The sequence below is a fragment of the Cupressus sempervirens genome, chromosome 3 (genome assembly GCF_028749045.1).
Source record: "Cupressus sempervirens isolate cs-2001-9-10 chromosome 3, ASM2874904v1, whole genome shotgun sequence".
In the NCBI taxonomy this organism is placed as follows: Eukaryota; Viridiplantae; Streptophyta; class Pinopsida; order Cupressales; family Cupressaceae; genus Cupressus; species Cupressus sempervirens.
Window position 1 is genome coordinate 493775684 of NC_143120.1, and position 144179 is coordinate 493919862.

The 144179-nt window shown below is 35.3% G+C and overlaps 1 protein-coding gene across 1 annotated transcript; it reads right to left on the reverse strand.

The window, feature by feature from the left end:
* Positions 1–28090: 28090 nt before the first annotated feature.
* On the reverse strand, positions 28091–79938 carry LOC149567341 (metal transporter Nramp3-like). Its single transcript, XM_089820517.1, has 4 exons — positions 79333–79938; positions 74759–74895; positions 73914–74566; positions 28091–29201 (listed from the first exon to the last, which is right to left on the reverse strand). Exons 1-4 carry the CDS (start codon positions 79905–79907, stop codon positions 28995–28997), a joined length of 1572 nt encoding a protein of 523 aa, XP_089676643.1. The 5' UTR covers positions 79908–79938; the 3' UTR covers positions 28091–28994.
* Between the last annotated feature and the right edge of the window lie 64241 nt (positions 79939–144179).

Below are 144179 nucleotides of genomic sequence, written 5' to 3' on the forward strand. Positions count from 1 at the left end.
CCTTACCATGTTAGACAACAAAGAACAATAGCCAAAAGAGCTAGGAAAACCAAAGAAAGGGACAACCGCAACTCAAGCTTTCCATTTCGGTCCCAACTTTTGAGAACGTAATGCCATATCAAAAGGAGTGGAGGGCTTGACCTTTTCACCTTTTACTGTGGTCCATACATCCTCCACCAAACTAGCTTCCTTATGCCATGCAAAGTCAACAATACCACAACCATCCCCTAAAACCCCTGTAGTTGGGGAACAGACCACAGCAGAAGAAGGATCAACAACATCCAAAGATGGGACAGCAATATCTAGAGACAAAGCTGTAGGTGGGGCAATAGTCAAATCGCTAGAGACAGAATCTAGAAGAGGGTGATCAGAAGAGGTCACCACCGTAGGGACAGTTGTGCCATTAGAAACAACAGTTGAGTCCACCACCAATGTGTCCTAAGAAGAGTCACCATTCCCAAAAAAGGAAGCTTTTTGAACCGTGTAGTGATCATCCGAGACCCCCTTCCACCAAGAAGGATACTTCTTTGGTCTAGATTTTTTAGAGGAGCAACGGGCAACAAGATGGTCGGTCTTGTGGCATATCCTGCATTGGAAGGGGATGCCCTCATAATCAAAAAGTTGGATCCAAGGGCCATGCAAAGATCTCAACATAATCATTTATGGGAGTCCCTTAGAGACGTCAATCTCAACCAGGATGTGGGCATACATCGTCCTAAACACATTGGAGGTTGTAGTATCCACCATCAAGAAGTCCCTGAGGGTTTCCCCCAAAGCCTCCAAGACAGAATCCACCCAAAGGTGAAGGGGGAGATTCGGCAACCTGACCCATAGAGGAATCTTATTAAAAGATTTCTTTGACGGGTCAAACTCCTTATACCAAGGTTTAGCCATTAAGGGAAACTTCTCCACCAATGAGAAACCATGGCACAGGATGGCATTTCTATCTTTAGAAGTTTCAAATTTCACAATGAAAAAACCCCTTGTCACACGGTATATCTGAGTTGTACCTAAAATGAAGGGCTTCCAAACATGAGCAATCCAGTCGTGTAGCTCCGGTAGAGAGGGCCAGAAACCCTTAAAACGAAAGATAACAACATTGGAGGAGAGATCATCCACATAAACAGAGACCTCATTAACAATATCGGGCTCTAAATCAATCATTATCAAGTTACTAACTATAACTGGATTAGCATCTCGAAGCGCTAAATGCACAGGTTGCCCTCTAATGCTACCCTCATAAGTGGCAACATCAACGTAAGATATTGCGGATCTACCTGCAGCACCATGAGGCAGAGAAGCTACTCCAATAGGAGACACTATAGAGAGGCCACCAACCGGTCGAAGACCAACCCTAGTGGATGAGTGAGGGAGGGCAAAATGGACCACTGCTAGGGCAGAGCTGCAGAAGTCAGAGTTAGGGGCAGCCGAGGGAGAAACTAAGCCAGATCCAACAGCAACACTACCTCCAACCTATACAGCAAAGGCCTTCGCAGAGATGGAAGCTGAAGCAAGAGCAAGCCCAAACGTGAACGTGGGCAGCAAAATGGACGTGTATGTTACAAATATGCAAAAGAAGTTGAGAAGAATTCCAAAATTTATCACTGAAAAATGAAACATGCAAAAATTGAAACCCTAAGGAATTAGCAACAAGAGCATGAATGTGACGTCTAACTAAAACCCTCATGCCAAAAGACGCCTAGAAAAAAAACATGTCAAATGTTGTGGTAAAATGTAGTAGAGTGTTTTTATGTCACATGAGAGTTATTCGATCTTGTAGCACAAATTAATGAATTACCATGACAAACATGTAACATATTTCATTAATGAATACATCAGCAACAATATGTCATGGAAGAGTCATCACTTGTAGGTGAGTTGGTTTGTGCCTTGAGGTTTACTTCCTTGAGGTCATAGGTTTGATTCCCCTTTGTAGTGGAGAATGCTTGTAGATCAGTTTCCCTTATGGGACTTTCATGACAAGTACCTGCTCTGCTAGCCTAGGGTATAGGACTAGACTTTTCTCCCAAAGTTTTAGCTGCCACTTTTAGGTGAGTTGGTCTATAACTTGAGGTTTACTTCCTTGAGGTCACAGGTTCGATTCCCCTTCATAGTGGAGAATGGTTGTAGGCCAATTTCCCTTACGAGACTTTCATGCCAAGTACCTGCTCCACTGACCTAGGGTATAGGATTGGACTTTTCCCCCCAAAGTTTAGCCGCCACTTGTAGGTGAGTTGGTTTGTGCCTTGAGGTTTATTTCCTTTAGGTCACATGTTTGACTCCCCTTCATAATGGAGAATGGTTGTAGGCCAGTTTTCCTTACGGGACTTTCATGCCAAGTACCTGCTCCACTAGCATGCGGTATAGGACTGGACTTTTCCCCAAAGTTTTATGGCACCCACTACCACTCTTGCTATGGCTTCTATTGTGACTTCTACTCCTACGTTCATGTTTGCCCTAGATTCTGCTCCTACATTGTCTGATCCCTTCTCCGGTGTTGTTGCAAGTTGCACTCGTCGGGCTTCTCCTACCCTTTCTCAGGCGGTCTTTGAGGGAGGGTTTCGCCCTTTGCAAAAGGTGGGGGTTGACCCCTCTACTAATTTTCAGGCTAGGGCTTCTCTAGTTCCTTGTGGGGAGATTCATTCCATAGGAGTTGTGGGTGTTTCGACAATTTCCTATGCAGATGTGGTCGCCTATGAGGCTACTCTTGGTGGTCAGGATGTGCTTCTAGGGCCTCATGCTACTGAGCCTATTTCGGTAACCCCATTGTGATCAATCTATATTCTGATCTTTTTGATAAGATTTCTAGTTATGTAGAGGACTTCTCCTCTCCTGTTGTCATTCTTCGTTTTAGGGGTTTCTGGCCCTCTCTATCGGAACTGCATGCCTGGATTTCTAAATTGTGGGAGTCTATAGATTCAAATATTCTCCAGATTTTCCCTGTGGCAAGGGGCTTTTTCATTGTGAAATTAGCTTCTACTGATGATCGAAATGCCATCCTTCGGTGTGGTTTCTCTTGGGAGGAGAGGTTCCCCTTGATGGCAAAACCTTGGTATGTGGATTTTGATCCATCAATTGAATCATTTAACAAGATCCCTTTGTGGGTAAGTTTTCCTAATCTTCCCCTTCACTTATGGCTGAATTTGATCCTATAGGCTATGGGGGAGGCCCTAGGGGATTTTTTTCTGGTTGATATTGCATCTTCCAATGTGTTTCGGAAGACATATGCTCGCATTCTTATAGAGATAGATGTCTTAAAGGGACTCCAAGAAATGATTAAGTTGGCCTCTCCCAATGGGTCTTGGATTCAGCTTCTTGATTATGAGGACATTCCTTTCAGTTGTAGGAAATGCCATAAGATCGGTCACCTCGCTACGTGATGCTCCTTTGGAAAGGTTAGATCGAAGAAGTCACCTTCTTGGTGGAAGGGGGTTTCAGATGATCACTACACTATTCAAAAAGCTCCCTCTATCAGGGGTGAGTTGGTTGATTCTTCTCAGGATTCTTTGGAGGCAGATTTTGTTGTTGCTCCTCATGATTTATATGTTTCTATGGCGATGGTCAATACAGTTGTCCCTTCTCCAGATGTTGCTATTGTTGATTTGATTGTAACTCCTCATGTGGCTCTCGCTCTGAGGGGAGTTGTTGCCCCTCTTTCATGTGGTGGTGGTACTTCATCCCTGGCAAAGAGGGCTACGGGGGTTGTTTGTGGTGTGGATGACTTTGCTTAATAGAAGGTTGTTGGGATGGAGGAGGATGGATGGACAATAATTAAAGGAAAAAAGGTCAAACCTTCTATTCCATCATTTGATATGTCATTACTTTCACAAAAGATGGGATCTAAATGTAAATCTTGAGGCTCAAATTTCTTTTCCTATTGCTCGCCTGGTCTTTTTGACGCTGCCCCTTACTATTTTGGTTCTCCTAGTCTCTTTTGTTAGAAATAGGGATTATTGAGAGAGGGGGGTGAATCAATAATCTACAAACTTTAGTCGCCAATTGGATATTATTACTTACTTTAATTCATGCATTACAAAGAAATAAAGTAATGTTGAACAGTAACAATAACAATGCACAAAGATAACTCATAACACTATATTTTGTTAACTAGGGAAACCCTAGCCAAGGGAAAACCCCAGTGGGGATGATACCACTAGATAATATATTGATATATTAGTTCCTTGTTAGAGAATCCAACCTTGTTAGGAGTTGTGGTACAATAGATGCAAGATGAGCCCACTACCCAAACATGCATTTCCAATTACAAGAAGAGCTCACTACCCAAACAAGTAATCGAACTTCTAGAATAGGTACTATATCTTCTTCCTTTACTGATCTTTGATCTGCAGCTCGATCTCGGATCATCAAATAGCTCATATAAAACTTCGCATATATCACTTTCACAAAAGTTCGCAGGTAATCATAATCTTACAATTCACACTTGCACTTGCACTTTTCACTTTCACTTTCACACTTCTTATCACAAAATGTCCTTTGCATAAATACCTTGCATTTTCACAAATTGATGCTAGGTCGGCTAAGACCACAAACTACTTTTCCAACTTAGAGTAAACATCTAGAATGTTGGCCCTAATTGGACAAGTAATTATCTTGTAAACAAAATAATTATTTCCTTCAATTTCGTTGTCATGTTCCATCAAAACACGAATATATTTGTTTCGTATAGTTTGTACTAACTTTCGAGGCTATACACGTCATCACCAACATGTAACTTCACTAGTCATAATATGACATCAGTATCAAGTTATAAACAAAACAATACACTATTGTAAACCAAATTCTATACTTAGAGATTTTTTTTATTACCAAACATTGAGTATCTTTATTTCTAATGTTTCCTGTGAATATTTACATCATGTGTTGCCATAAATGACAGCAATTACATATCACTATTAGCCAATTGTCAACAATCTCCCCCTTTGGCATTGATGGCAACAAAATAGGGAAAATTGGCTAAGTGACAAAAACAAACTACATCTAATCTATTATGGTGTTAAGTTTTTATATATGCTCCCCCTTACAATATACTTCACAATATTATCTTCTCTTTACCTGATTTACAATTTCCTAATTGTATCTCTGCCCCTTTGACATCAATGTCAAAGGTCAAAATCTCAAGATCTGTCCAAAAATGTTGTCTTTCCTTATGCTAATGTGATCTTCATGTAATCATCACAATTAGCCTTCAGATTATCCATACCCTTAGTCCATGTCTCCTTGGTGGGCTAAACTACGGTGAGAATTGCACATAAAGCATATGATGAAATCTCAACTGCATTAAGATCTTATTACAAAAAGTGGGAATATGTGTATTTGGCCTTGACACATTCCTCTAACTGTTTCTCAACAAAAGATAATTTCAAAGCAATAGATTCTCTGAAATTCGATATCCTCTTCAAGATTTGTTCCTTCTGAAGTTCCAGTTTCCTGATGTCACTGTGAATACTGGACACTTATCTTTCAAAATCATCTACTTTGCAAGATGGATGTTGGATCTAGCTAGATAAAGCCTCTAGCTCACTTATATTTACTTCTAAATGAATATCAATGTCTTTAGTCAGTTTGTATGATAAGGTACACTCAATATACAAAGTTTTCCCATCCTATAGGCATTTCTAAAGTTCTTTTATACAAGTATCAAGATTAACTAAGTCATTCTTGACATTCCGATAGATGGTGCTAAACAAGTTAGCATCATGGGAAATATGAGTCTTTGCCTCTGCAACATTCAACAAATTGGTAAACTCTTCATCAAATGATTTTAGCATTGCTTGTGCTTGTAGGACCCACTTGTCGTTGCACCAAAAGCCATGACTGTTAGTGAACATGGAACGCCACATAATTAACCACCTGTGGGCAGGGGAGCGCGTCGCATCACCCAACAATCTCCCCCTCGATGCGCATACCAGGTGCTTACGCGGGTCGGGATGGCACCGGGGAGATTTGAACCCATGACCAGGCCAAAACCAAGCTCTGATACCAATTGTAGGGCCCAGTTGCCGTTGCACCAAAAGCCATGACTGTTAGTGAACATGGAACACCACATAATTAAACACCTGTGGGCAGGGGAGCGCGTCGCATCACCCAACAGTGCTCTCTGTTCAGGATCTGGTTCAGTGTGTTGTTCTGCCAAGGTATTGTGCAGTCTGTTAGTCTCTTCCATTAAAGTTTTTTGTAAACTTTTCACTGCCTTATTCTTCTGTATAAGTTTGGATGGGGATGAGATCAGATCTATTTGATCATCATAATCAGTAGCTAAACTGGCAAGAGAGAGTAGAGTGGATGAAATAGATGGTTTAGTATCATCCTCCCTCTATTTCTTCATTGCTTATTTTGTTCTTCTCTCTTCTTCTTCTTTCTTTTCCTTTTCCTTTCTTTCTCTCTTCTTTTCATCCTTAAGCAATTTCTACTTGGGTTCCTCTATTTTCTTCTTTTCTTCTTCAAGTAACCTTTTCTCTTCTTCAATCTGTCTCAACTTATCCTCAATATCCTTGGTGTCTAGTTCATTAGGTTTGGAACCACCAAATGGATTGGTATCTTCAATGTTAATGGTAACATTGGTTTGATCAATTCGCATGGTGTCACCGCTCACTAACACTTCTGAGGTTCTAGGAGCTAGACGAGATGTTGACTTTGACTCTATCATCATTTCACTGATTGTTGTTGTGGTCTCACTTCTTAGCTTATTCCTTTCACCAACCATGAATAGAAATGGTCTCAATTTATTCCTCAAGTATGGTGAGAGGTTATTCAACAGTCTTTTAATTTCCTCTTCATCATCCATCTTGCAAACAGTTCTAAGCATAGACTTCTGAAATTCTAGATCTTCTTCTCTTGTAGGAGCCTTCTTCTCATACGAGTCTCTCATAGACTTTTTGGTTTATTATGCTCTCAAGATCCTTCAATTTTAGATTGTTTGCTATGATATATCTCACAGTAGATATACCAATTTGATCTTTCTCAAAACTATTATGCAAATCATAAAACTTGTTTCTCTGAATAAAATTACCTTCATTACCAATAGTTGTATTGATCTTTTCTATCTTCGGCTTCCAAGGTTGTCAAGCTTGGCCTGCTACTTGCTTAGATGGAGTCACTTTTTCTGCTTGTTTGGGCTCATGTTCCTCATCTTCTTCATCACTAGAATCAATTGTCAACAATGTTTTATGTCTCTTTCCTGGTCCGATGGCCTGTTGTTTGACTCTCTTTGTCTTAGTAGACATTGCTTCCACCAATCTTTTAGACTTCCTCTTCGGCTCACTAGGCTGAACGTCGGACACTATTGCATACAGAATGCTCTATTCCAAAGATGTCTCAGCAACTGATATTGACAAAGGTTGAATGTTCAATATTCCTTGCTTCATTGTTTGTCTTACAGCCTCAGATTCACTCTCTGTCATTCCGGCCTCTGATAGTGCCTTCTTCATTATAGACTCTACCTTCTTGTGTGATGTCTTCTCCAAGGTTTCTTGATGAGTTGACTATGTGATCTCATCATATGTGCCAAATCTATACTCTGCTTTCTCTCTATCTAAATTTAGCAACAAATCAATATAACCAACTGCTATATCATCATTTAATTCATAGCTCAAGGGATCAAGAAATGTTTCTCGAGGTTCCGCTGCTTGAATATAAGTATGATCTGTATCAACCAAAATACAAATGTCTTCCTTAAATCTGTCCACAATTGCAGGTGCAATTCTAAATCTATGTTTCATTTCATTATGAAATGTCCTCATTATCAGGTTGCCACTGTATAATATCTTATCTACTTAATGCCTTTTGCATACCTCTGTAATCTTCTCCATTGTGCATCTGTCACTACTCATAATGTTTATAACTGATAGATAAGGAAATCTTTTAATTACATGAAAGAATATGTGGTTGGTCAATGACTAGAATCTAAACATACCATTCTTTGTCCTCTTGATCTTTTCTAGGTTCTCTAAGAGTTGCATTCACTAAGATTCACTTGTTCTTTCTCTACACATCTTATATACTGCATAAATGAATCCCATTGAAAGTTCATCAATCTTTGAACTTGCACAAACAAAATAAGCAATAATTCTACTTAAAACTCTTACATCATCTTGCTTGATGGTGTTGATCACCATAGCCTTTCCATTATTTCTACTTTAGTATAACTTTCAACTTTCTTCTTTCTTCTTGACCAATTTCTCACCTATGTGTACACTACCTTGTTTACTATGACCAGTTACCTCATGAATAAGGTCGGCAGAAATATCAACTACATTGTCTTGCATCCATAATTTACCATCATGTATCTTACTTAATATGATCTTTGTCCACTCATTTGTGTCTAACTCATGGTAGAAGTGATATTTAAACAAGTCTAATTCCCTTATATGTTCAAATTCAGGCTTCACAATCATGTCGTGATCGAAAACCAATTACATATCTTTGTTCAAGAATTCACTACCAATCAATTCAAATTTACTATTCAAATAACTTCCTACATCTTCAAGATATACTACATTGTTCGGAGTGATAGACAATGATGAGTTAGGGTCTCCTTTAGTAGGTTTAAACAATCTTTAACTTAGGTCTATCTTCATTCTCAACATTGTGCACTACTGACATATCCATGATTCTATCAATTATGAGCTTTTTACCTAACAAATTTGTGAAAAACAATAAAATACCTCTTTCAAAAAAAATGGGTTCGCTTCAAAATCACTCTGGCAAGTCGCTCCTGAGTGCTCTTTTCTTCAGATGTGTTCACAATGAAGTGAAACTCAATTCTATACTCCATTTATTCCATCAACTTGAACTTGCATTAATTGGATACTTTGCAAACACGAAAAAAGATGTTAACTACGTTTTGTAATTAATAACTACTCAAAATCATTTATCTGATCTTCAAATGTCACCCAAGGTTTTCTATAGCCTCCTTTCATCATGACAATCCTCTACAAGACTTTGCATCACGAAATTCTCTGCAAAAACATACTTTCCATCTTCTGCTATAGAATTAGCCTTTACTGTAATACCAATAACTTTGAATTCTATCATAACTTGTTTAGATGAGCTCCAAATTACAAGCAAGCTTAGGTACCATCTAAACTTAACTGGATACACCTTTTCCCAATTTTGCTACCTCTAATTCGATCTCTGAATGAAGTTCTCAAATTCTGATATTGTAAACAAGAGTAATTCAACTTAATTGAATCGAACTCAACAATTGACTTCGATCTTCCTATCTCATCATCATCTAGCTTTACTTTTGAGATATCTACTCCTTTCAGAAATGGTTCATTAAGTTCTTCTTGAAGTTCACTAACAATGTTTCTTTGTTCCTCATTGTCTCTGTTAGTTCCGGAGCTTTTTTCCTTGTTCCTTCTATTATTTCCATCATTCCTTTTGTTCCTGAAGTTTCTTCCATTGCTCCTTCTATCTCTAAAGTTTCTATACATTCTGTAGTACTTTGTTGTATGTCCGAAGTTGTTACATAACTAACATACTAGTGCTCTGCTTCTAGTATTATGTTGAGCATCAGGGGAATGACAATTTCGAGCAATGTTTCCTAAGTTGTTCCACTTGTAACACACGGTCTTTCTTTTGTCTTCATAAGATCTTCCTTATCTCAATGTCCTTTCATTAGATTTTCTTCTATCTACAGGTTTAGTATTTCTAGACATTCTACTATTTCTTCTATCATTATCATACTTAGGTTTTCTATAATCAATTGCATTATGACCCATACCATGACAATTATAACAATAAAGGTCCTTAACATGATTAAATGACTTATTACTACAATCTCTTTTCATATGACCTATTTCATTACATAAGAAACACTTACCTCTAAATTCATACTTGGTTGCCTTAAGAGATTCAACTTGCTTTGGTTCATCCAAGATTTCAACTTCCTTAGGTTTATTAGAAGATTGGCTAGATTAAATCATATCATCAAATTTGTCCTTTTCTTTTAGATCTGATCTAGTCTTAGGTTTCTTTGCAGACATGCTAATTAGATAACCAAGACCAGTCTTATCATAAGTAGGTCTCTATATTGACATCATCAAGCTTTTCTCTGCTAGAATAAAGCTTCCCAAGCTACTGCTTACACTGCATTAATCCACTTTTCACAATAGTATTGTACTTATGGAGTTCTTCATGATCTTCTTTCAATGTTTCAAGTGCAGATGTTTTGTTTGCCAAACTTGCTCTTAGATTTGCATTTTCAGTCTTCAACTCAGATTCAATTTTGCTAGGATCATTTCTCAAAGTCAATTTAGATTTGTAATCTTTAATTCATGCTTCAAGATCTTGTACTCTGTCTTCAACTTTGAATAATCATCATCACTAGTTCCAAATTCAGTAGATTCAAGCTTGGATTTGAGATGTTCAATCTTTTCCTTCAATTGACCAATGCATACTTTGGAGTCTTCATAAATGTCCTTCAACTTATCTCTTTCTTTAGTAAGGAGATCAATTTGTTCAAGAGCTTCTTCGAGGTTCTTCATCAACTGTTTCATATCCATAGGCATCTTACTTAAGTTGTTAAGCCTCTTCAAAGTAATTGTGCTCTGATACCAATTGTTAGAAATAGGGATTACTAAGAGGGGAGGTGAATCAGTACTCCACAAACTTTAGTTGCCAACTGGATATTATTACTTACTTTAAACCATGCATAACAAAGCAATAAAGTAATGTTGAACAGTAACAGTAACAATGCACAAAGATTACTCATAACACTATATTTTGTTAACTAGGGAAACCCTAACCAAGGGAAAACCCTGGTGGGAATGATACCCATTAGATAATATATTGATATATAAGTTTCTAGTTAGAGGATGGACCCTGTTAGGATTCAATGAGAAAATTTAGTATAAGGAGTCCATGTTAGGAGACTTTGAATCCCTGTTAGAAAATTCCAACCATATTAGGAGTTGTGGTATAGTAGATGTAAGATGAGCTCACTACCCAAACATGCATTTCCAATTACAAAAAGAGCTCACTACCCAAACAAGTAATCAGACTTCTGAAATAGGTAGTGTATCTTCCTCCCTAACTGATCTCTAATCTTTAGCTCGATCTTGAATCATCAAATAGCTCATATAAAACTTTGCATATATCACTTTCACAAAAGTTCGCATATAATCACAATCTTACAATTCGCACTTGCACTTGCACTTTTCACTTTCACTTTCACACTTCTTATCGCAAAATGTCCTTTGCATTAATACCACGTCTTTTCAATAAATGTTACTAGGTTGGCTAAGACCACAAACCACTTTTCCAACTTAGAGTAAACATCTAGGATGTTGGCCCTAATTGGACAAGTAATTATCTTGTAAACAAAATAATCCTTTCCTTCAATTTTGTTGTCTTGTTCCATCAAAACACGAATGTATATGTTTCGTACAGTTCGTACTGACTTCCAAGGTTATACATGTCATCACCAACATGTATACTATCTCTATGTAACTTCAATAGTCATAATACGACGTCAGTCACAAGTTATAAACAAAACAATAAATTGTTGTAAACCAAATTCTATTCTTTATTTCGTAGGTTTCCTATGAACATGTACATCATGTGTTGCCATAAATGACAACAATTACATATTACTATTAGCCAATTGTCAACATCTTTGGCTTCTTGTCTTGTAGTTTGACATGGTTCGGGTCTAAATGTCTTCTTTTGTAACCATGAGATTTTAGGATCTCGTTTAAAACCTGTTTAGGTGGTAGTAGAGAACTGTGTTATTTGTGAGGCCACCCTGGTTACCTTGTTTTGTCAGGTGACCTATTTCATCAAGGTTTGTTGTTATTATGTTTGGGCTTCATTGACAATTATATGATTTGTAAAGAGTTTCAAGCACCCTTCAAAACCTATTTTCCTTAATCAAAAACAATATCTAATGGAAAGGGTGCTAGGTCCTTTGTTCTGGGTTCCCTGGCTTCGCAGGTAGAGGCCTCTAAGATGGAAGATGGCTATATTTCATTCATAGGTAAAAACTCCAAGATAAGATAAGATAAGATAAAAAAATTAATGTCCAACAAGAGACCAAACGGGTCTATGGGACAGAAAAGCATACAAGATAAAAGACCGCTAGCTGCAAGAGCACCAAACGATGCCAAGGAAAGAAGCAAACAAGAAAAACAAGAGAAACAAAAAGAAGCAAGGAGCACATGAACGAGGAAAAGACTAAGGGTCTTTCCTCAATAAAAAGATACCAAGCACCAAAGGGTATAAACTAGGGCAAGTAGGTGCCCTAAACTGCCACTAAGAAATGTTGGGAGGTTGTTGTTGACGAGTATAACAACAATGAGGTCTCATAATCTGGAGTGGCTAGCGATGGTGGCACTGGAAGGCCGCTTTGTCCCACAAGCAAGAGACTATGGAAAGAAGAAAGTAGTGATAAGCTAAACCAGGGTCACTCTCTGGGGGAATAAGAGCTACAAGGTGTGGTCACAAAGCTACATAGTCTCTCTAAGGTATAGTGCAAGGCATCTCTAGTCTATGTAGTTGAAAACAGGGGCGAGGGAGTTGCACTCCCTAAATAAGCAATGGAATCTCCCACAAATCGCATAGTAAGCGAGACAGTGAAAAATGAAATGGATCTCTGTCTCAGTCGTGCCCAAGCTACACAAGTGACAAGTTTGGTCCTCTTTGTCCATGTGTTGATCTATCTGGATCCAAAGTCGATGGGAGCCAACCTTGAAGGAGCCCAGAGATATGTGTAAGGCATGCCACCAATGCTAAGACAAGTAGTTGGGGGGCATAATAATATTGTCTCCGATGACCAGAAAGTGCTTGGCGTAAAAGGCCATCTTCGGGCGTAACTCACCTACAATGTTACTCCAAGTCATGGTGATATATTGTCTATAAATGTCAAGTCTGACATGCTAGTTCAACTCCTACTAAGAGGGAAGGTACGTAGGAGAATTGAGAGAGAACTAGAAGGGAGGGAGGTGGTTAATATCAATCCCAATCGAGCTCAACAAAGACAAAGCCTACGCTAACCAACAACGAGCTCGAAAGGACGGATCGAAATCCACCACAATGTCAAAGGAGCAATAAGCCAAGTAAGAGTATCTCAACCAATCACCCACAGAGTCAGCAAAACTATGAAGACGTTGAAGAAACCAAATTAAATTGAAAATGACGGCCAGAACAATATTGTGGGGGGTGAACCGATGACATCTAATAATACGTCAAAGAAAAAGGGTCTAGACACTCTCAATGGAAGCCTAGTCAGAATCAAGGAGAGAGGGCGTCCAAACCATCAAGCCATAAAGAATTGTCAATCTAACCAAGGAGCCTACAAGGAACAACTTTGATGAAGTGTCCTAGAAGTGATGTTTGAGGCATTGTCTCTCAAGCATGGCAAGGGAGCCCATACCTTGCAAACCTTAGGCTAGATCGCAGGTCTCAAATAAAAGCGAGGTCCAAAGAACTTGACGCCAAGGTACACATATGATGTGGTGATCTTGATCTCATGACCTTGGAACTAGAAGTGTAGATGAGAACTCTCACAGTAGTTGAAAACCATAACCCAAGTCTTGCTCAAGTTCACAGAGAGCTGATGAAGGTCACAAAAGGAGGCCAAGCCATCGAGGAGTCTCTAAAGACTCTCAGGAAAGGAGGCTAGAAGGATCATGTCATTGGCAAAAAAGACAATGGAGATCAAGACCTGATGCAGGTAGCAACCATCCACAAGGAGAGAGGAGTTTCTAAGGAAGGTCTCCAGCTCATCAATATAAATACCAAACAATGTGGAGGAAAGAGTGCAACCCCGTTACACCCGAATGGTGTTCTAAATAGGGACTAAGAAACCCTCTAGCATCCTGAATCTAACAGTATCACTCATATACTCTCATAATGGTAGTCAAGAAAATCTCTGAAATATCGATGTCTCTTAGTCTCTGGAAGAAGGCAACCTACGGGACAATATCAAAGGCCTTGTGAAAGTCCACGAAGCAATAGTAGAATTTCGTTGAGCGCTAACGAGCCTCCTCGATGATGGTTCGCAATGTCAAAATATGGTCCATGGTTTGGTAATCAACCCAAAAACCAGTTTGACCCTCCCTGCATGCTCTCCCATCAAGCTCACTAGAAAGAATAATGTTCAAAGTTGTAGCATAGAGCATAGCAAAGATGTGTCCAATCATGATCATTCTGTAGTTACCTAGATTTGAAGTCGAGCCGGTCTTGAGAATCAGATAGATGATGTGCCTTGACCATGAGTCGGGGAGCCGATGCAAACCACACTATCGAAGAGCACAAGAAGAAAGGAAACCAGGACAGGGACGTCGAGCTTGAGGAGCTTAGCCTAAAAACCCTCGTCCATAGCTCTACTGGAGCTTATGAATCTAATGGTCTCACGAATGATGGATGGGGTGAAGAGGTGGCAACTAGGAGGCGAGGTGAAGAGGAGATGAGGTTGACCAAGGACATCGTAGAGAGTGAAGGCATGGGTGGCGAGGGAGCAGATGTCGAGGGTGGAGGGCGAGGAGGAGCAACGAGGGAGCAAAGTGTGCTAGAAGAGCTTCGAGTTGCAGGAAAAAGTGTCACAAAGGGAATGACACTAGGAAGAAATGAACAAACTCTTCTTATAGCCAAGGAAATGACTATATGAGCGACAAATACTAATGAAATCATCAGAATGTGACAAGAACGTAGAATGCAAGCAATGGTGGAAGGATTTGCAATCATCATTGAACCAGCAGTTCGTGGGGCAAGTGCTACGATAGAAAGTGATGCGGACAATGGGGGATGGAGAGGAGAGAGGACTCCCAAATCATAGTGGCCATAACTTCAAACATGGAGGAGACCTCACAAGACAAAAGGGAACCAACTGGGGGAAGGAGTCCTTGGAGATGGAAGAGAAAAAGGTCACCATCACTCTCAAGGAAGCAGAAGCAAACAAGGGTGCGGACAGGGACCTATTGGGCACAGGAGGGGGGGTAGATGAGGCGAGGAGGCGAACTACGAAGGGAGAAGCGAAGTACAAGATTGAAAAGAGCATGGTCCGCCAAGGGAAGGTGGGTGACGGTGAAGCGACGAATGAAGGGAATGAAGAGGGTACAAGCGAGGGCATAATCCACAACTCGGAATCATGAAAGCAAGGGAGGCCATTCAAAATTACAAAGTTGGAGGACTCACAGAGCTAGAGGGCTGATGACCATAAATAGAGAGTGATCCCTGACAATCCTCTTAGGTGTGTTGAAGACCCACGCAAGCATGATCCATCTCAAAAATTCAGGTCCAATCAGAGCGGCAGTCATGCATAGGAGTTTGCAAATATTTGATCCAAGCATTAAAATCCCCTAGTAAAATGATGTTGCCCACAACCACAAACTTGGAGATGCACTCATACAAGTCAAGGAATGGGCCCCTATCCTCCACACTATGAATGGCATATGGGGAAGAAGCAAGCAAGAAGTAGCAAACAACAATAAATATTTCCCTTTGATGCCAACTAATAGGACTAATATGGATCCACATGAATCTGGCATAGACGTCGGTGTGGACTAAAGAGGTAGCATTAAAGAGATCATCTCTAACCAAACAACCCACACCACCAGAGGCTCGCACATCCTCCCTACAAGTAAATAGCCAATGATACCCAGCAAAACTCGGAAGAGAACGAACGGGACTCTCATGCGTCTCAGTGATGACCAAGATATCCGTTGAACCAACAACATCATGTAGGAGACCTGGGAGGAACCACAAAGAGCCATTACCATTCTAGCAATTGATTAGAAGAGAGTCATAGTAGGGTCCACCCTTGACCAACTACTAGCAAGAACGTCAACCGGCCTTGGGGGCATGTCTCGAAACCCAACCACTAGGAGGATAATCGTGCATAACTGCATTGAGATTACAGACAACTGCCCACTTACCATTACACCTAGCCTTAGCCATGAAGCTCCTGGAATACTTCAACTCGGTCATCTAGAATTTCATGAGGTCGTCATCCAAGTAGATCTTAGTAGGAAGAGGGAATAACTTCTTCTTAGCCCTAACAACCTGCAACCTATCAAAGAGAGACAAAAACCAAATAAAGAGAGTATTATTGGGACCTAACCAACACCTGTCAAGTGTGATGTCTGAGATACCAAGTTGGTCCGTGAGAATGGAGTACCGAGCTACAGATGGGTTTGCATTGGGAGGGAGACCACAGACTCGTAGGTTCAATTCACAAGTTCACCTCGCACAATCATCATCCATCTTCCCTTGAACCAACAACTCAACATCAGCAAGGGGTGCAACAGCAGTAGGGTTGCACATGGAGGCCCAAGTATTCAACTTGTCTTCAATTTCAGACAATAAAGAGGAATGCCTATCTACAACCTCCGACAATTTATCTTTGATAGTTTTCAATTCATTGAGCTGCCTAATAACCGAGTCTAGATGCGATCTGAAACTCTTAGCTTCGACCATGCACAATTGATCGAAGAGTTTAAGAGAAAGTGTGGATGACGAAAGAGTTGTGTCTTTTAGGGCTGCATTATTGGTCTCTACAATACACAAGTAGTCAACAAGTTGTTGGAGTGTGACTAGATCAAGTGGGGGATCCATGAAACTAGGGGCCAACGAACACAAGTCCCACATCCAAGAGAGGTGAACCCGCAACAAGAAGCTGACGCAAAGAATATTGTGGTTTACAAAGGCATTCTGTCAAACACATGCTTAGCAACCTAAAGAATTATAGTTTCTCCTTTCAATAATGATACATCTAGAGACATGCAGAAATTTTATTTCTGGCTCTCAGTCCAACAAACAAAAACATTATAGCTATAAGCTTCTCATGAATGACAAACCCTTAGTGTGGCTTGATTGATTGGTCTGAATCAACTGATCAAGCAAGCATCGATCACTTGGTGCGATAGATTATAGGCACCAACTGCTTCAGCTTTCTGCAATCCTCAACAATATTATTATGACAAGACTTCATTTGTCATTATTTATGTCTTCTTAACTGGTACTCAGCAGCAAGCCCTCTGAAATGATATCCAAAGGATGTTCAGGGGGTTCCCTTGAAACATGTAGAAATCTGATTTCTAGCTATTTGATTTCAAAGCAAAGATGTAGCCGACCCTAGATATTGCCCGAAGGAGCCTCCAGATCCATCAAAGTCAAAACCCTTTCTGCTTCGTTGAAAATTCAACATGTTCTTCTCGTCCCCTAAGATCTGTCAAAGTCAAAACCTGTGAGCGAAGGATTCTAATTGAGCTAAATCTATGTCCTTCTCTGCCTTCTTTAGATATGACCTTTCATTCCCACAAGAAGGGAACAAAAAGGATATCTTAATTGGTTTTCTTTTTTCCAATTTGTGGGAGCCTATTTTCAAAACCCATGAGGGGAGTTTGGGCTTTGTGTGTTTTAGTTTTTGACTATCACCTTTTTGCTCTTTAGTATTATGGGTGCCCTATGGATCTCTTGGTTTGAGGTTGTGATCTGTAGGTTTATTTGGGGCTGCTATATTATTAATGTTCTATTTGTCACAGTGGTTTTTCTTAGAGAGGTTATTTTCTCCACTTTTTTATGTACAGGATTTTGGGGGGCCCTTCAAAACCTATTTTTGCCTAAATCAAAAACAAAATATCATGGAAAGTATTTCACTCAAAGACATGACTTGAGATTGGACATATAGTCCCAAGTGAAAAAGAGAGAATAAATAAGAAGCAACGAGTACGAAATCAATTGGGAGAGACCATGCATTCTCAACGTTTACCAACTGCCCACACAAGAATCAGATAAATGGTTGATTTTTGTTGGTTGGAATTATTATTTTAGAATCTATTTTGCAATATACAAAGAGACATGACTCACTGATGATACGACAATATTGAGTTAGGAGTCATTCACTTCTAATCCTCAACATGTAGAAGCCAATTGTCTATCTAATATGTTCAGATAAGAGATGGTTGGCACTCTAAGTGTTTTTGAATTGGCCGGCTCCTTGCTTGACGGAAAATTGGTAGGGGAGAATCTGGCAGGAGGTACTGATCCTGGGGGGACAGAAGGACGAATCGAGGAAAATCTGGCAAAAGTTGATGGGACACAAGGAAGAATCGAGGATAATTTCGCTAATACTGAAAAAACTACGGATGTTGGTACCACTAGTTGTGGGGTCCGGGACATTTCTTTCGATTCTTACATTGCAAATCATGTGCCTGGTCAAGTATTCAAGAATGAAAAGAATCCTTTGGAGAATGTGGAGGTCAATATTGAAAGGAAATCAAAAGGGTCGTGGAAAGGGTTTAGTGATCAAAGGACATGGTCTTCCCTGTTTGGTAGGAAACCTGGTGGTAAATCATCCATACCTCTGGTCATTTCAAAATCTTGCTGAGAGAAAGGTGAGTTCCAAATTTTTATTCCAGACCCAATCGTTGATTTCTCTGTATCTTCTATGGAGTTTACTCTTGTGGGAAAATTTATGGGGGCTAGACCAGATATACAAACTTTGAAAAAAATGATTAAACGGAAATGCGTTATTCGTGGTCAAGTCGATATAGCCCCTATGTTGAATGGATTCTTTTCATTTGTTTTTAATTGTAAAGAAGATATGAATATGGTTCTCTATGGAGGTCCATGATCGTTTGGCAAAAGTACTCTCACTATTAAAAAATGGGAGCCAAATATGGATTTATCTGATGCTTTCTTCTTAACTACACCAATCTGGGTTAGACTCCCTAGCCTTCCTTTAGAATTTTGGCATGAAGATATCTTTAAAGGAATTGATAGCTCCTTTGGGGCACTAGTTGCTTTGGATCATGCAACGGCCTCGAAATCTAAACTTCAGAGTGCCAAATTATATGTGAAAGTGGCAAACTTGAATCGCCTCCCAGAAAAAGTGGAACTAATTTCAAAACTGGGGAAAAGAATACAAGAAATTATATATGAAGATCTTCCAAATACCTGCTTTGCCTGTGAAAAATAGGGCCAATGGGTGAAAAATTGTCCTAATAAAGGCAAGAACAATCCTAAGACTGAAAAGGAAGATAAAAAGAAAGAAGTAAAATTCTAGAAGAAAGTTTGGAAACCTAAAGTTACTCATATGAAAGATGTGAAGGATAAATTGAACTTGGAATTTCAGGATACTGGTAAAATGTCAAATTCGGCCTTGAAAGAAAACTTGAGCATTGAAAATCAGGGGGTTGGGATGATGCTTGAATCTTTTTCACCTGAGCAAAATATAGAAAATATGGTGGATATGACAAAACAGCTAATAATTTATCAGAAGACTGATGCAAACTGGGAAGATCTAGTTGAGATGGATGAATTAGAGGGGGAAATTTTGTTCGACTCTAGTAAATTGATGGTGCCAGAAGATTCCTAGAATCTCCAATTGATTGAAAATTAGAATGTCACTCCAAAGTCTCTCGAGACACTTGTGTGCAAAGAAATTTTTCCATTCCAAAGTCTCTCGAGACACTTGTGTGCAAAGAAATTGTTCCCTTTAGGAATGAATTTGAACTTAAGGAGATAAAGGAGGAAGGTAAAGAGTTCAAACATAAACCGAGTCAAAGGAAAAAAGATAGAAAAGAAGAGTAATACAATTCCTAAAGCAAGCCAAGGTGAAACCAAATGTTGGTACTCTGGAGAAACCTGGAAGGAAATCTTCTAGGAGAACTAGAGAAATGGAAAGTATACAGAATATTGTTGATGGAAAACATGCAACGATTATAGATTTTACCCCTAAAAAATAGCTCTGAAGATTATTCCTTGGAATATTAGGGGTTTGAATAGTAGTCATAAACTTGATGTTGTTAGGAATCTTGTTAGAGAGTATAAACCGAATTTTCTCTTACTGCAAGAAACAAAGATGGAAAATGAGAGAGCTGAACAAATTAGATCTTGTAAAGATTATTGATTAAAAGAAAACAGTCCAAAAGGAGCTTCAGGGGAACGCTGAAGTTATGGAAGAAATCTTATTACTCAGGAACTATGTTGAATGCCTATAAACATTTCATGGTGGTTAAAATTACTAGCATTGATCAGAATAATGTTTGGTATATTGTTAATATGTATGCTCCAAATATTAAGAATCTTAGGAAAAAGGTTTGGGACACTCTTTCTCATATAAAGAATAAAGATTACCTTGGTCGATGGATTTTCATGGGGGACTTTAATGTTCCTCTTTATGACCATGAAAAAAAGGGAGGTAATGTGAGTCAACTAGAAGGGAGACTGGATATTATGGACTTCATTAACAAGAAGGGTTTAATGGATATGGATCTTCATGGAATTGAGTTTACTTGGAGTAATAAGAGGCTAGTAATGATTGCATTTAGGCTCGATTGGATAGAGCTCTTATTTCTCCTAATTGGACTAAAGAGTTTGTTTGTAAACTAGAGGCTCTTCAAAAAATTGAGTCAGATCATTTCCCTTTGATTTTTTCTGCTAATAAGATAAATCTCAAGAAAAACTTTCCTTTTGGGTTAGGAAAAATGTGGATGCAACATCCACAGTTTGAAAGTAAATTGGCTGAATGGTGGAATATAGATGTTGAAGGAACGGCTCTTTTTTAAGTGGCTTCAAAATTAAGAAATGCTAAAAAGGAGGTTAAAATATGGAATAAAAGATATTTTGGTAATATTTTTGAAAGTAAAGCAAGTATTAAGGAAGATCTTCAAAATATCCAAGACAAGATACAGAAGGAAGGATATACTTCTGACCTTGTAAGAGAAGAGAATGAAAAATTGGTAGAATATCATGACATTGTTACTAAAGAGGAAATCTATTGGAGGCAAAGATCCAGATCGATCTGGTTGAATGAAGGAGATAAGAATACTAGGTTTTTCCAACTTTCTACTCTGAAGCATAGAGCTAAAACTAGTATCTCATATCTTGAAAAAGGCGATTTGAAGATTATTGAGGAAAACAATATTTCAAAAGAGATGGTCTCCTTTTCTTCTTTAATGATAGTTGACCCTAACATTGATCCTGCTCACCAAGCTGAATTTTTAAAGGTGATTCCTTCTCTAATTACTGAAGAACAGAATAAATTGTTAGGTTCCATTCCTAAAGAAGAAGAAATCTTAAAAGTTGTCTGCTCCATAGGAGGGGATAAGTTGCCAAGACCAAATGGTTTTCCCATGTTCTTTCTCTAAAAGGCATAGAAGCTTCTTGGAAGAGATGTTTGTGACGTTGTTGAGGAATTTTTTGTAGCAAATTGGAAATGGGCAGAAGGTAAGATTTTGGGAAGATACTTGGTTAATGGATCATCCCCTAATTGAGGACTTTGAGGATAGAACCCAAGTTGACATATGCAAACAATTGTATGAGACTTTTGTGGGACATTATTGGCATAACAACAGTTGGGTTAACCTTGTTGATGTTGACCAAGGTTTTCATAACATCCAAATTATGTTGAATGTCTTTTCTTTGTATCCCCATCAGGAGGATAAGATGATATGGACTGTTGATCTTAGTGGCCAGTTTAAAGTTTCCTTTGTTTTTAAATATAAGGAGAAAGGTAATCAACCTTTATGGACAAAAGTTTGGATAAAAGGTCTCATACCAAAAATAAATATCTTTTATTGGATCTTGCTTCAAAATAAAATTCTCACTCAAGATAATTTGCAAAAAAAGGCATTAATGTGGTTAATAGGTGGAGTCTATGTAAAGGAGGTTTTGAAGACAGAGATCATTTGTTTTTAAACTATTCTTACAGTCAACAAGTATGGAGCTTTATTCACAATTACTGAAACATAACTTGGGTTCATCAAAATAATGTTGAACTTTGTTTTAAAAGTTGGAGTTGTCCATCTAAGGATACTGATGTTGATTTTCTATGGAAGATTACTCTTCCCCATCTCTGGTGGGGTATCTGGAAAGAAAGAAATAACAAAATCTTTAGAAATAAAGAAATGCAGGGTGGGTGCTTGGCCAAAATATTGTCAGGGCAATAAAGGAAAATTTTAAGTCTCAGAGAAGATGTGATCAAGATTTTCAAATTGACAATCCAATGTTATCCAAAGGTTCTATTATAAAAAAAGAAGACCCTAGATTGAAGACTAGATGGAAGGCTCCCCCTATTGGATGGCTTAAAGGGAACTTTGATGGTGCTGCTAAGGGAAACCCAGGCAAAGCAAGTTGTGGAGGAGTTTTGAGAGATCATACAAGTAATATAATAGATGCTATTGTTATACCTATTGGTATCTCTAACAGTCATAAAGTTGAGGCTACTGCAGCTCTATTGATGAAGGTACGCTCTGATACCACTGATGAAGGTACACTCTGATACCACTGACAAAGGGCCACACCACCCTTACCAACTCATGACAAAGAATGCAACAAGATCTCTCAAGATCCAATCCAAACCCAAGCTAGCCCAAATCCGCACTCTGGTAGAAACCTCTGAGTTCTCAACTTGTGCTCGCAAGCCACCAAGCAACCTCCTTGTTTCTAAACCGCAGTCACTAGCTCTTCTCCAACTTATCCAAGATCCAAGTGTAAACTGCCTCACATTCGGCGCTCTATCTACACACTCACAACTCCACCATAATCCTGCTGTAAACTGCCTCACATTCGACGCTCTGTCTACAGACTCAGGAAAACTCACTCTTCACTTCCTCCTTCTCTCTCACATCTTCCAAGCTTTCCAAGCTTCACCTTCCACAACTTTCACCTTTCCAAGCTACTCCTTGAGCTTCCACTTCTCAAGCTTCTCCTTGAGCTTTCACCTTCTTCTCGAACTTCTACTCCTCAAGCTTCCCCTTGAGGTTTTTTTTAGAAATGCTCATATGCCTTGCTTAAATAGGCACTTACCACCTCATGCATGACTTATCCACAAGCTTCTAGAATTCCTCCACAACCTTCTACATCTTCCACAACCTTCTACATCTTCCAAAACTTTCTACAATATTCATAACTTTCTAGAATTCTACCCACACACCTCGATAAATGGAATGACAACCATTTATTTTTTTATTTTTTTCTATTATGCCACCTATGCACCTCGAAAATAGAAATCACCTTTTCCTTTCTTTTCTCCTTTTTCCCTTTTTTTATTTTTTTATTATTTCTCCTCTAATTTTCGTCACTTTCTCTCTCCTCCACAATTTTTTTTTTTTTTTTTTTTTTTTTTTCAATTTTTTTTTCAACTTTTTTTTTTTTTTTTTTTTCAATAATTTTCCCATGCAAGATGCTCCTGCATTAGACTCCCCCAGTAGATAGAAAAGTGTGTCCCACACTTTGACGCTAAAAGAAAGATCTACCACCATCTTCATCCTCACCAAAGGCTTCCACCTCAACAAGGACAAAAAAACCACCATGCAAATCTTCCACACCAACATCTCAACCATCCAATCAACAAGCTCATGCCCAAGAACAAACTGAATGTAATGCTTCATTAGCAAACTCCCATTCACATCAACAACTAGTGTGTCCATACCAGCAATAACAAACTCCACATCAACATCCACATGTACATTTCCATCAACACATGCCAAACTCTCAACACTAGCAACCTCATTACTCACAACAAGATGCTCTGCAATACATAACTTACCTCCAACAACAACTGGATCATCCACGACCAAGTGCTCTGCAACATACAAGTCACCACCAACATCAACTAGATCATCCACGACCAAATGCTCTGTAGTCTCCATGTCAAACTCAACCAGCTGATCATGAAAACCAACCTCTGTCCCAACAACATTAGGAATATCTTCAACAACAACCTCTAGTTGCTCTGCAAGTTTTGCATCAGACTCCACAAACTGATCAGCAAAACCATCCTCTTCCACCTTGACCTTCTTAGCTTGATCAGCCAATCTAGCATCCAATCGAAAAATCATCTTAGAAAAATTCCTCTCCACTATATCATGGATTTTGGCAATCATCTTAGGGTCCAATCCTCTTGGAGCCATCTCCCAAGATCTTCGTAAACCCTCTGCAACAAATCCTTCCCACGCTCCTTGTGACAACCAAATTGTTTGCAAGTCAGATCGCAACCTGCCACCTCGCACGAACAATCAGGAACCACATCACAAGTCTAAGACAACGAATTTGCAATCCACAAGCTCTGATAAACTTTGCCCAACCAAGGTCCTGGTACAAACTGCCTCACACTTCGATGATCTGCTTGTACACTCAAGATCTCCTGCTCTGATACCACTGATGAAGGGTCGCTCTGATACCACTGACGAAGGTACACTCTGATATCACTGACAAAGGGCCACACCACCCTTACCAACTCATGACAAAGAATGCAACAAGATCTCTCAAGATCCAATCCAAACCCAAGCTAGCCCAGATCCGCACTCTGGTAGAAACCTCTGAGATCTCAACTTGTGATCGCAAGCCACCAAGCAAACTCCTTGTTTCTAAACCGCAGTCACTAGCTCTTCTCCAACTTATCCAAGATCCAAGTGTAAACTGCCTCACATTCGGCGCTCTGTCTACACACTCACAACTCCACCATAATCCTGCTGTAAACTGCCTCACATTCGGCGCTCTGTCTACAGACTCGGGAAAACTCACTCTTCACTTCCTCCTTCTCTCTCACATCTTCCAAGCTTTCCAAGCTTCACCTTCCACAACTTTCACCTTTCCAAGCTACTCCTTGAGCTTCCACTTCTCACGCTTCTCCTTGAGCTTTCACCTTCTTCTCGAGCTTCTACTCCTCAAGCTTCCCCTTGAGGTTTTTTTTAGAAATGCTCATATGCCTTGCTTAAATAGGCACTTACCACCTCATGCATGACTTATCCACAACCTTCTAGAATTCCTCCACAACCTTCTACGTCTTCCAAAACTTTCTACAATATTCATAACTTTCTAAAATTCTACCCACACACCTCGATAAATGGAATGACAACCATTTATTTTTTTATTTTTTTCTATTATGCCACCTATGCACCTTGAAAATAGAAATCACATTTTCCTTTCTTTTCTCCTTTTTCCCTTTTTTTATTTTTTTATTATTTCTCCTCTAATTTTCGTCACTTTCTCTCTCCTCCACAATTTTTTTTTTTTTTTTTTTTCTTTCAATTTTTTTTTCAACTTTTTTTTTTTTTTTTTTTTAAAAATAATTTTCCCATGCAAGATGCTCCTGCATCATCTATATACAATGAGGCTAGTAGTGGAAACTGGTTTTCGAAACCTCTAGATGAAAGGAGATTCCTTAAACATTGTCAATATACTTAATGGTAAAAATTTGATTACTTGGTCGATTGAAGCTAGTGTTATGGAATTTAAATCTTTAATGAATAAATTTGAAAAAGTGATTATATCTCATTCTTTCCACGAAGGTAATGAGGTGGCTGATTGGATTGCCAACCAAGCTGTCCAAAAGGGTAATAAGATGACATGGCATGGTGACTTAAGCAAGAATGTGGATTTAAAAGCCCTTATTAATTATGATACAACTTGTGCGACAGAGGGAAAGATTTGCTAAGATTAGCAATTTAATGATATATGGAAGTGGGGTTACAGATGTCAGTGTTCTCTCCCTAAAGAAGTACATTAATGTGATTTTTATCCTGGCTTCGCATGTATATGTTTTAATGTGTGCCTTAGTTGTTTTAATGAATGTATTGTCTTTGATTAAATCATCTTTTCTTCATGTCCATTCGACTTTGGCTTTTTGCAATAATTCGAAGTCTTTGGAAATGGGCAGAGAACCAAGAAAACAAGAGCCAAAAAATTGTAAGGCATGGAAGGGCAAAGCTTCTGTTTGGCAAATTATGCACAAGGGTAATGTCACCACTTATCTGGAGCGCCTTCATGGATGTAAACCTCATGTTACAAAGGCATTTTTCAAAAACTGAATTGAAGATAGGGTTTCCTTGCATGGGATGACAGTGCATTTGTCTGAAGATTTCATAGCTAAGGTGACGGGTTTGCCTAAATAAAGGCATAAAGTTCAATAAAGAAACAAGTATTTCAAATGTTGCGTTTAAGAAATTTCCCAAAATGGATGAAGAGGAATAGAATCCGGAGAAGAACGGCGATTTTTATGAACTAGGTCAAATTAAGGTTATCTGGCAGGACGTGCTCTCTTGCATCCGTGAGTATTATATTTTAGATGGTAGCGCTAAGCGTGTTCATAAATTTCATTTTGTGTTCCTCAATAACTTTAGGCACAAGGATAAGCTCTCATTTCCTTTTTATCTAAGATTTTCTTTACTCGCAAGCTCATTGGAAGAAAGATTCTCGTCTGACATTACATAAAGGGTTAATTTTACTTATTGAGGATTACTGTTAAAACAAGGCTATAGTGTCTTCCCCTCCTGAGAAAAAGAAGGGCTCTGCTAGCAAAACTTACTCTAGGAGTAAGGGTGACGAAGGGGTTAAGGGAAAAACGAGGAGTCTGAAGCAAGAAACCCAAGAAACCCCTCAGAAAAATGTGGAAGAGATTACTGAGTCTGATAACTCAAATAATAATGATGAAAAAAACCTGGAGGAGGAGAATACGGATGTGGGAGATTTTAACTCCAATTTGGAAGGCTACCCGGGTAGTAAGGATGAGATTGGTAAGGATGAGGAGGAAGAAAGCAATGAGAAAAATACAGGGTCGGGTAATGTTGATGAAGAGGAAATTAATCAGAGTGAGCATTCCCAGGGAGTGAGGGATGAAAAAGAAGAGATGTTGAAGGAAAAGGAGGACCTTCCTAATAAGGTTGTTGTGAATGTGAGGGAAGATGCAAGGACAGAGAAGGATGAGTCTACTGGTAGGGAAGAAATGGGAAAGGAGAAGAATGAGTCTATTGATAGGGATACTATGCTTTCTTTCCTGCATAGTGCAAAGCTTAAAGTTGATACCTCTCTGCAAGCTGACTCATGGATGTATAATGAATTAATGAGTTTGAAAAGAAAAGTGGGAAAGGTACAACAGGACTAGGAAATTGACCACACAAAGATCAGTCAGATGAAAGTTTCAATAGGTAATATACTAGAGAAACTAAAGGAATATGAACATAAACTTTGTTTATTAATCAAAGAAAGTGGCAGTAAGATGGAGCAGGTTACTTCCAACATTTGTGCAGCTGTTGCAGGTTTAGGGAAACAAATCAATGAAAAAATCATGTCTCCAAGTGGACCAAGTAAACAAACCAGACATAGCTCTAGGAAAAAGGCAGCCAAGGTTACTAGAGGATCTGTTGCTGATACCATCCAAAGCACTGCGGAGGTAGGCAAAGAGGTGGTGAAAACGATTAAAGAGCTGCAATAGCAGCTAGTAGTGTCACTAGTATCTGGTCTCTGTTTTTGTAGTGGTCTTGCTAATTGGTTGCTGATCTTGGTTATTTTATCTGATTTTTATCTATTATAAAAACTAGGTTCCAGGTCCTTATAAAACCTAGGTTCATTTTATAATTTTTTTATGTGGTTTCAAGTCCTTGTAAAACCTGGTTTTGCTACTATTAAACTACAGGTTTCAAGTCCTTGTAAAACCTGGTAGTGCTTCATGATTTATCTTTTACTTTTCTGTTAAGGGTTTCGAGTCCCCTTCAAAACCTATTTTTACCTTAATCTAAAATTAAAAAACCAATCATTCAATCATAATCCTTGACATGTAAAATTCAGTCATCTACCTTCAAAGCCAGAGTATTTTTCCTAGCCATAGGAAACTTGAAAAATACTATGGTGTAACAGTGTGACTAGAAAAGGAGAACCACAAAACCAAGAACTACTTAAAGAACACAGATAAAATGTGCTAAAATGTGCAAATTGATGGAGAACCAAGGGTTAATTCAAACTATGGTTGAGAACAATTTCCTTTTGGGAATAAAGTAAATGTTTATTCATATAATCACAATATTACAAAATTCCCAGTTAAGATCACGTTTAGTGGATTGGGATCTGTACAAAAACTTTAAATACGTCCAAGAGGAGCATAAGAACAAAATTAAATTATCAAATGTTATGGGCCAGTATTCACCTTATCTAGTGACAATGCACTATAAAAACTCCTCAACAATGAACTTCATGGAGAAACATGCAGAAATCTGATTTCTAGCTATGGTGTAACAGTGGGACTAGAAAAGGAGAACCGCTAAACCAAGAACTGCTTAAAGAACACAAATAAAAAGTGCTAAAATGTGCAAATTGATGGAGAACCAAGGGTAAATTCAAACTATGGTTGAGAACAATTTCCTTTTGGGAATAAATTAAAAGTGTATTCATATAATCACAATATTACAAAATTCCCAGTTAAGATCACCTTTAGTGGATTGGGATCTGTACAAAAACATTAAATACGTCCAAGAGGAGCATAAGAACAAAATTAAATTATCAAATGTTATGGGCCAGTATTCACCTTATCTAGTGACAACGCACTATAAAAATTCCTCAACAATGAACTTCATTGTCAACATCATAAATTGGGACATTTCACAACAGCCCCTTACTTCCACTTCCACAGGTTAACTGATTTCATTGACACTAGCCAAGAGAGATTGAAAGCTAAACACCATCCCTTATCAAAGATGGGAATGCAATGCTCACTGAGGATACCATCGAATAATTTATCAATTTGACCGGATGCTTTCTGAAAATTAAGTTGACTTTAGCATCTTACCATAGAGCTAGATCCTTAATAGAAGCAGGGATCCTCCTATGAAAAAAGGAAACCACCAAAACACGAGATCTCGAAGGCAAATAAATTGTCACGGTCAAAGAAATCCCCTAGATAAAAGAGCCAAAGAGGCCTCTCCTCTACTGTACATATCCCATATCAACTAAAAGAGGAACTTAGACACATTACAATGAAAGAAGAAATGTTTAAATGTCTTCATTAAGCCTTGAGATTTCAAATCCTTTAAAATCTCCATTCCTATTAGACTTCTTAAGGTAATATAATTCTGCTGAATATACCACAAGCTAGAGAAAATTCTAGCATATTTTTCTTCCCGTCCAACTAAATAAAGGTGCACAACCAATTTGAGAACATTATATAAGCAATATAAAGAAGTTTTGTTAGCACATTTCTTTCAGAAGATTCTTTTGAATCAGCAGAATGAAATAAAGTTGAGCAATAACCTGTCTCAGTGGAGTAGTTTAGCAAATGTTGTACGTGATTTATCCGGCCATATTGCTTGGGCAACCAAATATATTATAAAACTGATATATACAACCGTTATGGCACTTAGTATTATCATAGCCCCCATACTGAGAAGTTCACTTGCAAAGAAGTCCACCAGAAGGTAACCATTGATAATCATTACAAGAACAGCTATCAACCAAGCTACACCCTGCAAAATAATGTTTTAACATGTAAGTGATTTATTAAATAAGAAAGTAAGTAATACCAAAAAAAGACATGTGCGGGATGATTTTATTTTCAAATGATTGAACTTAAAATTCAAATGCTATGATTCCAAAACAGGGGAATTAAATTTAAATACAGAAAACTGAGACCACTGAGTCTTTGTACATGTTAATCATGTCAAAGGTTTTGCTGGTGCACATAATTATGATGTTAATCAACTTACTATGACAGGCATCTGATCATATTTGTCTCACATTTAAGTGGGCACTTGAGTCTGTCACTCCTTGATAAAAGATTAGTTCAAACATCAATTATCGAAAGGTGGCATTCAGGTAGTACAGAATCCAGATAGCTTCTTACAAAGGAATACATTATTTCTGATTTGCATGCATTCTAGCCTAAGAAAATAATTTTTATAATCTAATCTTTATTAGCATTTCAACAGTAGTGACTATATTTTATATACTTCTTCCAACTATGGGCATCGTCAGTTGAAAACGGGCCTCGTCTCTGCAAGCCAACTCATTTATAAGGTTCTGAATCATTGTTAAAGAAATGCACTGATATGAGCCTTGTTGACATACCCTGGATTTATAAGAACAAAAGTAATAGCTTTCTTCAAATAAATAAGATGGAGATAAGGAAAGATGAATTATGAAAAGATGTGTAAGAATTACATTTCGAATGAAACTCTGGCAAATTAATACAATAGCAACATTGCATACTAAATACCAAGGTTTAAGCTTTCCATTTTAGTTTTAAATACTAGAATATTAAATAATATTTGAGAAATGAAATAGTCAAATTAGAAATTTCTATTATATCAGAAATATCATAAAGATGATTACAGTGAGTAGGATGATATCAAAATAAGTACAAAATGTCAAAATGCAGTTAAGGGAAGCTTCTGCTCATCCCCAAACTCTCACACTAGAACTACCAGACTTGTCATGATCAAGATCTGCCAAATTAACGCTAGCCCTGCATCTATAGTTGTACAATCCTCATCAATCTGTGATGAGTCAACCTTAACCCCAAAAGAAAATAAAAAGAAAAGGAAACTTAAAAATAAATACACTTTTGAAACATCTGGGACAAGAGACTTCAACATTCCCTAGATTCTCAAGGGACACTTGGGTGCCCCAAGACAGCTGGCTGTCTCTGCCATCTCCATACGTCCTGGTGGCAGTGGCGGGATGACAAGGGAAAGCCTCATCCCTGTGCCTTGGAGGTGTCCCCATATCAGAGCCGGGGGACTTGAGTGGAGGGGGGAATGTGTACCCGTGTTTCACCACTTATAACCTAAATTACCCGTCTTGGTTCTGCTATGCGTTTGAGTACATGGGTTTGGAAAAAAAAAAAATTGCTAAGGTTCCAGCTCCACACACACACATATATAGTACCATAGTCACCTGGATATGGAGAGTCTGGGAGGTCTCTAATACTATTACGACATTTTTTCAAAAATAGGAGACGGGTACTTCAAGGCAACAATTTTTTTTAAGATATAATTTAATAATTTTCAAGAAACTTCATAACATAGAGCTTCAAAATCAGAAAACAAGAACAATGGAAAAATTTTAACTATGAACATTAATAATTTAAATCCATTGAATCAAAACATGATATATCATATAGTCTACTGTCTAATAGTAGTGTCATTTACTCATTCAATATTGTTTCATATAGCGTCAAATAGTTCAAAAACAATGGTCATTTACTCATTTACTCATTTAATAGTAATGAGTCAAATAGTTCAGAAATGAAGGTAAATTAGTAACGTCATTTACTCATTACTCATTTAATATTATTGCCTAAAATGATGGTCAAAGACTCAAAAATGAAATAATTTGTTTTTAAAGTGCTTTTCCCTTCGGAGGTGAGCTGGAGACTTCAAACTTTTTGGTGGGAGACAGAGAGTCTTCACAAGACTTTGTGTCGGAGTCTCCGCTCAATTTTGAAGACCCTGGAATCATGCAAGGTCTTAGAGATGCGTCTTTGTCTCTAAGACGCATCACTGAGAGGTAGAGATGTGTCTCCCAATGACTATAATATCATACACACATATTGATATAAATAAAATTATAAATTTATATATACATACAGATTCATGTGTTCAATTCATCCATCATTGGTTCAAAACTTCGAACATATAATAATAAGTTAGAAGTGTGATACTCATAAAATTGAAAATTATTAAAATTTATATAAATGATTCCTAAGCCTTTAATGTTTGTCTGAGTACTTCGTAGCATTCACCTTTGGAGAATAATGCTACAGCTTGGAACAAAGCAAAAATGGTGAAATATGCTTGAGAGAAGAGTGAAATAACATAAAATGAGCAAAGGCGTGCTATAGGGGTCGAGATTATAGTTATTGTTGACTTTTCGGGTTTTGACAATATTTGCAATAGCACGTGGGACCCATTTTTTAGCACCCACAACCATGGGTCCCTATGTGTTCTTGGGATCCATAGAATAGAGCATACAGAGAAACCAAGCTCCGTAGAAGGACCTCAGCTGAACCTAGGGAGAACCAACTTAGAACCGGGACTAGAATCATACCAGGACCAAATTCTAAGCCTTTTCCAAGGAAGCCAATAACTTAGTTTATAACTTGTTGGAATCATTTGCCATTGTGCTAAGATTTTGAACTATCAAGGCTGAATACAAATGCCAAATTTAATCCAACCCTTGAGAGGTCATAATGCTATATCATGAGTCCCCAAGGAGGTGCTGACAACCAAATCAACTATCTCCCTCTCACCACTGACCAAGTCTACGCACCCACTCAAGGGATACTCAAACCCCTCACCCAAGGCTCTAATACCAATTGCAAAACACAAATTTACTACTGGGAGGGGACGGCTGGTGAATCAGTAATAAATAAAACAAAAACTTTTATCAGTTTTAAGTCCTTTCATAAATTACTTATAACTGAATATTGAAATGAAAGCACAACAAAACAAATTGAAGGGAGGCACCACACAATAAAGACAATGCACAAGAATTGATGTGGAAATCCAAGATGGTAAAACCACGGTGAGAAATGCTGCCAGGATCAGCCATCCTAATCCAACCTCACAAATTACTCCAATTACAATGTTTAAGGGCACCGACCCTAAGGAGTCACCAAACACCAATTTTAGCTTTTAAGATATGCACAACTAATATTTCCTAGATCATAAGAAGCATTATGTTAGGGGGAGGTAAATATAATAGTATCTTTTACCCCGATAGAGAAATCGTAAATGATGGTCATTGTATATTGATATGATTGTTGATATTTGCAGACCGGGTGATGTTTCAGTTTATGTGTTCATGTTTCAGATTTAGTAATGTGTTTACATCTTAGTTTTGGTGACTGCTATGTTCAATTGTTTGAGATTTGGAAATGTTTCATGTTTAAGATGTGCAGATCGAAATTGTGATATTTCAGATTGATGTTTTTTCAGACTCAGATTTGGACAGGAATAAGTCATCCGAGACAAATAGGCATTAGAGCAAGGGGAAGAAAGTTTGAAATGATCAGATGTTGTAGTTTGATTATTGTCATGTGATGTTTACTTTGAATTGTATTGATGTGTTCACATTGACTTGAAATTTTTGCTCCCAGTTTTCAACATGTTGCAGATTTCATTATGTTGTTGCAGGTTGATGTGAATTGACTTCAACATAGATGGAAGCTCCAGATTTTGGCTTCTCATTCTCTCTGATAAGGGGTGAGCATCTGATTAGAAAGAGCATTGTAAAGTCAAAATTTGTCTTCCCGAGCACTTTGTCATTGATGTCAAAGTGGAAGAAACTTCAGTGATGTTCAGTTGCAGAGATTCAGATTTGATATTATGCAAATATAATTGAGACTGTTGATGTTGGAGTTTTTCCATCAACGATAAAGGGTTAGGGATTGAATCAGTAGTAAAAAAAAATGGTGTTTTCAATGTTTCAAATTATGCATTGTTTTATAAAGATTCAACTGTATAATGTTTTAGACCATCTTATTGACCCACATTTCATGAGTAACAATTCTTGACAAATGATCTCTTATAACAATGAATGACCCACTTAGCACTCATTGCATCTAGGTGATTGTCATAGGGGTTTATCGACAGGCCTTTGCAAGGTCACCTATCCCAATAGTACTTTAACTCAACCTTAGAGGTCACCAATCCTATTACTACTTCGACTCAATTCCTTAAATAGCAAATATTACTGGGATAGCTAAACTGCTAGAAATACAAATGCTTCACCCCAATTAGCATTATTTCAATGAAAAGTGTGCTAAGTAGATCATTTAGGCTCATGACAGATGGATTTCTATGAAACATCACTCCTGGAACATGCGTCAATGAGATTGACTCAAAAACTATGAATAAATGGTAATAAAACATCATGTAATTTAAATGCTTATTAATAATGATTAAGCTAAAGAGCTTTATAATGAATGGTCAAAAAGGCACATGACTAAAGGTTTCCAAAGTAGGGTAGCAAGCTAAGTGCGGTTGATCTTGGAGGGAACTCCATGGTTAAGCGTATTTGATTCAAAGTAGAAGAGGGGTTGGTGTCCTTTTGGCAACTCTCGATGCTTAAGTCCTATAAGCATCTCTCAGATGCAATGATTGCTTGTATCACCCCAATGCAATGAGTGCTAAGTAAACCGTTCATGGTCATGAAAGATGAGTTTTTCTGGATGATTACCCATGAAATATGGGTCAATGAGACTGGCTTATAAACCATGCAATCAAATCCTAATAAAACATCAAATAAGCTTCCTATTACTATTGTTGACTAAGCCACATGGTTTGTTGAATTCCAGCTGTGAAGTTCAAAATTTGGCAAACTCTCAAACATTGCAAGACATCCATTGAACTTCGTCTGCATATTTGTGCAGACTTAACAAGCTATCCTTTTATTTTTTTTAAATCTTTTATTTTATTTTTTAATTTAGAACTCTTTTGCAATTTTTCGTCTATGTATCCCAAATGGATCTGCATGAACCTTTAGGTTTTTTCATGATTTTATAATCTGTGTAATCCACATGGTTGTTTGTGGATGGGGCGTTGATGTAGCACTTGCGAGGGGAAAAAAGGGGCTTTGTTCACTTTATTTCCATTTCTCATGATCTCCGAGTCAATGGACAACTCTGTGCAGAAGGTTGCTTAGCATTAAAACCCTCTCGTCCGTCCCCAAAAATTGATTGCTATCATCCAATCACTGATCTAAGATCTAACAGCAAAAATAATTGTAAAAAATTTGAAATAGCCGAAAAATGTGGCTTTTGTTTGATCGTAACTGTAAGCTATAACATCAGATGGTCAAGATAAGCTGATTTGATTTATGCAAATGTAATTGAGATTGTTGATGATGGAGTTTTTCCATATTTTATCTTATTGTATGGTTTCAAGTTCAATTGCTTTTGTGTCCTGTGTTTTGATTGTTTCTTTTAGATAATATTTAATCTTTTAGCTTGTCTCTTTGTTTTTCATATTTTTAATTGCTTGTTCATCCTTTTTTTTCTTGTTCTTCTTTAAAATTATTTCATTCTTTTAGTATTTTTATATATAAATATATAGATATATAGATATTTTCTTTCTAATATTAAAAATTGCTAAGATTTTTCTCTTGTTCGGTTTTTCTAGTTTCTTATTTTTCCTTTAATTTTACTGTTGCACTTTTAAAACTGATTATATTCCTTTCTGTGAATTAACATTATCAGATTTCCACTCTCCATTAGTAAATATCAGTTTATTTCTGGATTCAATTGTGTTGTTTTTAGCATTAACATTTCAGATCACACTCAATGATCCATCATCAGGAAGAGAGATTGCAAGAATAGTAAAAGAAAGGAGTAGACCAAGCCTGACTCAACTATAAGAAGAGAAAAGAAAACAGAAACCTAGGTAGAAAATAAAGTATCTAAAAATAGAAAGAATATATATATATACCCACACACATATAGATGCATAAGAGAGCAAATATACAAATTATATATACAAAATTGTAAAAAGACTATATGCAATAATTAGTATAACTAGTAATAATAAAATAAAATAAGTAAAAATAGTATATAAATAACTAATTTTTATTTTATTTTATTATTTTTAGTTATATTTATTATTGGATAAAGTCTTTTTACAATTTTGTATATATAATTTTTATTTTTTGTATATTTACTCTCTTATATATGTATGTGTGTGGGTGTGGGTGTATATATATATATATATTCTTTCTTTCTAATTTTATTTCTTTTCTTTTCTACCTAGGTTTTTGTTTTCTCCTCTTCTTATAGTTGTTGAGTTAGGCTTGGTCTACTCTACTCCTTTCTTTTACTATTCTTGCACTCTCTCTTCCTGACGATGGATCACTGAGTGTGATCCGAAACGTTGATACTAAAAACGCACACAATTGAATCCAAAAATAAACTAATATTCTTTTTTTTGTGGCTTGGTTCACTTCCTTTCTTTTTAACATTTAATTTATCATCTATTACTAATCTATAGGTACATTTCCTTTTGTTATATCCTGAGTTTTGCTCTTTTTTATGTTTCTAATTTATTTTATTTTTATTTTATTAGCTTCTTTAGCTTTTCCATTTTTCAACTTCTATTGCCTTGGGATACTTAGTATTCCTTTTACTTCCTTTCTTTCTTCTTTTTAACATTTATTGTATTTTGCAGTTTTCAGTATTCAAATTCTAAATATTAGTAACTATTTAAGTAATCTTTCTTATTAAATTAATTGTATATATTGTTAATTTAAATTATGTTGCTTTGTTTTGCTTATTCCTTATCTTTTCGTTTAGTTTATTTAAACTTCCTTTTAGTTACTAGCTTCTTTTATTTACTCTCTATTTGTCAACTTTCTTTTCCTTCCAATCCTTTATATATTACTCAGGGTTCCTTTCAATTCCTTTGTTTCTTCTTTCTTGTTTTTGTTGAATAAGGGACCAAGGCCTAAGATTTGATATTAAAAGCAATTAAAAACATTATATAAAAGGTTCATAGAATCGTTGGGAGATAAGGAAACTAAAACAAAGAGCCATATAGCATCGACATGGAGTACAATTCCAATTATAGCAGCAGAAATACTATGTTAGTCTAAAAAGCTTAAACTTTATCTTTCATTTCCCTTTTGTTCTCTTAGTGAGGCGGAGTTGGAGACACATTTTATCTTTCGTTGCCCCATTTACCATGAGATCAGGGGGAGATTTTATTGCCTATTTAGAGGGTGCGGAAGTCTATCCTCCTTTTTCAGATATACCAACCAGTTGTGCCTTGCACTCTACATGTCGGAAGCTATGTGGCTCTGGGCCCACTTTCTCGAACTTCAGTGTCCAAGTCAGGATTCCCACCAACTCATCACCTCCTCCTTCACTCCCGTGCCTCCTGCCCAGCGGATGAAGAGGCTGCTCAGTCCTCCCTCTACTTCGCAAAGTCACACCAGATTTGTTACATCCTAAATTTTGACCTAATTTAAATTATTATAGCCATTGAATTGAATGGGTTTTCTTTTCTAGTCATGTGAAAAGGGTAGTTAAATATAACCGTTGTATCCTATGAAATTGTTTAACTTTTAATGAGGATGGTTGTTAATCGTTACTTGTCATATGATGATGATAGTAGTTAGCAGTTGCTTGGTTTCGAAATTATGGTTATTAACTAAATTCCTTGTTAAATATCAATATTAAACGTTATTGTGGATTTATCATGGAACTTGCTAATATTGTGGAAAATTGTTGCACGTGTGATTGCAGGAGCAGACGAAGGAGAGAAGCATTGCTTAACGGAATCTACGGAATGGGGTACTACCTTAGTCCATTTATCTAATCGACAGGTATGACCTCTAACTATCTTGGTAAAGACCCAGCAACTTGTATAGCAGGGTACAATCATTAGACACGCATGAGCTATTAGATAAACATTAAAAATATTAATGATCTTAACTTAATTAAAGTACATACCTTTATTGGATTATGGTCGACATTTCCATCACTTCATTATAAAGCATATTTATATACGTAAACATAGATATAAAAATAAAGGTGACACCATGGTATTATTTATATACAAGATTTTATCTATTTAATACATACATTTAAATGCGTGTACAAGAGAATAAAATAATCTTCCAGATGAAACATGTATTTACATATACATATTTAAAAGATACGACCTTGGATAAACATTTAATACAATGCCATCTTAATAAAATATATTTACGTGTAAATAAATAAATATGCTTATAAATTATCCTTTTGATTTATAACCTTCAAGTTCTTTTCCATATTTATTTATTTTCTTTTAAGAGGACAAAATGTACACTTGGCATATGATATCGGTGATTCAAGAAGACAAATCTTTTAACTCTTTAAGAGTTACGGCTTCTTGGAAGCCTTTGATATATCGAATGCCTCTTTATTTATGCAAACTAAGAGAAGCCAGAATTATTACTATTATCATTTTTTCCTTACACACGATTTACCTCTGCTCCTTTTCTACGTTATTTCCATGATCAACCTTTGTTGAAAGTCATAATTCATATCTGCTCTGAGAATTGCATTCGGATTGCTCACGTTGAGGAACCAACTGTTTAGTGTCAAGCCAAAGCTCACATTCCTTTATTTCAGACCAAGTTATGTGGTCCAACTTTTAAATTAGATTGTTATTTGTTTTTCCTTCTTAAAACTGCTTTTGAAATTACAGCAAGTGGGGATGTGTCCATGAAATTCCATAATGTATCTTAGTATTGCAATATCAAATCGATACTCAATGAGTCTAACCTTTGCGTGCTAAGTCAAGACCGATTGCACATGATAAGTTCTTACATCTCTATTTACTGAAGAATTTCCAAAATCAAACTATTTTATTTTCTTTCCTTGCAAGCCATTAATATCATTTTCAAGTCATAGAAACTATGATATGATATATTGGAATATGTAATATTCTTACACCAGCTGAGGTTCAGCAAAAGAAGTTTCATTACTCTAACACCTGGGATTCACTTGGCTGTATGGCCAAGGAAGAGGGTGAAGAGGTGAGAGAGAGAAATCTGCAATAACATGAAACAAAATCAGTTGTGACATAACAATTATTTATTATTTCAAAAGGAATCATTTAATAGCTCATGCATGTCAATATTCCTTGTTTCCCTGTTGTCAAGTCGCGCTGTGGTGATCGAGTAATAAAAACCCATCCAAAAACCTTGGCCAAGGTCATTAAAGGCATGCTTGCCTTCTTATGATCACATGATGTCGATAGTGCCAGTTATTTAGACATGTCCATCCATAACTGTGCAAAAATTCTAAACACTAGTATTGCTCGGATGGCTGGACTAGTAGTACCCCAAGCCTACTCCCGAGGTAGGTAGGGCCTTTCTTTTCAAAAGATTGTGTAGGGATGGATATGGTCCGCGGTTGGGAGGTTAAGCCTAAGTCAATGCTTCTCTTATCCGAAAGCTAAAGCTTGCACAACCAGTTAAAGATTCGTCAATTACTTTTTAGTAAGTTCTTTCCATATCTCTACTATGCATTTATTTTCCTCCTACATCATAGTAGAATGGTAGCAATATACTTTACTTGTATACAAAGAATGTTAAGAAATTGTTATTTCAGTTAAACGTTATTTCAGTTAATTGTTATTTCAGTTAATCATTATTCAATTAGTTGTTATTTCAGTTAATCGTTATTTCAATTGATCATTAATCTGTTAGTCATTATTTCAATTAATCGTTATTTCTTTTCATGTCTCATGAAATGGATCTTATGTTCGGAAGTTAGTTGAGTAATTAATTTCATTTCTACTTGAAGTCAGTTCTTAGTTCTTTCTTTTTCTATTAAGAAAATTTGTTTGTTACAAGATTAGTAAGACCTCTCAGTGGCTACACTTAGAAACTCCACCCTACATTCGACAGCTCTTCGACGAGGCCCACAACTTGTACTCGCCTTCATCTCGAGCCTTATCCCTCAGTTCTTGGTTACTTCTCGCCTACGGGAAGTTCTTAGGCTCTAATTGCCTCTTGCTCTATCCCCTTGCTTTTTGTCTCTTTATTTTCTTGCTTTGTTTTTTCAGTGGACACTGTCTGGTGTTTCGACTACTAGTTGAGGCCCTATTGCACTCTTTGCAATCCCTTAGATCCATTTGTGGTCTCCTTTTGGACATTAATAAATTTATCTTATTTTATCTTATCTACTAAAAGAAAGCATGGATCTCCATGGACCAATTGTTCAAAAAAATGAAGTATGGAAACTTTAGCTGCCACTCCTTAGTCAGCGTGCAAAGAATCCTCTTCTTCATCCTCCGGCTCTTGGATGTCCTTTAGTCTTCTTCTAGTGCATCCTTTGCATCTTCTTCATCCTCCGGCTCTTGGATGTCCTTTAGTCTTCTTCTAGTGCATCCTTTGCATCTTCTTCATCCTCCGGCTCTTGGATGTCCTTTAGTCTTCTTCTAGTGCATCCTTTGCATCTTCTTCATCCTCTTCCTTTTTCTCTTCTTCATCTTCTTCCTCTACTGCTGCCTCATCCTTTGTTTCTTCTATTTAATGTCTGTTTTATTTTTTAATTTTAGATATTTTATTTTAAATTTACATAAATATTTAGATAGTCCTTATAATAATTAATTATATCGTTTGATTATTAGTGATGTTCTTTCCAAGTTATTCTTCATACATTTTAAGTCATTTACTTTTTGTTCGTATTTCTTTTTTTCTTTTTATTTATTATAAGATTTTAATTCAATCTATTTTCTACTTTCAAATAGGTAATTATTTTCTCTCCATTATAAAATGCATTATAAAATTCATTTTCTTATAATTCCTCTTCCTTTGGATGAATCGCTCCATGTCACTGAAAACATCAGTCAAATGTGCACATAGTTTTACCCCAAAAGTTTGTTCTTATTATATTTTTTATGATTATTTTGCATTTTTACATTGGATGTATTTATTGCATGTACCTAGCACATATGTATTATATACATATTAAACCAATCTGTCTAATTTGTGTACCACTCACAGTTTTACCTAAAAATTTGTAATTTTATAATTGTTATTACTTTTAATTATTATTTTATATTTTATATTTTACATATGTAGTTGAATTTTATATATGTAGATGTATGTATTATATACATTAATTCAATCTATAAGAAATCTAATTGTTCAAAATCAATTGATGTTCCCCAAGTTGTGAGAGAGAGGAAGGAGAAAGACTTCCATATATAATATATTATTATACACTATATTTAAAATAATAAAACTATACAATTTAATATATGTAATTAATGTTTATAGGTTTAATAAACTTTTTGGCAAACCCTTACATGGAAAGGTTAAAAATGTCTCTCAATTTCCTCGACTTGATTATTTAGCAACAGTAAACTACTTTGATAATTTAGTGATTAAATTGTTTACATTTCCATATTTCTGTGTCCTCCAAGCATGTATCTCAATCCCTCAGTTCCCAATCTCGTCTCAGTCGATGTTACTTTTCCATTCAAATATCATTTATAGGATTTTGGGGTTACCTCTAGGAATCAGGTTTTTGCATTCCCTGTTGACATATAGAAACACACACTAAACCTACTGACTGCTTTGGGTTATCTATGGATTTTCTTATTTTCGTCATTTCATCTTAGCCTCAGAGAATCAGCTTGATCAAGTTTTTTCATACTTTCCTAAATTTCAAATTCCATTTGAGACAAACTGCTGTCAATATAAATTTTTCATGTTTTAAATTAGACTTTCCAGAAATTTCTGCTCATGAAACAATTTAAAACTACCATGTCAGTTGCAATATCAGTGTCTGTATTCATATATAGTTATACTTGGAATTTATGATTTTCCAAATATTATCCAGCACCTGTGTTTCATCTTTTTTTGCTCCAACAAGGTCTAAATTCAAATGGCTGTAGAGAAGGACTGTTGCTATAAAATTTAGAAATCTCGGCACAACAAGTTTAATGTATGCATATGGATATATCCATTCTATAGAAATCTTTGGGTTATCAAAAACTGTCAAAATGTATGAGTATGAACTTCATCATCTGGTTATCCATGGAATTCATGATTTGTTCCAATTTCATCTGAAACTTGCAAATTCTTTTATTTTTTTCACTCCTTTCCAAAATTGAAATTTGCAGTTTCCATAAACTGCTGACACTACATAATATTTATTTCAATTTTTAAAAAATTTGCACACGAAATCTGCTTCTGTGAACATGTGCCTCTGGTTTTTTCAAGACACTAATATTTTTATGCTTGATCTATTATTATTAATTTTCAAGTTTCAAGATCCACGAAACAATGTGCTCCCAATCCTAGTTCAAGTTATGTTGTTCTTCTTATGCATCCCTATGTAAAGGGCATGCACAAACATTTTGTTTTATGGTTAACGGGCATAATCCCACGATCACTATTTAATAATTTGTATCCGAAGTGCACCCTATGGTGGTGAGCACCCTAAGAGCTACTTTTCCTGAAGATCCTACTTTCCCTTCTTAACTGGAGAGAAAAATGCTGCAGCCATTTAGTAGCATCCATTTTGCATATTGATTCTTCCTCCACTTGTCTGGACACATTTGTTTTCCATCCACAAATCTTCAGTTTCAAACTATTGGGTCTGTGAGGACACCTCCAAAGTTCCAAAGTTTTTACATCATCTTTTGAAATCATTGTGTCTTCAACCTTCTTACAACTTGGAAGTGGAGCAACATGCTTACTATTCTATTGAAGCTTTGCCTTCAAGATCACTCACTGAAATGGGTTTTGATATGTTGGTGGCTGAGGCTAGCCCCTTTCCACCAAGTCACATGTTGCAAGGAGATTGTACAACGTTTTGAACAATCCTCTCACATGTATCCTGTTGCACAACAGCATCTACACCTGAACGCAATATCTTTCTCCACCATCTGATTCCAAGTTTTGACTGGTGTTAATTTCACTTTCAGCAGGTAGAGGTTTTGAAAGATCTGTTTCAACTAAAATCCATGCAAATTTGAACAAAGAGCAGAGGGAAGAAAAATTGAACTTAAGAAGATTTTGTGATGGAGACAAATTTCCCAAACGGAATGGAGACAAGAGTATCCCAAAAAATATAAAGGCAGAATTGGAAGTCTCACCCAACCAATATCACAGAAAAAGTTAACTAAAAAAGGGTCAAAGTCTGCAACCATGGTTTCATTCCCAATTTGGTTTTGTCCCACATCTAGTAACCTCTCTATAATAGCATATCTTTATCCTCAAGAAGTTTGTAGGTCACATAAAAAAAGGCTTTGGCACAAGGACCAATGCCAAGTTCACCATCCAAATGAGGTGCCAATATTTAATAATCCATATTCTACCAGATTCAACCAGAATTTGTCAAAACAACAAATTGACGAGTTTGTATCGTGTTTCCTCCACCACAAGAACATCCCCAAGATCAATAATGAGTGTCCACGATGTAAACTAGAGAAGATGACTTCCCAACAGTTTTGAGCATCAATTTCTTCTGAAAACTAGCCAAGTAATTTTACCTAAGTTGCCGATTCGGGTTCGAGGACGGATTCGAGTTCGTGGGTTCGGGCAAATTTTTTTTTCCCCATTTTAGGTTTTTCAATAATTAAGTAATTCAATATATTTTATCGAAAAGATACAAAATCATGTAACATTATTTATTATAGCTCAATCCAGAACCAACTCTCATCAACTCGATGTGAGATGAGGCAATGGAAAAATCCTAAATATTTGTCAGAAGAAAGGGTGTAAGTTTTGCACTACTAAGGTAGTGGACTCAGAAAAACAAGAATATGCCAATATCTTGAGAGTTATTTCTTGGTAGGTTTATTTAGCGAGGGGATTATTGAGATGTTGGGGAAGCTCATGATCACCTTAAATAGGAAAAGGATTGAAACATAGATGACAAAAATCGAAAGACTAGTTGTTCCATAGAATATTTTTAGCTTGGTGGATGTTAAAAGTTATTCACTTATATTGAACACTTTAAGAGTAATGACATTAGAAATCATATAATGTTCCAATAACAAGCTATCAAAAAGATTGGAAACAACATCTACCACAAGATTCCTATGATAGTATCAACACACTAGAACAAAATGTAAAGTTTCTACAAATTCTGATCAACCAATACTGAATTAATCATTTTGATCTTGCTGAAAATCGAACTCCTTCAAGTCTGGGCCGAATGTGATTGTTCAGGAAGTCTGAAATGAATTCTGGAAATTATAATTTATCTCTGATCTAAATCGTCAAGGAGCAGATTGCTAGAAAAGAAGACTTTGGTAATTGTGTGTCCTCTATCCACAAACTTGTTCCTATTTTATTCATAGACCAAGGGTCTTGTCTTTCCATAAGACACATCCCTTCTAGGTCGGCACTCCATGAATTAATCCCTTTTCATAACAAATCGGCGGCCTTTATTATTTAACTAATAGTTGATTAGAAATCAACTACAATAGTTATTTTAAGAGGCATATAAATATACCTAGTAAAATGCCAATCATTTAGAGTGAAGTATTTATCATGAGGCAAGTATAAGGGAACTTATATGTATATCGGATCTATCTGATCGGGAATATCAGAACATTGATATAATCAAGTTACAAGGATTTAACACTCCCTCTTAACTTAATATAAATGAGAGAAACATATCTAGCAACATTGTTTAAGCATAGAATTGTACTCTATATCTATTTGATTCTTCCATGCATGTAGTATCATGATACACATGATCGTTATATTACCAAACCTGTAATATGGATTATCACTAAAACTAGTGATAACAGTATTCAATGTAATGCAATACACTTGATAGAGGTCTGCTCTGATACCACTAATGACGGTACGCTCTGATACCACTGACAAAGGGCCACACCACCCTACCAACTCACAACCAAGAATGCAACAATATGAAGACAAAGAGATAACCAAATACTTCCCAAGCAATTTTATTAAACTTGAAAATCCAATAGCAATTACAATAACATTTCTCTAAGATCTCTCAAGATCCAATCCCAGCCTAAGCTAGTCCAGATCCACACTCTGGTAGAAACCTCCAAGGTCTCAACTTGTGCTCGCAAGCCACCAAGCAACCTCCTTGTTTCTAAACCGCAGTCACTAGCTCTTCTCACAAACTTAATCCAAGATCCAAGTGTAAACTGCCTCACATTCGGCGCTCTATCCACAGACTCAGGAAAACTCACTCTTCACTTCCTCCTCATTCACACCTTGAAGCCTTCACACCTTCCAACTTTCACACCTTCAAGCTTTTCCTTCCAAAGATTTCACCTTTCCAAGCTTCACCTTCCACAGCTTCTACTTCTCAAGCTACTCCTTCTCGAGCTTCTCCTTCTCGAGCTTCTACTCCTTGAGCTTCTCCTTGAGCTTGATTTAGAAATGCTCATATGTCTTGCTTAAATAGGCACTTACCACGCCATGCATGACTTATCCACAACCTTCTAGAATTCCTCCACAACCTTCTACAACTTCCAAAACTTTCTACAATATTCATAACTTTCTAGAATTCTACCCACTCACCTCGATAAATGGAATGACAACCATTTATTTTTATTTTTTTTCTATTATGCCACCTATGCACCTCGAAAATAGAAATCCTCTTTTCCTTTCTTTTCTCCTTTTTCCCCTTTTAATTTTTTTATTATTTCTCCTCTAATTTTCGTCACTTTCTCTCTCCTCCACAATTTTTTTTTTTATCAATTTTTTTTTTTTTAATTTTAAATTTTACATTCAACATGTCTCCCCTTTATTTTGGATGCAAGATGCTCCTGCATCAACACAGGATAAAATCCGGAGAATGATAAAATTCTTCCTTTATCCAAATTGTGACTCATAGGTACTGGCAAGCCTATATCACAATATGATCCTGAGTTAAAATCTACCAGTTTACAGGATAAAATTCGAAGAATGATTAAATTCTTCCTTTAGCAATGTTTTGACTCATACGCATAGAAATGTCTATACCACAATGTGATCTTGAACTCATCCAGATCTGGCAATAGTTCTCTATTGTTCAGTACATTATCTAAGACATTGTCATCTGTCATAATGTCTTTTATATAAGTGTTCATTATCTCAAAGATCATCACCCCTTAAATAATGATTACAAATAGTGGAGGCCATAACAGTCAATAGCTTGACAAAAATAATTTTAACTCAAAATTATTTCATTAATAATTAAAGAATACAAATGTATTGTAATTCAACCATACCAGGTCTTTTCCTGAAGTGATCTATCTTCACTCAAGAGAGAGGTTTGGTAAGAATATCTGTTGTTTGATCTGCAATGCAAATGTATTCTAATTTCACGATATTCCTATCTACCATATCTCTTACATAATGGTAAGGAATTTTAATATGCTTAGAACTGTCATGGAAAACTGGATTCACAGAAAGCTTGATGGAACTTTGATTATCACAATGAATAATAGTAGGATCATGGGTTGACCAAATAATCCCACAAGTAACTTTCTAAGCCAAACTGGCTCCCAAGATGCCATTGCTGCGACAATGTATTCAGCTTATATGTTACTCTTTGGTACTGATGTCTGCTTTCTGCATATCCAAGATATCATCACTGAGCCTAAACTGAAACAACATCCTAAAGTGCTTTTCCTATCAGTAACACTTCCAGCCCAATCTAAGTCTATGTACCTATGTAATTCCAAGTAAACTTTCTCATGCTTGAGCCCAAGGTTAAGAGTGCCTTGTAAGTATCTCATGATGTGTTTGACTGCAACTAGGTGAATCTCCTTTGCCTCACACATAAACTGATTTAAAGCATTATCAGGTCTTTTATTTACCAAGTACATAGGAGACCCAATCATCTGTATATAAAGAGTAGAATCTATGGAGGGTGATTCTATTGTTGCTTCCTTAAGTTCATGTAGATTAGTCTCCATAGGAGAAGACATAGATCTGCAGTTCCACATTCCAAATCTCTTCAAGATGTCTAATGTATATTTTCCTTGATTAAGTATGATGCTGTCAGAGTTCTGCCATACTTCCAGTCCTAGGAAGTAATGAAGGAGTCCTAAATCTTTCATTTCAAATTTTCTAATTAGATCTTTCTTGCATTGATCTATAAGATGGTCATCACCTATATTTAGTAAATCATCAACATATAGTATCAAAATTCTCATATCATCTTTATCCTTTTTATAATAGAGATTTGGATCAGCTTCATTCTTGAAGAATCCTAAACTAGAGAAATACTTTTCGATTCTTTCATACCATGCCCTTGGAGCCTCTTTAAGCCCATAGAGATCTTTTTTGAGCCTGCAAACAAAGACTTTAGGGTTATGAGTTCGAAATCCTTCAAGTTGTTCCAAATATACCTCTTCTGTAATCTTTTCATTCAAAAATATTGTTTTCACATCCATCTGATGTACTTTCCATCCCTTTGATGCAGCAATAGCTAGGACCGCTCTTACAGAGGTGTATCTGGCAACTGGAGCAAAGGTTTCTTCATAATCAATTCCCTCCTTCTGAGAGAATCCTCTGGCTACGAATCTGGCTTTATATTTTTCAATGCTAACGTCAGTAGCATGCTTGATTTTAAATATCCACTTAGAAGGAACAAAAGATTTTCCTTCAAGCCTTGATACAATTTCCCAAACATCATTCTTAATAATGGATTGGTACTCTTCCGTCATCGCATCCTTCCAAGCTGTATTTTTAGTAGAATTTGAAACATTGGTTGGTTCCGATTTAAATAAATCACTCATGTTTGTTGCATAACTAGAAAATCTTTTGGGTCTTTTGCTTTCTCTAAAGGTTCTAGATGGTGCAGCGAAGTCTTGTACTTCCTCTATAGTCCTAATAGCCCAAAGTGGTCTTTTCTTAGGATTTTGAGTTTCCTCAAGATTAAGATTTTGAATTTCATCTTCAATTTCTTCAATGTTCTCCCTCTGAAACTCAAATTCATGATTTTCTTTAGAACTAGGTATATATGTAGGATCTTCAGAACTAAGGGCTCTTTTGAATGTTAAATCTTCTTCAAATATTACATCCCTACTAAGATCAATGTTTTCCTAACTAGGTATGAAAATTCTATATGCCTTAGATGTTTCACCATACTTGACAAAAATACCTTTCCTCCCGAAGGGTTCTAAATTAGTTCTATTTTCTTTTGGAACATCTATGTATGCTGGGAAAATCTATGTATACTGGGCACCCAAATATCCTAAGATCGCTTATATTTGGTTTAACCTTAGAAAAGACTTCTTCAAGAGTTTTATCTCTAAGGTGGGAGTGAGGACTTTTGTTTTGAATATAGATAGCAGTACAAGAGGTTTCTGTCCAAAGATAATATTCTAAATTGTGATAAAAAATCCAAGCTCTTGTTGCTTCTATAATTGTTCTATTCTTCCTTTCTGCTACCCTATTTTGTTGTGAGTTATAAGGAACAGTATACTCCCTCTTGATTCCCACTTTTTTACAAAAATCTTTAAACAAGTCTGAAATATATTCTCCTCCATTATCAGTCCTAAGAGTTTTAATTTTGTGTTGTGATAAATTTTCAGTTAATGTTTTGAATTTTGTAAATCTCTTAAGGATTTCTTCTGATTCTTTACATTTTAATAAGTAAATCCATGTTTTCCTAGAAAAATCATCTATAAAAAGTATATAGTACTAGAATCCTCTAAGAGAAGGAATAGACATAGGTCCACGTAACTCTAAGTGGACTAATTCCAAAACATCGTTAGTTTTTCTAGTGCTATCATGAAATGGACTTTTGGTGTTCTTACCCAAAGTGCATCCTTTGCATATGCTTGAATGATCTTTATTCAACTTAGGTAAACCAGTAACCATCTTCTCCGTAGTTGATAAGGCTTTGAAGTTCAAATGTCCTAACCTTCTATGTCATATTTCGTTTATATCAGCAGCTTCATAAATTAAGGCTTGAATAGGTTCTATGTTTAATTCATACAAGTATCCCTTTCTTTAAACAATCAACTTTGATTTCTTAAATGAAGAGTTCTTAGACTAGGTCATCACTTTACCATCTATGAATGCAACATTATGTCCATCATCTTCAAGTGTTGTAATAGTTATTAGATTCCTCTTTATTCCTGGTACATAGAGTACTATTTTGAGATGGAGAGAAATACCCAACTTCAATTTCAAGGTGCAATTCCCAATTCCTTTGACTGAATGATTGGAATTATCACCTATGGTAACTTCGCCATTAACTTCTTCTAATATTGAGTCTGGTACTTCTTTGTATCCTGTAATGTGTCGAGATGATCCGCCATCAATTACCCATGTGCTTTATACTGCATTTAATAGTGTAGAATACAATAGACGTTTCTCAGGATCATAGTTTTCTTCTTTCCTAGAAACGTTTGTACAGTTTACTTGCTTGGAGGTTGGAGTTGGTGCTAGTGTTTCAGTTACCTATGGTTGTTACCATCTCCAAAATGCAGTTGGGTGTGAGTATCAGTTTGATGGGGACTCAGGTGTGGACAGAGTTGGTATTGCTATTGGATTGAGTTTTGATGGATTGTCATTACCATCAACGTCTATAGTAAGTTTTCAGATCATTCTATCATTCATATCAATTATTGGGTGCTGATGCTACAGGAGTTTCCTGTACACAACAACAATAGTATGCAGTTCTACCTTTGGGATCCAAGGGGATTGTGATGTTCATTTTGCTCCAAGATTGCTTGGGGACAAACAATCTTAGGGAGGGAGGACTGTAATGTCCCCATTTTTTTCAGGTTCCTGCAGTTGGCCAAGTCAGTTCACCATCAGGACTCTCGTAAGCTGACAGTGGGATTTGAGGGTCTCAGTTGTGTGGTTGTATGCTTTCCAACAGCCTATGGTGTGTTTTGGCTCTGTTTGAGGGACTTACTATTTATAGTAAGTCAATTTGTTGGTTCCGATGAGCTTAATTGAGTTAGAGAAGTTGGAGATACTCTCAGTTTTTATTTCAGATTCTAGTTTGAGCTCCAAGAATCTTGGAGGGAGCGTTTGTTTATAGTAAGTTACCTCATCAGATTCATTCATCATCTTTCATCATCAAGATCACTTTGGTGTTGTCAGATTTTGATTTTGATGCTTCTTCAGTTGTTTTTGTAAGATGGATGAATTATTATTATTATTCATATAAATATGTTGAGGTTGCTATTTTTTATAGTGTTGTTGGTTGGTTACCTCAGTATCATAGCTCGTTGGAACAAGAATGAAAAGTTTTAAATCATGGGAACAAGAAACAATGGCCTTATGTGTCAGAATTTTAAGTTGTGGTGGAAAAGGTCATTTTCGAAGCCAAAAGCAATTACTAAATCAGATTATAATAGCACTTTATTATATTTTAATGTTGTGTGTTAGAAGCTTCTTAAGTGAAGTTCATTTGGGAAACTTTGTGCCATTTGAAAATTATAAATATGAGCCCATTTGATAAATAAAGCATCCAATTATTTGATTATCTTATTTTGCTCTTATTGTCTTGTGACATTTCTGAGTCTGAAGTTTGTGCCCTTGCTGAAGTATAAGGGTTTGGGATCTACAGTTGAAGTATTGTAGATTTAATTCTGAGAATCCACAACTAAGGTATTGTGGACTTCTGAATTTTATTATCGTCTCCTCTTTCTGTATTAAATGTGGCTGAGGAGCATTTATACAATTGAATATTATAATTTCTTTGTTGTTGGACAAGGGTTTAGTCTGCAGATTGGAGTTTGTTTTGGGCAGCATTTGTAAGAGTAAACTATGAACGTCAGATTGAAATTGGACCAGGCGGCTTTCAATTTGACATTGCAATTACATTCTACGGCAAAGACCAAGTTCTTAATTTGTAAAATACAGTTTATAATACATAGTTTGAAAGTAAACTGGTTGGCTTCAAATTCTGATTTATAATCAGCCAACAATTAAATTCCCTTTCATTATATTGCTATATGGTTTGTTGATGAATGAATTCAAAGGCTAGTGTGAATCATTTCAGAATTGTTTATTGGCATTTGGTATTTATTTATGCAAAACTTATAAGGCCAAAATTAAGTAAATTTGTGATTAGTTTGTTGTACATCTTGATATTGTGTTTGAAAATTTAAGTCATCATAGATTCAGTGGTAATTGGGCTGCTTGCCAAGTGTTTGACAAAATGTCAAACCATCGAAAAGTGAAAAAAATTGATGCTTGATTTAGCTATAACCAAACAGGGTTATTACAGATCTATGGTGTCCAAATTTTTCACATTTGAAGCATTTTATTTTGGATAAATCTTTCTTAGGTTTGTCATTTCTTTGATTACCCTTCATCTTGAAGTGCTTCTTCTTACCTTTATAGGAATTTGTGTTGAGAACATGAAGTTCTTCATTTTCAGTTTTCAATTTTCCTCCTTTCTTAAGTTCTTCATCTTCAGTTTTCAGTTTTCGTCTTTTCTTAAGTTTCCTAGATTCTTCTTGAAGACAATCTCCTTTAAGTCTATTGAAGTCTAGAAGATTGTCTCTAGCACTTTCCTTGTGAGAATGTTTCCCATGAGTCCGGTAACCTATCTATAGTCATAAGTGTTAGCTCTTTGTCTTCAATTATGATCCCTATACTTGCAAGTTCATCTCTTAGACTAGCCACCCTTAGGAAGTATGAATTCATAGATTCTCCCTTCTTTGCCTGTATATGATTTAATTGTCTTTTTAGTGCAAGGGTTCTAGTCGCATTGTTAACCTCGTATGCATTTAATAATGCACTCATCATATTAAATGTTGTCTGATGTTTCATTAGCATAGGTACTATTTCATTTTTAACCCCATCTAATATGATTTGCATGGCTTTCCTATTTCCTTTAATCCAGATAGTTTTATGAGGATCAGCATCAGGTCACTTGGATTCTTTATCCACAAATTGTATTACATCATTGTCTTCAAGAATCATCATAATTCTGAATTTCCAAGCAACGAAGAGTTCTTTTCCATCAAACCTATCTTCGGGTCTAATTGTGCTAGCCATTGATGGTAGAAGGAGTTGCTAGATATTTTAAATCTTATTATCAATTTGCAGAGCCTAGGTTCGACAACTAGGCTTTGATACCATGTAAAGTTTCTACAAATTCTGATCAACCAATATTGAATTAATGATTTGTTCTTGCTGAAAATCGATCTCCTTTCATGTCTAGGTTGAATGTTATTGTTTAGGAAGTCTGAAATGAATTCTGGAAATTATAATTTACCTCTGATCTAAATTGTCAAGGAGCAGGTTGCTAGAAGAGCAGACTTTGGTAATTGTGTGTCTTCTATCCACAAACTTGTTCCTATTTTATACATAGACCAAGGGTCTTGTCTTTCCATAAGACACATCCCTTCTAGGTCGGCCTCCATGAATTAATCCATTTTCATAACAAATCGGCGACCTTTATCATTTAACTAATAGTTAATTAGAAATCAACTGCAACAGTTATTTTAAGAGGCATATAAATATACCTAGTAAAACACCGATCATTTAAAATGAGAAGTATTTATCATGAGGCAAGTATAAGGGAACTTATATGCATATCGGATCTATCTGATCAGGAATATCAGAACATTGATATAATCAAGTTATAAGGATTGTGTCTTTCCATAAGACACATCCCTTATAGGTCGGCCCTCCATAAATTAATCCCTTTTCATAACAAATTGGCGGCCTTTATCATTTAGCTAATAGTTAATTAGAAATCAACTACAATAGTTATTTTAAGAGGCATATAAATATACCTAGTAAAACGCCGATCATTAAGAGTGAGAAGTATTTATCATGAGGCAAGTATAAGGGAACTTATATGCATATCAGATCTATCTGATCGGGAATATCAGAACATTGATATAATCAAATTATAAGGATTTTACACAAAAGGGCTAAAACAACAACTGCATCAACCTGCCCAAAACCCATATGGAAGCACAGACCAAAGATGGTGTTGAAAGCACCAAACAAAAAGAATATAGTCCTAAAAGACAATTCAAGGCCACTACAATCTAGCCCGAAAGAGTCGACTTCCACCATAACCAACATGGTATGTTGAGCAAGAAACAATATAGCCTTACAACTTTCCCAGTCTTGAACTCAAAATGTTCCAACCTAGGAGAAGAAATTATGCTATGCAACTATAGGTTGTAGAATTTTGCATTGTATGAAGAGCCACCACCCCTAGAAAGATGCCACTAAATATCTACTACCTCTCAAAACAAAATTTCAAGCAAGAGTCCAAGAAGCAACTATACAGATTCAAGACAAGCCATTGGCTAGAAATCCCAACACTGAAAGATAGGAAAACTGGACAATGTTTGGAACAAACAATAGCCACAAGAAGCCCAACAAAACTTATCCCAAATGAAACATTAGCTCAACACCAATAGTTGTTCCTTATCCCTAGGCTAAATCAAGAGATAAAAAACAGTGAGGACACCTTTGAATTCACCCAATGCCTCTTGGCACTCTCCACATAATCCTAGCCAATTAGCTCAATGATAGTTTCTTTCACTTTTTTCACCAAGAAGACATCTTCAAATGAGTGGTGACATCAAACTCTAAAATGCCATTAGCCAAAAAGATACTCCCACTTGTGTGGAAGGCACCAAGGCATAAAAGCCCACTACCATACACTAGCACCAAAGCAAGGACAAGAGTGAAATGAACTATAACCAAATTTGAGAGATCAATACATATCAACATCTTTAGACATAGTCACATTAACTACAAATACCATCATATTCTCTAAGACAAACCACTTGTGATCACCCTTGATGAAACTAATCTCCAATCAAACTAGAACCATTTATGGCAATGGTGTTGAGATACAGCAAGCACTCAATTTGGTTGATCCCCTCATTTAACAAATATTCCACCTCTTTATTGATTGTGTAATTACGAAAATTCTCCAACATATCTAAGGCCTCCCTTAAGATGTCCATAATTCACTAGCTCTTGGATTTTCGGCTTCTCAAACAAAGAACAATAGCTGATGAATCACCCTTAATTACAACACTTCTAATTTCACGAGACTTCAATAATTGAAGACCAAGAAACAGAGCCTTTTCTTCTACTACATTTGTTTGTCCCACACCTGAGCTCTTTTGCGGGTGCTCTCTCATTACTATTAATCAGTGTAACGAGACTCGCCGAGTCAGAGGCAGAGTCCACCTTTCCGAGGCAAACTGCCTCTTGACTCGGACTCTGCCGAGTCCTGTCCGAGTCCAATCTGACTCAGCGAGTCCATGGACTCGCCTGACTCGGCGAGTCCCGATGCCAGGACTCTCGCCGGCAGGTAACAAGTAAAAAGGCAAAAAAAACATAAAATGCTTTGTTTAATTGGATTTTTTTGGTTTGTATAACATGTTGTTGACCTAAAAAGGTCATTCCACCATTTGCTTGTGCTCACAAGAGAAAAGAAAGAGTTAGAGAAGAATATTGGGGTTTTGAGAGAGAAATCAACAAACCGGTTTGCTCTCCCGTATTGATTGCTAATGGTTTGTGCATCTTTCTAGCTTGCATTAAAGCATTGAGAGGAGCTTGAGGGAGCATTTGGAAGAGGTTTCTACAAACTTGCATTTCCATTGTTTGTGCAAATTTGAAGAGGTAAGCTACAAGTTGTTGTTGCATTTCTTTGTGTTGTTTTATACTATGTTTTAAAGTTTTACATTCATATTTTTTAAGTATTTTCACTTCTCATTTTGTTTAAATTTGTTTGGTCTCTACTCTCTACTACTAGTCTACTATTTTTTTACTTCTCATTTTGTTTACATTCATATTGCAGCAGGCTGATAGCGAACAGTAACTTATTGAAATTTGATATAATGTCTCAACAACAAGGTGAGGGAAGTGGAAAGAGGCCTTCATTTAACCCTAATGCAAACCCGAGTGCAATAGCAAGGGATAGGGCTTGGAAACATGCCATCCCGGAGAACAAAAAGGGAGTTGTTACATGTTGGCATTGTGGTGTGGTATATAATGGGGGAGGAATAAATAGATTAAAGTATCACCTAGCAAATATACCTAGACGTGATGCTAAAAAATGCAAAGATGTACCTCAAGATGTTATGCGAGACATGCAAACTCTTCTAGAGGAAAAAATGGAGCAAAAAAAATTGAAAAAGAAGCAACATGAAGAAATGGCACAACTAGCCGGAGCCCAACAGGGGTCTTCTAGTTTCCGCTCTCCATTATCCCCTACTCCACCTACGAATACCACTGCTTCTACGAGTGTGACCATTGGGCCTCGCATTCGTAAGCAAAAATCGACACTTGATTCCATGTTTGCTCCACGCACGGCTCCAGGTTCACAACCATCGCTTGAGGGCATGGGTTGGAACAAAGATAAACATAATTATGCAAAATTGGCACTTGGGGACTTCTTCATCTACAACAACATTTCATTCAATGCAGCAAGGTAATTATTTATGTAAAATTAAATTTAAGTCTTCTCTTGCTTTCAAAGTTACAAGTTTCAACTTTCAACTTTCAATAATATGTTTATTTTGTTTATTTTAATTTGTATTTTATTTTCAAATTTATTTATAATATACTAATTTGTTTAACTTTAAATATTATTCTATTTATTTTAGGTCCCCTTATTGGCAAATTGGAATCGATGCTGTTGCTGTTTGTGGTTCGGGGTTCAAAGCCCCTAGCGCTGAAGAGCTAGGAGGCCCTATTTTGAACCAAAGGGTGGCTGATGTACAACTTGAAATCACGGAGCAGCGTGAGGTGTGGAAGAAGAAAGGTTGCACCGTCATGACTGATGGTTGGACTGATAGGAGTAGAACACTCCTCAACTTTCTTGTCTCCTCATCAGGTAAACTGTAATTGAACTTAGAGCCTTAGACATTAAAAATTTAGAAGTAGAACTTGTACTTAAGTGATTAAGTTTATAAATTATGATTCATCATTAATCACTATACTAATTTGTTTTTTTTCTTTAGGTGCCACAGTTTTTTTGAAATCCATTGATGCCTCGGAAAAAACAAAGAATGTTGAATATCTTTGTGGGATAATGGATGAAGTGATAAAGGATGTAGGTGAGGAGAATGTGGTGCAAATAGTTACTGATAATACAGCAAATTATGTTGCTGCAGGAAAGCTTCTTATGGAGAGACACCCTCACTTATTTTGGACCCCTTGTGCCGCTCATTGCATTGACCTCATATTAGAGGATCTTGGTAAACTCCCTTGGATCAAAACAGTTATAGAGCGAGGAAGGAGTGTATGCAAATTCATATATAATCATACATGGGTCATCAACCTCATGAGGAAACACAATGAGCAAAGGGAGTTGTCTCGTCTAGGGGTCACTAGATTTGCAACCAACTTCCTCACATTGAAATCCTTGCTTGATTCAAAGGGAGGTTTGAGACGTATGTTTGTTAGTGAGGAGTGGCTTGCATCCTCATATGCAAAGACCACTGCAGGGATTGCTGCAGCTGATCATATTTTTGACGAGCCCTCTTTTTGGACACCTATTGCTGATATTGTGACAATAATTTTCCTTTTTGTCCTCATTTCAACTTTATTTTGTTTATGAAATTATGTTATAAATTATTGTTCATTTAAAAAAAAAAAAACTTAAAGCTAATTATTTCTTTTCCAACTTTTATAATGATTGCAATTTGTAAGGCCGCTTATTGTTCTCCTACGAACAGCTGATGGAGAGAAGCCCTCAATGGGCTACATTTATGAGGGCATGGATAGGGTGAAGGAGGCCATTCACACTTTTTTTACAAGGAATCGAGATAGGTATGGGCCTATATGGGATGTCATTGATAGACGATGGCACAATCTACTTCACAAGCCTATACATGCAGCGACCTACTTCCTTAATCCAGCATACCAGTTCAGCCCACATTTCAAGGCTGATGATGAGGTGTGGAGCGGCCTCTAAGATGTTATAGAGAGAATGTCACCTAATTCAGCAGTTAGCACAGATATAGTCCGTGAGATTGAGCTATTTAAGAAAGCTCAAGGGGACTTATTTGCACGAGAGTTGTGCAAAAAAAATAGGACAGCATTGATGCTTGGTAAACACTAAAAATCTTTGATTCTACATCCTAATTTCTAATAGTAATTCTATTACCATCTTAATTTGATAAATTCAAAGTTATTGATATGATTCAAAAATTTCTTGTTTCAGATGCATGGTGGGAGATGTTTGACACAAAGGTGCCAAATTTACAGAGGATTGCGATTCGCATCTTGAGCCAGCCATCTAGTGCATCAGGATGCAAACGTAATTGGAGTCTTTTTGAGCACATACACTCAAAGAAGCGCAATAGGTTGGCAATGCAAAAATTAAATGATCTTGTCTTTGTTCACTACAACCTTCGCCTTCGCCATAGACAGATCCTTGGCACCGATACAACCCCGATTGTATTAGAGAATGTTGATCCTCATGCAGAGTGGAACACAGAGGTGGATGATCCTATCTTCAGTGATGAAGATGTGGAGTGGGCAGATCAGGTGGATCAAGAGGCTGAGGCAGTAGCGATGGCAGTTGAGGAGGCTAGAGCACGAGGAGACAGAGTGGACCCTCAGGCTAGGAGTGATGGATCCCAGGCTGATGACGAGGATTATGTACGTGAGGAGGATGATGATGATGAGGATGAGGAGGAGGTTCAAGGTCAGCCTCAAACACAGGCAGAGAGGATGGCTCTAGAGTCTTCCATGACTTATCTTAGGCGCACTCGTAGGAGGACATAGAGGATGGCTCTAGTTGTTATTTTGATATATGTTTTGAACCTTTGAATTTGATACCATGGATTTTGTAATCCATGAATGTTGTAGACATTTGAGTCTTTGATATTAGAGTGACACTATGTTTATTACTTTATAGTTTATAACTTTATATTGTGGTTATTCAGTTTTTTTCCTTCAAAAATTCACTTTTATACTTATGTGATCTATGCAAAATTGTGTATGTGTATTAAGTAGATTCTATTTATATCAATTATTGTGTATTTGATGTTAATTGACTAAAAGATGCAAGAAACAATCTTAAAATCCTTAAAAATCTTTGGATTTCATGAGTTTTTCAATTTTCCGAGTCCGAGTCGAATTTTGACCTTTCCGAGTCAGAGGCGAGTCCGAGTCCCGTAACACTACTATTAATTATATTAAAATTGTTAATTATTATTATTATATATTTCGCATGCTGCAATCTTCTTGCCTTCCCCAAATTTAGGTCCTCGATCCCCATTCCAAATCTCTATGGAAATATGAGAAGAAATTTCCTTGTGAGTTTCAATAGACATAATCATAACATCTCATATTCTACTGTCACCTAAAATTGTCATCTATATCACAGTTAATGTTCATATTCACATCCAAATTTACAAAGTCCTCTATTCCCAAAAAGAAATGATATTTGTGAAATCTTCAAACAGCCAATACATTAAGCAATAAAAAAAGCAATGCAATGGTTTGGTGTAATGTCCCCATTTTTAGCAAGGTCTTGCAGTTGGCTTGGTCAATTTACCATCGCAACCCTCATGAGCTAATAGTGAAATTTGAGGGTCTCAGTTCTGGGGTTATAGGCTTTTCAGCAACCTATGGTGTGTTTTGGCTCCATTTGAGGGACTTACTGTTTATAGTAAGTCAAACTATTGGTTCTAAGGAGCTCAGTTGAGTTAGAGGAGTTGAGTGATGCTCTCAGTTTTTATTTCGAGCTTCCAATTTAGGCTCCAAGAATCTTGGAGGGAACATCTATTTATAGTAAGTCACCCCATCAAGTTCATTCATCGTCTTTCATCATTAGGATCATTTTGGTGTTGTCAAATTTCAATTCTAATGCTTTTTCAGTTGTTTTCGCAAGACAGGTGAATTATTATTATTCATCTATGTTGAGGTTGCTATTTTTGTTGGTGTTGTATGTTGGTCACCTCAATATCATAGCTCGTTGGAACCAGGCTGAAAAGTTTTAAATCGTGAGCACAACAAACAATGGCCTTATGTGTCAAGTTATTATGTTATGGCGGAAAAGGTCATTTTTGGAGCCAAAAGATAAATTATATTATGACATTTTATTATATTTTAATGTTGTGAGGAGAAAGCTTCTTAACTTAAGTTCATTTGGTAAACTTGTGTCATTTGTAGATTATAAATATGAGGCCATTTGATGGGAAAGACATCTGATTGAATATTATTTTTCTTTTGTTGTCTTAGTGACACTTTTAAAGTTCTGAAATTTTGTGCCCTTGCTGAAGTATAAGGGTTTGGGATCTACAGCTGAAGTATTGTAGGTTCAATTCCAAGTTTTCATCCTAAGGATTGCACTTGCAATTGTGCTGAGGTATACAATTGCTTTCTTCTTCTACTGTATTTTGCTGTGGCTAAGGAGAAGCTTGCTGCCGATGACTGTGTTTGAAATTGTGAAGAATTTCATAGAGATTGTCATATCAAAACATGCCTGCAATATAGAGAATTACTTTGGTCATTTGTGGCTGCTGACTTCTCCTGGAAGGCAGCGATTTGGGGTTCTACAGGCATCAATGGCTGTTCCTTTGGCTGGGACATCATCTTGGAGGCTGGCCATTATTATCGAAGGGACCTGCAATATTGTTTTAGAGCTAACAAAAGGCCTGCATTCTAATGTTTAAAAGGCTGCTACGAACAGGTTCAATATCTATATTGGTGTAATTCTCTATTTTCAGCATTGATGAATTGTCATAGCATATTGTCTGAAGCATAGTAAGTTAATGAATAAATTCAGAATTTGTTGTGAGCCATTTGTTGCTTCAGATTTAAATGTCCAAATTCACATGGCAGATTTATATACTAGTGCTTGATATTTATTTGAGCAATGTATAAGGCTAAGGTTAACTGAATTTATGAACAATTGTTACATTTTCCGATACCATGTTTTGGAATTATAAATACCATTTATCCAGTGTTAATTGGGTTGTCTGCCAAGTGTTTGTTGAAATGTCAAATGTCTGAATAAGTGGTATTGCTAGAGTCATAACCGAACAGGGTTATTACACTTGGAAATGGTCTTCTCCACTCTAGAACACCTTTTTGGAAGTAGTTTGGCAATGGTCTTATCATGCTAGAACTATCAGGTTTTGGTTAGTGATGGACTACTACCTTCATGTAGTATTTGATTTTATAGAAGTTCAGAGATTTCTGAAAAATAACGAATTTATTTGAGTGAATGCATATAGATATATTCACACCATACCATAATCTAGCGCCGCCAAAAATCTGTCAGTCGTATTCATATTTGTGTCTTGCTTTTCAAAGCCCTCTATTCAAAAAAGGCAAGGATGTTTGTGAAATCCTCAGACACAAAATATACTCAAGCAATGAAAAACACCTTCAAATTCTGCATGCAGTGGTTTATTAAATTGTTTGTGATCTTGTATATTGATATTCATTTGAATTTCATTTATTGCTATGAGAAAGTTGATGAAGAGAAGATGGTTGTTCCAACTGTGTGATCTAGTTATGGGACTGAATATCAGAGAACACGTGTTTAGATAATGTTGGCTTGCTAATGTTGTCTGGTTTGTGGGCAGATGCTTCCATCCAAAAAATGTTTCTTTGTATTTGATATCTGCGTGCAGATGTCAGAGTGGAGCTACCCATAACAGCGGTATTATAGATAATTATAAGTTCTGCTCCTTCATTACCACACTGGTAGTTTCACATTATCCTTGTCACAATTTCCAACCATACCAGGGCAATAGGAGTCAAAGTCCCCAACAAAAGAAATCCAAGGATTGTTCCCTACGATATAATTTTTATCATGAGATCTCTAAAAAACCATACCCTCGAATCATTCACAATTTGAAGGCACACTGAGAATATCTGAAATACAATGGTAACAACCTGGATGATATGCTGCCAGTGTTCTAAGAAAAGTGTTGAGATTCGCAAGAACTGCAAAGCATGTTCCTATAGATAATTTAAAAGAACTTCATATTCAGAATTAGTTCTAGATAAGTTTGATTAGTTAAAATTCCACAGAGAAACATCTCTTAAAAAACACTAGTTTTAAAGGGGCTAAAGGAAACTATGGATGTAAATTTAATCAAGCCCAAAGGAAAGATGGCCATAGCAAAGGAAAAGGCAAATTGCCCAGGAAAGCTGGAAGACATTCTTAAAAACTGCAGCAGAGGCAGACAATTTAATAAGAGCCATATTAACTGCTTATTTCTAATGGCCACTCTCAAACGGAACGGAATTTTCGCACTCTCATCAATGAGAATTATATCAAACAGTTTGCATGCATGTGTAAATCAGAAGTCCAAATTCTAAGATAATTTCTCTTTGGAGCAGCCTACCATTGGATGATGTTTTAACAAGATTACCTAAGGTACCAAGTTCTTCCTTGTAATGTCTGGGTCTCAGTCCGATTTGTCTAGAATTCAGGTTCCAATGCTAAATCCTGTGGGTTTGGATAGGGTCCAGCCCACAGCCTGTGGGTCTGGCCTGCTAAGCCGGGAAAGAATTTGCAGTCCCATGGAGAACCTGAGGAGATTTCTAGCATTTTTTTTTGGTCAACTCGACCCCCTAACCCTAAATTTGATCATCAAAAAGGTGAGAACTATCTCATTTGTGAATGAAAAACAAAACTTCTTGCCTCCACTTCTGAACTTTCTTGTCTGCTTTCCACTGCTCAAGGAGTGCTGAAGGGTGATTCTTGTATGCTCTAAGCTGGTTTGTGAGCTATTCCTATGTAGTTGCAAGTGTTAAGAACTCCTCAAAGACATTGGAGAGGAGGATTACAACAAAGAGGTAGGTTTTTGTTATCTTTGTTTATGTTTTAAATTTTATTTACAAAAGGAAATGAACTCTCTCATTTTTATTTTTATTTTTTCATTTTACTTTTGGCTTTGCAACTTTGTATGTTGATTGGCAAGTGCTTCTAGCCCTTGGAACTCTTTGTTCAAAACAGACTTGAGCTCTCCACTATGGAAATATGTAGAAATGATATCCTACTAGGTGGAGGAGGTTGCATTGGAATTTGTAGCTAATGCGAAGAGCAATATAACAACTCTTATAGTCAAGTGAAAGCACATTTGTGCTTTATCCCTCAATAAGGCGTCATGTTCTGTACAGACAAGACAAAAGTTGTTGGGTAGCCTTATAGGAAAAGCATTCTTCCAAAGTTTATAGTAATAAAATATATTGAAGAGCAAAGACAAGGAAATGAAGTAGTTGGAATGCAATTTGTCATCCTTTGAACAAGTGTAAAAATGAAAAAGAATCAAAGGCCTCTACGGCAGCAGTTTCCAATCAAGAACCCATAGAGGGCCATCCATTCTTGCATATTCTTAAAGAACCAATGTCAAATAAGAAAGCAAAGGGGCCCATGGAAATGGCATTTCACAATGAGGGTACAGGCGTTGTCGAACAAGACATAGCTAGATGCATCTTTGCAAATGGATTGGAATTTAATGTTGTTTGCTTCCTATATTGGCAAAAAATGGTGAGATCGATAATAAGGCTTCAAAGGGGTTCAAGGGTCCGGGTTATGAGAAGGTGTGCACTAGCTTATTGGACATACACATAGATAGTGGCTTGAAGCCCATCAAGGATTCATGGATCGAAACAGGTGTGTCCATAATATATGACGGATGGAAAGATACAAAAGAATCACTCTTAATCATTGTTATAGCAATGTGCAATTTTTTCAGAGTAGTGGATTGTGAAGGGCACATGAAGGATGGTCCATTTATTGCCAACATTCTTTTCAAAGCCATTAAGAAAATTGTCACTTGAGATGTTGTTCGAGTGATAGCATATAATGCCATAAACTATAGGACTTTTGGGTTATTGGTTGAAGAGTGTTATGACCGCATTTTTTGGGCACCTTTTGTTGTCTACACACTCAACCTAATGCTTCAAAAAATTGCAACAAAGTTGAATGGACAAAATGAATTTATGTTGATGCTCGAGAGATTCAAATGTTCATCACCAACCACCATATGTTGCAAGGCATATTTAAACAGTTCTCAAGGTTGGAGCTCTTGTAGGTAAGTTAAATATTTAAACATTTAAATACGTTTTAATTTAGTAAACTTTCCAAGTTTTTACCTTTTATTTAGTATTTTTTAAATTTTCAAATAGCTTGATGAGACTTGTTTTGCCTCCAACACAATTGTTTCAAGGTGCCTTGAGAAGGTTAAAAAGACAATGCCTAGAATGGTAACCAATGCTAATTGGAGCATATGGAGGTAATCTAGTTCACAGGCAGATGTCGCTAAGGCAATAATACTAGATGACTCTTGGAGCAATCATGTTGAGTACTTCCTAAGATAATTTTAGCCTATATTGTACATAATACAATAACATGTATAGGCCTTGCTTGGGTAGGGGTACACGATTGCATGACTCAAAGAAGATATGAAAAAAATCATAAATGACAAAGAGCAAGATCCTAAAGAAACACTATTCGACAAACTACAAAGAGTCATGGTGGAGAGATGGAACAAAATGACTACTCCTTTCCTTCTCCTTGCCCTTGTAATCATCCCCAAGTACTATAATCAAGCAGTTCACGAGAGTAGCACAAGCTAATAGAGATTGTAGAGTTTCTCAGGGGTACAAGGTAGCCCTTTGTAGACTCTTTCTCAATTGCATACGCCTATGGTGAGGTCTAGATTCATGAGTTTCACAAGCACGAATGATTGTGGTCTCGATGCTTTTCCAAACAAGCATAATGTTAGTGTTAATAAATAGTGGTTCTTCCACGGAGAAGCATATCAATACCTACAACACAGTGCCATCAAAATTTTACCACAAGTTCTTATCTCTTAAGATTCTGAATTCTAAATTCTAGTTTTTGATTAAGTAAAACAGATTTTTTACAGGTGTTCCTGAAACCCATCAGTTAACAACATAAAAAAACTAACAGTTGTTCAAGTCTAGCTACTAAGCAACAAATAAAACAGCAGGCCTGACCCAGCCAACAAACGAAAGCAAAATCCAAAAGGCCAAAAGCCAGGAAGCAAGCAAAAACCAAGAAGAGCAATCAGGAAACAAGATCTTTAGCTAGCACCTGTTTCTTTAACTCCATCTCTTCCTTGGCATCTGCCTCGCCGGTCTTCAAGTGACTATTGTCCTGAGAAGCCAATTCTAAATTCAAGTTGATGAATATTGAATTTTCATTTAAAAATTGTATTCATGACTCTTAACCATCTAAGTTTTTGACTCTTGTTTTTGAGCTCGACAAGTTTTTCATGAAAAAAACATGCCAAAACCATTAACTCGGTCGGGAGCAAAAACTCATTTATTAATCGGCGAGTTTTTTTAAAAAACTCACAGAGGCAGCAGTTAATAATCGTCCGCGTATTGACCTAGCAATATAGGGCAAAAAAAATGATTTTTTGCAATGCGTTCTAGAGGCTTGAGGTGTGGAGAGAAGAAGGCTCAGAGGCATTCTTGATTGCAAGTGATTCAAGGCGGATTTGAGTGGATTTGTAGCAAATTCTAAGCGGTTTTAGAAGACAAATCTCTTTGCAGGTAGATTTGATGAGATTGGTTTTATCATAGTTGGAAAACTTTTTATAGTTTCAAAATATGTTCTATTGTTTTGTTGTCGCTTGTAAATGAATTCAAATCATTTAAAAGCATTTTAACTCTATGTTTGAATCATTTGAAAGCCATTCAGCTCTATGTTTGACAAAAAGTTTTAAATAATATGTAAGATTTTCTAAAAACAAACCCTAGTTGTTTGTTTAGTTTGTTTAGTTCATACTCATAGATCTAACTTCTAAGTTCTAAGTTCTAACTTTGTTTATTCATTTTTCTATAAATTTATGTGTAGGGCAGCGGTTAAGCATTAAAAAAGCATGACAAATCCGCAGGAAGAGTGGTCACAAACACCATGCCCATCTGGATGTATAGGCACTTCGTCTAGAAATGCAAGAGATAAGACACGCCAGTTTGCCTATGAAGCTCCAAATGATGTTGGGAAGGTTATATGCATTCCACGTGAAAAACTTTTTCCTGGAGGCATAAACTGCTTCAATTACCACCTTGCAAGCATAAAGAAACATGATTCAAATCCTTGTCTCAAGGTAACTAAAGAAGAAAAAAATTCATCGATGCCCTGCTTGCAGCTGATAAAGAGAAAAAATTGAATAGGGAGAGGGCAAAATTAACTTTTCTAGGCAACCATAGCTGATTCTCAAGGAGGTCCTTTTGATATGCAAGAAGAAGAAGCAGCACTTAAGAACATATTGGGATCTCTTCATGGTCCGTGGATCCGCAAACAAAGTGCCTCTTTTGTCGGTTCCACTTCTTCTACATTTCCTAGTTCTTCATCACCATCTGTATCAGGGATAGGGAATTATTGTGTCCAGGAACACAGTTGGATCACAACCATCATTAGAGGGCATTGAATGGAACCAGGAGGTGCACGAGCAAACTGATATTGTTGCAGCTGATTTTTGGTTTTTCAACAATCTCTCAATGAATGTAGTTAATAGTCCCTACTGATTGAATTTGGTGAAAGCAATTTCAAAATCGAGCAAAGGGTACAAGTCGCCTTTTCACAAAAATTTGTGTGGAAGGTTAGTATTTTACTATTTAGTAACTGTAAATAATTTTGATTCACTTCAATTCATTGTTATATTCTAAATCTTAATTTTTATTTCCTATTTTTTACTAACACTTTATTACACCTAAATTTTGTAGGTTGCTTGACAATGCAACTGATAGGGCAAGAGTATTGATAGAAGACCAAAAGAAAGAGTGGAAAAAATATGGCTGCACCATTTTATCTGATGGGTGGACAAATGGAAGAAGTAGAACCATTATTAATTTCTTGGTTGCTTGCAAAGATGATGTGATGTTTTGAAAATCTATTGATGCCTCCAACAAAGTGAAAAATGCACACACATTGGCTTTAATGTTGGAGAATGTTGTCATGGAGATGGGAGTAGAGAATGTGGTGCAAATCATCACAGATAATGTAGCAGCATATGTGGCAACAAGTAAAGTTAATTTTTTATGTTCAATATGAATCATGAATGTAATGCTATGGTATTATTCAATTTAGATTTGATATAAATATGGAAAGTTTGTAACTAATCATTGATTTTTTACTAATCTTTTAGGTAGAATCCTCCAAGAGAGGCATCCCACACTTTTTTGGTCACCTTGTGCAGGACATGTCCTTGACCTTCTTTTGGAGGACATAGGAAAACTTGATTGGGTGAGTCCAGTTGTGGAAGATACTAGGCGAGTCACCAAATATATCTATAATCACCCATGGGTTCTCAGTTTGATGAAAAAGACCACTAAAGGCAAAGATTTGGTGAGACCTGCTATGACAAGGTTTGCAACGGTGTTTTTGACGTTGCAAAGTATTCTCGACCAAATATTGGCTCTGAAACAAATGTTTGTGTGTTGATTGGGTTGGTTCACCTTACACAAAAAAGCCCGAAGGAGAGGCTGTAGCATGGAGTCTTTGATGATAGTTTTTTGCAAAGGCTAAAAAAATTGTGGAAGTAACTTCAAGAATCAAAACTTGATTCAAGTTTCATTATTAATTTGTAACTTACTATGTTATTAACAAAATTGTATTTTTCAAATTTCAAATGTAGATGTCTATGCCCCTAGTTAGATTCTTGCGCATATGTGATGGGCAAAAATCCACAATGGGAGGTCTTTATGACGCCATGGATAAGGCCAAAGAGGCTGTTAGAAATTAATACCGTGCGGACAGACTCAAATTTGACCCCATTTAGGAAATAACTGATAGGAGGTGGAACAATATGCTCCACTAACCCATTCATGCAGCAGGCTACTTCTTCAACCCCAAATTCAGATACTATGATTCTCCTTGAGATTTTACTAAGACTTCATTTTACTTTACTTTTTAAGGTTGTGTAGTAAGACTTGATTTCATTTTTTATCTGTTTTAGGGTTGATGATTCCTACTCAAATCCTAACGGAGAGGTCATGGAAGGTCTCTCTAAATGTATTCAAAGAATGATATCCGATGAAGCAAAGAGAGACCTTGTTGTGACCAAACAAGTCTATGTGGAATCGAGGGGTGATTTGTTCTCTTTTAGGCTAGCAAAGAGAGCAAGAGCTACTCAAGCACCAGGTAAAGCGTTAAACTTTAAGACTTTTGCAAATTGATAAGTTGTGTTTTCTGATTATCTTTTTTCATTGCTTTATAACTTATAATAGTTTGTTTTGCAGATAGTTGGTGGGCAAGTTGGGGTGGCAATACCCCCAATTTAAAGAATTTTGCTCTCAGAGTCCTATGCCAACCTTGTAACACATCCCATTGTGAGTACAATTGGAGCTTATTTGAGTCCATCCAAACAAAGAAAAGAAACATAATGACTCAAAGACAGCTTAATGACCTTGTTTATGTGCACTGTAATCTTAAGTTGCACATTAAAAGGGCACAGAGTTCAGCACTACCTGGTCTTGATCTGGAAGAGATAGATCCTTATTATGATTGGATGGCACAGGAGCCAGGTCCATTGTTTTCAGCGGATGAGATTGCTGATTTGGAGAGGCAAGCCGTGGAGGGGGGTGCTGAAACAGAGCTTCATTTCACAATGGATGACATTGAGGACGAGAACGATGATGATTCAAGCTCAGAGGAGGAGGCATTAGCAATGCCACATATAGGAGATACATCCACTTCCAGGACACCGAGCCAATCAGTAGGGATGTCGAGCAAGGAGGCACAGCCACAAACTTCACAGTCACGCAGCTCGCACCCAATCCCAGTGCAGGGCACCTCTTCGAGGACTAGACCCCCTCACTTTCCTGCTAGTATAGCTGGAAAGAGGAAGATGTGATTGTATTAATGTATTTAGTATTTACTTCTAGTTTGACAGATTGAAACTATTCACTATTTTCCTTCCCACCATCAGCATTCCGCATGAGAATGCGATTTTGTACCCACTATGCATTTATATATATCTAAACTCCGCTTGTTCTTTTGTGCTCTCTTTAATTGACTTATTAGATGCATCTTCTCATTAAATTTTGCAAAAAAAAATGTATTTTCAATTAAATTTCAGCAGTTTTTTTAGGTTCCCAAGTTTTCCCAAATTTTTTTTAAAATGGCCGATTTTTTCCCGATTAAACTTTTGGGGGCTTGGTGAGTTGTTGCTGAGTCTGAGTTTTCCAACTATGGGTTCATCATCATTTGAAAGGAATTGGAGCACATACTTCATCCACTCAATAAAGCGCAATAGACTACACTCCAAGAAGGCGGAAGAGTTGGTCTATGTGCAGTCAAACTTGAGACTCCAAACGCACAAACAAAATACCTACAAAAAGGGGGAGGCAAGGCAGTGGGATGTTGAACCAAAGCCTGCAAAGTTGGATGATTCAATTGCCCACCTTGTACTTGGCGTTGATGATGACCATAAACTACCTAGTGATCATAAGGCTGATCCTGGGGCTGAGATTGCTCAGACTGGTGCTAGTGGTACTAGTTGTGCTCCTTATTTGCCACAACATTAAGATGATGATATGTTTGATAGCTTTTGATGATATTTGATCAGTGATGGTTGATTGTTAAAGCTGACATTATTATTTTTTAGCTGAAACCTCGATATGGTGGTGTATTTGGCATTTTGCTATGTTCTTTACTATTAGCATAGTATGGTATAATGAACTTATTTTCTGCTGCATTTTTATTTTTTTTACATTTTATAAATTTTTGCACAGAGCCCCCAAAAAAATTGACCGAAGCCGCAAATGTAAACCTCAAACTACCAGTGCAGCAACTTAGAGGTCTACCATTGAATTTATTTCTAAAACCATAAAAACGAATCTGTTGTTTGTCAATTAAAGAGACAATTGCAGACCAACATTCAAAATCAACTTATATATTTATGTTCACCACAATAACGGTTAATCACAGGGCAGGTTCAAGCATGATTCAAGCATGAAGAATTACATAACCTCTGACCTTTGAATGCAGATTTTTAATCAGAAACAGTCCCAATAGAAATACCATTTACCACACCCAACTTGAGTTCTGATTTCCTTACGTCAGCCTGATAATGTCAGTCACGCAGTCAAATTGGAGTTCTCAGCACTATAGAACTGATTGCAATCTTCACACCAGGCAGGAAATACACTTGCCCAGCCTATCAACAACACCCAGAAACTGGCATTAAAGGTTGACCAGCAATAACAGCATCTGACTTGGTTCATAAAGCTCTGTTGCCACTGGTGATCTGCAACCTTTTAGATACAAACACCTCTAATTTGAGCCAGCAACAAAAGTTTCTATAGCCACAAAACCCTGCTGAAAACCCAAAGAATTCTTCTGGAGCCTTTCCAAGCAGCCACTACTTGGATTTTTTGTCCTACAATGGCATTGCCTATGCTGCAAATTTCAAGGCCAAACAACAAAGAAAGACAACTAGAGAAGAATCCATGATTTACACCATACTCATGTCCATTGTGCTAATAAATGGGAGTCAAAATGAAGTGCTAATCGACTCAGCTTAGCATGTGTCACAACATTCTCATCTACAGCGACCACCAAGGGACTCGTAATCCCCAACATTCACTTTGAAATCCTATTGCCCAGCACAAACAACTACCGAACATAGCATCTGAAAAAATCAGATGAATCTTTAACGCAAATGCAACCCTGCCTGAATCTGCATCTGAATCTGCAGAACCAAAGCAAAGATTTTTGTCTGCATTTGCAAGTCTTCAACTCATTGTCAATTCCTAGATGAAACCAATCAGATGAAGACCAAGGGTTTTCGTCCTCAGCTTCAGCCTTCCAAGTTTTCAGCTGTCATACATCCATTGGGGTTCTCATCCCAGTGGAAGTTATTTGGCTCCAGGCAGATATCTCCACGGCGAAAATAAACAAACATCCAAATGCTTCAATGAGACCCATCCACCCTCTTTTACAATCCTTGCATGAACTTTTCAAAAATTACAAATTAAAAATCACTTTATAACTAAAATAACCCCTTTTTGCTTCAAAAGACCCCTTTATGAAATAATAATTATATTTGATATGCAAAGACCCTTTTCCATGCATCCATGATTTAAAAGTAAGACTTGAATTCCCCTTCCAACGAGCTATCACACTAAGTTTCTTTTTACATTATTTTATAAACTTAAGCAACCTTAGTGAAATAATTAAATTAAACCTCAATAGTTCACATGCATTATGGGAACTGCCAAATAGCATTGGAATCAAAATCAAAATTTGACTATTCCAGAATGATACTAATGAATAATGAGAATCAAGGCTGATCAGGTGACTTTCTTAAACAGACACTCTAAAAGCCTAGAATTGTAGGGGACTGCCTGGTAATCTACCTCTGCATGCATGCACCAGTGCCCCTGGCCCATAGCAATAATCTGTTTAGGGGGAATTGTAGGGTAGGGGCCCAGAACATAGCAACATAATTCCCAACCTCCCTGTTTATCGGGATCTCCCCCGGTTCAATCATCATTCAATCTTGGAGAGTGCACTAGAAGCTGAAATTCACTTCAAAAAGTATCATCGAAGTCCTCAAGACCAAGCTCCCTACCAACAACAAACATCCCTCTAACAAGGCTAGGAGTCCCCAAAGCAGATGGAGATGATAGAGACAAAAATTGGGGACACTACAATATTAAAGAGGGAGAAAATGTCGATTACTTATTGGTTGAGCACTAAATTGAAACAATGATATCAAATAGGAATTCACTCCTTTAAATTATATATGAGGCCAACTGTAGATAGCGAACAGTCTCCTACCTGTTGTTTGACAGCATATTTAGCTAAAAAGGTAAAGATTCTTATAGGAAGATACTTCTAATAAATAAAAGGTTCTCCTCATTTTGTCAAATTCATATACAAGAAGACAAAAGATGATGTCGATATCATGGTTAGCAATTATATTGGTTTTTTCCTTGCCAACCTTTATTTTAGGTGGTCAAAACCATAGATGGAAAACTCTCACTCGGCAAAAACTCACCGAGCCCAAAAAGAAAAACTCAAGAAAAAATCGGCTAGTTTTTATTAAAAAACTTATGAACCTAAAAAACAACTTGAGTTTAATTAAAAATACTTTTTTTTGGCAAAATTCGATCAGAAGATGCATCCAATGAGTTAATTAATGAGAAAACAAAAGAAATAAGCATAGTTTAGATATATAGAAATGCAAAGTGGGTACAAAATCACATTCTCATGTGGAATGCTGATGGCAAGAATCAAAATAGTAAATAGTTTCTATAAAACTAGACTATTTTGATATGATGTATATACTTCTTGTTTTATAGAAACTATTTACTATGATGTATTTACTTCTAGTTTTATAAAAACTAACAGCAATGATGTATTTAGTTCTAGTTTCATAGAAAATAGAAACTAACTGTAATGATGTTCTTGGGCCTAATCACCTTTCCTCTAGCTCAGGCAATGCTTTGTCTTTAGCACAAGGATGAGTTTGATTAGTTACATGCACTTACTTTTTAGGGGCCGATATGCCACTATTTCCAAATGTTCGCCCTTGCCTTCAATGTTTTCGCCTTATTATGCTTTCTTCCTCCAGCGGTATAGATCCCTCTCATTCTGTATGGTTCTATGCCCACATCTTACATTAACCTTTGCCACGTTTATAATTTTGTCATTCCCTTTTTTTCTGATCTTTATTTATATCTTTTACCTTCTATTGTTTCTTCTGTATAGTGTATGTTACTTTTGCTATCCACACACCCCCGCTGAAGATAGTGATAATAATGTTTATATATGCAATCTGTGTCACTTCCTTACCTGAAAGCAATTGCAACTATTTGTGAGATTAATTTTTGTAATGGTAGTTACTTGTATCACCGATGTCTTGTAATGATAATTATATACTACCTGTCGATGATATTTGTGAGCTCAACCATTCCATTTGGTCCTAGCTTATATTTTTATTTACCATAATAATGTTTATTAATATTTTATTTGGTCTTCCTTTATCATTAGCATGCTACTTATATATATATATATATATATATATATTACTGATATATTTATGTTTATCGATACTTAATATATTTGCATTTATATATATTATATTTATTTATTTGAATTAAGGAATAGTGTATTTTGGATGAATCCTATATGTGTTAGAATATTAATGTATCTGCTATGGTTCATGACACATTTGGACTTACCCCTTGTAAAGCATTGGAAAGGTGTTCCTTTCAGGCAGGAATTCACTGTACTTGTGCTTAGTTGCATCAGCCAAGTATTCTTGACTCTTGTTTTAGAGCGTAATTCAGAAGGTTAGTGAGAAGTAGCATTGTATCAGTTTGGACATCCAATTGAATGTGTAACTTGTGAGGAGTCCATGATGGCCTCTAGAACAAAGTGGCAAAAAGCTTTCTCAGTCATAACTTGTCAAACCAGTAAATAAAGATCTATTCCATTAGTTAATTAAATGATCAGTGAAGGTTTGGCTAGTGTTAAGATTTGCAAAAATATGAAAAACAAAATGCTACAAAAATTAATGGAAAAAAATCCATAAAATTACAAGTGCATTTTTGGCGGAAAAGTTGCAACTTAATCAGAGTTCCCTGAAGATGTATCCCCAGGGCTAAGTCACAAGGTTCGAATTCGAATTCGAATTTGTCGATCATAAAAGTCAAATGAAATTCGGCAAGGGTAAAAATTTGGGAAAAAAAATTGACATTAAATTTAACTTGGATAAATTTATTTATTTTTAAATATAAGTAATATATGCACAAAATTGTCAAAATAGTTTGACTTGTTAAATAATTAAACTAAATAACTCAATATTATTTTTAAATAAAATAATATTATTATAAATAACAATATTATATTAAATATCATAATGAAGTTTGACAGGGTAAAAATTCGCTGAAATTTGAACTTCATTGATGAAATTTGGCGTATCCCGTGACTTAGCCCCAGGGTTTTTACACCATTCAGGGGACAGGAAACAGGGACAGAATGTCCCAGACATATCCCTTGTCTTACCTGCCTTTTGGGAACTTCCCATGGACACCCCCTCAACATGAGTGGCATCTCCTAAGGACATTTCCAACAGCCCTGTGATTTTTAAACCACTCGAGGACGGGACATCACAACCTCGTCTACTTTTTTATCTGTTTTTTGAAGACCTCCCAAGGAAAACCCCTCCACATGGAAAACATCTCCTGAGGATGTCTGCAACACCCCTGTGATGTTGCATGGATGAGTTGGAACCCCCTTCATCATCCCTTTTTTTTAATGAAAAAAGCTTGAATTTTTTTTCTAATTGGAAAATCTTAAAGGATTGTTACCATGTTTAGTTTCAATCAATGTCATGATATTATATAGCAGTAAGTCTTACAACCTTATTACTCTAACAGCCTACCCCTCGGTACATCAGATTATTAAGTGGAGTTTTCAGAGCAGGTAGCAAATATGGGGAAACCGATCATACAGCAGTAGCTTTCCCAAACTCTTCATGAAGGCCTTAGTGCAGGTTGTATTATCAGCTGATCGTTCTCAGGGATGCCTGAAAATCAGAATCGAAACATGCCAACCAGCTTTTTCTACCAAAAACAGATGTGAGAAGAGGTAAGTAGCGTATTTTATGGTATGAAAGATTTTTAAGGCATAGCTTGGTCAATTGCCAAGCATTTTTTGCAACTTCAAAAGTGAAACATCTTCAATTTGTAGTATCAAAGTTTACATTTTGAGAGGACTTTACTCCTGCCATGAGACTTGCACCTTGCTCAACCCTAACCCGACCCCAATTGAAGCCTGCATCATCAATTTGAGGTCCATATTCACAAGGACAATTTGGAATCATCACATGTCAGAGGGTGTTAAATATTTCGCAACTCAAGAGAATATAAATTTAACATTTATGATCTGACAGTCGGCAATCAGCATTGTTTAATCGTTATGAACTTATCAGTAATCAATTATCAGTTGTACAGCATGTTCTCAATTATGTACTTTTTATTTAATTTTGTACATTTTGTGCAACTTATCGTGTGTACTATATAGCCATCCCCTTGTCAGAACCAAAAATTTGAGAAATAAATCGCCATTCCCAAAACCCTGTTTCCCCATCTCCCCATCTTAGAAACTTGGAGAAACAATGAATTTTATAGAAAAATTCTGATCAAAATAATTTACCCATAGGGATTGACATAATCTACATGCTCTGAGATCTTAGAAACTTGGAAAAACAATAAATTTAATAGAAACAAATTGATCAAAATCATTTACGGTTAGGGTTTGAGATAACCTGCATGCTCTAATAACCTACAGATTCCCCTCATCAAACTTTTTCGGTCAAAAAAGGAGTTGGACAAAAGCTTGTAAATAAAATAAGCTAAAAATATGCAGCCATTACAAGTTCACCCAAGGTTCAAACTGAGTACCCTGCGGGACCCACACGATACCTGGGTTTCATGAACCCTAGGTGAACTCCAAGCCATCCCAGCCCAGAACCAAAACCCACACCAAATTCTACCAATGTGGCAACCTTTTCAACAAAACCCATCTCATAAACATGGAAACAATGCATAATTCAAACAAGTTATTAAACATAGGACATATTGTTAATTTGTCGTGAAGAATGTAAAAAGATGCAAACAAATTCAGCAAAAAGATTCCATTTGGTACAGTTCATGGCACTGTTGTTCCAATAATCTAAAGCACTTGCTGGATTTAAAACAGAGTCATGCTACAGTTTTTTACTCAAACCAATGATAATAGACGATTTGAGATTCTCAACAAATTAGTTCTGATTAACACTTACCTTAAGGGTTCTGCCAATCATGAAAGAACCCATAACATGCTCCTTGGATACAAGGCATAGAAGCGGAATGAGAGCAAATGGAATTTGCATGGACTGAAGAACATTAAGCCATTCATTTAATGCGTCCAGCTTGCCTTCGGAAGAATCAAAGATTAGAGCAACAATAACAGTTGGCACAATTGCAAAGCTTCTAGTGATTAATGCTCTTAACCATTTCTTTATACGAAGATTAAGAAAACCAGCCATGATAAACTGCCCTGCATATGTCCCTGTTATAGTACTGCTCTGTCCAGCTGCAAGTAACCCAATCCCCCAGATATAAAGAATCGGAAGTAATCCTCCTCCATACCGCTGTTGAAGATAAGTTCCAGCATTCACAAGGCCTATATCTCCAGAAGTTTCCGTGCCATAGAATCCCTTTGCAAAGACTGTTGTAACAAATAAATTGATCATGAAGGATACTAAAAGTGCAAGACCTGCTTCAATAGAGAAGTAATTAAGTGCTTCCTGGACACGGCCTCTTCTAGATGTATCAACCGTTCGTGACTGTACAAGAGCTGAATGCAGATAAATATTATGGGGCATAATAATACAGCCTACAACACTCACAGCCTGCTTGACAGCATTTCTATTTATGCGTGGGATTAAAAGCCCTGCAGCATGTATTCATTGATCAGAAAGATGGCTAAAAGGTAGTGCCCTGGACATTTTAAAAAGATTAAAAAATAAAAGAAATTAGGAAATCGGAAACTGCTCCAACCTATCTGCTTACTGTTAACAGCACATACCAGCTTACTGCTAATGGCAAGGAATTGACACCTATATTTGTCAGTACAAAGGATTACCTAGCAGCAATTCCACTCCATTTGGCTTAGTTTCACCAAACATCCATGCAAATGAAAGTGCCATCGTTCCAATAAGTAATGCAAATAGTGCCTCCAGCTTCCTCACTCCATAGTTTTCAAGAAGTAAGAATATAAAACTTTCATGAACATCAAAGCGCTTAAGTTAGTAAAAATCACACATCTAGCAATCCAGCACCAAAACAATATGCAATTATTATTATTTGAAATTCTAATTTCAGTCATTAGCAACAGGAAAAGCAGAGATGAGTTACTTTAGTTCACTTTTAGGTGAGTGGATTTGTTCTAGCCATAGTTTGCAAACTCTGTAAATACTCTTCAAGTTGCTGAGTAAACTCTATTTTTTTCCTGGGCATGATTTCACAAGTTCAGCTCTTGCATTTTAATAGATGCAAAAAAATGTGGGTAAAATTTCAAAATAGGTAAAATACTGGTTAGAATGTGTTTTTCACATGTTTTTTCTATAGAACCATGCATTTTCTCTTCTGAGATGTCACATTCTAATTTAATACATTTTGTAATTGAATTTTTAAAAAAAATTATGTATCTTTAAGAGATTTTAGTTATGTTGAAGTTTTGCCGAGTTGAAAATTTTGGGCTAGCCAAGTACACTCAAGTCTAAGTCACCATAATCCACATGTGTAGATCGTGCAAACTCTGCCCCAAACCCCTGAAGTCCAATTAATCCAAGCTTTGAGAAAATCTCAACATTGTGATCTACTTCCTTCTCCACCTCTCCACCTAGGTTGACAGTGATGGCACTGGTAAACTGTTGCACTCCTACTCCCAAAGGCCTTTCAACCTGGCCAGAATCTTGCTTGGAAGGGGCTCGTGGAAGGGCACTGTGACCATTCCTCTAAGAGTCAGACTGAGCGACCCCTCGCACTACCATCAACTATGCCAGCCTCCTTCATTACCCTGTTCTCTGAGCTGTCCCCATGCCCAAACACTTCCATCTTTTCATCTGCCTATGGATGCTTTACCGCCACCTGTAGAGGTTTTCCCCTAGTCATCCATCATCCAGCACACTCCTCTCATCACTGCACAGGATTCTATGATCCTACAAGGTCCCCTATGAAAAACTCAAAGCATTGCAAAAGAAAGGTTGCTAATGGCCACTGAAACCCAGAAAGCATTCTCTTCTTCTCTTCTGAGAAACTCCCCCATTGATGCCAATCACATTCATAAACCCTAGCCTCGCAGAGACTAGTAACAGCGCCATCTGAAGATAATCCAATCGGTTAGCAGAATGATAATTGCCAGGTTTTAGTTTGCAAATTACAAATTTTAAAGACAGCTAGATTATCTAAATCAAATCCTAGGAAAGCTACATTTGAAAGTTTCTTTTTGCCTTGAATTAAGATGATGCCTGCCAAATTTGACTCTTTATATCAATCGGCTTGTAAGAATGGAACGTCAATCACAAAAGTAACTCAGTATGCAAATTCCCTCTCATTTAAGGCTGGATCCTGGTATGCTCATGTAAGGCTGGATCATAGATTAAGGAAATCAGCTCAGCAAGCTTAATTTAAGTTTAAACTCATCCAGTCTGCAAGAAAGTGCTGATCTCATATAAGTTTGCATGGATACAAATATTAGATACAGATGTAGCCAGCTCAAAGATATGTATGCCCTATTTACTAGGATATGTAGCTATTGGTAGAGGGGAGCCATTTTCAAAATCAGGGTCCTGACATAGATAGCAGCAGCTAGCTACAGGTTACAGATACTAAATATGAGATGTACTGTCTACCTGCATACTTCCATATATGTGTAAATGCATAATTACATGTAAATATAGATACAATTATTACATATGCCAGGAATAAATGCATTATATGAATGTATAAGATATGTATATATGCTTTGGTCAATGATGGACAGGCAAGGTTTGATCTAGTGCCAAGCTTGGCCATAAGGCTATAACTAAGCCAAATTTACAAATCATTTTCTTCAGAACCCTGCTGATATGTTTTGCGTGTCTTTCCAAATTCTCTAGTCATTCGTAAGTTAAATGAACAGAAATACCCGGCCCATTCTTGGAATGCTTAGGACCTAAGATGTTCCATATAATCCCTTTGTTTTGTTTACTGTTCGTTTCTTATGGCAAGAGAATTCCATCAAAGAGTTGCCATTTCTTACCTGTTTGACTAACTTGACCAAAATTGGCTTGATTGGGTTCTTTCCTAGGCATTTCCTTTACTTTTTGTTTTCCATTGTTTTCCATTTGTTCAGCTTAGATGATTTCAGATTTCCTGGTCATAGAGGGAAACAGATATCACTCCCACACTTCAGTATAAGCTTTACACGTCTTGGCCGAAATTTTTCTTTTTGAAATCCTGTATGTGAAAGTTTTCTATTGCTGCACCGAAGACGGAGGAAATTACACAGCTCACCATATACTTGGAGTTGGCAGTAATCAAAGGAAGGAAAGTCAAATATTATTGTTGATCATATCCTCATAAGTTCCCTGTTTAAGAAAAATTCTGTTTAATGGCCTAGATAACATTTAAACCGTAAATACGAAACTCTTGCTTCTCTGCAAATATAAAGCTAAATTTTTAGTTTAACGTACAGAAAGAACTCCGACTAATTTAATTCGTATTTTCCTGACAATTTGTTTAACTTAAATTAGCGGCGTTCTTCTGCTCCAAGAAGAACGTGAATTCGGAAGACAGCAAATGTTCCAAAATCTGGCCAAATTTAATATCAACAATAAACAATATACGTACATATAATGTCTCTGGAAAATAAGAAATTAATTTAATTTTAGTCAATATTTAATTAGTCAGAGAAATAAAGTTTACTCGAGCTTGTTTCATCGATGGATTTGAATCACTGGCGATTTTAATGTGTTCACCTTCAATGCTAAAATAGATACAGGTATGTTTGATCCAAGAAACAGTTTTATTAAAATATTACGCTGGCGTTGTTTCTGGAAGAATTTAAACTCGTGGTGGCCTATACATAATATGTGCTATTTCAAATTTAATTTTAGTCATAGTCAACTTTAATTAATCCGCAGTGCACCCGCAAGAATTGAATATCGGAAGGCTATGCTCCGTTGAGTGCTTCTGGGGAGTTTCAAACCCCGACAGCTTTAAAACAAGTTTCTGTAGAGAATTTCATTCAGCTTTGTAAAAACAATCAAATGTATTATCTAAACACACAAGCAATTTCCTTTGATTTCAACCCATCAAAAAAATTAAAACCAAACTAAAACTTATTATGTCTCTTTCTGCTCCAATCCATCTCGAAAATTCAAATTTAACTAAATTTTGAACGAACAGTTTTTCGATGCTTTGTGCTCCTCCGGAAATTTGAAGCACCGATTACATAAAACATGTTCTCTTTTTTTGACATAATTTTACCTTTTAAAAAGAAAAAATGAAAACTCCGATGTCTCAAGAATTCCACACGTAAAATTCTGCTTCAATTCATCTAGGAAATTCAAATTTAACTAAAATTTGAGCAAACGGTTTTTCGATGCTTTGTGCTCCTCCGGAAATTTGAAGCACCGATTACATAAAACGTGTTTCTCTTTTTACGACATAATTTTACCTTTTAAAAAGTAAAAACGAAAACTCCGATGTCTCAAGAATTCCACGCGTAAAATATTGTTGCAAGATAAATCACATCTAATCTGGAGAATTTCAGTTTTTTGAGTAATCATTCCCAGTTCCAAACCTCGGGCGACTCATATCAACGCCTCTTTACAAAGTTCTTTTTTTTTTCTGGATACTTCTATGTTATGACCTGAGTGTAAAGAAACTGAACCTTCAACAGCGTAAAAATGCTCTTTATTTTTTAATTTTCTTGAATGGTAAAAAGCTGTGACGTTAAATTGGTTGAAGGGTAATCAGTAGGACTAAAGCCAATAAACAATAGTACATCGTTCAATATCTCTCAACATTTATAGAGATACAGCAAGAAATATCGATTTATCTGAAATTTTATTTCTACAGTGCTCCTGCATGGATTTGAACCTCCGACAGCTTGTTAAAAGAGTTTACTACGTCACGATCGATTTAAACGTTTGCGAATAATCAAATTTCGATCTTCGAATTTTACACCCTTGATTAGCAAATTATGGTATATTTGGTTTAGTAAATGCAAATTATGATAAAATTAACTAATTGAGTTTAATAAGTGTAAATTATAGTATGTTTCATTTACTAGTCTTTAAAAATTTTGAGATGTGATTAAGGCAGAATTAATTCTGAGTGATTTTTACAGATTGTTTTCTATGTACCATGGACAGCTTTTATTAGTATGTTTCATTTACTAATCTTCAAATTTTTTAAATGTGATTATGCAGGATTTATTCTGAGTGATTTTTAGATATTATTTTTTTCGTACTGGACAGCTTTAACTTATAAGAATCCATTACTTTTCATGAAAAACAATTACCTTTACAAGAAAATGCTCAGCTTCTAAAACTCCGTAACCAAAGACTATATTTAGCAGGAAACAGTTTCAATCGCATCATCATCCATCCAGCTTTCAAGAAACGAGTAAATTTAGGCAAGAAAAAGCTGAAAAAAGAAATTAAGTACCAGTCAAGTGCGGTAATCAGGACACCAGCCCAAAGGGGCAGATATCCATTAGTTAGAATGCTGAGAGCGATTGCGCTGCCAATAACTTCCTGAATGTCAGCTCCAATGAGAGCAACCTCAGCCATAAGCCAAAGCACAAGCCTAGCCCACAGCGGATACTCTTCTCTGCAAACTTCCGCCAAATGGCAACCAGTGGCAACGCCCAATCGGGCAGCAAGCAGCTGAATTATCAGCCCCATAACAGTCGCCCACAACAAGAGCCACAGCAAAGAGTATCCAGCAATGGCTCCCGCCTGCAAATCCCCTTCCAAATTCCCCGGATCCAAAAACGCTATGCTCATCAAGAACCCGGGGCCTGTGAACAGCCATAGCTTTCTCCAGGAAAACGGGGGCGCTTGGCCCGCATCCAAACACCTCTCTTCGTCTTGCTTTTCATCCGTCACAACTCGAACTTTCTCGCTTGAATCATAAGCTCGCTCTTCAAGCAGCGAGTCCAGCCTCTGGCTTCTCGCTCGCCTCGAATCATCCTCCAGCAACCTTGAAGTTATTGTGTCCTCGGATGATTTGTCTGCCATGGCGGATTTCAGATTCTGTGCTTGGACAAACAGGTTAAAAATTCTTCTTGTTTGTATTTATAGACCCCAATTATTTGAGCGATGTTCTTCTTGGTCGAATTGCGAATTGCGGAAGATGTTTCAGGCCACATAGGATTCATGGCGCTTGTGCTCCCAACGTTTGCCCCACGCGGAGCTGCGTGTCAAGTATGAAACAGCATCTGCACGCAACCAAACCAAACCAGGCCCAATCTGAGCTAAACTAGGGTTTCAATCACGTGATATTCCTTATGCTTTATCCAACCAACCAGCCCAAAGTAGCTGCGTAGGCATGACATTCCTTTCTATAAAATGCTTGTTTGTTTCGGCACCGGGATGCTCCACGCGAAGGGAGTTTAAAATGTCAAGGATCTTCACCAGTAGAATATTTGAAAATTGAGTTCTCAATTGTTTTCAAGGAAGAAGACAACAATCTAAACTTATACGAGGTTAAACATTGCCTATGTGGTATGTGGTATTCTGTCCAATCAAATTGATATTAATAATTCACTTCACTTCTTTCTTATGCAAGTTGATTGATGAGCATCTCTAAGTACATATTTTTGCTGAATAAATTATATTTAATATATTGATGATTTTGTTCTTGGTGTTCTTGTAGGTATCACTCACTAAAAAGTGCATACTCCCTCTTCCCACACCCCTTTGGCGTTCTCCAATGTCAAATTTCTCATCAGGGATGATAAATGTGTCATGGTGGATAAATTGGTTTAATGACTCCTTAATAGAGGTTCATTTGTGGCTATGGTCGATGGAGATATTGCTAACCCTAGTATTTGCCTCTAGGTGGAGAGACCATGGACATAGGGCAATTGCATTCGTCCTTTGTCCATGTTCAAATTACCACTCGCTCTATACACACCTAACATCAAAATCTCATTAAAATGTTTATTTGTGCATTAATATCGGTAATAAAATCATTTAGAGGAAAATATTTATTAAATTAATTGTGCAAATTTTTGAGGGGTTTTGTAGTGTATAGATTGGAGCATCTTTAAGTAAGCATGTATGTTGGCACTTTAAAATAGCCAGGATTTGATCCTTTCATACATAGCAAATCCCACAATGTTCATCTTTACTACCTAGAAGCCATAACAATAGCTATAAGCGATTAAGTTGAATATAAAGACAAATGAAAACAAAAATGTCAACATCCAATGTATATTGTGCTTATAATTTGTGGGTGTGCAAAGTTAGTTATAACAACTACTAGTGATTTTCCCTTAGTTTTCTACATGTGCCTCCATGTTGTTAAGGGTAGCAAGTTCTTTCATAATTCAAGATGGTGCTAGGGACTAAAGACATTAGGTCTCTAGTCCATGTTGGCATTAAAGTGATATACAAGTCAAACAAAAATATATACTAGCACTTGCACCAGAAGGTGCAATGTGTACCCAGATAGCAGCATATGTTGTACAATTTCTTCAATGTGACAGAAGGAGGAAATGTTTTGTCCGCGTCAAAATCAACCATTTGTAACAAATACACATCATAAATCTGTAAAAATACGAGACATTTGTGTGGGGCTTGTTGTATTGGTATTTGTTGTATATTTGTAGGTTACATATTTAGGTTTAAGGTTTTCACTTTTAAAATATTAAAATTTGTATAGTTGTTATTAGGTTTCAAGTTGTAATATTATTTTTTAAATGTTGAATTCAAAACAAATTAGCTACAGTTTGACTTGTTTTTTGTTCTTTTTTTTCCTTTTTTATCATTTTAAGACTTGTATTATTGACAAATGATGGTCGGATTCCACACAGTATTGCAAGTCTGTAAGTGCATATGAGCTACGGAAAAATAAGATTTGTATAGTTGTTATTAGGTTTCAAGTTGTAATATTATTTTTTAAATGTTGAATTCAAACAAATTAGCTACAGTTTGATTTGTTTTCTATTCTGTTTTCCTCTTTAATCATTTTAAGACTTGTATTATTGACAAACGATGGTGGGATTCCACAATGTTGCAAGCCTGTAAGTGCATATGAGCTACACAAAAATAAAATTTGTATAGTTGCTATTAGGTTTCAAGTTGTAATATTATTTTCTAAATGTCGAATTCAAAATAAATTAAGTACAGTTTTACTTGTTGTCTATTCCTTTTTCCTTTTTAATCATTTTAAGACTTGTATTATTGACAAATGATGGTCGGATTCCACACAATGTTGCAAACCTATAAGTGCATATGAGCTACGCGAAAATATTATGGTGAAGGTTGTCATAATTAATCAAACAATGAAACATATTTCAATCTAGTCAAGGAGATGGGAGCCAATGAGGTCTTAGGAAGAAAATCAATGTGGTTATAAGGTTAATAACTTCATTTAAAATATAATGTTTACTTGTATTGACAAACTCTTGTGAATATAGTGTCCCATATTGTTGACAGTTTTTTGATTTATAATCTATTTAGTGTAGAATTATTCTGAACAAGATACAAAAAAATAGCATTCCATACATAAACTTGTTTCTAAGCATAGTGTGATTGTAATCAGTAAGTGTCATATATACAACATGCCTACAACTTTTTGTCAGTGTTGCAAATTTGCCAAAGCCTAAAATGATTTTAAATTATTTTTCGTACATTCTTAGCTGCAAAAACAGAGTAACATTTGATCTATGCAAGAATCTAATTAATTATGTTAGAATTCCCCTTACAAAATTTAAACATTATTTACTCCAAGACAATGATGATTTTATTTTCTTCAAGGAGATGCCACTAGTCTCCATCTCCTAGAATATGTGTTCTAAAAGGAACTCACTCCACAATAGAACACGGGTTCAATGAAAAAAAAAGAGAATGCAATTTTGGGAGTTGATGCTCATTTCTCCAAATGGGTAGATTTTTTAGCATTGATTCTAGTTGATTGACTACTTTGCCTTCTCTAAAGGTTGATCCTCCAAAGAGTTTAAGGATAAATTCAAACTTTAAAGCATCCATCCATTTGTACCAGATGTAGGCGTAAGCAAAGAATTCCATAAACAAATCCCTTTGGTTTCAACTACATCAATGGTAAAAAGTTGAAATATTCTCTCAAACCATTTCTTTGGAGTTACACATCAACCAATTTCAAACACAACTTTGGTGAAGTGGTCTATTTTAAATCAATAACCCCCATCAAGTACTTGTTGTTTCTTATTAAATGGAGGCAATTACATTAACCGTTATTATGGCATTATAACACTCATATTGTTTTTTCCAACCAAGAAACCTATGTAAATACATAGGCTAGTTTAGGTTTCATCCCAAATTAATTTCAGTGTAGGTCGCAATGGTCATAACAAAGACACACCTAGAGATTGGTTAATAACTCTCATTGTGTACTGATAATACCTGCAACAAGGCCTCAATATGAATCAGGTTACTTGCACCCATGTGCAATGCCTTTCACTAACCAGGTTTGTGCCCACACGAACTCTACCCATCTTGCTTTCCAATCAACCCAGGAGAAAAATTCAAATAAGCATTGAGTTATTCCTTTATCCAAGAAAATTAAAATTCAAAGCCATTGAGAAATTAAGGTTTGTCGCCATTAATTAACTCCACAAAATAAAGAATACTCAAAAGTTGAAACAGTTAAATTCTTTGGAGTCCAATGTGATGAGCTAAGGTGGCGACTAAACAGAAACTTCTGGTAAACCCATGTATTTAAACTTTTGATAGACATAAAAAGTTAAAGACGGGTGAACGTCTTTGGTGAATTTAACAAAGTGGAATGCACTTAACCCACGATAGCCTCAAGTCTATGTTTCACATAGGAGAAATACTCAAATCCAAGAATGACACAGAGATGATAAAGAAATGTACACAACAATAATAATTTGATCAATTCAGCAGTGGATAATCTAACTGTTCATAACACAATCCTTCATATTTGCAATGGAAATTGGCAAGTAATGAAAACGAAGGAACCTGGTTCAACATCGTTGTTGTCTTGCTTCCAATCACCCTCCCTAATCCGTAGCCACCATTTTTCCTCATACATTGCCCCCCCCTAAAACTTATCCATCGGCATGCTTTTATGATTATCCCTAACTATTTTCTAAGCTCCTCCCCAATAATGAGCTCCGTATAACTATAAAGGTAACAGTTTTCATTTCATTACATTCTTTTGTTTTAAAATATTGGCGGCATCCAAACTTTTCCAGAAATTGTCAATTTGGTGGCATCCAACATCAGACACTTTTCTAACATATGACAGTTTTTCGATCATTATGTGCCACAATAAATAAGCCTATCAGCTTAAATATCTGATAATCGTGTATATGGTGACTATAAAAGTTAAATAATACCAAATAGTATGCATCTCAATAATTCCCATAGAGGTTGCAATAAATAAATGTTTAAAAAAAATCTTGTTCTATTTCTTATCAGGAAGGGGTACTCGCTATGATATTCTAATTTTCTAATTGTGATTGTCATAAATAATTTAAAATTCGTTACCTTAATATCTTGGTCATCCATGCTCTTTCATGTTATATCTTGACTTTGAAATGCCTTCCATTAGATATCAGTGTCATCATTTGGCTATGTGAACAGTCACTAATGTCATGTATTTATCATTTATGGGTATTACCCAATTCTTCCATTTATTCTTAACTCTCAAGTAGTAATGGATGTCATCCTTATGTCAATATTATCCTAATTCCATCTCCAAAAGCATCACATTCTACCATAATTGTATTAGAGGGAATAAGTTTTTATCAAGTGGAATATTTTAAAATTAAGTTCTTAATTTTTATTAAGTAGAAAGGAGACAATAATTTTAACTTATATGAGGTTAAACATGGTCTCTGACTCAAATGGATTTCAATAATTCATGTCTTTTTATATTTAAGTTGATGACGAGTGTGTAATGGCATAATATTTACACCCATGTAAAGGTCATTTACACAACCTAACCCACTTTAGTTCAAGACAAGGTATCATCACTCCTAGCAACCCATACCACTCACTAAGCCTCTATTAAGCCAAAAACCCATGCAAGTGAACCTAAGTGACATCAAACACATGCACACTGCAGAGATGTCTGTGTGTCATGCTAGTGTTTGTAAATCTACAAATGTGTGGAGAGTCACTTGAGCATTACGAACCTTCCACCATGTGCCTATGACTCCTAGATTATGGCTTTTCTCATGCAAGATTCCATTGGAGTTTGATAATAATAATAATAATAAATAAATAAATAAATAACCCTTTAAATGGTCATTTGAGCTCTCTCTCTCCATTTTTTGAAATATCTCAAGTTATTCATCTCTCTCAGTCTCTCAAGCTCTCATACCCTTTTGCTCTTGCACTTTTATTCTTGAATCTCCATATCTCCATCTTGTATCACCATTTCCACTCCACTTTGTAGGTTTACTCCATTGATGAACAAGTTCTCAAGCATTCAATCTCTCATTTTTGGCACTGCAATATTCATTCAAGTTCTCCCCACTCTCATTTGGGGAGCTCGTTGTCATATCATACTTGTGTATTTGAGAATATCATTTTATTTATCGTCTGTTCTTTTTAATTATTATCATTACTATTGTGCTTTAAATACGATTATATGTCACTAGTTATCACATTACATGTCTATTTGGTCATCCATGTAGGTGGAACAACCAAAATAGGGGTTTGACTGAGGCAAGCCTCTCAAGTGGCCCCAACACTTTCTTCTCTTTGTGTGTGTATGGGTTTTCATAGCGAGCTTGTAGATTTGGAGATCCTATCAATAATCAAATTAAGGTTCATTCTTCTCTCCTCTCTATTTTCATCTCACATATAGTTATTTGTGTTGCCTTTGCTTATTATTTATATCACTTTATAAACACTTGGATTAGTTTCTCTTTGTTCTGATATTTGTAGCATCACTTTTCCATACTCATTTTTGCATTATGGCCTCTATCCTAACTTATTTCCACCAAAATTTATGATTTTATCATTTTATTCATATGGGACACTAGTGCATCACACTACTATCACATAGATGCATTGTAGTCATCTAGACTCGTGCATATCTCTAAGATAGATATGTCTAAGATAGTGAGTTAGCCAGTCTTGGTAATGAACCCCTCTAGCTTTCTCTATTTGTTTCTATAATTGGAAAAATCCATGTCTATTTGAGAGAACTCTAATTTATCATACACACTTGATCCTCATTCATGTCCATCTATAAACATTAATCATTGATTAATTTACTCTGACATGGTATAGTTTGACTCACTTATTCACATTATTAGGCAATTGACCTCACACGCACACACTCTTGTTTGATCATTTGAGACTTTGAACCAACTACCTACACCTTAAGTGTCTGGTCTTTCTAAAACTCTTGGCCAACAAATTAAGGTTGTTGGAAAGGAATCATGTATCCCTAAAGAGACTTAAATTAAGGTTGTTGGAAAGGAATCATGTATCCCTAAAGAGACTTAGACTGGTATCTAGGTTGGTGCATTATTTCCTCCTCCATAGAGTGTCTCTAACTTATCAATGTACTCTTTATTGATTAAATTATGCCAAAAGATATTGATTAAGATATTTTTTTTAAATTCCTTTCTATCCTTGTAGACATCATGGCCTAAAATAAAATGCTTTTTTATTTCCATTTTTCAATATTTGCAAAGAGTGCATTCTCTCTCTACCCACACCTCTTTTGGCCTTATCCAATGCCTGATTTCTCATCATAGTTTATGAAAGTGTCATGGTGAATAATGTTTTTTAGTGGAAAAGGAATTAATCTTGAGGCTTATCAAAGGTTGGTTGATCATGACTATGGTGGATAAGAATATTTCTAACCCTAGTCTTTGGTTCTATGGAGAGACAATGTAGGTCTTGGTTAATATTTTGATGGGACTCTTAAGGTTTCTATTTGTATATGATAGCAAAGTCCTTCTTTTTATCTTTGTTATTATTATAGTAGATAAAATGTATTTGAACATCACAGGGAAAGTGCATTAGTCGTCTATTCATATTTGCATCTCCATTCACTCTATATACACCTAATTGTAATCATTAACCTTGGAAAATCTGAAAAAATAATAATAATTGAAAGCCCATTAAAATGTCTCACATCACCCTCCCACTTGGACTCTTGTTAGTTAAAATTTAAATATTTAATTGGAGGAGTTATCTAAGTTTATTGGTACTCATAACACACGATTATAGGAGTATTTGTGCATAAATATTGGTAAAAATAATTACTAAAGGAAAATGTATTTGATCTTAGAGAAGTATGTATTAAATTAGTTTTGAAATTTTTTGAGGTGGTTGTAGTTGACAGTCATCGGGGCATCTTTATGTAAGTACCTAGTGGCACTTTAAAATGACCATGTTTTGACCCTTGGATGCATAATAGATTTGAAGAATTTCGTCTTTACTACCCATAAGCCATCAAAATAGATATAAGAAATTAATTTGAATATGAAGATAAAACAAAAAAAATTCCAAAATCCAATGTACTATATATAATTGTGGGCACACAAAGTTATAACAATTACTAGTGTTCTTCCCTTAGTCTCATGCACATGCCTCCATATAATTAAAGGTAGCAAGTTCTTTCATCATTCAAGATGGTACTAGGGATTAAAGACATTAAGTCTCTATAGTCCATGTTGACATTAAAGTGATATACAATTCAAATACAAATATGTAATATATGATAATTATGTATAGGATGACTAGAAAAGTTTAAAAAATCCAAATATTATGCATCTCAATAATTCCCATATAGGTTGCAATAAATAAATGTAAAAAAAAAAAAAAAACTATTTATTTATTATGAAGAAAGGACACTCACTATAATATTGTCCTTATATATGTCATGTCTATAATTTAAAAATCATTAACTTAACATATTTTTAAATCATTCTCTTTCATGTTCTATCTTGACTTTGAAATGACTTCCCATTAGATATCAGTGTTATCATTTGACTACATGAATAGTCACTAATGTCATGTATTTCTCATATGTGCATCTTACCAAGTCCTTTCTATATAATGGAAAATGGTGAGCAATGATAAGATGTAGATCACTTACCAAATGCATGTATACATTGGAATATAAAACCTCCCACAAAATGAATATGATTGACACAAACAAAGAACATGTGAGCCAATGCAAGATCTATGCTTCATAGGAATTTTAGCCCAAATAGATTATTGTATTTTTAATGGTAAATATGATCTAATAAACTAAGTACTAGTGAAAGGAGTAATATCAGGTGCACCTAGAAGTGAAATGGAAAAAATGATACTTTGAAACTAAATTTCCTGACTGACGAAGTCTTGGATCCAACTATAATTGTAAATATGGGAAGTAGAGACCTGTAACTTTTGGCTTGGAAATTTTCACTAAAAATGCAAGGACGAGTCAAATATTTGTCTTTCTAAGAACAAGTCATCTTTCTGAGAACAAGTTAGCTAGTCACCTCATTCCTAGAAAAAAAATATTGAATTTTTCCTAGATCATGCAAATGCATCTTTACTATCCAGATCCAAATTCGCATCTCTACAAATTGTTCCTACAAAAAAGGGGGGGCGGGGGGAGACGATTGAATAGAGCAATTTTCCTAAGTTAAATTCTTGTTTAAGAATCAACCTAGAATTGAAATGAAATAAAGAAAAATCATGTTGTCATGTAGCAAAGGCTAGATCTAGATAATGAAGTATATCATACCATATATATAGCACAATATTCTTATTGACAACATGTTATTATCTTTATTTGTGTTGTACTGATCAATAACCTAAAAAATACAAATTCTAAGTTTGTTTGCAATCTTAGAACATATGTTGACATCAATGATAAAAGTTTTCATCAATACAATATGTTTGTACCTCAACAATCTCTCTAGGTGCCAACAATATCCTCTACTCCCAACCGACCCTCCCCAATCTATAATTAAAATTTCTATGGTTAGCGACCACCTTGGTCTACTTGTTGTAGTTTTCTTGTTGGCACAAATTTTTGAAGTCTTCACTTGAAGACTAATTTGATGTAACCTGAGATAAATGTTTATAATTTAAAACGTAAACTCTTTTTTCTTAGCAATTAATTATAGTTGATGGTGTTTTCTTTGTGTTAAAATTTATTCATTATCAATATAGTTGAATCATATGAATTGAGATTATCGAGTGTTGAAGGGGGATGGAGGTTGAGTTTGAAAGGATAGAAAAGGGTGTTGAGTTACGGTGTAGAAAATGTATTCTAAGTGATTGAAGGGAGGACACATGGTTATATGCTACCTTGAGCTTTACTCCATGAAATAGGGACACCAAGGAGGGTCAATTAGGTCTTACCCTAATTCCACCTAGGAGAAATGAGAAGAAAAGACAAGAAAGGGGAAGAAATGCAAATAAATGACGAGTCCACATTAAATGGGTGCTAAAACATCATTAAATTGAATTTCTTACAATTTAAGATAGTACATTGAGCCCCCCTCCCCTCCCACTTTAGTGAGAGTATGGACTCAATCTAAGCTATTGGTACAATAGAGTACAAGCCATAAGATAATCTTATCATTATCAAAGAGATAAATAATCCATCAAAACTCCAGTGGATTGAGTCTTTGCTAACTCGAAGATCATAATAAGAGAGAAATAATTGCGTGAGAGAAGTAAAGGAAGAAGAGGCATGTTTAATTCATCAATGAGAAATGTACATCTCATTGTGAATCAATGAAGAAATAAAAATAACACGTGCTTAAATGTGTTATTTATATATGATATTTAAGAAATTCTTGTGTGTTTCCCATATATAAGATTTAGCATATGTGTTTGGATGCATTACCCATATATGCGATTTAGCAAGCTTGTATGTATTACCCATGTATGAGATTTAGCATATGGGTGTGCAATGGACAAAAAGAGACCCAATCTTAAGGATGCTCACTTCCTAATTTCAGGTGTACTTGGAGAATCATTTCTTTAGGATTTTACATAATCCATAAAAGGATTCACAAGATGTGCGTGCAAAAAGGTGATGAAGCATCAATGCATAGATTTGACGATAACCCATAAAGCATCCCAAGCCTCCAATGCTAAAGTAGTCTAACCCATAATCAAAATATGTATTTACTACTTCATGATTGTAAAGTAAAATGAAAAAAGTGTATGCTCTCATGTTAGAGTCATTGCTATCACCTTTATAGGAGAAATGGATTTTAAAAAGTATATGTACATCCATTGAGAGACATTTCCATTGCAAAATGGTCCCAAGAGAAGAAAAATCAAGGGAAATTATCACTTATAGAGAGAACAAGAGTGATCTGCTAACTTTGGGATTAGTATAATAATATGATGCCATGTAAGCATTATATCAAGTATGAAATATCATCATTCCCCAATTGAAGTAGATTTACAACATAATGGAAGAAAGACACAGAAGAGTTACAAAGATGAGTCTTTTTGGACTACCATCATAGAGACCAAAAATAATTGGTGCTACCATGTCGCAAATCTAAGAAGATTAACACAAGGATACAATTGCAAATATCGATGCATGTACAACATAAGAAGTTGAAACATATAGAAGAAGTGAGATAAAAATAGAAGAATGATATGACAATTTGATTTGTTTATTACCTTGTGCCAATAGAGCAACAAGGGTTGTCTAAAGAAATCTAGACAAACATATAGCAAGTATAGTAAGAGGGAATCACATCACAACAAGCTAAAACACAAAAAGCTACCATGCTAGGGAACTCACTTCAAGTGCATTGCCCTCCTCCACATTCTTGATCTTTAGTGTTTAGAGAATCTATTCATCTTTTAATAGGAGAAACATCCAACACAATAGGAACAATAGCTAAGTCTGAATAGGGACCCCTTTGAGAGTCATTAGGCTAAAGACTAGATGTAAGTGAAAGTTGCATAGAAAGACAATTAGGCAATCAACATATAGATCAATAATCTCACATTCATCATCATATATTGTGGCTTCTTCACCAAGATTAATAGCCATATAATTTAAAATATGAATATCATATTTATCTATCTCATTAGTATGATTATCTTCTTTTACAATCCTATGTTGATCTTGTACAATCTTAAAATGGACACACTTTATTTTGAGACATTTAAACCCTCCTTAGTATGGTTTTAGTATATTTTTCTCCTCTCCTCTTCCATTTCACTCTTCTTTGTCATCTCTTTCTTTCTGACATGGTTTTCTAGGTGTCGTTTTTATACCCTTTTGACCATATCTCATGTTCAACTCACTATCTTCCAATTTCACCTGCACCACCTCCTAGCACTTTTGTGGTCTTTCTGACCTGTCAACTAGGACTAGGTTGATCTATCCCTTGGTGACTGCAAGGTTTGGGGCCTAAAAGTTCTTGAATTTACCAATTAATTTAATTACACCCCCCCATTGACCTAAGTTATTTTCCCGCCTAAAAACAAGTATAAAAGGAGGCTTGGGGGCTTCAGTTTCATATCACATTTTCAGTTTATCTCATCTCCACAAGAAAGTATTCAAGGAGTTCTTCTTCAAGTAAGCATCTTTAAGCATTCAAGTCTAAGCATCTCCTTCTTGCATCAAGCATCTTCCTTCAAGGTGGTAGTAAAGTTTGGCTCTAAAGAGAAGATCCACCAGTCCACTCCATTTGAGTTCTTCTACCATTCATCCATGACATGTAATATACATTTCCATACATGAGTGTTTGGCTTCTTTGATTTTCGTATGGTTTCTTTGAGTCAAGTCTATTGCACTACATACTTGATCACATATCAAAGACAATTGCATCTTCAAAGGTAACAACATTTTTCACTTGATATTATTCAGATCTACTGCATGGAAGCATTTCCCTTATTATTTCCATTTCAATTTATAGTTAATTCCTTAACCTAGGGCTTGACCAAGGCAAGCCCTCATCAAACCCAACTACAAAATGCTTCTTTTTGTGTTAGTTTGCAGGATCTCAACAAAAGGTTTGTAAACCTGGAACCACCTTTTTAGGAACTTTCTGGAGAAGTCAATTTTAGGTCATCTGACTATGTCAACTTGGTTGTAGGATGTCTTCCCAAGTTGACCTAGTACTTCAGTCTTCATTTTGGGGGAGATTTATGGATTGTGTTCCTTTCATCATTTTATCTTGAAATTTGTGGATGAATATTCAGAATTAGCTTAGATCTACGATTTTTGGAGCTAAAATACATCTTCCTCTATGCATTTCAAGGTAAGCCTTTTATATTTTATTTTCTTTCATATTTTTATCCTAGATCTATATCTTAATTGGGCTGATTGTGTTCACATAGCATCTAGATTTACATTAATTAAGCAGTTAGTTCAATTTCACATCTACATTATCCTATCAAGGACCAAAGAGTACATTTCCTTGTATTGTGTTCCCATTTATAATCTGAATTTACCATTATCTCCCTTCATCTTTTGGGTACTAGCTAATCTAATTCATATCATAAGTGGAATCATACTAAAACAATTCCATCTTTCCCTTTCATACATATTTGAATGGCTTAGTGGAGCTTAGAATTGGGAGATCTACAACCCTATTTAAAGTGTCTCTCTTTTCCCCCTAAACATTTTGGTGAACCCAATGAGTCCCCCCTTATTTTGGATTTTTGGAGTTAGATCTTTTGATCTTCCTTATTTGCTTCTAGATACATTAGGTATTTTATCGGTGTATATAGATCTAATTTTTATGTTATTAGTTGTATTGGTGGTATTTGGATATCCTTTTGCATTATTTTTCTATTTGAATTTTATATATTTGAATTTTGAAAATACAAAAAAATTGCATCTAGTTCATTTTTATATTATAGTTCCTTTCAATAGGGTTTTTATTTTTACTTTCAAGTTATATTCATGATCTTCAAGATATTCCATTTTATGCATATGATGACACTTCAATGTGTTCTTTTATTGAGTCTCACCTCCCAAAAGATGATGTTCATCAACCTTTAGTGATTCATGATTTTCCTAACCTTGATAGTGCTACTATTTGGGATGAGCCCTTGGATAGGAATATTGACTACTCTCTTCCTCATGAAAATTCCTCCTCTAATGTGTGTTTCACTCCCTCCTTGGATGATTCTCCTATTTGGGATGAACCTTTAGATAAGGACATGGATTATTCCCTTCTTCATGAGAAACATTTAGATGATCAACCTATTTCTATGCATTTAATTGATATAACTTCTATAAATGAGACCTTTTTGAGTTTTGTTTATCCTCCTCCTTAAAATGCCTTAGAAATAGAAGACCACACATTTGATCCTCCTTCTCATGACATATCTTACTCAAATCTAGGTCTTGTTGAAAAACATGATTCTTATGACCTTATTTTTACCAATTCGAATTTAGATCCAAAGGATCCTATTCACATTGATTCTACGAGTAGTTTCTCAACTCTTAAAGATTGGGAAACCCTAGATTTCATAACAAAATTCTATATGATTTACTTTGTCCATCCGAAACCTTTATTTGATGAGTATATGCATATTGAATTATTCTTTATAAATTTCCATATAATTAAACCTAAGAGATTTTCTTTATCTATGCCTCATCCTTATTTTAAATCCATTGCTTGTATTATGTTTCATATGACTTGCAATGTTGAATTGTATCTTTTTCATGATAATTTTACTTGATATACCCACATCCATATTATGTTTCTCTTAGCTATGAAACATTATTAGCCTATCTTTTGGTGGCTCTTTGTCCTAGTTTGTGAGTAACATAATAGTCATTCCCCTTGTCTTCTCACTTGGGGGGCAAGGCCCTAGTTCCTCTTTCTATCTATATTAGGGATCCATCATCTCCTTTTTTGACTTTATTTATTTTTATATGATGACATGTTTTCTTGTATTCATCTATTGTGATTACTTGCAGACCAACATCTAAAGTGTAATCTTATGTTTTCTTGAAATCACATGTCTAGTATAAATTAAAACCACTCAGAGAGGCATAATGTGATGATTCTTCTCTTATCTTTTCCAATATCCTTTATGAACTTGCATTCTTTTATAATTTGATGATTTCTCTTGCATTAATTCATTATGGTTACTTATGGACTGGAATCCTAAGTGAAATATTATGTTTGTAAATACATCTTTATTATAATATAATCTCTCATTTAGGACATACATTTGATTTTATTTCTCTTTCTTTTCTCAAGGGTTCGTTATCCCTTCATTTATTAATTTCATGATAACTGATTAGACATAATGTGGTATCCTATCATCTTGCTCCTTCATTTCTCTATAGATTGCATTATCTTATGTTGCATTCTTATCTCTGGCTATAAAAAGCTTTGTTACATGCAATATCGTGTATCTATTGTTACCAAATATATTTTTATATACCTTGGATAGTAATTCTTATCATCTAATAATCATATATAGTTTACTTCATAAGTGAAATCTTTTCTAACATTTTATGTTTAGAGTTAGGTATCCTATCATGCATCTTTCTTTAATCATTTATAGGATTGCACTATTATGTCATACTTCTTGTTGGATATGGCATGTTTTCATTTTGTGTACGATTATCTGTTGTTTCTTACTATTTGTCTTTATATCTATCAAGATTTTTTTATATAATACTATCATAGACTTTATTTCTTTCTTCATTCTTGGGGAGAAATATTCCTTTGTACATTCTCTCTCTCTCTCTCTCTCTCTCTCTCTCTCTCTCTCTCTCTCTCTCTCTCTCTCTCTCTCTCTCTCTCTCTCTCTCTCTCTCTCTCTCTCTCTCTCTCTCTCTCTCTCTCTAAGGATTGACTTTGCTTAGTATAGTGGCATTTGTTTATTATGTGACATTCTTTTCTTATAAGGAATTGTGTCATGACCATCACTCTCTCTTATACAAGAGGTTCATTTCCTTGATCATAACCTCTTCATTATTTGTTAAACTATGTTCATTATAAACATTTTCCCTTACTACGTGCTCTAAATCTTGTAATCCTTCTTCCAAGGAACCCTATTTTACCTACACATGGGGCTAAATAGGTGCATTCTTTTTCTTCTTGGAAGTTGTCTCTTTGTTCATGACACTCCTCTTGAAGGTAGATGTATTGTACACAAGATCTCTTCCTTTTAGGGTTCTATTCTCATTTGTGAAATATCCTTTCATAATTTATCTACTTCTTTAGCTTATAAGAGTTCATGCTCTTTGCTAAGTTTATGATATACATTGTTGATAAAGGATAGCTCCTTGTCGATAGATGTAGTTATCCTTGATTCTTCTCCTTATGATGTCTATGGGTACATAGTCATCCTAAGGAGGGGGGCATATATACACCCTCTTTGTACGTAATTTCCATGAAGCACAAACACAAATCTAAGTATGACTTGGAGTACTTTAGCTTTGTCTGTTGGGTATGATTTCTAGGTCACCCTCAAATATATGCACTGGGACTTCATGTCTCTTTTGCACACACAAGAACATATGATAAATCTCATACATATGGGTAACACATGCACATTCACTAAATCCTTTATGGGTATAAGTGACTTTTTTCCATCCCGAGGATATGCATCTTTTTGTTTTTTTTTTTTTCTAAATCTTCTATGGGTATCAATGATACTTCTCCGTCCCAAGAAAATGTCAATTTTTTGTTTTTTTTTCTAAATCCCTCTTAGGGTAACACATACCCATTTACACTCTGTAGAGATACCAAGAAATTGATCTACAAGTGGACACATATACACATCCATGCATAAGTCACCGACTTGCGTACATGATTGACTACCAAAGATACAAACCAGCTAAGACCATTTGATCCTAGTTTTTTAAAAAGTTTTTTTAGGATCGACTACTAGACACACAAACTTGTTAGACCATTCAATTCTTTCTCATTGTGATTCATGGTAAGAGACACAAACCTTAGTTGGTTAGGTAATCTCATGTTGGTGGGACAAAATCATGAGGGGTGAAATCCTTTGTGGTTCTCTTACCTTTCCTGTATGGTCTCTTATGTTTTGTAATAGCCTTCCAAATATGATGTTAGTAGATGAGACATTTTCTTAGCTAAGTTCTCTTTCACTAGTTGATTTGGGCTTTAGTACTAACCCATTTTGTGTCTTTTTGGTTTTTTTAACCTTTTGTTTTCTTTGGCTTTCTTTTTGCTTTGTTTTTGTACTCGTATGCATGGAAATGGAGTTGGGATCCTAGATTTGGGGGCTTATATCCTTAAGTTTAGTGATTGCCTACCTCAATGTGACATCAATGTGATATTGTCTCTCTTTTCTTCCTTCCTTTATCAAGAGTGTGACTTGCTTCATACTCCCACTAAAGCGGGGGCTAAATGTACCATCTTAAAATGGATGCACTCAATTTTGAGAGATTTTAGCCCTCCTTAGCTTGGTTTCAGTCTCTTTTTCTCCTCTCCTCTTCCATTTTACTCTTCTTTGTCATCTCTTGTTTTCCTACATGGTCTTCCAGGTGTCGTTTTGATACCCTTTTGACCATATCTCATGTTTAGTTCACTATCTTCTAGTTTCACCTGCACCACCTCCTAGCACTTTTTGTGGCCTTTCTAACTTGTCCACTAAAACTAGGTCAACCCAGGTTGACCTAGTCCCTGGTGACTGCGGGCTTTGGGGCCCAAAAGTTCTCGAATTTACTAATTAATTTAATTACCTCCCTTGTCAAATTGAGTTGTTTTCCCACCCAAAAACTAGCATAAAAGGAGGCTTAGAAGATTCATTTTGATATCATATTCTCAAGTTATCTCATCTCCACAACAAATTATTCAAGGTGTTCTTCTTCAAGCATTCGAATCTAAGCATCTCCATCTTACATCAAGCTCCTTCCTTCAAGGTGGTAGTGGAGTTTGGCTCTAAGGATAAAATCCATCATTCCAAATCATTTGAGTTCTACTATTCACCCATGGCATGTCACATACATTTTCATACATGAGGTTTTGGCTTCTTTGATTTCCTTATGGTTTCTTTGAGTCAAGGCTATTACATTTACATACTTGATCACATATAAAAGACAATTGCATCTTCGAAGGTAATTGTATCTTTCACTTGATATTATTCAGATCTAGGACATGGAAGTATTTCCCTTATTATTTACATTTCAATTTATGATTAATTTCTTAACCTAGGGCTTGAACAAGGAAAGCCCTCATCAAACCCAACCACAAAACCCTTCTTTTTTGTGTTAATTTGTAGGATATCAATGAAAGGTTTGTAGATCCAAAACCTACTTTTTGAGAGCTTTTAGGAGAATTCAATTTTAGATTGTTGGACTATGTCAACCTTATTGTAGGAAATTTTCCCAAATTGACCTAGTCCTTTAGTCTCTATTTTTGAGGAGATTTCTAGGTTTTGTTCCTTTTGTCATTTTATTCTGAGATTCATGGATGAATATTTAGAAATAGTTTACATCTACGAGTTTTGGAGCTAAAATACATCTTCCTCTGCACGTTTCAAGGTGATTCTTTTATATTTTATTTTCTTTCATATCTTTACCCTAGATCTATATCTTAATTGGGCTAATTGTGTTCACATAGCATCTAGATTTACATTAATTAAGTAATTAGTTCAATTTCACATCTACATTATCCTATTGAGGGCCAAAGACTATGTTTCCTTCTATTGCATTCCCCTATATAATATGAATTTAGTATTATCTCCCTTCTTCTTTTGGGTCCTAGCTAATCTAATTTGGACCAAAAGTGGAATCATATTTGTAAATTCCCCCCTTTCCCTTTTATACATATTTGAATGGCTTAGTAGACCTCGAAATTAGGAGATCTAAAACCCTGTTTAAACTGTTTCCCTTTTCTCCCTAAAAAGATCTAAGGAAGGAGAATAAAATTGAGAAGCATGCATATGATCTTTAGTGCGAGCTTGATAGTTCTTTCAATGATTGAAGGCATGTCAATTGCATTAATTTTTTTCTAGAAATTGGTTGAGAAGAAGTAGGATCAATAGACATAGGTTCCTTACCATATTTAGATAGGATGGGAGGAGTAATGATATTAGGTTGAGAACTTGAAGGATGAAACACACTAGAAGGAGTATTAGATGTAGGAGGTGGTTAACAATTAGAAATGGAAGAATTAGAAAAAAATAGGCGTAGAAGGTGCAAGTAAAAGACCATGAGTAATATCCCTAGGCATACTCAACTCAACAATATTTTTACATTTATGAGCTTGATATCATTGGAAAAGATAATTAGGAAGAGTATAAGGTTTAGTAGGAATAGAAGGCCAAAAGAAATCAAGGGTAGCATAATGCATAGGCCTAGAAGGTTGATAAAGACTATGATTGATCATTTTAATCTCACCATCATGAGGGAATTTAATACACTAATGAATAGGAGAAGCAATAGCTTGCATGGAAGTCAACCAAGGTAAACCAAGCTTCACTTGGAATTGATTGGAATTAGGAATAACCAAAAAGGTATTATTCACCACTTTACCACAGAGTTCAATAGTCAATTATGAAATGAAAAAATGAGGGGGATACAAGAAACAGTTACAAGTCTAAATCCAAGTATCGGATGAATCATAAAAATCACGATGTAATTGCTTAGCAAATAGATTTTCCTCTATGATAACATTAACCATGGAAGTAGGATCAAGAAGAAAACCATAAGAAGGATACTTATTGTCCCTAGTAGCAATATAAAGAGGAGCATCAAGAGCATGAAAAATATCAGAATCATCTAATAAAATAGTGAGGTCTCTAGCATGCTTAATTTTTGATTTATTCTTCAGTTGATCATGAGATTTAGACTAAACCTTAGGTTTGGTGGAGGTGGAGGTACACATTCCACAATGTTAATAGTACAACCATTCTCTCTTGTTGTTTATCATAAGTGATATTTGTATCGAGGGAAGAAGAAGATTGAACAATTGTACTAGTAGTGCATTAAGCTAAGGGATTAGGGTATATTTAAATATTTTGATTAGGAGATGCCACATATTTGTTCCATAATCATTATTATCAATAGAAAAAATGTTGGAATCAATAAAGTATTCAATCTTATGTTTCAAGGCATAACACTCCTTAACAAGAGGCTTTGGAATCAAAGTGTGGACTTTATGTAATAGATGGAAGAAGTGGCCTAAAAGGAGGGAGTGTAACACTATTAGAACTAACTAACCTTTCTATAATTGAATGCAAAGAATCAAAAAGAGGAGTAAAGTTATAGTTCATCCAAAAAATAGAGGAAGAAGTAGGGATACTTTTGGATGCAGAAACTACTAGTTCATATACTGTATTTGTGGATTTATTTATTTTGACATAGTTGTTAATTTTTTTAATTTATTATGACTAGGTGCAACATTGTTCTTATCAATGGGTACATGAGCCACTAGAGTGGTGCCCTCAAATTGACTCACTTGTTATTGATGATGATGAAATGATGCACAAAGTTTTGAAAAGGAAGTAAATTTAATAAGCATAATCTTATCTCTAATGTATTTTTATAAATTAGGAAAAAACATATGTAGAATATCAATATCAGGTATAGGATAAGAAATTTGAGCATGCAAATTCTTAAACCTATTAATAAAATCATTCATGATTTCCTTAGGAACTTGCTTACAATGCTTCAAATTAGTCAAAGATACTTAAGGAACAATGTTATTTATAAATCTTTGGATAAAAGCATTGGCAAGTTTGCCAAAAGAATCAATGGAATAGGGTGGAAAAGAACAATACCACTATAAGACCTTGTCAGAAAAATTGAGAAAATAACTTAGCTAAAATCCTATGATCATGGGGATAATCACTACATAGAAGTTGAAACATTTTAAGATGAGTCATGTAGGCTCACCCTTACCATTATAAGTATCAAGGTGAGGCATATCATCTTATTGAGGGACAACTATATAGATGATGTCTAAGGATAAAGGACTACCCATATCACATGTAGGCACATTGAACTTGGACTGAGTTAAGGATACAAGTTGTTGTTGCATGGAAGAAACAATTTGATCAAGGATAAGGATAGTGGTATCATTAGAGGAAATAGTTTGCAACAAAAAATTCCATACACTAGGAAGAGTGTACGAATTAACTAGAATAGAAGGTTGTACAAGTGGAACACTAGCAACCATGATATTAAAAGGATTAGGGTAAGTGTAAGGAACACCACTGTATGAAGGTTGTGAGGTAGGAAATGAGGCAGGAACAACAATTATAGGTAGAGAAAGAATAAGAAGACTTGTGAGAAGAGGATTGTATGGTTGGATAGTAGTCACAATAGGGGGAACATATGAATGAATTCTAGATATAGGTGTGGAAATAGGCAAGAAGGGGTCAAAACTAGTGACGAGTGGAACCATTCCTATTTCAAATGCAGCTTGAGCCAAATGATTAACATGACAATGGACAAGGTGAGTAAGACCATGCAAATTATTAACATTGTGTTCATCATTATGAATCACCTCCTTTAGAGCATCAAAAGAAGCAATAATATTAGTATTGTGATTCTCTTAAAGAGTCTAAGCATGCATTTTGTGAATCTTGGTAGCAAGCTTAGGAACTTGCTTAGGAGGGATTCTTAAAGCCTCATCTTCATCATGAGACAAATGGGAAGAGTTATTCTCGATGGAAGGATTAGGATCATGGGAAACTATAGGCTCAATAAGGTTCATAAAGAGAGGAGAAGAATATTTTTTATCAAAGGAATCCATGAGTCTGCAACTTCTCCTAATGAGACTTCTATAGGTAGGGCTTAAGGTAATGAAGCTTGTACACCAAAAAAGACCGGAGAAATATCACACAAAAGAAATCTAACCTTATGGTATGAATTAAATTATGAAGCATACAATATAAAAATAATAGATATATTTAAAAAGACATACATTTGCTTGCAATAATCTAACTCCAAAATGAAAAAAATCCAACTTTAATAGAATGCAAAGGGGAACCTAACACCCAATCGGAAGTGGAAATGTCAATAGTTGGGTTCACTAAATGTGTGTAGGGTGGAATATGAATGAAGGAAAGTAAACCTAAATTCATCACACAAACTAACACCTTAAAGGAGTATCAAGGAAATTGATCCATTTGATCCCAATTATAAGGTAACTAGATCTAGTAAGATTAGTGCCAACCAAGTATTAAAGGAGCACTAATGCAAGAAATATCTATTTGTTATAGAATTAGAGAAATAATCCAAAAAGTCCTTAAAGCATTATTGTAGAAAAAGGTACAAAATGATACCAAAGTAATAGATTTAGGAAGTAAATTTGTTCAAACAAAGAAGGTAATTAGAGGACTTACCTTATGAATGAAGAAATTTGAATCTAATTTTCTGATACTAGTGTAACTCTAATGAGTGAATAATCTAAGCCCCAAACTTGAAACTGTGAGATCTTTGAAATCCACAAATCGTTCAACTATTTGGTAGAGTAAACTTTTCTTAACATAGATGACTTTAGACAATAGGGATGCAATGTGTCCCTACTCAAAAAGCCTGTAAAATGTGAAACAATTTCCAAATCTTTAAAGAGTGATAAAAAGGGTATTCAAATCTGCAACTTGTTCTTCCATATAAAATCCACAACCTACAAAAAAAATGGTATTGCTTTATTGATGAGGGATTTTCCTTGGTCAAACCCTAGTTTAGGAATTATCCTTGAAATTAGAACAATTGAAATGTAAAAGAAATGCAATAATTCACCTTACAATAGTAGGATCTCTTAAATCAAACATAATGAGCTTACTTTACAATTGAATTAGATCAAGATGATAAGAATGTTGAAGAAGTATACATGCAAGTAAGAACCCTCTCTTGATGGAAAGCTCCACTATCACCAAGGAAGGACGCTAGATCTTGAAAGGTTGTGGTATGAGTATGGAATATGGATGAAGAATCCCCCAAATGAACTCCTTGAATCTCCTTGAAAGAACCTTGAAACTAATTCATCTCTTCTCCCAAATAATTGAAAAAGGATCTCATTGAATGTACTTGAAAATGGATTGAACGCTTGATCACATGAATGCTTTAAAACTTCAAGGATGCAATGCTTGAGTGCAAGTGTGATTTATGGATTGTGGATGCTTGTAGATTGCTTGTGTACATGAAATATAGATGCAAAATGATGCAAATGGATGTGTTTATAAAGGGATAAAAATAAATATTATCTTGTAACCTTGTAATTAACACCCTGGTCAATTCGAATATGGGACTTGAGAAGCGTACCCAAAATAGATCCTAAGTAGGGATGTAATGCATCCTTGATTGGGCTAGTAGGGATGCACTTCATCACTAATGAGTACATATCACTACATTCCTAATGACTAGGGATGAACTATGTCCCTAATAACCATACCTTAAAATACTTGAGATTCCCTTAGGTTCTCAATATAGGTCTCAGTCTTCAAAAAGCAAGTGCAATTTTTGAGAAAAGTCCATCATGGTGTGAAAAATATATTTTGAGTGATTGAATAAAGGGAAGGGAGGACCCAAGTGTTCAGTGGTAGAAATAGATAATACTAGGGGGGTGTGTGAATTAGTATTCTACAAAATTTTTCCCACAACTAAATATTGCTAATTACTTTATAACTTGTACATGAAAGTTAAAGAACAATACTGAATAATAAATATAACCATACACAGAATGAACTCATAGCACCATTATTTGTTAACTAGGGAAACCCTAGTGGGGATGATGCCCACAAGATGATCCACTAAAAAAAAAGATTATGTTAAGGATATTGACCCTTTTAGGAGTTGGTAGAGCAATTACAATGAATGCAATAAGAGCCCACTACCCTAACATGTAATATACAAATAAGTTTCTTCACAAGAATAGATATACATACAATACTTGTCTCACTATTGTATCTTATAGTTTCTCTAATCATACATCACATTTCATATCGCATAAGGCTTGCATATTACTTTTACTTTCCTCAAAATAGTTTACATCACATACATACTTCTCTTTTTATTGCGCAAGATATTATCTTTACTTATACCTTACAGATTATCAAAACTATGCTTAGTTGACCTTAATGTTTTCACACGCTTGACTAATTATAACTTAGGATGTTGGCTCATCATGATTAAGTAATTATTTTTTTACCAAATTAATTCCTTAAGTCATATAATTCAATATAATAGCATGATCTGTTCTGCTTTGTTAATTACCTGTACTAGTAATTCCTTTGTAACTTACATCATACAGTCCATAAATATCTATGCACTAATAGACATCATCATGACATATTCAACTATCGATCCTAAAATGAGCAAGAGCTAACTCAAAGTCTCTCATCTGTACATTACTGTAACTATCTCTGTGCTACTGCAAATTGTCCAACACTAAGATAATAATTTTCTAACTCTGATTACATATGTTTCTACAAATGACAACACTCATTCATCTATCTAGTCATATTTCCAACAATCTCCCCCTTTGGCATTGATGGAAACATTTGGGAAAATCAGCTAAGTCCCAAAATGATGTCATACAAAATAATAACTACAAAAGTAACTACACAAAAATTGCCTTCAAAACTTGAAAATTTTATTCATGTTTTGATGGATCATTACATTCCTTATGACTCCTTTAAAATGACATCTTAAATACATAGCTAAGCCTTCCCTTACATAAACATATACATATACATACTTCTCCTTACATATACAATTTTCCTTACATACTTCTCATTCTTTGACATCAATGACAAAGGTGTCAAAAAAGTTGTGCACACAAAACTATGTTGACTTCCTCTATTCAACTTGACATTTTGGATATGCAATCTGCGGAACTAAGTTGTAGTCTATCAAGATCCTTCTTCTAGGTTTCTTTGAATGTATCAAATATACTGATGAGTGCACAAAGTGCATAGGATGCCACTTCAACTGCACTCAAGTTAGTATAGGAAAATTTGTCATAGGATGGCTTCACTGTAAGACACTCCTCCAATTGCCTCTGCAAAATACTAATTTTATGTGAGAAATATTCTCTAAGGATAGAGAATATCCTTATTACTTTCTCCTTGTCAAATTCAATGCCTTTTATAGCATTGTGAATTTTCTCCATTTACATTCCAATATCTTCAATGCTTGCCTCTGGTTGTTGTAGTCTGATAGTGAGCATTTGAAGCTCACTCATTTGGCCTTTGACCAGATTATCAAATTTTGATAGGTAATTGTATGACGATGTGCATTTTCCATACAATTTCTTGCCTTCGTCTATGCTCTTCCTTATTTCTTTAATACACACATTCAATGTTTGCATGTCATCTCTGACATTTGTGCATACTACGTCAAAGAGTGATACATCATGCATTATTTGTGCTTGTACTGAAGCAATATCAAACAAGGTGGTGAACTCTACATCAAAAGATCTTACCATTTCTTTTGCCTTTCTCTGCAAGTTTTGTTCTGTAACAATGTTCTATATTGTCCTTTGTAGTCTTTCCAAAACTTTTGCTAATGATCTCTCCAAATTCTTCACAAACTTATTATTCTCAAGTAGCTTGCTCAAGGAGCTTATTAGACCTTTCTGAGCATTTCCATCATTAGATATTATTGGCAATAGTTGAACTGATGCTGTTGTAATAGGTATAACTGCTGGTACAACATAAGGTATGTCAGCTTCATGCTGAAAGACTACCTTCCCAGATTCAGTTATCACATGTTTCACATTGAGCAAGAATGTAGATTTGCATAACAATCTTCCATTTCTACTGTAGATCATAAGTTTCCTTCATTTTGTCTTTCTCTTTCTTTCTCCTTTTATGCTACTTTCCTTCTCTCTTCTTCTTTTCTCTTCTCATCTTCAATCTTCTTAAATTCTTGTTCTTTCCTCCTTTCCTCTTCTTTTCTTTCTTCTTCATCTTTCATCTCCTTAGCTTTATCATCCTCTTCATTTGAGCTAGAGTAGGTAGTAAATTACCAACAATGTTAGTCCATATCCTAAAAAAGGATTCTCTTTAGCATCAACAATTATATGAGTACTATCCACTTGCATGGATTCAATATCAATAACTATGTCAGGAGGTGAGTTTTCTTGTTGAATTTCCTCATCTTCTTCTTCATTGTTAGTAGGAGTACTGGCCTCAATATATACTAGACTTGTTGTCTCTGACTATGAATTTTCTTTAGTGGTCTTTAGCACATAATTCATGTACTTCAGTATAACCTCTTCAGTCTCCTTCTTTACTTCTGCATAGTCACCTCCTATAAAAAGAATTACTCTTCTTTTATTCCTTAACAAAGGCTCAATGCCTTTCAAAATATTTTTAATATCCTCGTTACTGATGAATTCACAGAATTTCTAAATTATATTCTCTCCTGATTTTGTATCTTCCTCTACTACTCTTTTCTTTCTATTTATTAATAAATTATGCAGATCTTCTAGTATCTTATTTTGAATGTTGTCAAACCTCTTATTTCTCAAAATGATATTCCTCACTATAGCATTTTCTAATTGTCTTCTATCCATATTGATGTACAAACTATAATACTTATTTAACTAAACAAAATTATCATTATTTATAATCTGCATATTGAGATTTTCAACTTTGGGCTTCCAGTCTTTCTTACCAATTGGTGTCCTTCCTTCTCCAACTACCTGTTCTACTGCTTTTTCTATAGTCTCTTCATTAGACTCTGTAGATTCACTGATCTGTAGTGTCTTTCTTCTTTTTCTAGATCCACTAGTGGTTTGCTTGACCCTTTTCTTGAGGGATGGTGTTGGTTCTTGCTTAACCTTCACCAATCTCTCTAATTTCCTCTGCACAACTATTACACCAACTTTAGGTTTCCTCTTCTACTGACCAAGTTATACCTTGACTAGTTGACCTTGTTGCAACTGTTGTATAAGGTGCCATAGGTATTTGTGTAATAGGTCATGTTACTTTTACTCCTTTAGATGGTGCTGCAAGGACAATAGGTGTGGCTGCTAACACTCCAGATTGCCCACTAGCCTTCATCTCCAAGGCTATCCCTTTGGTTTCATCAAATTCTTGTCTAGTCATGCTTGACTCTTTAAGGATGGATTCTATCTTTTTCTCCATGTTCCTTTTGATTTCCTTGTTGTGAAGTTTAGAATGAACTTCCCTTATCTTCTCTTCATATGTTCCCCATCTTGGACATTTAGTGTCCCTTTTAGATTCCAATATAATCGTTGCATATCCTTCAACGAGTTCTTCACTTATTTCATAGCCCATAGGTTCAATAAATTTCACTCTAGTTTCGACTGCCTCCATACAGGTTGTGTCAATCTCTACCAAGCATATTTCATTTTTGTACTTCTCTACCATAGAGAGGTAATCTATATCTTTGCTTCATCTCTAATTGGAAACTCTTCATCATCTTGTCTATGTCTCTATCTCTGACATCTTCAAGTGTTGCCTTGTAACACTGGGTGATCATCTTCATAGAACATCCATTACTATCCCAATTTTTCATTGAAGGAAACTACTTTATTGCATGGAAAAACAAATGTGTTAAAAGAGATTTGAATTTGAAAATTGCATTTTTAGTTTTCTTTAACTTTACAATGTTGTCCTAAAATTGCACTCTGATAATCTCACACATGTTTACTTTCTTCCTTTCAACTGCCATAACATAGGTTGCATGTAAAAATCCTGTTGGAACTGAGTTTACTCTAGAGCTATGATTTAGCTTGTATCCTAAAATCTTGCTCAATACTCTAACTCCAATATCCTAAATCAGGTCTACTCTCATGTTTCTTCCATCAAATTTAGTCTTTAAGTTCATTTCAATAGTCTTTCTTAAATGAGAGGATTATGATGACCAGAGCTAGAGGGTTGGTGGTGGTGAGAAGGAAAGAAGGAGTTCAAATTTCAAATGGGAATGGCAATGATGTAGGCTCATCTAGTGAAGGGGATCAAGGAGATAAGCCATTGGATACTGCGAATGGGAAGGATCCTGATGGAGGAGGAAATCTCGGGACCCAAGGGGTCCTAGATAGGAGGTCTCTACAAATATTCTTATTTGAAAATGGTCAAGTTTGTCTAGTATTAAGCCGATAAGCAAGTCATCTTTTCCTCCAGTTAAGAATTTTTCTGCATATAAACTAGGTATGTTTATTCTAGATATTCTAGATGAAATCATTGATAGGAATATTTCTAGAATGGATTCAACTCTTGTGGGGAGGTTTTTAGGAGCCAACCCAAATATAGAGGTGATATGTTCCTTTGTTAGTAGGAAATAGGCTTTGAAAGGTCAAGTGGACATTGCGGCCATGTCTAAAGGATGCTTACCTTTTAGCTTCTCATGTGAGGAAGATAAAAGGGAAATCCTATGCAATGGTCCATGGATTGTGGGTAAGCATACCTTGATTCTGCAAAAATGGTCCCCAAATCTAAATACTCATGATGAGTCAATGGTTTAAGCTCCTATTTGGATAAGACTTCCAGGTATTTCTTTGGATTTTTGGGTGGAGGACATTTTTCAAGGTATTGCTAACACTTTTGGTTACCTTCTATCCATGGACCCAGTCACAGTTGCTAGAAGGAGATTAACCTACGCTAGAATCTGTGTAGGGGTTTTTCAAGGAGTTGATATGCCTGAGGTTTTTTTCACTCAAATTAAAATTGGGAGTTTGGCAATAAAAGATTGAGTATGAATCCATCCCCTTTGTCTACTTTCACTGTAAAACATTGGGTCATTGGGCAAAGAAATGCTTGACTTTAATTTTCTCCTAGAAAAAAATAAAGAAAATATGGGTTCACAAAGGAACTAAGGATATGGTGGGTGTTGAGAAAATTAGTTCTGTGAAAGGGCCTTTTCAACAAGGGGTGAGCATTGATAAGGTGACTTTGGAGTCCATAGGCTATGATCAGCTAGTTTCTTCAAAGTTAACTCCTATTGAAGAAATGAAGAATCAAGAACAGACACCTCTGGATCACATTTAGTTTGAGAAGGTTGTAGCCCTGATGCTAGAGAACAACCTTGTGGATGAGGGTAGGACCATTAAGGGGAGTGATTCAGAGGATGGTGAGATCCAGATTCAAGAGGTCTTAGAAAATGGTAGTATTTCCTCTATTAATAGTAAGGATTTTGATTCTTATGATACCCAGGATGGTATTATTTTGGCAAAGGAGATTCATGTCAAGAAGAAGCCCCTTACAGAAGTGTTATCTATAGATGGCAACCAAAAGTGGGGGGATGCTAAAGATATTTCTAAAGTCTTGATGGGTGAGGAGGAAGACTCTGAAGCAGCATGGACTGCAGTGGGGGCTAAGAAGATTTTAAGATTGAAAAAGCAGAAGGAGGAGATTTCCTTTAAAAATAACAAAGAGAATACTTTGGTGATCAAGAAAATGAGGAGCAATAAGATAGGGGACATTAGAAATATCAGCACTCCAAATGGAAAGAGTACTAAAATGGGAGATATCAAGAGTAACAAAGCTAGAGATAGTTGTCTACCTTTCACTCTAGTTGGGAAGGGTATCAAATCTAGGAATGTTGGCCTAACCTCTACATCTGTAGCAAGACATTCTAATGTGCAGAAAATAATTGTGGAGACAAACAAAAGTATTATGGACGGTAGTTAGGGGATTATCTTGGATTCAAAATCTTTTCGTAGGAAATAAAGTTTATATCATAGAATATCAGAGGATTAAATAATCCTCACAAGCAAGATATGATGAATAACATGATTAGGGATAATAAGCCGGATATGATTCTTCTTCAAGAAATCAAAATGTTAAAAGAGAAAGTTGAAGGTCTATTGGTTTCTAAAAGTGGCAAGGTGCTTGGCATGCTCTTTCTAATTAAAGGAAGAATTTTACTAACATTTACACCCCCAACTCTATATGGGGTAGGAAAGCGCTTTGGGATGCTCTTTCTAATCAAAGGAAGAATTTTGTGGATGAAAATTGGATTATTATGGGGGATTTCAATACACCTCTGAAAGGGAATGAGAAGAAGGGAGGCAGCTAGACTAATTTGGACAACATATTGGAGTTGATGGATTTTATTCATGGTAATCATCTTTTGCATGACATGAACCTACATATGGTAGATTATACTTGGACTAACAGAAGATCAGGGAAGGACCTAATCCAAGTAAGGTTGGATATAGACCTTATTAGTAATGACTGGTTTTTGAAGTACAAATGTTCCCTCTCTACGCAGGTTAGAGTGGGCTCGGATTACTACCTCATTTTTCTTTTGGCTAACCCTATTATTAGTAAGAAGAATTATCCCTTCAAATTTGAGAAGATGTGGACTCTCCATCTTGGGCTGGAAAACCTTATTAAAGAATGGTGGAACATTCATGTGGAGGAAACAAATATGTTTAAAGTCACTATAAAGTTGAGAAATGTTAAAAAATATATCAAAAGATGGAATAAGGAGACCTTTGGGAACATGTTTGATAGCAAATAGAGGATTCTAGGGGAGTTAAAAGAGATTCAAGACAACATCTAGACTGAGGGATATGAGAATGTGTTTAGGAAGGAGGAAGAATTGAAAATGATTGAAATGCATGATTTAATTACAAAGGAAGAGATGTATTGGAGACAATGATCTAGAAAAGTTTTTTTGAGTGAGGGAGATCGAAATACTAAATATTTTCATATGACTACTTTGAAGCATAGAATGGGAAACAAGATTTCTAGGATTAATGTTCATGGGGTTCCTATTGATGATGATGAAGCAATCAAAAGGGAAGCCATGAATTTTTTAAGTAACTTACTAGAGAGTGATCCCAATCTAAATAAGGACAAGAAAAAGATGTTTTTGGATTGTATCCCAAATTGCATTTCTTATGAACAAAATAAAAAAATTACTGCTATCCCCAACAATGAAGAAATTACAAGGGCAATTTTTTCCTTTGGAGGAGACAAAGCTCCTAGTCTGGATGGATTCCCTTTCCTCTTTTTTCATAAGTACTGGCACATTATTCAAGAGGATATCTTTAATGGTGTAAAAGAGTTCTTTGGGTCTAGGAAACTCTTGAAGGAATTGAATGGTACCTATCTGGTTTTGATTCCCAAAAAGCCTAGGGCTAATTATTTGGGTCATTTCAGACCTATTAGTCTTTGTGACTCTTTTTACAAGGTTATTTCCAAAATTATTACTCTCATAATTTTATCTATTTTTCATAATTTGATTTCTAGACAGCAAAATGGGTTTGTTACTGGCAAGCAAATTTTGGATTCCATAATTATAGTGCATGAAAATATTCATTCCCTTACTAAATCTAAGAAAGAGGGGTTCCTTCTTAAGCTAGATTTATCAAAAGCTTATGATAGGGTGGACTAGAAGTTTATAAAATGTGGGTTGGTTTAATAAGAGATTTTTGGAGATGGTCCTTTTGCTGATTTCCTCTACCACCTTCTTTGTGTTGGTTAATGTTTCTCCAACTCCTTTCTTTTGGCCCTCTCATGGGTTAAGGCAAGGTGATCCACTCTCTCCTATCCTTTTCATTCTTATGGCTAAATGTTTAGGAAGATATGTGCATAAAATGGTTACTTTTGGAGAATTTGTTGGGCTCAGACCTTCCTCTAAGAATCTTACTTTCTCTCATCAACAATTTGTGGATGACTCGATTGTTATGGGAGAAGCTACTATGAGAAATGTGAGAAATATTAAGAAATCAGTTGAGGATTATGGGTAGGCTATTAGTCAGATAATAAATTGGAATAAGAGTATGATTTATTTTGTCAATGTTAATGATAATAGATAAAATAAAATTAAAAGAATCATTAGTTGTGAGCTTGGTACCATTTTGGGCTCATATCTTGGGTTACCACTTTGTCTCAACCCTCTTGAGAATTTCTAGAGTTCTTTGATTGACAAAATCCACACAAAATTAGATGGCTGGAAAGGAATCCTTCCTTACTTAGGCTGGTAAGGTAATTGTTCTTAACTCCATGCTACAGAATTTGCCTTTGTATGGTTTGAGTATTTTTAAGATTCCCAGGAAGTTTTCATGAACAATTGAGAAAATTCAAAAACAATTCCTATGGATGGGTATGGAAAAGAAGAAAATAATGGCTTTAATTGCTTGGGATAAAGTTTGCATGCCTATCAACAAAGGAGGTCTTGGTCTTAGAAGGGTTATAAAAATGAATGATTCTCTTTTTGCTAAGCTTATTTGGCAATGGTAGCAAGAGGAGGGAGGATGGAGAGACATTTTGAATGATAAATATAATAGGGAGAATCTTGGGTTTAACCTCTTCCCTCTTCCTTAGTAATGAGGTTTCCCAAGGGGACTCTGAAATCTAGAAACATGTTTAGAAAAATAAGAATATTATAAATAAAGGTGTTGGATGGAAGGCAGGAAATGGTAGGACTATTCATTTTTGGGATGATATTTGGATTCTTGATCATACCCTCAATTTTGATCAGAGGTAGAATGGATTTATGGATCAATGCAAGAACCTATTTGGAATCTTTGTTGCTGATTATTGGGAGGAGGAAAAATGGCTTAACCTTAATAGAGTGGATATCAATCTTAATGATCTCAACAAACTCTTTAATGCTATCTTTTTAGTTCAAGAGGAGGATACTTTAATATGGAAATATAATTCTAATGGGTCGTTCTTTGTTTCTTCTTTGTATACCAATGCTTTTGAGGAATATTAGGCACCTTGTTGGGCTAAAGCTTGGTATAAAGGAATGACCCCTAAAGTTAACATTTTCCTCTAGACTCTTTTGTAGGATAAAATTCTAACCACTGATAATTTGATGAAGAAAGGTATGAATTTTGTTAATAGGTGCTATCTTTTCAAGGATGTGGAAGAGTTGGTTAATCATCTGACTATTTATTGTTCTTATACTAGAAGGTTATGGGACAGGATATGTGGTTTGCTGGATTTGGTTTGGGTCTCCCCTCTACTATTCAAGAGTTATTTAAAGGATGGAAGTCTCCTACTTGTAATAAGTTGATTATAAAGCTTTGGGATTTCATCCTCCCTTTTCTTTGTTGGGGAGTGTGGAAGGAAAGAAATGACAAGATGTTTAGGGGTAAGGAGACTAATTATGTCCAGTTGTTCCATAAGATCAAGTATCTGGTGATTGAGAATATTAGTATTGTCAGGGAAGGGCATCAACCCCAGATAGATCGAGAAGAAAAAGAGATTCAGAAATGGAATTTGGAAGGGTTAAGTGTTTCTCAAAATGGGAATAACTTTAGGAATCTAGCTAGGTGGGACTGCCCTCCTCAAGGCTGGTGTAAGATTAATTTTGATGGGGCCTCAAAGGGAAACCCAAGGATGGCAGGTTGTGGTGTCATCATCAGAAACATGAATGGGGACAATTTGGGTGTGATGGCCATCCCTATTGGGGAACAAAAAAAATCATGTGGCGGAAGCCAGCCCTGCTCTCTATGGGCTTAGCTTTGCCAAGAGTATGAATTTGGACAAGATTTGGCTAGAGGGAGACTCTCTCAATATTATTAACTGTCTCAATAAAGTTAATAAACCTTCTTTTACAATTCATAATATTATTTACAAGGCCATTTGTTTAATTAATTCATTTCAGACTTGTGTCATCACTCACAACTATAGAGAAACTAATCATGTTGCTGATTGGGCTGCGAATGTGGCTTGCAAAAGTGATGAGAAGTTGATTTGGAATCAAGATGATAATACTCCTTTCAAGGGATTATCCCTGATTGAGTATGATAAGGTGAGAAGTAGGATTTTTTTTTTTATTAACGATGAATAAGACTATAAGTATTAATTATTACTTAGATAGATTTGGGGAGGTGCAAATTATGATTAGATTGGCAAGAACTTTTTATTCAGTGCCACATGGAATAGGGGCATGTTTATTTATCAGCTTCCTCTACATTGATATTGACACTAGGCTTTTCTTTCTGAATGTGTACCTTGAGATTGTGATAATTTGCAACAGATTGAAGAAGATGAGAGGAAGGAGAAAGAGGGTCAAACCAACTAGTTGTAAGGACTGGAAAAAGAAGAAGGAGATTTGGATATTTTGGAACAGGGGAAGTTTACAAGTTTTATGGAGAAGCTTAAGGGAAGTAACCCTTCTTTTACTCATTAATTCATTAAAACCTGGAAGGATGGGAGCATTCTGGTGGGTAATCAGAGAATGGAGGTTACTGAGGATATCATTGTGGAAGCTACATGCCTTGACATAGAGGGGGTCAACTTTTACAGAGTCGGGAAGCTTTCGGATCGGGTTGTGGAAATGGAAAAGGAATGAAATAGACTAGTTAAAATTCATAATTCTTATTTTAGCCTTGGTTCTATATCTCACCCCTAGAGGTTTGTCATGTTCATTGTTATTGAATACTTAACTTTGGATGGCCACTTTACTAAGATATTTGGGTACCATTTTATGCTGGTTAACCATTTTAGGCATAGGGTTAGGCTTAATCTTCCCTTCTACCTCAGGCAATTGTTGGGTACTACTATTTTAGCTATTCAGAATGATCTTGAGGGTGACCATGCTTGTCATAAGGGTTTAATGGTACCAGTTATGAATCTCCATAAATCAAAAAAAGTGGATGGACCCCATTTCAGTAAGAAAACTATGGAATGTGAGATAGAGAGAAGTGAACAAGACGAGGGATTTGATGAAGACATGAAGGATGAGGTTGAGGAGATTGAGGTTAAGAAGAGGAAAAAGCTTGAACCTAGTAGCTCATCTGGGAAGAAAAGGAAGATGAAGGGGGGTGATTCTAAATTGGATACAAATTTTGAAGAGGAGCTAGAAGAGGGGAATGGAAAAAGTGGTATTGTTGGTAAAGTCTCTAAAAACAAGGGGAAAAATATGGATAGGGTTTCAAGCATACCTTTAGATGATGAACCTTTGATTAAGAGGATGGAGCAAAAAGGAAAAAATACACTTCATCAAGGGAAGGTGGATGCAAAAGGGCTTGAGGAGACTGATTATGAAAGAGACAATGTTGGTGGGGATGAGGATGACCTTACTCATAACAAGAGCAGTGATGAATAGGGTTTTTTGAAAGGGATCTTTGGTAATTCAAGGCTTATGAAGGACATTAGTAGTTTGCAACAACATATGCAAGACATTGTAAGAGAATTTGACCAGCTCAGGAAAACTACTAGAGGGGAGAGAACTCCGGGACAACATATTGATAAACTTTTTGAGGTGATTTGTAATGCTAAAGAGGTAAAGAATATAATGAAACATGTTCCACCCCTTGAAGCCAAAAATAGAGCTATGGATTAGCTAATTAAAGATTTCCAAAAAAAGTTGGATGGTCTAGATAATAGAGTGATTAATATGGAGAAGATAGTTAAGAAATTAGCTAATCAGAATTGTTATTTTCTAAAGACCGCAACAGACAACATTAACACTCTCCTGAATAAATTTGAACAAGGGAAAGGTCAAGGCTCCAAGGAAGTCAAAGATGACCAAGGACCTAACAAGCACACCAAGGCCAACTCGAAGAAGACAGAGGGTGTCAAAGCCAAAGAAATGAATGATCTGAAGGCCTCTGCAGAAAACATGAATATCCTTGCATACCAAGCATCGAATCTACTGAAGACCATGTAGCTAGTTTTGTGTGGTTTTTTTGCTTTCTTTTTTATGTTTTTTCTAGCTCATTATTCTTAGCTACTTGTTTTAGCTTGTTCTACTCTCGATGCTGATGCACAGTTCTTCTGGGTTTCTTAATTTATATTTTCTTGCTACTTTGCAAAAGGTTTCAGGTCCTTTAAAACGTGTTTTTACTTAATCAAAAAAGTATTTCTTACATTTTTTTCAATTATGGGATTACAACCTTCATTGCTTAAACCTGTGACCTTATGAATTAGGTCATTGTCAATTACAATAGGTACATCACCTATCAAAAATATTTCTTCATAGACTCTGCTTAGAATAATTATACTCCATTCATGATTGTCAAATTTTGTATAAAACACATACTTAATCAGGTTCAATTCATTCAAGTATGTGTACTTAGCTTTTAGGGTTAGGTCTCCATATCACATAACTCCTAAATCCTTGTGGATGTCTTCATCACCAATACTCTCAAATTTTTAGTGAATGTAACTTCTAACGTCTTCTACATGAAGTACATTTGGCAGGATTTGAGAAAATGCTCCTAACAGATCATCAATGAGTGAGAGAAATGGGTGCTTCTTGAATTTGTACCTAGGTCTCTCACTAACATCACATACTGAATGGATTTCCATAATTCTTAACTATTTATACTATAAATTCAATTCAAGCTTCATAAAATACCTTGAATAACGTGTATTAGGGTTTCTACAACTTCACACTTCAAACACTTCACACTTCAATTTTTTGTCAAATCACTCATAAAGTGCTCTAAACTCTTTACATGATCAAATGGTACTCACAATTTTCTCATAATCCTTAAATTATTTCATATTTAACTCCACATTGAATGCACATATACTTTGCCTTCAAAAAGTTGTCATTGATTAACAATAACCTTGTTTTCTTACATAGGACTTATTGCAACCATAAAAATGCTTCTGCACTTGAACATAGCTAGTTCACTCTATCCTCTACCTTCTACTGACTGTGCAACTTCTAATTCTCTTTCTAACATCAGTTTTGATTAACTAACACTCCGCCTCTATTGAAATACTTAATTTAAATAAGATGAGTCACAAACAACTGTTGATTTCAATCTTCCATGAGGTGCATTGAAATACTATTCTTCCTAAACTGTATGAGAAGTTTCTAGATTAATAGCTTTCACAAATGCTTCCTTGAATTCATCAACATGTTCTTTAATTGCTTCTTTTTGACTGTTGTTGTTGCCACTATCATTTCTTTTGTCATTTTTGTTATTGTTCCTTCTGTAATTAGGATTCCTGTTGAATTTCCTTCTATCCATTATGAAAAATCTTGTTGTGTGTCCAAAGTTATTGCATAATTGACATACAAGTGCATTCCTTCTCCAATTGGTTTCATTCTAACTTTTAGGTGCTCTACAATTCCTTGCAATATGTATAGGATTGTTACATTTGTAACATACAACTTGTTTCCTTTGACCATTAGATTTCTCTCCATCATTAGATTTTCTTTGTGATCTTCCACTCTCATTACCTAGAGAGTTAGTATTCCTAAACATTCTATTATTTGTATTGCTATTATCAAACTTAGGTTTCTTACAATCTACTGCTTTATGTCCATAACCATGACAATTATAACAATAGAAATTAGTAATAGGTTTAAAAGGCTTACCTGTGCAATCTCTCTTTATATGAGAAATTTCATTGCATATGAAACATCTACCTCTGAATTCATGTCTAACTTCCTTAGATGATTCAACTTACTTACGTTCATCAACTTGCTCTATTTTCTTTGGTTCATCATGTTTCACAGACAAATTAACTAGTTCAACTTCTGTAGTTATGCTTGATTCAATCTTACTCAGATCAGATTCTTTAAGAGACTCAACAAATGGATATGGTTCTTTTCTAATTTCAACTTTCTTGGCTTATTTTTCTCCAATAAGATATCCAAGGCCTATCTTATCATAAGAGGGTGTCTGGTGAAATATTTGTTCATCAATTTTCTCACTACTGGTATAAAACTTCTCTAACTGTTGTTTAGCTTTTGTCAATTCTCCTTTCATAATAGTGTTGTACTTTTCTAATTCTATATGTTCTATCTTAATAAAATCTAGTTTAGATGTTACTTCACTTAGCCGGGATCGAAGGTCTGCATTCTCATATTTCAGATCCTATTTTTTTGTTCTATCATTTTTCTTAAGACTTAACTTAAGTTCAACAATTGTCAACTCATGCTTCAAAATCTCATTTTCTTTCTTGAGATTTCCTACTTCATCATTGTCACTATTCTACTTTTTTTATTCCTTTCTAGATCTTAGATCATCAATCTTGTCTTTCAATTTTCCAATATAAACTTTTGCATCCTCATACCTATCTTTCAGGTTATCTCTTTCTTCAATAAGAAGATCAATTTACTCAAGAACTTCTTCAAGGTTTCTCTATAACTATTCCATATCCGTAGGGATCTTACTCAAGTTGTTAAGCCTCTTCTAAGTAACTATGCTTTGATACCAATTGTTAGAAATAGATAATACTGGGGGGGGGGGGAGTTGAATCAGTATTTTACAAACTTTTGCCCACAAATGGATATTATCAATTACTTTATAACTTGCATATGAAAGTAAACCAACAATACTAATCAATAAATAAAACCATATGCAAAGAGAGATCATAACACCATTATTTATTAACTAGGGAAATCCTGGTCAAGGGAAAACCCTGGTGGGGATGATACCCACAAGATGATCCACTAAACAAAAGAATCTTGTTAAGGATATTAACCTTGTTAGGAGTTTATGAATTACATATAGTGTCTTTAGCCTTTGTTAGAGGACTAGGACTTGTTAAAATCCTCAACCCTATTAGGAGATGCGTCAACCCTATTAAGAGTTGGTAGAGCAATTATAATGAATGCAAGAAGAGCCCACAACCCTAACATGCAATATACAAACAAGTTTCTTCACAAGAATGGATATACATACAATACTTTTCTCACTAATATATCTTATAGTTGCTTTGGTCATACATTAGATTTCATATCACATACGGCTCACATATCACTTGTACTTTCTTCACAATAGTTCACATGACATACATACTTCTCATTTTATTGCATGATATATGATCTTTACTCATGCCTTGTTGATTAACAAAACTATGCTTAGTTGGCCTTAATGTTTTCACACGCTTGACTAATTACAACTTAGGATGTCGTCTCATCATGATCAATTAATTATTTAGTTACCAAAATAATTCCTTCAGTCATATAATTAAATCTACTGACATGCTCTATTCTGCTTTTTTAATTACCTTTATTGATAATTCCTCTATAAATTATGTTGTATAGTCTGTAAATATCTATGCACTAACATATGTCATCATGATACTGTCAACTATCAATCCTCAGCTACACAAGAGTTAACTCAAAGTCTATCATCTGTACATATAATAACTATCTCTGTGCTACTGCAAACTATCCAACACTTAAAATGATTTTCTAACTTTGATTACATATGTTTCCATAAATGACAACACTCATTCATCTATCTAGTCATATTTCCAATAGTTAGATCCTACCTCAAGACTTACACCATGAAATATGGACACCAGGGAGGGTCAACCAGGTCCTACCCTAATTCCACCTAGGAGAAATGTGAAGAAATGGGGATACATGCAAATGAATGATTACTGCATATTAATTGTGTGCTAAACCATCATTAGATTGAAGTTATTTCACTTTAAGATGATACTATAATATCCTTGGTGTATCATTATGTAAAATCTAGAAGGAAGAATTTGTGCTCAATCTCTCATGTGTATAGTGACCGCACATTGGATTTGTATCTATTGTAAGGCTAAAATTAGGCAGGCCTTTTTTCCTAGCATAATGTAAGAAAATTTCCATTGGATAAAAAAATAATCAATTGTATTATGTCATTTGATATTTCCTTCATGTTATTTCTTCCTTGTGTTACTCTTGCTACTTGGGTGAACATTTCCTTTGGGGATTCTCTATCCCTGAGTTGCATCATTGATTTTGCACATATGATTTACTTGTAAATATTTTAAGCAAGTTCTTCATACTTGTTTTGAAAACCCTTCACTCATTTATCTTAGTTTGCATTATAGATTACATCTTCATTTTCATTTTCAAACAATCATTGTAGGATTTATTATATTTTGTTGGGAGAGAACACCAACTAATTTTTTTAAGAGCAAATCAAACAAGGTCAATTTGGTGCCCTTATTTTATCTCATCGAAGGTTGTAGTAGGAATTAATTATTCTATTACATTTTGAATGGCTAACATGTAAGGTGATTTTGTTTGATATTTTGGTATATCTATTTGCAACAAACAAGTTAGAATATTTGCTATATATAATACCAACAACCTTTGGATTTCATCCATCTATTCATAATGTTCTTGCCTTGCTAAACACTAGGGGCAATTGAATACATATTCCTCATGTGAATACTAATAACCTGATTTTTTAAAAAAATCACATAAAACCTAGATTTTTTAAAGAAAAATAATATAATGACCTAAAAAAAAAAAATACAATGTCCTAAAAAATCATATAATATCTTAAATAAATCCATAGAAAATATATCATGACTAGAAAAAATCCATAAAATGAAATATTAAGATGAGAAAACATCGAAAATTGAATATAGCCTAGAAAAAGGACCATAAGAGTTTGAATATGATGCTAAAAAATTCAATAAAAATCTTTAAAAGTCATGAAAAAACTCCTAAAAATTGTAAAACATTCTAAAAAAAGCATAAAAAAAAAAACATCTTCAAAATCCTAAAAACAAAAAAGAAGTCATCAAAATTTGTACATAATATTTTTCCATGTCATCAATAAATTTTTCTTTGTGAAAAGAGAAACATTTGAGCAAACAAAGTGTAAAGAATTGTTAAACATTATTCTTAACAAATCACATAATAGTAGAATTTCTCCAATAACATCAATAATAATTTATACCAAACTTGTCCTATCAATCAATTAAATAACATCAATCATTCCTTTATGACTCGTCATTTGTCTTATGCAAGGTGTGGTAAACTCAGACCCAGACACCATTAGTGTTAGATGGGCTACTTTATTCCTTATTAGAAACATTGTTGTCATTGCTATCATTAAACAAACTATACTTTTTTGACAATAAGATCATAATTTTTGTGGGCTTGCTTGCTTTAGCGAGTATTATCATTTATTTGATTTATCTTTGGTCATATTCCTATGTAACTCAAGGATATCATTGAGTGATAAGAGTGGTTAGAATGGTTCATGATCCTTTTTATTTTGTCTTCGGTTTGTAGGGTGTTTTTTCATAAATTATGGGGTAAGTATGTCCACTACTTTAGGATGGATGGAAACATTACTTATCTGCATTTGTATTTGTTTTCATGCGAAGGGATTTCCACATTGCCTTGAATTTCTATCTCATGGTGTGACACACACATTTATCCATATTAAACAAAGATCTCGTCACAAAAGTTCACTTGAAAAAGAAAGTTTCATCACTACTAACTCTTCTGACTAAAATTTTGGATTTCTACTAACATTTCATTAATGAGTCCTTGCAATCATGTTTTTGAAATAATGTCTTGTCAATTTCTACCCAATTTTTTGATGGTGAATCCCTTCTCCATTCTCCACTTCTATTAATTAATTGGGGCATGATACTTTTATTTTTCTTTGAAATAATGCTAAGGGATCACATTGTCTCAAAGAGGGGGAAAATGTCGGTACAAGAGCATCCTTGGGTTATCAATAATCTTGCCTCACTCAATAATATTTCCTTCTAATTTGTTTATGTTTTCTAGTTTCTATGATTTTAATAGTGATCCTTCGAGTTGGATCATTAGTTGTGTAATTCTTTCTACATTGATTGTACCATCTCTATTGGAGAAACTTTTGCCATGATCACGTCATAGTTTATGCTTCACTTCCTACTCTCTAGTCTCCACTTCCTACTCTCTAGCCTCCACTTCCTTGTTTTTAGCCTCCACCTGCCCTTTTCCTTTTGTCATAATTGTCATAGTTTGTGAAAATTTTCCTTTTTCCAAAATGTCATAAATTGTCATAGTTTTTAACAACTTTCCCCCTTTTTGCACTTTCTTATTTTTAATTGTGCATCAAACGTGTCATATGTTATCATCAAGAGTATCAAGGTGTAAGAACAATCTTGCATCACCCAAAAATATTTCCTTAATATTTATTGAATAAGGGTTGCCTCAATATTGAGTTTTCAATTGTGGAGGCTTTCTTCTTAGTAAGTTGGTCATACAAACTCGAAATGTCCTAATTTCAGAGGTGAATGTTCATCTTGGATATATCAGCCTTTCAGTTGAGGCTCATTGTCATATCATGAGTATTCATGAAGTTATTATAATTTTTTGGTGTGCAATTTTGGTACAAAAACTTCAAGCTTAGTTTTGAAGGCCTTAGAGGCTTTGGATGAGCTCCAAAATGAGGCCAACTAGAGCTTGCATGAGTCAGGCCCTATAGATAAGAAGATGAAGATTCTAGTTGGGGTTATAATAGCTAATTAGATAAATAGTTAGCAAGTTATGGTCTTCCCAAGTTGGGGCAACCAAAGATTATAAAATAAATTTCATAATTATTTTGAGTTGACTCTATATGTATTTTTTGGGTTGGTTGGTCTCAAGGGTTAGGGTTTGATGTCTAGAAACTTCCCGGGAGGTGGACAAATACCTATATGAGGAATGCATGTAGATTGTTTAGGATGACTCTAGGTGATAGTTCATAGTTTTGTCTTGCAAATTAGTGTAAGGAAGGTGCCCATGTGGGTTTGTATATTGTATTTCAAAATTCTTTAATTCTGCATTTGCGGCAATAATAAGAGCCCATATTTTGGTCTCGCAAATTGTTGTTGTTTCTTTGTTTCTGTTGTGTGTTTATGAAATTAAGGGGATCATCCTTCATCAAATTTCCTCTTCCAAATTTTCCAATTTTCATAGTCTATGTCAATTGCCCTCTTGGACACTTATTGTTAATTCGTGATTCATCTTGTGAACTCTATAAATGGAGCTCATTTTCTCATCAATTGCTTACCACTATCTTTCAAATTTTCTAACCATTTTGCCAAATTTCTTTCATAGTTGAGTGTAAAATTATCAATATGAGAGCTACATTAACCTACTTGAAAAAGCAAGTAAAATGCATTGGTGCTCAATTAAGGGAGTTTTGATCATGTTTATTTATATATCCTTTAATTTTTTTGTCAATTTCTCTAATATTAGGACGTGATCTATTTTGTGTTCTTTTGAGGTTTAATGGTTTCCTTAGTGTGCATGATTACCCATTTTCCTCTCTTACAAAGGTAGAAATTAGATATACCACATATTTACTCCAAGTGCTTAATTATAAACAAACATACTTTCAACAATACTAGGACATAAATAGATCTATTTGTATTTATGCATCAATGAGTAATGTGAATCTATTATATCTCATTTATATTGTATTATCCTCTATATTGTTCTTATTAGTCCCAAATACATCATCATATTATATATTGTCACTTAGTGACTATATACCTATCTATACTTGTGAGTGTTAAATATGGGCCTTCGAATTAACCACACACTTCAACATGATCATTTTTTGTCAGCTTCATCCAGAAATGAACATGAGATTATTCATCTTGAATGTCTACATAAAGCAATCTATTGCCTTCTATCTAGATGGGGTTTTACTATGCGCTCTCAGAATTGAGATTTCAGTAACTAGACTAACTAGAATGAATGATTTAATCTAGATGAATGCAAGAATAAGCTAAGATGCATGCAAATTAATCTAAGAGAAAGATAATAAAACTAGTCTAAATGTATGCAAGGTAACCTATATGAGAAATCAAATGATAGAAATGAAGTCTTGAATGCAAAATACTTAAGTGCTCAAACCACAATGATTCGATACTCACCAATTGCATCCTCTAAAATGAGAAGCAAAGGGTCTCTTTTGTAGAATCTTAGAACCAATCAATTGTCAAGATCAAACTAGACGAACGATACTGATTAGAGGATAGTTGAGTTAGAATAGCAAGTTTCTTTGATTGTAGGATTTGACTGAGATGAATGAGGAAGGAATATTGGAGAGAATATTTGATTTATTCGATTAAATATGACCTCATAATTGAATAATTAGGATGAGGGTATTTAATTAAATTAAATATATTTAATTCCATTTTCATGTGTATTAGCTAAAGGGGTTGAATTTAATTTAATTAAAGTGCTCAGACTTGTAATTAAATTAATTCGATTAGAAGGTTAATTTAGCCAATTTAAGTCGATATTTAGGAATTAAATAAAGTATGTGATTAATGCAGATTAGGGGTTTTGTGCCTTTGATACTTAGGTCAAATAAAGATGACCAGAATAAGAAATGTCAAGTACAATAGGACTTAAATGATCAAGAAATTGATGTTGTAAGATTAATGCACCAAATTTGGTTCAGAATGCTAATGTGCCAATTTTGGGGTATTACAATACTTATATCTCCAACTAGGAGTGCAACCATTTGATGACATTTATTATATCTCAAGATATCTATTCTAGAACTCTATTACCATATTACACACTTATCTCTCTTGTAGTGCCTGCCCCTAGTTTGCATTTTTTTTGCTATCATTGCCGAACTCTTTTAGTCTAGTTTTATGCTTGGTGTTTAGTAGCATTACTTTCGGATGATTAGATATTGTTTCAGATTCAGTTAATTTTATGATGAGATTACTTGGTACTCTATACTTCATGTATGCATGATGATTGTACAATGTTTTTAGTTACTGATGATGATTGGTTAGATGGTTTATTATCCTATGTGTTTTCTTATGGATACATACCCCATGTTGCATGTGTATGGTGTGTGTCTTTTTTTTCTTTATGTATGATGTTTCTGATATGGTTAAGGAAGGGAGTCGTAGTCACCTGCTAGTTGGGATCTACACGATGCACCACTTCCTACCATTGCCTATTTAGCTTAGAATATTGTGTTTGTACATGCATGGGTTTTATACAGGTTGCAGGTATCGGGTATCGACTTCCCTGAATTGCTAGGATGAGCGTACTCTATTGCATTATCTCAATGGTAAGATAGGGGAGATAAATTCTCAAGCCCAAATCCTAAACCTTTAAGCCATTTGTCCTAGATAATTAGGACAGTTATCTGAGTTGAGTAACCTTCGAATGCGTTGAATGACGTTAATTTGTGATTATAACCCTTTAGTTTGATTTTGTATGTGTTTTGCTATGATGGGTTTTTGTATTTTATTTGATGAGTCCTTGATGAGTTTTCTATTAATTAAGTCTGATTAAAAGATTAAATTAATGATTTAATTTAATAGAAATTATTATGATATTTCAAATATTTATTATATTTAATTAATTGACAAATTAATTAAATAAAAAGAATTAAATTTAAAGATAAAAGTTAAAAGTATAATTTTTGAATGTGATAATATTTATTTAATTTAATAATAATATATTTAGAGTTCATTTTTAAATAAATGCTAAATATTATTATTATTTAAGTTAATAAATATTTTATTGATTAAGTTTTGAAAATAATTTTTAAAAAGTGAAAATACATTAATTTATTAAAAAATTGAAGTTTGCATGATGCGTGCATGAGATTAAAGTATAAGAAATTAATTAAAAAGATAAAACAAGTAAATTTAGTAAAGATATTTTAATTGCATAAAAGTGCGTATGAGATTAAAATTTAATAAATCAATTAAAATAGAAGTCAAGTAAAAATTAAATAAAGTAATTTAATAATTCAATTAACGTGCATGGAAAAGATAAAGGAAAGATAAAGAAAAGTTAATTTAGAGTTCGAGTTTGGTGAGCACAGAGTTCTCCCACGTGAACGCACAATTAGTGCCTCGATTTAGGGAGAGAACTTTTTATCACCTATTGGGGGTTCATTTTTGGGGGATATGAATTTTGGAAGCAAATTTTGGAAAGGGAATTTTGGAAAAAAAATTCAGAGAGAAGTTCTTGGATAGAAGCGAATTCTCTCACAAATCTTTTGGGTGTTGCAATTTTAACATCAGTTACCAGGTAGATTCTTATGTTTTGAATTGCATAGTTAATTACGTTATTTAAATAATTTGGCCTTCTTCGTGACTGTGGATTGTAAATCCGAATTCCTCTGTGATGAACTGTGAATATTTCAATGTTGTAAATTACTAAATGCATGTCAATATCTTCTGCATATGTGGTGAATAGAAAAGTAATCAAGAAACCCCCATTTTGTAGATTAAAGAATTTAGTATTTTTATTCAGGAAGGGTTTGAAATAAAAGAAAATTTTAAATTAGAAAATTGAGTGGTTAAACGTATTTTTCCAATTAGGCTAATATTGTAAATGTTAATATTGTAAATGTTATGTATATATATATGTATGTATGTATGTATGTATGTATAAATTTTTATTTTTATTTTGGGGGGGGGGGGGGGGGGGGGGGGTGTTGTTCGTTTATTATTAAAATAAAATTTATTATTGAAGGAAATTAATTTTAGAAGAAATAAAATAAAATAATATTATATATATATTGGGTGGGCAGGGGCCACCACCCCCCACCCTCATTCTCCTCCATTCTTTTCAATGCAACGGTTGCAGCTATGTATGTAGTCTGTGGCTGCCTTTGGCAACCCGCGGGCTAATATAGCAGCCCATATGTGTGTGTGTGTGTGTGTTTTAAAAAGATTTGTGTTTAGTTTTATATTATTTTAGTTTTATATTACAATTAAATTTTAAGTTATATTTATTATTTATTGAAAATTTAATTAATAAATTTAATTAATATTTAATAATCTATTACATAGTCAATGAAATTATAATATAGTGATTATTTTGTATTATTAATTAATTATATTAATTTTTTTATTTAATTGATGTATTTGAATAACGAAGATTATTTAAATTATTATTAATGTTTTATTAAATTATTAATAGAATAATCGTTATCTTATTAATAATTTTAAAATAAGTATTTAAAGAAGTTGGTAATATTTAATTAAAAAGTTTTAATTAATTGGAAAGTAAAAGTAAGATTATTAATTTTTGATAATATTTAATTAGAATACTTAATTAAATTATTATTAAAATAAATTATAATCATAAATTGTGTATTAATATGAATATGTTATATAATAATTAATTAATATAATTAAATGTAATTTAATTAATATTAATTAATAATGAAAGGCATTCAAGTAAATTCTAAATTTATTTAATTTTAATAATTTTGATTTTAATAAAATTATAAGCTTCTTATTCGAAGATCAATAAGTATTTTTCTAATAATGTAAATAAATATTGATCCTTTGGTTATTTTTAGAAAATTGATTAAAATATAATGGGAGGGTAATTCTAAATTTCATTCGAACAAGTGAATGGGTCAACCTATAGGGTTAACTAGAAAGCTTTTACTTGAAACATGCATTAAAATGAAAACTAAAAACCTTACATTTAACCCAACCATGTATTTTCAAAATAAACCAAACATGAAACTTACACTTTGTATCTGTATGTTGTCTGATTTGGGGTTTTGGGTTGATCTAGCTTTGACCAGTCTTAAGTTGTTACTAGAGGCTTGGGGGTTATGTGATTGTGATGATATGCTAATTTGATCTCGATCGTTTTAACCCAACCATGGTAATGTGTTTAATATACTCTATGATGGATTGCATTTATTGTTTGTTATTGCTTTCCAGTCTTCTTGTGTGAAGCTGAGGTATATGTATATGAGATACTTGACTTAACCATTTTTGAGTCCTTGATCAGTTATACTTGGGTTACTTTCCAGTTGCCTTGATGGGATTGAAGTGTTTGCTTTGATTTTGGTGATGTCATGTTGTGACATGTTGGACTTAACCATTTTGAGTCATTGATTAGTATTATCAGGATACTTTCTGGTTGCTTGTTGAGAACCGATGGGTATTGTGACTTATCTTGGGATGCTTTCCAGTTGCTCGTAGAGAACTGATGTGATTATTATGGATTATCTTTTGATACTTTCCAGTCACTTGTATATGACTAAGGTGATTTTTATATGATTATTGATTTGTGCTTTTATGAGCCTAGGGTAGGTAATCTATATGTAGTGTCAGGAAGTGGTTTGCAATGGGGGCTGGGGCCCTAAGTGGTTCCCAGGGTAATTCATTGTAAGTTGTTTAATAAGTGAAAACATTACACTAAATGGGAATATAATGAACCTAATAAGATCTTTGTATGTTCTCGCCCATGCCTCGAGTGCTAGTACAGACTAAGATGAGAGTAGTGAGAACACTTGGTTGCGACCTTGCATTCTGTAGTATGCCTTGTTAGTATGAGAGGATACTAGTGGCCGCATAAGAATCACTAGGGAACCGGGGGTCTTAAGAGACCGCCAGGGTAACTCTAGCGTGATTCGTGCAATGACACTTGCTCGCTTACATAGTAGGTTTCCTACATGTCTTGTGTGCCTCTGGGAATTAGATGTCGACCTATCTTGGAACCCTTTGAGTTAGAATACTTTTAGGATTTCCTGGACTTAGAGAGTATCTTGATATTTGGTTTGATATCCTGTTTCGGACTTGGGACTATCTCCTCAGCGTAGTGGGAGTGGGCCATTTACGTTCCACGCGGTCAGGTGGCAGTGCTTTTTCACTCTTACCATTGAGATCCATCAGTAATCATCATGGTTGGAGCTTCCTTGTCTGCATTTCATTTCCTTCTATCTATGTATCATTATGATGGATGGTTATATTTTATGATGGATGGATATATCATGTATGGTGGATGGTTTCATTTATTTTATTGTACCTTGTATCATGGATCCAAGGAGGATGATGTATTTCTATTTCTATATATGTTTATTATTTTAGCCTTTCATACCCTGTGACATGTACAGTGGATGATTGAGCATTCCAAATTTCAAATTTTATTGCCAAGTGGCATTATAAACAAATGTATATTATTTAAATGGACTTTGGACTTTTAATTATTCTTTCATATGGATGTGATATTTGATGGACTCAGTATTAATTAAATTTAAATGTAATTCAATGTCATGGGATCCTTAAGAAATGTAACCTATTATGTATGCTTATAGATGATTGCATGTTATTGCTTCCGCTACTATGTGTTTGATGTGTATGATATTCTTTCTTGTAAAAAAAATGTTGGAAAACTTAGTAAAACTTTAGGTTAATTATTTTGGATCCCTTGGCGTGGCGTTACATCTCTAAACCAGTATATGTATCATGATTTTTGATCAATTTCATCCCTTCGCTAAAACCTTGACTTGTCCTCAAGTCAACTACTCTTTCCTATTGTAAAACCTCTTAATAGATGACTTACAATGTTTTGAATCAATTATCCTCATATTTATTCATTTTTTAGAGCTACATTATGTGAATGCACATGTTTAGAAACCATAATTCTACTTTTGATAAGGGTGTTGGAATTCAAATGTTATTAAGGAAGACATGTGCTTCATTGATTAATTAGATGATGTGTGCAAATATGAAATTAACAAATTCCCCGAGATATCTCAACCTCCTCTTGTCATGTTTAATTAGCTCCTATTGGTGTTGGTGTTGGTTTTGATAATGCGGGCTTTATATGTTTATTTGGGTTGTCCCATCCCAATTTTGCATTGCATCATAACATGTGTAGTTTTAGGAGATCTATATTTCTACATACTTCATTTTATTCTTTATTAGTTTGAGGATATTGGGTCATTGTAAGCAATATACATATAGCTAGTTGATCTTGTGAATGATCTTCTTTATGGTGGCTGATTATGTCTCTAGAGTAGTTTGTGTTGTGACAAAATGATGCTTGGGCACATCTTTTTTTGTTTTATCATACTCCTGATATACCTCCTTTTAGAGTGTGTCCTATATACACATTTCATGTAAAAGATCTTTGATGAGTAGCTAGAGATGATCTAGAGGTGGATATGAAGGGTCTCCTTTGAGTTATGGGAACTTATTCTATCTCCTTGGTTATCTCTATCTTATTTGTGACTATTATGTTCCTTCAGGGCCTCTCTTCTCATTATTTGTCGTAGCATATCACTAATTGAAACTTTTGGACTGGTGCGATTATCCTTATGTCTCCTCTCCAATCACAGGAATCTTGAATTATTGAGCTTTTCTTTCCAATTGTTATTGGGTGTAGTTAAGGATCTACTAGATTTGCATCAACATAGAGGTATCTCCTTGACTATAACCTCTACGTCATGATTATCTTAACCATCTAATAATAGATTTTATGAAGTAGAAAAATATCATTATTAGCTTACTTGTCATTAGTTTAACACTTCATCTAAAACTTAATTAAAATATTTTAAATTTTTTTTTTTTTAACACTATATGATCAAACTTTGCAGTCTACACCAACATCCTTTTTATATTAATCCCAAAACAAATAATTATTTTTCTATTCACTATATAATACAATTACTAATAGCCAATTATCCCTTAAATTTTTACTATTTTAGAACACAAAACTATCAAAGGTGACCTCGTTAGATTGCTCTCTTCTAAAAATGGAAAACAATGGAGATGTCGACATATTTGAGAGGAGATGTCGACAAGTTATTAAAACACAATTGACTAGAGCAATTCTCCACCCTCTTTTTCTCTTATCTTTACTCATTTATTCTCCTATCTTTTTGTGAGTTTCGAATTGTTTTGGATTCCATAAAGACGACATGTAAATTATAAAATTATAAATTGATATTTAATTGAAAAATAAGTCTCTTAAGAGATTACTTGAAAGTAACATTCATAAACAGATATGCATTGTTTTTTCGGTAAGAGGAAAAAAGAATGGACGACGACAAAATAAGAGCTCAATACTGACGTGGAGCTAAGTGGAGTTTTGCAGAGCTTTAACATATATGGTCGTCTTGGAATGGCACGGAGAAGAATAAGGTCCAACTTGATCCATCTTGCCATGATGACATGAAGTTGGAGGAATGAATGGGCACATCCAAGGATATTTTATTTTCGAGAAATTTTACAAGGATCAATCACAAGCTTTAAGAAGTGGTTATGAGAGGTTCATTTTATGATAATGAGATTTTTAAATAATAAAATAAGATAAATAAAATTTAGAATATTTTTTATTAGATGATCAATAATTTTTAAGATAAAGTATTTTGTTCATTAGTTAGGAGAGAAAGTGATATTGAATATATCAAAGAGGTTAAATGAGTCTATAGAATTGACATATGGATTGTATTAAAGAGTTTTGAGGAGAATGGCAAACAAGAAATTTGAGCCACGACAAAAGAGAAGGGGTCATTAAGAGGAGTGGTTTAATAGTGGGTTAGGTTGGGAAGGTCAAGCTTAAGATTTGAAAATTATAAAAATATAATATATATGTTTCTTTTATATAATATTAAGATGAATATGTGGGTTTGGCGAAGTGGATGCTCCATGCGATATGTTTGTGTTTTGGTAAAGTTTGTAATTGGATTTTTTATGGACGAGTATGGGATATCCTTGAATTTGTTGGTATTTGGAGCTATGGATACAAGAGAGCAATATCCCTCTTCGCATGCAAATGCATGAACATCTAAATAGAATATTGACCACATAAGATTCTCCATCTTTGAAGGGTTTTCCCAAAATCAAGAAAGTGAATGGTTGTTTGGAGAGATGTCAACTTTGTCCAATCTTTGTTACTTAGTTGAAGACAATCTTGGGGAATGTGACCAACCATACTTTAATTTAAAAATTCACGAAGCTTCCCCTTTCTCTACCACTTATGGAATCTTGGGTTCATCAAATCCAAAACCCTTGAGGTCATATGGAGATAATAATGGTTGTTGATAATTACTTTATCATTGTGTTTTCATGCATGATGGACATAAATAAAGATTTTTAAGGTGAACCTTATTTTTATATTAGGTTGGTCTTTTTATCAAATGTCAACATATAGAGTTCAACTTCATTAAGGAGGTTCATTCTATGGTGACCAACATAGATAGCATAAAAGTCGTAATAATACAATTCTTGTATTAATAATAATTATATTATATGTATTATAAGAAATTGAAAATATTATATGTATGTGTGTGTGTGTTAGGATTAAGCACAGACAAAAATAACAGTTACATGCAAGTATAACCAATATTAGGAAAATAATAAATCACACAGAAGAGAACACAAGACACAAAGATTTAATGTGGCTCACCCAATCCTTGGGCTATGTCCACCAACAACAAGTCTAATATTATTATTATCTAGTGATTAGGATCCACAATCCCTTACAACTCAATATTGTTGCAAGAAGCTACAATCTCTAACCCTAACCCTAAGCCATTTTATAACTCAATATTGTTACAACTCAATATTGTTGCATTTTGAAATCCCTAACCCTAACCCATTTTATACAAGCTTTTGGCTACTTACAAAATTAGGGCTAGAACAAGTTGTCCAATTGAAAAATAGCAACCAATGCCTTTTACAATTATAAAATCATTTGAGCCTTCAGGAGCTGCCTCGTGATCCCATCTGTAGTAATAATTTGGGGGGAAATTGCACTAAATAAAGGGGGGGAATTAAACTCCAAGTTTGATTAGGCTCCACAACATAATTATATAATATATATAATGTTTATCAATAATACAATAGTTTATATAAATTTGTGAAAAATATTACATATAAGAGAAGACCACCTAGTGGAGCAAAAACTTCATCATCACCTATGAACACTACCCAACCAAATAAATGAAACAATTGATTACAACAAAAAAAAGAATCCAACAGACAAACATAGCCAAAAAAGACAAGACTACACCCTAGAGTTATTTGAACTAGCCAAAAGCCTCCTCCCTAGAGAAGCTAGAATGCCAATAGACCCATCACCATCACCAACTTGGGGTCGAGAACCACCACTTTCAACCATGTTCCCAAAAGCACCACCATGATTATTAGAGAGAGAAACATCCACCCTTGACACAACATCGACAAACCCCCCAAGTGTACAGTACAACTCATACTTCCTACCTCCCTCCATCGCTTCATTGGAAGTTGTCTTTGAATTAATGTACAACCTTCTTCACTCAAAGGGGTTGAGGAATTTATAGGTGTCACCTTTCATTTCCTAAGGTGACCACCAAGCCTTAGAACCTCAACTTATTCTTGTGTCTGCAAGTGCAAAATTAGCTTGTGCCAACCCATTCATGTCACTGATAAATGCACCTCCCCTGGCTCTGTTGACGAGTAGACAAAAAAGGGTTGCAACTCATCTAAACCACCACCAATGAGCCTCCGAGGATGAATACCCACCCATATGTAGCATAACCCCCAAAACTGCTCGGTTCACTACATCTTCCACACCAATGCCTAAGTTTGGCTCCAAACATTTCCTTTCCATGCTCAAGATTTCTAGTTTCAAATCCACCACCATTAGCGTCATGGGGAGGAACAAGGATGAGACATTTAGGTTTGACCATGTCATCCAATATTTCTTTAAATATTCCCACCCAAACACTAGCATCACTGCTTCCTAGAATACCTCATCATCAAATTTGAAAACATTTCATAGCCATTTCATTGTAATCGACCCTTCAAAGGACAAGCTTTGCCCTATCATCTTTAGAGAAAAGTTTGCTTCCATACCTTTCCTCACAAATATCTGCACTTTACAACTAATTTTGAGCACTTTAATGCATAACCTGCAAGCTATGAGCCCTTTAAAACAAATTTTGAAGTGTCCAGAATTAGCTCATTTTGAAGTACACACCATCATTGATCAAACTTCATCCACTAAGGCACACATGCCAACTTCCCATTTCAACACATGACACCATAGTACTCACCTCCACTTGATTATAAATCATAGCCTCCTAAACTACCAATGATTTGATAGATTGAGTTTTGATGGGGTGATATCCCTATAGTCTTTGAAAAGTTCAAAATTGTCAATGAGTGAGCCTTCAACTCTCACATTTGACAATTTATCTGCTAGTTCATTAGCCTCCCTAGGCACGTGTGAGATTTTGAACTCCTCTACATTTTCTAATAGATTTTGGATATGTTTGATGTGCTTGTCCAAGTACCATGTGTCCATTGTCCCATTGGCTATCTCATTCACTACCACTTGCGAATCACCCTCAAGATGTATTTTTTGGCTCCCCAACTTGATTCCAAGCAAAGTTTCTTCAACAACCTTGAATATTCTACCTAGTTGTTGGTTCCATCTGCAATTCGCTTAGCCACTAGTGCAATGATGCTTCCATCTTCACTTCTTGCAGTGACTCTGATTCTTGATGAGCTAGGATTCCCCTTGGATGCTGTGTCAAAATTGGTTTTTAGTCAATTAGGGTCCAATTGATTCTGATTAAATTTCTTTGCCCCAATAGGAAGAGGATGATCCCTCAACTACCCATTAATAGGCCTGAAAATATAATTATTATATTAATAATAATTACAATGTGTAACTATTATATTATTTAATAACATAAAAGTTATTATATTATATAATATAATTATTCACAATGAAAGGTGGTGTCCCTTGGTTATGGGGCACCACCAACATATATGCAAAGAGATTGAATCTTCTTCTAATATGATTTTTTATGAGAATATACACATCTAAAATTTTAACATGGTGTCAGAGAGGGTTCCCTACAAGCCTGTGAAGTTTTATCAATAGCATAAATTTTGGATGAATTTTTTAAAGACAAATCAACAATTTCAACATTGCCAAAATTCTTTCAAATTTATAATATCGCAAAATAACCACCCCAAAACTCAAGCTTCCTACATGATTTCTTGGCACAAGGATATTTAATGTAGATAGGGAGCAATGGAAATTGGAGATGTCCTTTGGCCACATGTCATGAGGAGATTTTGTGAGATGTCCCATGACATGGACTGTCCAAGGTTGATACACTTACAAAATAATAATAATAATCTGAGTAAAAAGGTACTTCACAATATTTGGGGTCTTTGACGTGTGAAAGTTGTCAATCTGAGCTCTATTGAGTTTGAAGGTGGGATTAACTTTGAGATTGAAAATGAAGAGAATTTATGAAAGATCTTAATTAAAAATCACATACTTAAAAAAAATTAAGCCTGAAAAAATAAGTCAACTTTGATTTTCTATATATTTCTTAGTCTTAGAAGTATTATATGAATTTTTAAAAAAGTAAGCTTGAAAAAACCTTTCCAATAACAAGCTTTGAGGATGTTGAGCTCCAACAATTGATTAGTTGGCCATTCTGAATTCACTTATGACAATGGAATTAGAAATACTCCAGAAACCCAAGGCTTTATACCAAAAATTCTAAAAGCACTATGTTTCTCAGAGTATGTGTGTATAGTTTGAAATGAAAGGTTATCACAATGACATGAATATATGAAGGAACACATTTTAAATAGTTGAAATATATAGTTTTATTATTAAAAAAAGGTGCCACTTTAGAAGACATACATAAATGACAATATACTTAGAAGTAGTGAGAGTTATGTATCTGCCACAAGAAGTAGTGTTGTGAGCTAACTGGCACTTGCTCCAGAAAGAGGTGCAAGGGGTATGTCGATATTTTTTTTTAGAAAAGACAAATTAAAGAGAAGTAAATTTAAAAGAAAGATTTCAAATTAATAGCATAGATTTTTTTAATATAAATATATAAATAAATAAATAAATGATTATATATATATATATATATATATATATATATATATATATATATATATATATATATAGAGAGAGAGAGAGAGAGAGAGAGAGAGAGAGAGGCATATACACTTGACTAACCTCTTTGGAAGTTCAATAATGTACAACTTTAATATTTGATTTAATATACAACATCCCAATTCAAGAGTTGATTTAAATTGCACATAAATTGTAAATAGAAAAGTAATAGGAGTCCTATTTGTGGCAAGGTGGAAAAGACCTATATGTAAGAGAAAAGTAAAATTAATTCTTAAGAAGAAGCACATATGAGGTAATTTTATTAAATGTAGAAGTAGCAAAATTCCAGAAGCAGTCAAAAGAAACTTGAGATACCTGAATTCTTTGAATCCAACAAATGTCAACTTGTACAAAAAGAGTAATGAATTACTCAGGAAGCCACACAAAGATACAACTAAATGAAAAATGGAAATTTGTAGAATGATAGACATTAACATTTTCTATAGAAGTAGCTTCAAAGATATGGTCTTGATGCGAGATTGAGTGCACACATGCTTCTTCTTTCTTTCTAATAATTTTGTATGAGATTTTTTGCATATTACAAAAAATTTCATTGGTTTAAAATTCTATCAAACAAGGAGAGGTATATGTGTGACTTAGTTTTAATGGAACCATAAAATTTTGAAATTTTAAGGGTTCCAAACCATGCAGAAGAACCAAGTTTCTACACCAGGTATTCTATGTCAAGTTCTAACTATTTCCTTTCTAGGTATATATATATTTGTAGATGCCAAATCATCATAGGTGCACTATCCAAATCTTAATGATTATACACTAAAGCATTTCTATATCAATAAGATTGATATATGATACATATTTTAATGCTCTCATATAAGTTTGTTAACTCCTGTGACATATGTTAATTTTTTATGTAATTTTCTTATATATACTTTTTGCCATGAAGAAATTATCATAATTTTTGAGAGAGTTGTATTAGAGGAACCACTAATAAACACAAATAGAGGACAACACAAGTGAAGTGTATTGTTCTATGGACAATCAAGATAGTCCTGAAATGCACAACAAGTAATGGGTGCATTCCCTTGTCTATAATACTCGTCAGCATGAATCTCCCTTAGATAATTGCAATAACTCTAATAGTGGAGTTGTTGTGTATTGATTTCTTGAAAAACTTCCTCAACTCTAATGATCTCATATTCTTGAGCATCCCATGTATGTATGCTTGTCACTTTCACTTGTGCATATAGTTGAGCACAATTTGCAAGACTTTGTATTTTAGTTTGGGGATACTCATTCCAATTGATGGAGCCATTAGATCTCGTAGATGGTTGTGTAGTATTGACCTTTGATGTACTGCTTGAGATGTCTATTATGTGGTGAGGTTGGGGAGGATTATCCATGACCTAGAAAACCAAAACAAACGTTAAATGTGAAAAAGATAATGAATAGGAACAATGATAGTATTAAATGGTATTTAGTTTTATCCATATGTTATAAATAATTTGCATGAGTGTTTTTTAATGAAAGATAAGTTTAAATGCACGAATGCACACTATTCTAAAGAGTTGATTTGAAATGTATAATTACTGAAATAAATAGTTTGAGTCCTATTTGTGGCTGGTGAGCAAAAACACATATGTACAACGAAAATGGTGATAATTGTTAAGATGAAGTAAAGACGATTGGATTGTGTAAAAGTTAGAATTGGTGTAATTCAAGAAGCATTTACATATTGGAAATTACCATAAACAAGTGTACACATAGTTGGGTGATATGATTTAAAAAGTAAGTTGCAAACACATGTAACCTGAAACAATATTAGAGGTAAAGGAACATTTGAATCCACAAAGAAAAATATACAATATAAAAAATTTCTAAACTTTGAAATTAAGGATGTCTCACTTTACAAATTTCAAAGAATAACTAAAGATATATAATATAAGGAAGTATATAAAAATGACATTATACAAATATTTTTAATGTAGAAGTGAGTCATGTACACCAGTAATTTTTAAGGAGGACTAAAATCTATTACTAAAATTGTATTTAAATATATGACATCTTAAGTGGACTATTGGTTTGAGATGGATTGAAAGATTAAAAGATAGTTGTATGTGTATATATAATTATTATTTTAATCCTCTTCATGGTACAACCTATACAAAAAGAAAAATTGATTAATTGATAAGAAAAATAACATAGATTAAATAGGTAAAATTTTTGAAATTGTAACTTCCCATTGGAGAATTTCAAATAAAAATTTGTATACCTTTATTATCAACAATAGTTAACCTATAGAATGGAGTAATGGATTACTTATTGAGTCAAAAAATATTGAAAGAAATAAACAAAGGAAAAAAGAGGCAAAATTTTGTTTCAAGTAATCTATTTGAAAATAGGAGCAGCCAAAAAAAAAATCAAGTTAAAAATAGTATAGAAACTAATGGCTTTAAAATTTAAAAATATACCTAAGGAAAACTTAACAGTAATAAATATGTTGAAAAGGGAAAACTAATTTTTTTTTTCTAAACCTAAAAATAGTGTAATGATCTTTACAAGGTGTTCAATTGCTATGCAACATGACAATGTAATATGGTAGGTCATTCACCACAATCATTGCAACTTTATGGCCAAGTGAGTAGTAATATCTCCCTTTTCTTTGTGCTTGCCAAGAGTTGGGAATTTTTAATCTTAAAAAAAAAAAGTCAAAATGGGATGGTTTTAGAGGCTTGTCCAGTAATTTTAAGCATCAACACAACTATAAATTAAATTTTCCTTGTTTTGAGAAAGTAAAACACAACTATATATATTAGATTTTCCTTGTTTTGAGAAAATAAATAATTACGAGGGCTTTCACAAGCTGTCTCTGGTTGTTACTATCATGGACACTTGTTGTAAGAGAAAATCATTCAATTTCATAAGGAGGATGTGTTGACGAGAAAACTCCACTAAAAAATGGTTTACTATTTTCAGACAATGGTTTTGCAGGCTTTAGGTACATCTCTACAGATACAGCTGGTAGAAGAGATTACTTTCTCATTCCAATGCAAGCCTCTTTGGCCATCTAGCATGAATCATCATGATGTAAGCTAAGGCATGAACAAAACAACTTTTTTCTCTACACGCTATTCCACTCCTTCACACTTTGATTTACAACTCTCTTTCCTTAATCGTTAAACCCATTCATGTAGGCGAGTGTTATCTAGTTGTCCATCCTAGCATGTTGCATGGCCATGGTCGAGCCTCGTAGATTAATTTCATTACATCTTTGGAAGACAATGCTTCTTGAACCAAGTGATTCTTAGAAGAATGTGGATTTGAAATTTATAATAATATTGTCACTATATTTTAAAACTCAAGGAAAACACCTTTCAATATAATACTTGATGATATATTCGCAAAAAGAGGGGTACAAATTTATTAAGACAGAAAGGAATACAACAAGGAGAGCTCAACAAGGAGCTCGATCCTGAGCAACAAGATCATCAAATTCTTGCACCATCTCAAAGGACAGTTTCCTCCTATCCCTAATATTCCAACCCGGATCATGACTAGAAGCCCATTTGGCTAAACAATCAGCAGTTCTACTCCATTCACGAGGAATATACGTGAACCTAATGAACTGAAAAGAGGAAGAGAAGAAAAGAATTTGCTTAACAACAGTGGCCAGCTGCCAACTAACATCCTCAAGCTCTTGCGAAGAAAGCATGTTCACCACCACCTAGGAATCAGACTCACAAATAATCTTACTCCATCCCCACAAGCAACACTGTTCCATAGCATATAAAATAGTCTGAGCTTCCATGAGATTGTTAGTATAATCACCCTTATGATCTAAGAAGAAAAATTTAACATCCCTAGAACTACAACGAGCCACTCCGCCAATACCAGCCGGACCAGGATTCCCACGGGAAGAACCATCAATGTTAATTTTCAGAACTCCACAGGGAGGAGGAGTCCAGTGCCCATCCCGGTTAACCTGACCCTTCCTCTGATGGTGAAGCTGCCTGGACATAGAAGGAAACCTATGAGCTGCAACCCCATCCTACAGATGAAAATTGAGGCGATTATAGATAGCAAGATCAACCGGATCCATACCCCCATCAAGCTCACACTTCACAAGAATAGTTTCCTGAAGAGAATGTGATATTTTCCACCAAAGATGCAAAACACCAAGCCGAACATCTTGGAATATGAGACGATTCCTCTCCAACCAGATATGCCAAAGCATGAAAGATGGGCCAGCAATCCAAGCAGCATGGAGAGAAGAAGACTTGGAGGGAACACTACCCAAGTGGGCCCAAAACTCAGGCAAAGAGGAAGCATGCTGACAAGAGCAACCCCAAGCGCTCCACCAAAGGTGCCATATCTAAGTAGAATAGGAGCAATGGAAGAACAGATGGGAGACAGACTCCTCTCCATTACCACACAAAACACAATAAGAGGGGCCTTGAAATCCATGTTTACAAAGATTATCCCAGGTAAGACAACGACTGTGAGCCACTAGCCACATGAAAAAATTGCACTTGGACCAAGAAAATTTATTCCAAACTTGCTTCCACCAAGGGACCTCAGCATCCCCAAATAATTGTCTAGTTATCTCCTGATACCCAGAAGAGACATGATATTTACCAGAAAAGGTACCACCCCAAGCCAAAACATCTAGACCAACCAAAGAAGAACACTCTCTAGAGGCCAGAATTTGAGAAAGCTCCTAACGATCCATGTCTGTACCTCTAGGAGGCCAATCAGAAGAATGCTTCCATCTGTAACCAATAACAGGTCCCAATTGATAAGGAGTCTTGTAATGAGCCACTTTATCCCATCCAGGAGCAAGAAAAGAGTCACAAAGAGGCTGAAGATGAGGGTATATGGATAAAATGGAAGGGAATCCATCCCAAGCATCAGACCAAAACAAAGCTTGAGAACCTCCTTTACATATCTAGAACAGACCCCTCTTCACCAACATCGCACCTGTCTTCAAAGTATGCCAAACCATTGAGCCACGACCTTCAAGAGGAAGTGCAAAAACAGAGCAAGGATCAGCACCATGAAAATATTTATGAGTGATAATACGAGCCCAAAGTTGATGTTGTCCAGAGCACCATCGCCAATAAAGTTTAGCAGCCAAAGCTTGACTACTCAATAGAGCAGATCGAAGACCAAGACCACCCTCCTTTTTAGGCCTACAAAGAGTTGCCCAATTAACCAAGCTTCATTTAGTACTACGCAAATTACCACTCCAAAGGAATTGTCGAGAAAGAGCATCAAACTCCTTGAGAAAGTAAATAGGTGCAGCGTGAACCATGCTTCTATAAGTAGGAAGAGCTTGGATAACAGCTTGAAGAAGAGTAACCTGGGCAGCAGTAGAAAGCCATCTATGAGTCCAATGATTTACCTTATCCTGAAGCTTGGTAATCAAATTTTGCCAGAAGAGATGTGGCTGCCTGGAAACAACAATAAGAATGCCAAGATAAGTCAAAGGAAGTGAACCTATCTGAAACCATAGGATACCAACAATCCTGTGCTGAATAGAATCAGGAGTGTTAAAAAAGTAAATGAAAGATTTGTGCTCATTAACTTTCTGGCCTGAAGCTGCCAAATAAACGTCCAAAGCATGTCGAAAGGCTTCAGCTTCCTTGATCCTAGCAAGACCGACAAGAGCAAAATCATCAACAAATTGAAGATGGGAAAGAGAAGGTAAGCCATTACCCCACTGCCAGCCTTGAATAGAATTCTGGGACACCTGATGCTTAATGAATTTGCCCAAGCCTTCAGCCATGATGATGAATAGATATGGGTAGAGAGGGTCACCCTGGCAGAGGCCTCTAGAAGCACCAAATAGTTGAGAAGGTTGACCATTAATAAGAATAGAAAAAGAGGCAGAAGTAACACAACTCATAATCCAACTCACCTAGTCAGAGCTAAATCCAAAAGAAAGAAGAATACTCCTTAGGAAGCTCCATTTAACTCTATCATAGGCCTTAGCCATATCTAGCTTAACAAACACGGCTCTCTCCCTTGAAGTAGCCATAGAGTGAATAGCCTCAGTAGCAATAACCACCCCATCCAAAATTTGTCTGCTAGCAACAAAACCACCTTGTTCTTTTGAGATAATAATGGGAAGCCACCTTTTTAGTCTCTCAGCAATCAACTTAGTAATAACTTTGTAAACCACATTACATAAGGCAATTGGTCTAAAAAACTCCAATTGATTAGCACCCTCTCTCTTAGGAATAAGAGTCAAGAATGTAGAGTTCAAAGCTCGAAGCATCTGCTTGCTAGCATAGGATTCTTTAACCACCTCCAACAAATCATGATGAATGATGTCCCAAAATTCTTGAAAGAATTCAACTGGAAAGCCATCAGGACTAGGAGCCTTCCCCTTAGGCATGCCAAAGACCACCTCTTCCAGCTCTTCCAAAGAGATAGGACGCATGAGATAATCATTCATTTCCTGAGTGATAAGGGAAGGAATATAGGACAAAATAATATTTTCTTCATTATCAGCAGGAGGAGAGTCCTCAGAGAAGAGGGTAGAGAAGTAGGAAATAGCCTCCTGGAACAAAGCTGGCAAGGAATTCAGTTGGATACCTTGAGAATTAACCAAAGAAGAGATAGTGCTCTGATTTCGGCGAGATTGCACTGTTTTATGGAAAAAGGCAGTGTTTCGATCACCTTCCTGGAGCCAATCAACTCTAGCCTTTTGCTTCCAAAAAAATTCCTCTCGAAGTTCCCATTCTTCTAGAGCTCTAGAAGCAAGGGATTCAGCCTTGCCAAGATCCTCTGAGAAACCTCGATCTCTAATCTCCCTTGTGATGACATCAAGATCTTCTTGAGCAAGCCTCTTCATAAAGTGAAGGTTCCCAAAGCATTCCCTATTCCATATCTTGAGCTGCCTTTTAACATATTGAAGCCTTTTAGAAAATGAGAACATTGCAGTACCATATGCAGGAGCACCATCTTTCCACCAACAAAAAACAAAATCATGAAGAGAGGAGTCACGAAGCCACATCAACTGGAACTTAAAAGGAGGATGCTTCGGAACATAAGCCCCTATAGCGAAAAATTTGATTGGCCAATGATCTGAACCCCTCCAATCAAGGATTTCTGAAGAGATAGTAAGGGTGCCACTAACCCAGAAGCAAGAAACAAGAAATCTATCTAGATGTTCTAAGATAGCAACAACACCAGTCCTGCGATTATTCTAGGTATAGAGACCATTAGAAGGCTTAACATCAGAGAGATGCAAAAGAGATATGTGTTGCCGAAGAAGAGCAGAAGAAGGCCCCAATCTAGCCAAACCACCATGCTTCTCCTCCAGACTTAAAACTGAATTTAAGTCCCCTGCTAACACCCAAGGATGATAAGGATGACAATTTCTAACATATTGAATATGTTCCCAAAGTTCCTCCTTTCCCACAAGATCAACAGGTGCATACACATTAGTAACCATGATTACCTCTCCTGAGTCTAGAGCAGAAGCTACCATAGAGAGAGCTGAGCGAGAAGACATTCAACCAAGAGGAGAATTTTTTTGAGGATCCCAAAATATAGCTAAACCACCAGCACTGCCTGTTGCCCCAACACACTGGCATTGGCCACGAGACCAAATACTAGAGGCATGTTGGACCATAGACTCCACAGAGAGCTTAGTCTCTTGGATACAAAAAACATCAGGACTATGATCAACCACCAAGTTATGAATAGCCTTTTGTCTAGGGATGCTATTCAACCCCCTTACATTCCATGAGAGAATAATCATCATTGGGTAGAATTGGGAAAATGAGAATCCAAAGGTTTCACTCAACCAGACTCAATCAATATATCTCCTGTGAGTTTAATCTTCTCTTGGTTTGTTTTGCACCCACTCCTTAGAGGGGGAGTAGAAGAAGCCCTCTTAAAGGGTTGAGGCAGCAACCCCACGGGGAGAGGAGATCCCTTGCCCTTACCTGATGGTAGCACATCCTTAACCAAGTTAGCCAAAACAACATCATTATCTTCCAACACTGTAGGAGTCACCAGAGCCTCTGTCACAGGAGCTACAGGAACCTCACAGTTCTGATATACTACAACTTGAGATGCCCCACAAGCATCATTAGGAATAGATCTCTCATCTGGGCAAACTGGATCAGAAGAGATAGGAGGAGGAATACCCTCCTCTAGAACCATACTATCCAGCACCTCAAAGCGGTTAAAACCTGAATCAGATAATCTTTCTTTCAAAGGCCTCTTTTGACCATGTTCCTTAGCTCGAGGGCTCCATCCTTATCCTGCATTTGAGCCTTACCCTTACCTATAACATCTTGTGGATTCATCCCCTTGGTAGTATTAACCATTTGAGATTGTCCTTTCCATGTAGTATTTGCCAAACCACCAACATTGTCAGCTGTAGAACCATCCACTCCTTTGAAACTTGAGTTACGGGGGCACTGACGCTGTAAATGACCATACTCATGACAAATTCGACAATGGAAAGGGAGGGATTCATAATCTAACTGCTGCACCCAAGAAGAATGCCCCAGACAAATTTCCAAAGAATCTGGTAATGGGTTATTCAAATTAACTTCAACACAAATTCTAGCATAAGAAATAACCTTTTTATGAAGGGATTGATGTGCGATCGCAACTGTCTTCCCCAAAAAAGCAGCAATTTGTCGAAGGATGTCTTCACGCCAAAATTCCAAGGGAAGATGAGGCAAGCAAACCCAAACTGGCACTGTTGAAAGGAGATCCTCAGTAGAATTAAAACCTGAATGCCAAGGTTTGACAAATAACCCCACATGGTTGTAGAAATAAGGGCCTCCTTCAAAAACATGATCACGATCAAACATGCAAGAGAATACAACAAAAAAAAAACTATTCCCTGCCAACATAATCTCCATATCGCCTTCCACCTGCCAAGAGCGGCAGATCCATGCCTCAAGAGCGGATAGGGAAATTCGAATTCCAAGAAACTTGCATATCAAAGCATGCTTGGTCCAATAGTCAATGTCCTCCATTACAGTCATTGGAGGAATAACCAGAACAGGGCGATCATGGCTACACGAAAAACAACTATTAACTTTTTTCAGCTTAGAGCTCTCCCCTGAATAAAATGATTCAGATCGCATTGCATGCATAGTTGGAGAAGAACCATCTGTTCTCACCAACGGAGAAGAAATCCCAGGCCCTGCCATGCAAACAATAAATTAAAAATTTGCATCAATGCAAAAATATACTTAAAATATGTATTGCAAATTGATTATCAATATCGTCTTTTTCATTCCACTTGATGATATATAATTTAGCTACTCTAACATTTGTAATTTTAAAAAATGTTCCAAACACTAAATCTAAGCAGCTACGTATGACACTATTAATGCAGAATTTGGATTTCTTTTTAATGAGCCAGAATCAAGACGTCTATGATAGGTGTTGTTTTAAACTTCAATGTCATCCTCAAATGATCTATACATGCTATGTAGAGAAAATATTTCACTGTGAAGTCAAACAAGAAAGGAATGGTATGAATAATATATTATAATATGTAAAGACACATTTCAGTGATTAAATAAATAATACTAAATTTATTGTAGTCTTTTTCCAGGCATCTAATTCTCTACAATTTGCATGCATGCAAATACAGTTGGCAATTTGTTTTTGTGCCTTTTAGTATCTATCATCCCCTGAGTTGTCATTCAAAATGATTGATATTCTATTTACTTGGATCTGAATTTCTTTCCTAAAATGGATGGTTTTACAGGCTTTTTTTTAGATGCTTTCTCTGCTCTACTCAAGTGGATATAAGTCTTTCCAAGCAACAACAAAACAGGTAATTTTCTCACTAATAACTATGAAATTCCATACATGTTCAATTGTTCACATTTTTGTGACTTTTATTAGTTATTTATCTTGCTTCAGCTCAAAGATATGATTTACAATGGGCAAAACTATTTTTTGGTATTGATATTAGCAATTCAGTACCAATTTATTCACTTGTATTGCACTTATGTGTATGCTAACAAATAAAGTGGCATATTATTCAGGTAGGCCCTTTCTACAGTTTGAGAGTGGGGTACTCAGTAGAAACTAAATTTGATGGGAGTAAGCACATAATCAAACCCTATTCCATACAGGTTTCTCCAGATGGTGATTTA

Coding starts and splice junctions, on each gene's coding strand:
- LOC149567341 (XM_089820517.1), bottom strand. CDS start 79,907: ATGGCAGACAAATCATCCGAGGACACAATAACTTCAAGGTTGCTGGAG. Junction 74,896..79,332: donor CTGATTACCGCACTTGACTG/GTACTTAATTTC, acceptor TGTTCATGAAAG/TTTTATATTCTTACTTCTTG. Junction 74,567..74,758: donor TGGAGTGGAATTGCTGCTAG/GTAATCCTTTGT, acceptor TACATGCTGCAG/GGCTTTTAATCCCACGCATA.